General features: G+C 43.3%; 1 protein-coding gene and 1 long non-coding RNA gene across 4 annotated transcripts; one reads left to right on the top strand and one right to left on the bottom strand.

Annotated features, from left to right (window-relative positions):
- Window positions 1–25,373: 25,373 nt before the first annotated feature.
- LOC309451111 lies at window positions 25,374–38,640 on the bottom strand. Its single transcript, XR_014186183.1, has 3 exons — window positions 38,560–38,640; window positions 37,689–37,729; window positions 25,374–25,470 (listed from the first exon to the last, which is right to left on the bottom strand). It is a non-coding gene; the product is annotated as an uncharacterized lncRNA (long non-coding RNA).
- A 16,231-nt stretch (window positions 38,641–54,871) lies between these two features.
- SLC1A1 (solute carrier family 1 member 1) lies at window positions 54,872–116,201 on the top strand. Of its 3 annotated transcripts, none has more exons than XM_082075781.1 (12): window positions 54,872–55,107; window positions 71,575–71,715; window positions 94,358–94,450; window positions 96,207–96,321; window positions 99,336–99,378; window positions 100,841–100,948; window positions 102,342–102,526; window positions 104,552–104,659; window positions 109,477–109,599; window positions 110,133–110,327; window positions 110,850–110,984; window positions 114,052–116,201. In XM_082075781.1, the coding sequence occupies exons 1-12, from the start codon at window positions 55,017–55,019 to the stop codon at window positions 114,296–114,298; spliced, it is 1,584 nt and encodes a 527-aa protein (XP_081931907.1). In that variant the 5' UTR covers window positions 54,872–55,016; the 3' UTR covers window positions 114,299–116,201. The 3 variants fall into 3 exon arrangements, with proteins under 3 accessions (XP_081931907.1, XP_081931908.1, XP_081931909.1); XM_082075783.1 differs by lacking the exon at window positions 54,872–55,107 and adding an exon at window positions 71,409–71,481; XM_082075782.1 differs by lacking the exon at window positions 71,575–71,715.
- The last annotated feature ends 27,978 nt before the right edge of the window (window positions 116,202–144,179 follow it).

Consider the following 144,179-nt stretch of genomic DNA (forward strand, 5'->3'; position numbering starts at 1 on the left):
GTTGATGGAAATAAACTGAAGTGTGGCTTCAATTATGGTTTTCAATGATGTATACGTTAAGTTTTTAATTAAGTATTATGATCTTGCCACAGCAAAATACTGAACCGTAACTATTACCTTCAGCACATGAGATTTTCAACACAGAAGCCAATAAAACTATAGCCAGAGTTTTCAGGATTGAATTTCATGTATAACTTTTATACTTAACCCTTTGCTTACTATGATTCTGAAATGTCTTTTCTCCATTGTGAACTATTAAAAAAAATAATAATAACAAACCAGAAGAAAGCACCCCTGCTCCTTTTGCAAAACTACATTCATAGCACACTTCCAGATAAGAGCAAAAGCCATCTAAGTGTTTGCATATTATTTTCAAAGGTAAGATCAAAATCCCTGCTGACATTAATAAGAGAGACATGCCTTAACCACAATTAAAATGGTGATAAAAGATTTATTCTACATACTATATTCCATTGTTTCATTTTTATGTTATGGGAATAAAAATTGTAAAACACACCAATTAAAAGTAATATTATTTATTTTCATGCCTGACTGAAGCATAAATCACTCTCTGCAATTCAACCAAGGACAGGGAGAGCTGAATGTTCTTGAATTCTCGGAGTTTACTTTAAAAGCAGAATGTACCTTGCCCTAACACAGGTGACTAGATCCTTAGAAAAGGACACACAAAGGCAGCTGTTTCGCTGGCAAGGCTATACACCATGTCACTATAAATTGGCTACAAATAAAAATCATTCTTGCCTGTAATTCTTGTCTGCAATTTTAACTACATAGAAAAGTATTAATGTAATCAAGAAAATATTATACATGACAAATGCATTAGCTTTACTCAACAAAGTACCTTTAGTTTAACCAACAGAAGAATATTTCTACATAGCCTACACAGACCTACCAGCCCTATAAAATCCAGGTCAATATACAACTTGCATTGTTAGTAGGTTTGTTTCCTTTGCTATTCTTCTCTAGTAATATTATATCTCACAATGATTAACACTGTTCTACAGTATCATTGTCTCAATTTTATCACTGGCTACTGCTGGGTTTTTAACAGTTGAAGAAAGTCCTCTGGGCCTGTAATTTCTTTCCTCATGCTAGTAAGACGTATTTTGAACCGAATGACCTGAAAGTGAAAACAAAAACCCCTTTTTTTATGAAAGCAGAAACAAGTAATTTCTCTACAATTTTTTCGCCTAGTCTCCTTCCTGACTCTATGCTGAAAATGTATAACATTACATTAACATGCAAATCAGTGCTTCCTTTCTTTAAAATTTTAAAGCACCTTGGAGAGCGTAATGTTTCAGATTTTTTATTATTGTTATTTTGTGGTGTTTTCAATACGATTTGCTTGTTCATGAGTGTCTTTTCCTTAGTTAGATTTGTTAAGCACCAATTTCTATCACGATGTCAGGACCTTCTCATGTTAGAATGGCCAAACCGATTCAAACCAAAACAACAGTTTACCTAGATGAGCATTAAAGCATGCATAACTAAGTGCCAATTGCACATAAATTATATTGTACAAGTCTGACTTTTGCATCAGATCAATAAATAGCTCCCGATTATAGCTACCTGTAACAGTAAAAAGAAATGAAGTGATCTTGGAAATTGTAGGAATACAGTGCCAAATACAGCTTATTTAAAAATAAGCCTAGAAATCCTGAATGGGGTTGAAGCTTAATGCACTAAGTTAAAACACAAAAGAAGCAGAATACTATCCTGAGACTGAATAGCTATGCTGACAAATTCTGTTGTTCTACGGAAGGAACACAAGCACCTGCCACCTTTTAATGAAATATTTCTGTCCATTGGTGAGATACCGTAGTGACCTTTTTATACTCCCACAGACGTTAAAGCAAATACAATTATGTCCACTGCTTCTAAAGACTCTTTTTTCTTAAGCTGACATTACTCAAAGCTCTGTGACTCTGCATCTACCAATAACAGCATGACAACATAATTACTCAAAATCCATAACAATGATTCATAAATTCACTTTCACAAAGCCATGTAGTAAAATCTAAATTAAAGCTGAAGACCTGGAAAATCAGAACACTAATCCATCAGGAAGCAAAACAAAAGAAGAATTCAGAAATCTGTGCCTACAGCACAGTACACCGTACTTTTACAGTGCAGTTTTGAGAAGTAATAAGAGTTGACTTATTGCTTCACTCACTGATATAAAAGGTAAGATACATTTCAGCTTCAATAAAAGCTGAATCACTCCACTGCAGAGATCAGTTTAAGGAATTGTAATAAATCCAGCTCAGGAGATACTTTCACAAAAGTAGTTATCACTTCACCCACAGGGTAGCATGCACTACCCCAAGCCAAAAGAGAAGACTGAAAGACAATACACCAAACAGCCCCTCCTTTCTGTTCCTCCACTGCAGACACCTCACCAACAACTACCATACAGTGCAGAAAGCAAACATGGAACTCCCTTGGGACTGTACGCTCCGAGACTGTGAGTGTCTTCCCTCATCCCCACCACAACCAGGGACAGCCAAGCCTCTCTCCATATTCCCCTCCACAATCTCCTTGGAACAAGCCCAGGAAAACAGGACTCAGGTGGCTGAACTACCACAAGGCCATCTGAAGAGGCTTCCTCCCCTTTAAGCTCTGCTGTCCCCTGCCAGCCCTTCCCTCCCTGCATGACCATGGCATCTGGAGCATCACCCGTCAGTGGCACCATGGTGAAACACTCAGAAGTCACTGTCTCCCTGACATCACAGCCCTGACGAGTCAGTCTGGGCAGACACAAGGACTGGGATGGAGAGGGGGAAGTGACAACCACCAAAATCTACAGAGATGCCTTACCTGAGTGTCACTGGCCACTCATCGTCTACAGAAATGGGGCCCTGGAGGCGACTGAGGTTTTTGTGCCTCACAACCACTTGCGACAAGGGCATACCCTAACATAGGTGTTAGCCACCAACTTACAACTCATTTTCTAAAATGTGCGCATGCACACGTAGGAAGGGCTGGTATTACAGCTTTCTGCAGTTATCTGGCTATAGCTCACAGACCGAAGTACGGTAATAAATTACTCTTAGAAAGGAAAACCACACCGAGATTTGAGCAGGAAAAAGAAATAATAGCTGAGAACGTGGATTAGGCTTGGAACAATACGTACAGTAAAAATCACAGCTGCAATAAAGGAAGACAATGTGACTTCAAAACTGAAACTACAAAATAAGCTTTCCACACAATTTATGGAGAATCTTTTCCCCAACCTCTATGCCAGCCAGCATCTAAGAAGTCACAAACTACTGAGAATAATAAATAAGTCGCATTAGCATCCACTGGTTTGGTCATTTGTACCTATTTCTTGACAAATGTGCTTTTGGACTATCACAGGGAGCTTCATTTCGAACTGCAGTACTCTGATAGTATCACATTTTTCTTAGCCCCAGGTGGTCAGCCAAGGAAATGAGGAAAGAGTCACGTAATCAACAATTTCTAATTCTTGAACATCAGCAGAATGCCTTCTTGATACAATATCCATGAGCAAGGCAAATGAAAGCTAAAGAAGGTCCTCTACAGCACTGTGAGACAACCAGCCCCCAAACAGGACTGACTTTCTCAGAGCTAGCATAATGAAATATACTAATTACTTATTACTTGCATCACTATAATTCCTAAGAAGATTAGTCACAGAAAGGAATGCCTTTGTGCGAAGGACTGTGCAAACACAGAGCAGAGCACAATCACCGATATTGCTGCAACTGCCACAAAAAGGGCAGACAGTGGACAGGATGATGTATATCCTAGTGTAGTCAAGATTAAGTATTTTTACCATTCTGCCAGAAAAAAAACCCAAACAAACAAACAAACAAAACCCCACAAAACAAACCCAACAAACTTCTCAGGTTTTTATTATGGAAATTAAGATCTCCTAAGCTTTTTTTCTATTAGAACTGTCAGAGCTGTGCTACTGCAAGTGGTTGCTGTAACGCAACAGCAATGTGATTCTCTCTAGGGCTAGCCACAAACTTCAGACAATCTGCTTGAAAAACCCAGTATTAATCCAGTAGCAGTGAGTACCAGAGCTGCAGGCATGCTTTCTGACATGCTGTCAATAGCCACAGCATCCTCACCCAGTAACCAAATCCTGCCTCATGCACATGTAACTCACACCACTGCACCGCTAGCTTTGCCTATAATGACTTTGGACTTTCCAGGAGTGCAGTCGCAATCACCAATATTGCAGCATCAGCAATGGTGAGAGCTTCAGTGCAAGCAGGACAAGAGAAACCACCAACAGTGTCCCCATACGAGCTGGTGGCAATGCAGAGGCACAAGCCGCAGGCACCTGCCTTGCCCTGGTGCCCTCGCTGCAGCCACCACTTGTGGGGCAGTGCGGACAGCCAGCACATGCTACTGGGCAGATGGCCTGAGAGACACCTACCACCCCCTTATCACACCCATAGCTCATCCCCAGACCTCACAGCTTAAGTATTAGCAGCTTCAACAAAGTCCAAAAGCTAAACAGGGTCTCAGGAGAGGAGGACACAGCTGAAAGCCATGAATCTCAAGCCTATTAAGAGGCTGGAGTTACTAGCAACACACAGGCCCGCAGACGAGGCAGACCTGTCACCTCACCGGGCAGGACACGTCTGTTTTTTTTTTGCCCACGGGGCCACTGCCTGGACGACGGCACGGCCCGGGCAAGACACCGCTCGGCATCGCGGCCATGGGCGTCCGCGGGGCCGTGCATCCCTTCGGCCGGCACCCCCGGGCGCTCCGCCCGGGCTCCCGTCGCGTTTCCCGCACTGCTGACACCGCCCGCGGTGCCCTCCGCGCCGCACGCACTGCTCACGCTGCTCCGCGCTGCCCTCCGCACTGCTCCGCGCTGCCCTCCCGCCGCGGGGCGGCCGGCAGGCAGGCTCTCCGCTCCGCAGCCTCCTCCTGCCGGGTACCTATCTGCGCTTATTCATCAGCGGGATGACAAATCTGCCGGGCGGGCGTCTGTCCCGTCCTCCCAGACAGCGGTGCGTCCTCATCTCCGCAGCAGCTTCTCGGCGAGGTGAGTAACTGCGAAGTAACTTCACCACAAGAGGGTTTGGTTTGCTTTTTCTTCTCTTCTCCCCCCGCGCTCCCCCCCGCTCTGACACGGAGGCCGGGAGCCGCCGACTCACCCTCTCCCCGCCCGGCGGGGGGCCCGGGGGCAGCTCCCGGGAGCGGAGCAGCGGAGGGGCCGAGCCACGCCCGTCTCGCCCCCCGCACTCCCGGGTAGGGCGCGGAGCCGCCGCACACGCTCGGCGACGCTCACCTCCGGTGTTCCCCGCCGGCAGCGTGCAGCGCCGTGCCCGACCGTGCCCCGCGGCTGTCATGTGCCGCCGGCCCCGCCGTTAACCCTTGCGGCGGCCGGCCGGGCCGGGGGGCTGGTCCGCAACAGCGCCGGCTCCCCGCCGCAGCGGGGCCGCCTGTCCCTGCGGAGCGGCGATTACTCCGTCACGCAGGGGGAGCGGGGAGCCCCGTCGGGCTGCCTTGCTCCGTGCGGCTTGCGTGTGGGGGCGGCTCTACAGGGGCTGGGGGCACTGGGGTGCCGGGGGTGGAAGGGCGCTTGGCGGGGTGACTCTGTAGGGTCTGGAAGATGCCTGGGGGGGCTGCATAGGCGCTGGGGAGTGTGGCACTACAGGGGATGGGCGGCCTGGAGGTTGCCGAGAGGCTGGAGGTGGTTGCATGGGGGCGCTCAAGTGGGGGGCGGGGGGAACTGCGGGGCTGCACAAGGGTTGCAGGGGGGGTTTAGGAGCTCTCTAGGGGCTGCAGGCTAGCTGGACGGCAGCCTGGAGGCTGCATACGGGCTTTATAGGGTCTGTATGGCACGGAGGCTGTAGGGAGCTGTAAGCTGACCTGCACGGGACCTGTCTCTGCAGTGTATGGTAGGACAGAGGAGCAGGTAAACAAGGGAGATAGTACAATAGGGCTTGGGAAGAGAATAAGAGGTTGATGCCTGGTGGCACTTTCTTGTGCACATTTTAGAAATGAAGGCAGGAGCTCTTCTCCATTATCAGTTGGGGATCCAGCTTTCAAACACCGGGGACTAGAAATGGGATAAAGAAAAGTTGGAAGGGAAATATTCAGGCAGACGTGCTGCCTCAGTCCCCTCACCCAGAAGGGCCCAGGGATATTTTGCCCCCAGGCTGATGATCTGCCTCTTGCAGAAACAGTTGCAGCCCAGAGGTATGTGCTAAGAATACCCGCTGCTTGGCAGTCTCCTACATGCAGAGGCAGCACAGCCCAGTAAGTGAAACGTGTTGGTTGTCTCAGTTTGTGTTGGGTGGGTTTCATTCCCCTCTCCTGTAACTGGGGAGCTGAGAGTGTAAATGAGTATAAGTTAAAAAGCCAGACTTGGAGAGCAGCAAATTGCGTGTTAGTCTAATTGGCATGAACATGCAAACCTCTTAGCAGAGCATCTTGTCAACAGAGAAGTCTCCGAGCAGAGGAGCCCACCTGCATGCATGGGCACTGGAAGAGTGCAGCAGGCTCAGGCCCTTCATGCAAAGCAAGATCAGCCCAGCACTTAGGGAAGATGCTAATCCCAGTTCTCCAAAAATGACCCTGGCACTGTGGCTGTCCTGATTGCTTCTTCAAAGAAGGGAAGACTGTATCCTTGCTGTGCTGCGAGAGCCAGTGTGGAGGGTTGAGGAGGGTGGACGCGTCTTGGTGTACCCAGATTATTTGGTTTCAAGGCTAGCTTTGATTTCCTTAGCTGAATAAGCTTTTCCAAGCTGAAGTTCCTTTGCCATTCACTCATACTACATCAAATTAATGTGACCCTGAAGTTGATAAGACGACAACATTGTGTGTTCTTTACGTACCCATAATGGTTTCTAAGTGTATGGAGGCAGTGAATCACTTCTAAATAAAAAATACTATATATAGCATATTTAAAACAAAAGTGTTTGTAAGATATGCCTCACTTTAAAAAGGATATTACAAGAACTGACAAGTGAACAAGGGGCCTTTACTGTGCGAAAGCACAAAATTTGCTTGTAAGTCCTGCGAGTTAAAATATCAATTTTGTTTACTATCCTCTTTATTGGTAGTATATGCCAGAATTTCCTATGCAATTATATTTTAATTGGAACTCATCACTAAAAATTTCCAGGATTATCCCTGGACTCATATAGTAGCCATTGTAATGATACTGGCAGACTGACATTGCAAATGAGTAATACAGGTTTAGACAACAAAAAAGGCTCATTAAATTAAAAATAAAATTGTCAAAATACCAATTGAATTCAACTCTGCCAAAGCGATGAAATAAACAATGAATTTTCTTTAAATAAATTAGTTTAAATAAACACTGACAGTGTTGTCAGAAACCAAATCTGACACACATTTTAAAAAAGCTATTTATTGAGTCATCGTTATCTATGGGAAGCAAACTGCCTGAGTTCGTAAACTGAAAAAAGTGATGGATCCTAGCAATGTGCCACCTTGGCAAAAGTTTAAAACACAAGGTAAAAGCAGCCTTTATGCACAGGATAAGAGTTTTTACTGTCATCGTTGAAGAATGCTGAGAAGTATCTTGAGCAGGGAATAAAGAGGACAATGAAGATAGCTCATATTACCAAAGTTAACTTTAGACACTGCAACTCACATCTAAAGATCGTCCTTAATTTTTGATGCACTGAAAAAGCAAGGGAAGTTTATGCAAAACCAACCAGATAAGACTAATAAGTATATTAAAAGTGAGTATACCCCAAGTTTGCTTAGTGGGTAACACCACTGCATATTCATAACCATCAGTATGAGCCTGTACTCATTCCACACATAAAGCATCCATCTTGATGGTGAACAGGCTATGCCTTAATCCTTCAGAAAACTACTACTGTTTATCAGATTAAATTTCTCTTTCTCTATTGCAAATTTGCTCCCCTCTAGCTAAAAGCATGTACCTAATGGAGGCAGTGGATTCAGAAAAGGATACATTGAAGTTCTCTGTGTCAGAATCCACAGCAACAACTGTGAACTAGACTTGAGGGTAAAAATTGTATTCTATTACTTCAGTCCCAGTTAAATTTCCTTAGTTCCATAAAATATTGTCATTACCTCTTGAAGAAATGTATAGTTACGTACTATATGAGGGTTCAGTGAGACTTTAAATTAAGCTTTCGGTTTACAAACTGTCAAACACAGAAGCATTTTTACAAACATTTTTTTGAGGAAAAAAATATGCTTTCTTATTTTTCTGCTTCCCCGTCCCTCATAGGCTTTTGGAATAAGACAGTCTCCAACAGTTCCACTCCCATCTCTTTCTGGCCCGATTCTGGTTGCGTTATGCCATTGGGTTTGTTGTCCAAAAGAGTTTTACTACCAGGCATGCTGGAAAAGACACCTGCTCATATAAATCCTTGTCTCCTTTGTCCTAGAGAACGACCACCTTTCTGGGTGAGCCCTGAAAGGAGACGGTGAGTGGCTAAAGATGTCTGAAAAGAGCTCATTCAATGGGTAGAGAGAAGCTGCATGAAGAGAACACTATTATGGTATTTTTGGAGGGCTTTTGAGTATAGGAATGACTCTCTGTGCAGTGAAGCATAATTTATGGAAAGTCAAATTATTTCATTCAGGAGCCAGAGGAAAGCTATTGTAGCAGAGGGAACAGAGAACGTGTCACTGTTTTTAGATGAAAATTAATTGCAAGGGATTTTTAGGTTGCTACAATGTACCTGAAGAAGCTGGAAATAAGACTGGTGAGTGGAATAAAATTTCCAAGTTTCACAAACATTTAATCAGGGAGAAGACTTAATAGCAGCAATGCACTTTAGCTAACACAGTCAGATATAAATAGTTAACTGACACTTTTCACTAGAGATTTCATACACTGGGGTTCAGGTCACAAGGTGTGAACACCATGGACATCAACAAATAGGTGAAGGGAACAGAGGGACCACATTTGCTTGGGAACCTCAGTCTTCATGCCTCAACAGAGTTTGAAGTCCAGTTGAGTTTAATGTGGGACAAATTATGGTAAATCAAACATGCCTGTTTTCCTTTCAGATAGTATAAGGGATTTCAGCATCAAGAGCTGGCATGACAACCATTCCATTCCCTAGTATCTACTGATGACTGACACTGCTGGAAATAGCATTATAGGTAGGATGCTAACTGAGGGTGAAATAAGAAGCAAAGAAGGAAATTTCCCACAGTCCACCTAGAAACCTTAGAAGAAAATGCTGCGATAAAGTGGAACTACTGTTTGTCCTACTGTAAGATCTTCTGATATTAATAATGATTTATTTTGTAGGCCCCAGCAATTTTAGATTGAACAGCTGATAAGTGCAACGTTGAAACTCACTTTTCTTGTTTGGGAGAGTAAACATTTTATTAATCACTTCCGTGGTATGCACATACCACTGCAATTTTTATCCTACTCTTGTTTTTGTACCTACTCACTTCAACGCTGATTTTCAGTGTTGAATTATACTTCATAGCCTGTAACAGATACCTACATGTATGTAGTTCTCTTTCATAGTACCCCAGGATTTCCATCCAAGGAACTAATGTAGTTCAGAAAATACTGTTGGAAAGCACATTAAAAAGTAGATCCTTAATCAATCAGATGCTGAATAATTCACCCCAAACCTGCAACACCCACATGCATGGCTACTCATGGAGAGATCTGTTCTCTCTTTCCAGGTAATGGGCTTCCCGTGGCAGTGCTTCATGCATGTGCCTCCCTCATACCCTTCTCTAAATCGCATGTCATCTTTGGGAAGAGGCACGCTGACTGCTGAAGACAGCCCCACGTCTTCAGAAGTCTGCCTGCTGACAGCAGGAGAAAGTTCTTATGCTTCTTTTCATACTGAATTATGTCCAGTCCGACTGTGCCCACGTCACATGGGTTTTGTCCTAAGCCATAGAAGAGAGAATAAGAGTGGGCTGTCACTTCAGTAAACTGATTTGAGATGAACAGTCATCTTTCCTGTGTCTAAATACAATAGGAGAGGATGATGTGTGCACCATATAGGTCACTACAATTAGTGATGCTGTATCATCCAATCTGGTAGATGAAAACTTTAAAAGTTGTAAAATAGTTTAGGGGCAGGGAGAGGTTGTCGTCGCTGTAAATATTCCTTCTTGGGTTTGTCCACTCAATGCTAAAACCCAAGTAAAGATGTCTTGACTTTGTACTTTCTACCATGTCTTTAAGAAAATCACCCAGACTCCCTTATTTTGGTTCTTTAATATGTGTCCACTATGGGAAAATGTGCAATTTTAAAAGTATGTGAATAATTTAATGCTACCCTTTTTTTGTTCAATTTTACATGTAATTAGTTCTGATAGAGGTCTAACTTTTTCCTAGGATCATGTATTTCACTATCAGAATTTGTTTCTCTCATGTTTTCTGCTTCTGTGCAGTTGAATAGACTTCCTAAAGGAGTATTTCGCTAACTGGAGTCAGATAAAGACTCCTATAGTTGTTACTGAAGTTAAATCAAGGTCTGGATATAGGTCTAGTCACAGAGTATTCTCAGAAGTTTGTACTTAGACATATGTTAGAAATAAGAAAGTTGTTGACATGCTAGCCAAGCGTCAAAATACTTAGTTCTCCCAACAGTACACACTCATATTCCCAGCCCTGTTCATATAACTGTATACACATATCTTCACATTTAATTAGCTCTATAAGAATCTAAAAGTACAGGGATATAGTGGATGAGAAACTCAGATTCTGAGTCTTGACTTAATTTTGTGTAAAGCAACACTAACAACTTCTCTCTTTTTATCCATTTGTAAAATGGATATATAACCAGTCATGGTTATCAAGTGACATGGTCATCTATGACAATCTTTCCTTAATTCCATTTGAGTTTAGTATTCTAAGCTGCAACAGTGTACATTGCACAAGCAATATGTATCTGTTCCTAATTCCTTATTATACTAGTTTGTTCTTGCTAAAATGACCCTAAACAGAAAAGAGTAAAACCAAACCATATGCTTCTCTCCTGCTATGGATATGACGTGTGCATGAAGTGACTCAAAACATACAAATGCACCTAAATTTATTAGTAAGCTATGGCTTATTTAGTGTGACATCAATAGATTTGGCATATGTTTAATTTAACACCACAAAATTGCAGAAACAATTTATTTTAAAACACTGAAATATACTTATTTAGTGTAACATCAATAAATTTGGCATATATTTAATTTAACACCACAAAATTGCAGAAACAATTTATTTTAAAACACTGAAATATGACAAGTGTCCTCTTTTATAATAATTTTAAAACTACAAGAAACTTTTGGAAACTGATTATCTCAGAATTCTGTATTTTTTTCAGTCCCAAAGGCTTCAGCTTGACTGTGGTTCAGCACATTTACATTACAGCAAATATTGCAGATTAGAACGCACTATTTTAGTTTCTATTTTCAGATTTCTACACCTATATACAAGCTATAACTCTCAGAGGCCATGGTGGAAAGTACTTCCCAAGACTTCTATGTAACAGCATGAAACCAAATGTTCATACGATTAACCTGAGAATTTATCTTAGCAACTTCTTATTTTGAATGCTTCCTGCTGCATTTTCACTTATCTGTTTACTTATGCCCCAACCCTGGAAATGCTCAAGGACAGGCTGGATGGGGCTTTGAGCAAACTGGTCTAGTGGAAGGTGTCCCTGCCCATAACAGGGGGATTAGAAATAGATGATCCTTGTGGTCCCTTACAACCCAAACCATTCTATGATTCCGTGACTCTATGGTTCTATGATTTCTTATATTACATGAAATTCTATTCTATGATACGCCTATGCACTTCAATAACTTCGGTGAGCCTGACAGTATAAATCCATATGCTTAAGTGATGTAGGTACATTTCTATCAATTTTCTTCACATTGCTAAAAACATATTCTTATCCTCCTGATATGCTGCTTCTTTGTGTATTTAATTTATTCTGTAAGGACGCTTAGAGCTCGCTTTTAAAATCTCTTCATTTAAAGCATAAGTTACTAATTTTCTGTGCTCTGTAACTGGATGGGTTTGCATTTCCATGAAATCCTCTGGCATTCATAGACGTAAGATGCAACTGACCTGGAAAAATGACATTGTCAGAAAAACTCTACAACGTAAGGATTAGAGGAATAAATCCTTTAGCTTTAGAAGATAAATCTTCCAAGCTCTGCAGAGAAGTGCTGTGATACCTAATGATATCTCCTGCCTTTCCTTATCTAGGTTCCCAGTTACACCTGTAATGAAGACAGGGTCCTGACTTTCAGAAACTTACATAAATTATTTATTGTGCAGCTGAATTCAGACTGCCTGGTTTTGCTGCTTTAGATGTGAAGTGTAGTATGTGCTAAAGCAGTTTCTTTTTTTCTGACAATTCTGACAACACATAATGTTGCATAGCCTAGGGATACATGAATTCTTGTGGAAAAACTTGACTACAGAAAACACAAAAATTAAATACTAATAGTCTTTAAAAAACATTGTGTCACCTTTTCTTTCGTATTACCATCCAAGACCTTGACAGAAGCTATTTTTTTTTCAAGAAGAGGTACTATCTCTCTGGAGAGAATATATGTACAGACATACACACATACATATGCTCAAGAATCCAATCAAAAGTAATCATATAAATGTCTAATGCAAGCCTATGCCCATTAAAATAAAACTATTTTGCATGTCAGTAACAAATGGCACTACTTGTGAACATTTTTGTTGCATTGCATTGCTCATATGCTCTTTTTTTCCCCTGAAATTTTCACGTCATTGCATGTTACTATTAGAGGAAAATGTTTCCAAGACCCGAAGAAGTAATTTAATTGTTTTGAATTTCAATTAAAAAAAAAATATTTTAAATCAAGCAAGTTTTAAATGTTTAGCTGGATTGCAGCCATGATTTTCTGTGCCTCACAAAGTAGAGATGCTAGAAAAGAAGGAAAATACAAAAAAGATGCAGTCTAGCTAGAAAGTATGGGTGAACTGGAGGTCTTTACTCAAGCTGATGATTTTTCAGAGCATATGCGTTTGTGCAATAGCATAAATCAAAACCTGACCTCTTAAATAGATGCTCATTAACTTTCACTGCTGTGCCATGAATATATTTGTAGGTGCTTTTCTACTTGATGTTGTAGTGGCTGGAAGAGGGAGGACTTCTGTATGCCTCTTCAACCAGCCTCTCTCCTTTGCCAGGTATATGTATGCTGTTTTGGGTTCTTCACTCCATGGAACACATTGGTACTGTTTTGAAATCCTTGATATTACTGAGGAAAAAAAAAAAAAAAGAAGAAGTAAGAAAAGGGCACCTAGTGATGAGAATTAGGCACTGAGTCTTATTTACTGGGAGCTTGGCATCACATTTTTTCACTCAGGTCTTACTGGAGCTCTTGAAAACATATGCCTTTGAAGACCAAACCACCTCAGGGCTTATTAGAATGAAATTTAACTCTCCTTTCTCTCTGCTCTGGATGAGGTATTTTGGAAGTCAGCCAACTATTAAAGTTCAATGGTGGATCTTTTTAAAAGTACAGATTAAACTAATAAATTAATAATATAAACTGCATGGGGGGAAAAAAAAGCCAGCCACCTGTCTTCAATTGCAATATTGTAATCTCAACTTCCAAGATAATTTTTGTTACGTGGCTTAATAAGATTATTAGGTGATTTCTTAGGACACTATGATTATTCTGCTCAAGACAGAGCACCCATTATAACATAGTTCCACTCTGAGATTAATGTGCTTCTTGCTGTACACCTTTTACTGTATGGACAACAGAAGATAGTGATTACTCAAATAAAAGGCATAAAATAAGTGGATTTATTTTTGGTTGGTATTCAAGTGTGACAGGCTCTGGAGTTACTTTTTGTTATTATAAAGTAGCTCTATTCAAGTATCTTTTTTTTTAAGATTCTGCATTTCACTATACTTTCATGTCTTCTATACTCCTAAGCTAGTCAGCAACCAGGCGGGTTTATTAGTTAGAATCACAGAATCGTAGAATGGTTTTGGTTGGAAAGGACCTTTAAAGATCTAGTCCACCCCCCCCTGCAATGGGCAGAGACATCTTTCGCTAGATAGCTGTGTAACCAGACGTGGGACACTTACAATGACAGGACATCCACAACTTCTCTGGGCAACGTGTTGCCATGTCGCACCATCCTCATCATAAACAATTTCTTCCTTATGTCCAATCTAAATCTACCCTTTCTCAGTTTAAAACCATTGCCTCATGTCCTGTCTCTACAGGCCCTGGTAAAATGTTTCTTTCCGTTTTTCTTTTAAGGCTCCTTTATATATTGAAAAAGAAATCAAGAAGTTAAGTCATAACACAATGTTTGCTAATGTCTTACTCTCACAGTAACATCGAATCAGTCTATGAAGCATACATGACATTTTTATTTGTCACTGTGCAAACAGGGATGAGGTATAAACACTGCTTATAGACAAAGAGCCTTCAGCCTGCACTCAGTGTTAACATGACGGTATTGCGAAACACCGTTGCAGTTGTCTCAGAAGTGGGTTTGCAGTGACCTCTGTAGGACAGACCAGAGACAAGGTCGTTGATGGCGCCAGACTCACTTTTGGGAAGTCGTAATCACGTTGAACACAGCTGCAGCTTCTCCAGCCTAATCACAGTGCAGATCTGCCGCCTACCCATGCCAGGATAAGAAACTGCCGACCTTCAGCCCCTGGCACCCCGAGTGCCTGACAACTCTGCGTGTGACAGACCTCCCCACTGGGCTCTGGAGCCTTTTAGACATGCAAGTGACAGATGTGACTGCACTAAGGTTTCTGAAGAATTATTTCTGTGGAACCACCTGTCTTGCTAGGTTTCAAGGTTTACAGCATGCAGAGATCCCATGGTAACCAAATCTCTGACTCAGCTATCACAGGGAGATAAAACCACCAATCACATAACGTTCAATTCAGTCTGATGATTTGGATTATTTCTTTAGCAACTGTGCTGCAAGAGAGGGACAGTTTGTGCAGAATAAGGAATATTTTGATCTCTGACCTCTTGAGCATTTTTAACAGAGCAATAGTGTTTGCCAGTTCCTTTACATAAAAATCAATGGGAAGAAAGCAAAGGTGAACACATTGAGTTCTCACTCCACAGACTTCAAATCCAAGTCCCAGTTTCTAAACCAAAGAGACAAAATTGATTCCAGTGTGCACTTAGGCAAAATCTCTTGACTAGTTCAGAATTTGTGCTTCTCACGGATCCTGACAAACTGCAGTAAATGATTATGTCTCATGACTCCCCTGTGCTGCAGTACAGCCTTAGGGCTGATCATCTGGGAAACAGCATTGCAGCCAAGAAGCTCAGCCCTGTCCTTGGCTGTACTGGCAAGGGTGCAGACAGCAGATTCAGGGAAGTTATCCTGCCCTGCTACTCACTCGGCACTTGTGAGGCAACTCTGGATTGCTGGGTCAAGTTTTGGATCTCCAAAAACATAGGGATGACATGGATACACTGGAGCAAGTTCAGCAGAGGCTTCTGTTGACCTGGAAAAGGGATGGGAGATTTGGGGAGATCTTTTGCTTCCTCAGCTTCATAGAATCACACAATAGTTTGGATTGCAAAGGACCTTCAAAGGTCACCCAGTCCAACCCCCCTGCAATGAGCAGGAACGTCTTCAACTTTCTGAGAGCCCCTTCCAACCTGACCTTGAATGTTTCCAGGAATGAGGCATCTATAACCTCTCCGGGAAACCTGTTCCTGTGTTTCACCACTCTTACAATTTAAAAAAAAAAAAATTCTTCCTTATATCTAGTCTAAATCTACCCACTTTCAGTTTAAAACCATTACCCTTTGTCCTGTCGCTACAGGCCCTGCTAAAAATTCTGTCCCCATCTTTCTTAGAGGCCTCTTTTAAGTACTGAAAGGCCACAATAAGGTCTCCCTGGAGCCTTCTCTTCTACAGGCTGAACAACCCCAACTCTCTCAGCCTGTCCTCACAGCAGAGCTGTTCCAGCCCTCTGATAATTTTTGTCCCTCCTCTGGCCCCTCTCCAACAGGTCCATGTCTGTCCTGTGCTGAGGGCTCCAGAGCTGGACCCAGGACTCCAGGTGAGGTCTCACCAGAGTGGAGCAGAGGGGCAGAATCACCTCCCTCGAACTGCTGGCCGTGGTTTTTCATGCAGCCCAAGATACAATTGTCCTTCTGGGCTACAAGTGTACATTGCTGGCTCATGTCCAGTCTTTCATCCACCAGTACCCCAAGTCCTTCTCTGCAGGGCTGCTCTCAATCCCTTCATCCCTCAGCTTGTATTGATACCGGGGGCTGCCCCAGCTCGGGTGCAGGATCTTGGCCCTGTTGAACCTCATGAGAGGTAAGCGCAACCTCTGGAGAATGGAAAGGGTGGAAGCTGGTGACTTCTGGCACAAAAAGGAAGGCTTATATCTCAGGTGTAAGCTTCCAACTATAAAATACGTTCACTGCCCTCAAATTTGAAGAGTCTTACGTGCCTTCAAGGAAAGGATCTGACCCTATAGCATTGCAATACCACCAAGAAGAAACAGTGATTAATTGTAATGGGTGACTCCTTGTTGCAGGGGACAGAGGCACCTATCTGTTAACCTGACCTATCAACTACAGAGGGACCTGGATCCAGGAAATTGTGCAGGGAAAGCTGAGATTTGTCTGACTCTCTGACTGCTACCCCCTGTTGATCTTCCATGGGGGCACAAATGATACTGCTAGGGTAGACTTAGTATCAAAAGTAACCACAGAGCTCTGGAGGCAGTAATCAAGGTCCTGGGCGCCCAGGTGGTGGTCTCAGTCCTGCTGAGGAAAGGAAAAGATGTGAGGAGGAAAGCACTAACAGCACATGTAAATAATTGGCTGCAAAAGTGGTGTTGGTGAGAGGGTTTGTAGTTCTATGACCACAGGACCTTGTTTGCAGATCAGCCTCTAGGATAGATGGGATTCAAATCACTTAGTGGGGCAAAGCTATTTTTTGCCAGTAGGATGGCTGGACTCATAAAGAGAGCTTTAAAATCAAGAAAACTGAGCTTAAATGAGGTCACTTTCACAATTTTCCTATAGGCAAGGTGGCGCCTACAAGGCACAATTATGGAGATATCCCCAAAACTCTCTCCAGCACCTCAGTGTTTTTCTGGTAGTGAGGGGCCCAATACTGAACACAGGATTCAAGGTGGGGCCTCACCAGTGCCCAGTACAGGGCGATGATCACTGCCCTAGTCTTGCTGGTCACACTACTCTTGATACGAGCCAGGATTGCCATTGGCCATCTGGACACTGTCCTGGGCAAACAGCTCTGGATGGGCCTGCATGAGCAGAGGGTTGAACTAGATGATCTCCAGAGATCCAATCTGACCTCAGTCGTTCTGTGATTCTGTGTTATTCATAGGGCAAATCAGTTATATATCTTGATAACAGAAATGACAAACAACTTCAATTTCTTTGTCCAACTTAGGCCTTACATGGTGATAAATTGCCTAATGCTCCTGCTGAAAATGTCTCTGGAATGGTGAAGTGCCAGTAGCAATGCAAGTAAAGCTTTTTAACCAATTTAAAGTGCTATATGAGGGAGCAGAATTAGGCCAGTGAGCAATCCTTATGATATTATTTTGCCATTGCTTTCAACAGGTCTAGTATTTTAGATAAGCATCTCTGAGAGATTATTTTGTAATTTACTTCTGCTATCAGACCTCTATCAGATGTTCAACACATGGGCAGTTCAGATGTTTAGTATTCTGCATATGAAGTCTAAGATATGAAATCCCTGACTTTTCTAACATTTTTTTCCTTCTGGTCATGCAAAAGTAATTGTGCCAAGGTGTATCTTAACCCTTCTGGTGTTCCCAAAGAAGGGTGAGGTGCTCACTCATCATATTATTTCTGTATATTATATGTTCTCTTACTAGTTCAGCCCTAGATGCACTGATGCTTTCTTTAGTGTTAATGATGCTACTGGTAGCAGTGCAGACTGCTGTTTCCACCAACACTGATGGCTTCCATTGCTTCTGCCCTGGGTGCTTGGGCTGTGACTGGATAGGGGAATCTCCAGAGTCCTCCTCATGGAAATTTCAGCCCGTAACTGAAATCTAAGGCTCCACTGATGTTGCAGGCATTGCAGTTCATGTATTAATAAGCATAATGCATCTGTGGGACACTTAAAAATGCTTCTCAAAAACACATTGTTTGCCCTTGTATGAAGTAATTCACAGGGTCAGGTTGCCTTGGCCAGCATCCCTGGGAGCTGTACGTTACTACCCATTTCCATTCCTAGCCCCAGCACATACATAAACAAAACAGAAAATGGCAGGGAAAACTGCCTAGAACAACAACAAAAAACCTCAAACACGTTTCCTGCAAGGGTCAGATAAAGCTATCCATGTCACCATGACCGTGCTAGGAAGCCACAAAGTTACTTCACTTGACAATTTGGTCTGCTCACTCACCTTATAGTGACACTTCTTTCCCTATTAGTGAACAGGATGATGTTATTTTTGTTTCAATAATAATGCTGATAGTTCTGGTATAATGTTTGGACTCGCTATGTAACTTTGGGGAGGACAAAGTATCCAAATCATTTTATTGCAGCAGATCACACACAAGAGGATTTAGGACTGTGACATTTGCAGTCCCCTTCTTCTGGCAGTTATTATACATAAATACTTCTGCATCCATCTCATATCTTTATTAACTAGTTATCTTCAGCAAAAAGTGTTTGACTTTCCACATGTGAATGATGAACTTTCTGGTACATGCTACCTAAAAACTATTACTGGTTTGATTTCTTCTTTTCTCATTTCTTTCTGTGGCTAGAATATGAGATTTCTTTCAACACTTAACTTACACAGAACTACAACAAGCCAAAGGAAATTTAGCAGCATAACAGGCAGAGAAAATACATTTTTTCCCACTAACTGCTGTCTACCTAATGATTAACTGGCAGCCTGAAGGAAGAAAAGTTGTGTCGAGACTGAGAATGTAAAGATGCAAAACTCATTTAGACATGCCCTGCATCAAGTGCTCTGTTCCAAGTTATTTTGGTAGCATTTCCTAACAATCTGAAAAACAGCAATTCTAGAAGAAATAGCAATGTCAGGTGCCTACAAACCTACAAATGCCACAAGCTGCCAGGCTGCTGACTAACTCAGCTACCTGCCAAACCAGATGCAGTTCTTATTGACTTACACGGGAGCTGAATGAAGGTATTGCTGAGGTGATGGCACCAGTGTTCAGCTGATAGCCAAAATAAGACAATCTTTTGGTTATCTTCTAACCAAAACATAGAGATCTACACAAGTCTACCAGCCATCACGTAGCCCTTGTTAGTATGTTTATACTAAACTGCTGACAAGTTTTCTCTCCAGGAACATAACAAATATAAGACCTTACCAGTTTTCACATTCCTAGTACTTTTTTCCCATGCAGCTTTTATACTACATCTAGACAATCCAGCCTAGAGGCTGAATAAACCCCAGACTACGGGAGAGACAAATCTGAAGTTCCAGGTTTGATTACCTTCCACTAAATTCAGGCACTTCCCTGTTTTTTATTCCAGAATAATTATATATATATATACATATATATATATATTTTTTTTTTTAATAGCATGGAGAAGACCATAGGGTGCTTGCTAATACAGATGTCAGAAATTGGCTATGAGGATTCACAAACAATAGGAACAGCTGAAACTTGACATACGTAACAAAAAAAGCATACTAAGACACTTTTTCTTGGCACTTCTCTTGCCAGTAACCTAAATCGATTTTACTCTAGTTTAATTTTGTTAAAATATGTAGTATCTCACCAGTGTGAAGTTACATGCTACATTTCTATCAGTGGCAGAACTCCATCACAGAGCAATAAGGATGTCTCTGCAGAGCAAAGACAGCAAAAGCAGCAGGTGCTATATACCTTGAGTTAATTTACCACAAGATGTCACCATTGTCAAATATAAGAAAGTAAAAATTTCATAGCCTTATTTAGGAACTGCATTTGCAAAGCCGATTTACAAAATACACATCCTGTCAAAATCATCACTGTTGTAAAATTTGACCTATTAAAAGAGGAATTTTTATAATACATGCAAGTGAATTGTGGTACACCAAGGTATAATTTTTCTAAAATCTCATCTACCGATGATGCCTGTTTACTAAGTTAAAATGATTACAGAGGTGTTGTTTGTTTCTTTTGCCTCCTGCTAGGTACGTGCACATTGTGTCAATGATACTGTTTCTGTGGATAACACTAGAATAACTAGAAAAAAACAGAAATGGAAGTTCAAGAGATTTAGCCACATGAGACGTCTTTATAAGCTAAGAGGGGAAACAGACTCCCATCTGCCTGCAACTTTAAGTAGAAATTTTCTCTTAGCTGCATGTTATGTCTTTCAAAATTACCTTGATAATGCTGTGAAGTGAAAAAAAATATTCTATTTCTAGAATTAAATTTGAAAGGGCAAAGTGTATTCCTAGAGCAGTTTTTAGGAATGAAGTGTGAAACATTTTTCAGTGGTGCATTTTAGCACATCCTATTAAGGGAACCATGGACTACTCAGAGTAGTCATCCAAAACAAACTAAATGCTGTTCTCTTGAGGTGTTTCCTGGTAAATACTGCATTCAGTAACACTTGAATTTATTCAGAAAGCACAGCCTTACAAGGCAGTGTAAAATCTGTCAAGGCCTGAGGTGCTCAGCATGGTCACTATGTTTCAAGCCCTATGTCTTTATAGAGAGGCATCAGCAATGACATACTGCCTCTCAGGTTGGAGTCGTTGTCTTTTTGCAAACCAGCAAGGCCGGGCATACAAGTGTCATGAACGGGGAGAGTTGCAGAGGTGCCTCATTTCTTTGACATTTGGCTTTTCTGTCCCATGACCTGGTTTGGAGTCTTCTTCAAAATGTTTTTTCCAGATGCCCCAAATGAAGCTAGTATGCACAGAGTGCAGGCAGGTTGTTTGCTGCTTCGCAGTAACAGCTCAATTGAAGTCTAATTCTCTTGCCCTTCCCTTCTGTCCTAATTACTACAATATGATTCTTACCATAGGATCTGGCATTATATCTGTTTCCTCTCTTGTAATCTACTAAGGAGCTATTCAGACATCAGGTTTACTGACTGCAATTGTCACAAAGGGCTATAATATATCACGAATATTAACAATGCTGGAACTAATTGCATTTGGATGAATAGTGGAGTGAAAGTATGAGCAACATGAAAACCCACATGTAACTAGTAAGTATTCAGTATGCATTGTTTAACTAGGCAGTAATGAAAATATTCCTGGGTACTATAAAGTGGACGTACAACGGAGGAGTATGAGTTCTATTGTAGTAAAACTGTCTTATCCTCACTTTTCTGCCTGTTCCACCTTCTTGTTGTGCATGTGATATCACAAAGCACAAGTCACTCACCTGTGCTGCCAGTTTAATTATGAAGTAGTAATAATCCAATTTTGGAGAAACTGAAGAGACAGTGTAAGGAATGCTGTGCAGATATCAATGGAAGACAGAGGAGAATGAAAACTTGTAAAACTCTAAGATCCAACCACTAATGAAGCATAAGGTGGCACAACTGGCAGCAGGGATCAGCACTACGAAGAAGGATGGGACACACAGGGGCCTGCTCAAGTATTTGCTGTCCACACAGAGAGGCCTTGCCTTGGGTCTGCTGCCCTTCCCGTGGGGCTTGCTGCCTCCCAGCACCCGCAGCCCTTCTCATTGTGCTGCTGGGAGAGAAACACCATCAGCAGGCACGGGGATCCCCTCCTTTTCCTGGGGCACCTCCGAGCATGCGGTGCTGCCTGCAGGGCTGGCAGGCAGCCGCCCAAGTATCCTGCGGCCACCAGCTCCTCGACGCCTGGGGCTGTGCCTTTGGTGCAGGTAGAGTAGCAGAAACCCTCAGTGCTGCTTCTCTTGTGTTTTATAGAGTTGGGGGCCAGCTGTGGGGCGTCTCCCCTCAGGCCAGTGGTGTTCCTCAAGGCCATGGTCACTGGTCCCGTGCATGACAGCTGAGGTCTGACACAGGGTTTGACTCCCTAGAATACGGCAGTTGCCCTCACAAGGGGCCTGAGCTGCGCTGAGTTTGCTGCCCACCATCCCTGGTCACTGCTGGCTGAAGGAGCTTCTCCTTCGGGACCCCATTTCCCCACCACAGCTCTGACTGTCCCTCTCCCACCGGGGCAGTGCAGGGTGGGGGAGGCTGCAGAGCTGCTGGCCAAAACAAGAGGTTTCCTGAAAGCCCTGACTCCGGTGCAGGGTATCGGATGGTTCCCACTGGCTGGCTGTTGTCCTCTTTTCAGAACCAGGAGCACAGCCGGGCGCTTCTGCCCGCTTCCCAACACACGGCTCGTGTGGAGCACGAGCCCAGACCACGGGCGCAGTGCCGACTGTGCTTCTGGCTGCACAGGAGCCCAGCGGGGCCCATCACGGCCTCATGTTCATTGCTCTTGGCCTCTGCTTTCAGCCGGACACATCCCCGGGATACTGCTGGCCGTTCCACGGGTCTCGGAGTGAGGTGCTAATCCGGTTGCCCACACAAATACAACCAACAGCTGTCGTCATACAACACACCTCAAAGGCAGCCTCTCCACCGGGGACTGTCAGCAGTGCCCCCCGAGATTTCACCGTCTCTGTAAGTCTCTGCCGGGCACTGGGAGCGGGGACCGGGCACGGGGAAAAGCTGTAATGGGGACTTGGCGCTCTCTGCACATCTGCCGAGGTTGCTGTGCTCCCAAGCTCTGCTGTTCCCTGAGGGGACATTGCAAGGGACACATGGGAAGGTGACCCCGCTCCTAAGATCTGCTCAGCGTGTTTTGGCCCAGCACCTCCAGGACCCTGAGCACGAGACAAGGAGGAGACTCAGCCCCACTGCATCCTGTGCCAGACTGTGCTGGAGCCGCAGGAATGCGGTTCAGTTCACGGGCCTGGGTCTGGCACGAGCCTTTTCCCGTGGTCGGGTCGAGTGTGACCTGCTCCCCTGTGCTTTATCTCCAAGGGACTGGATGAGGAAGGCGAGGAAGAAACTGCGCTGGGGAGGTTCACCTACACTGTGAAGAAAGACCCGCCGCAGACCTTCCCTCTGCAGGTGCAGTGAGCGTGTGTGGGCAAGAGGCCAGGGCAGAAACACTGTTGGCAGCAAAGTCCCTTGCACAAGGAGTGTGGACGGTCCCTGCCGGGGCAAGGGCCTGACCCCAGGCCAGAGAAACATTGGCTGGATCAGGAGGGAGAGTGGTAACTGGCAGGGCCGCAAAAGCAGAGCAAGGGCCACAATGGCCCCACAGCCATCGGGGTCCCCGGAGCTGCCTGGCTGCACCCACCGGGCAGGTGGTGGCAGGGAGGACACCCAGCACCTCTCCCCAGCAGCAGGACTTTCCCCGGGCCAAGGCCCCAGCACCAGCGAGCCTCAGGTTTCCAGAGCTGCCCACCACGCTCCCTGCGGCCCAGAGTTTGCTCTGCAGGGCACAGGGTCCTTTGCCCCCTGGGTGGGAGAAGGGAAGGAGGGAGTTTCACCATCCTTGCACTTACTCTCGTTCCAGACCAGCCTGGGTCTACACTTTGGCGATTGTGTCCACCGGTGCCTTTCACAAACCCAAGCTAACTTATTTATTCGGGGAATTTCTCCCATCTAATTAACTTGCCTGGGAGGACCCTATTAAATAGCATTCCTCGTATTGAAGGAAAAGCCACTCAAGAAAATTCTTTAGGACAGACAGACCTGTCCCTGTGGGGACGTCTCCCCCCACAGCCTACTCCACTACAGCCATTTTCCTTTCCTCTCTTCCCCCCCGGACATGTCTGCTCCCCACCCTGAGCCCCCTCCGCCCCTTTGGAAAGGCGTTTGCTTCAGAGCCACACCACCCCTCCTAATTGGTTCTGTTCTGCACACAGTGGGCAGGGCTGGTTCTGCCTCTTGCCTAGCTGACTGGAACCGGCTGGGACTGGGTCAGAGCAGTGGCAGATGTCCTCTTGCATAGGGAGTTTTTTCCGCAGCCCAGAGCAGTGTGACCCATCAGCTCTGGGCTGGAAGGGGTCTGCCATGTGCTGCTGGTGGTGTGCCCATGGCAGGATCACTCCTCCTGGTGACAGTGTAATAAACAATTCTAAGAGTTAGAGATGTTTGTTCATTAAAGCTTCTTAAAAGGAAACACTCAGGGGTTATTGAGTTAGAGATGTTTGTTCATTAACACTTCTTAAAAGGAAACGCTCAGGGGTTATTGTGCAACATGGGAAGCCCCTGCCCTTTGTTATGCAATTGCCTTAAATGTTCGATCCTTTAAAGGTGGGAGGGGGGCAGGGGTAGGTGAGAAGATAGGAGATTAACTGCCTGACAACAGAGGACACATTCGCAGAAAGAACGAGTGACGTGGCACTCTGAGCAACGAACCCGGGACCCTTGGAGAAGCGAATCTCATGGCCGCCCAGCGCTGTTTTTGCTTATTGCGTTGAAATCCATCGGGAATAAATTTCTGTTATTCGAGTTAATTTCAAGTCAAAGTTTATTACAACAGCAGGGTCCACACAGCTCCTAGGAAACTTGTACAAGGGCTTGTTCCTCATTGGGGCGTCAGCTGGCAGGTGGGACACCTGGAGCCTAAAGGCAGGCAGTGGAGACAGTATGGAGAAGCCGGCAAGGGCTGTGGGCAGAGCTTGAGAAGCCCGCTGTGAGTAGGGAAGAGGCTCAGCTGAAAGCACCTCTACCCTCAGTGCCAAACTCCATGGTCCTGCTGTGCAGGGTCCCACCAGGAGACTCACAAGTTCCTGCTGTTCTCCAGCACAGCTGTTCTGGGCACCTGGACAACCACCGTGCAGTGTGTCTGGGCAGCCTCTGGCAGAGCTGTGGCAGAGCTCAGCCTTTGCCCTGCCAGGCCTCCCTGCCAAAGTGCTCCTGCAGCTGGGAAGTCCTGATGGGTCTCTGCTGAGGGTGTTTTGGAGATGGCTCTGGTCCTCGTGCTGCAGAAGCTCAGGAAGAGGTGCAGACTTGGAGGAGGGAGCTGTTTCCTGCTGGCCATATACCGCCAGGCTTCTGAGCAGCCTCCCCATTGGCATGCTGGTGCTGTGGGACTGGGGGGCAGTCAGGGTGAGAAGCGGTTGTGCTACCCTGCTGTTGCTGCTGCTGCTGCTGTTGTGTCATTTTCTGTTGCTTCTGCTTCTTTTGCCCTGTCTCACCACGGTAGGGACATCTCCTGGAAGGCTTCCCAAAGCCTGTCTTCTGGCCAGGGCCTTGGCTCATGTGGCACAGAGCTGATGCAGAGATTGGCCCCATCTTTTCCCTTCCATAGGCACATTCCCTCTGAGGAGCACCTAGGCACCAGCTGGGAAGGGCCACCACGCTGCAGTGGGGGAGAAAATGAGCGAGTGGCCACCGAGCCCAGCCCCACATCACTGTGAGCCACTGTCTCCCACTTGGAAGGAACTTGTGGTATCCTGGTGGGTGTTTGCTTGTCGCAGGTGTTTCCTTGGTAACAGATTCAGGGCTCTTGCTGAGTGTGCCCCCCTGGGCAGGCAGCATTCCTGCAGCAGAAAAAACAGGTCATAAGCTTGGAGCAGAGCTTCGTTTCTTCCCAAGATGAAGAGGAGAAAAGCTTCTCCAAGAGCACATGGGCCATTAACAGCCTTCTGAAGAAGGGGAGCTGGCAACAACCTGGCAAGATATGCAGCTGGGCCCACTCAGGTCCTAGAGAGCATAGCTGAGGGTTTGTCCTTCTGCTGGGGACACCAGCTAGTGGGTGAGACACACAAAGCCTAATGTGGGGCTGGGTTTTCAGGATGGGGAGGCTGTTAAGGGCTGTAGGCAAAGTAGGAGCTGTGAGGCCTGGAAACCTGCCGTGAGTGTGGAAGAGTCTTAGCTCTGCACGAGTTCTGCCTGAGCTCAGCCAGAGAAAATGAGCGTAAGTTCAGTGCTGCCTTTCACCTTATGATTGTACCAAGCCTGCCTGTCTCGGCCCGGACCTGTGGCCCTACAGAACCAGCATCACCCTGCCCCAAGGGAGATGTGGAGCCACCTGTGTGACCACAGGGAGACAGCTACCATGTCCATGTATTTGTGGGATACTGTAGTAACCGTGGGGTATCCCCGTATGGTAGAGTCTGAGAGGCCAAAGCCTCATCCACCCTCTCTCCCCAGCCATGCCATTGTGCCCTGCCTGCGAGGACATCCTGACTGGCCCTTTGTCCCCCACTCCCAGGGTGCAACCAGCATCCCCACCATACGGGGCATAACCCTGACCCTGCTCCAGGGAGGAAGGGCCAGCAGCCATCACCTTTCAGGGATCTTACATGCGCTGGACCAGTGTCCTCGAGAAGGGTCCTCGGGCTTTTTCTGGTTTCTTTGGCCAGGGTTGGTCTCAGTCTGTCAGTGGCTGTGCTCTCCTTCCAGAAATCCCTCAGCCCAAGCATCTCCACTCTGTGAGTATAGCACGTGTCCAGTGCTCACACGGAGGCGACGGGTGCTGGTGGCTCAGGGCAAGCAGGGGGAGGCTGGCAGTCTTCCCATGGGGAGACCCTGAATCCTGCAAAACTGCTGCTCCTTAGCTTGTAAGAGAAAACCGCGCATGTGCTCGGCTCTGCCCTTGAGCACTACTAACCCCATGACTCTTTTGGGAAAGAGGTGGTTGCCTTGAAAAAGAAGAGGGTCTTCAGGATCCTCACCTTGATGAGGCTAGGTGCTCTCCATGAGGACTGGCCCGCTGCCAGCAGAGGCACAGAGTGCAAGCTGGAGTAAGAGGAAGTGTAGGTGGGGGGGCCTTTTTGCCGGCCATGTCTGCAGCTCAGGGAGCTCTCAACATGCTCTCTACATGCAGAGCAAGGAGTGGAAATGGGGTGTAGCTATGAGGCATCAAGTTTTTCCTGAAACCAGGGCCGTGCAGAGGCCTGAGGCCCAGGGAGATGGTCCCTGCTTGGAGCTGCTGCCTCTCTCTGCAACCCTTCGCCATGTCCTCATCCAGCCTCTGGCCAGCATGGTGTAGGAGGAGACTCTGTGACTACAGGAATTGTTAGAAAGCCTGGATAAAACAACTCTCTTGGAGATGTGAATTGCAGCTGGTGCTTTCTGTGGCACCTTGATGCTGATGTGGAGGCTGTGGACACAGGATGTGCCGTGTGTCAGTGACTGGTGTTGTGGGACAGGGAAGGCCAGCTGAGGAGCACTGCTGGTGATGGGTGTGTGGGTAGATTGTCCCATCCTCTGGCTCCAGGCAGTGACCCACAAAATCAGCACCAGTTTCTGCCGTGCCTCCCTAGAGCCGCTGACTCTGGAAAGTCCCGGCAGCTCTGGGACTCCGATGAGGGCTTTTCCCTTTCAGATGCTGCTGGGGCTGCCTGCAGCCGAGCTGAGGTCCCTGCGGTAAGAGCCCTCTCCTCTCTCCTGACCTGCAGCAGCTTTGCTGGGTACCGGCAGATGAGCCCACGCTCTTTACGCTCACCTGCACAGCGCCCAGGGCTCGTGCCTTTCACTCCTGCCTGGGCCTTTTGCTAAACCTGGAGCGGGAAGGAAGCACTTGCAAACTGGGGAAAGAAGAGGGGGCTGGAGCACCTCTGTCTCTGCTCCTGCCCAGCCTGGAGCCTCTGGGCCAGGCAGCTCTCTGACAAGATCTGCTTTCCTGCTGACTGCAGGAACACGCTCGCTCTGTGGAGGGAACAAGCCCAAGAGGTGCAAGAGCTGAGGGATGCGACGGCACGGCTGGCTGCAGAGATCAGTGCTATGATGAAGGTGATCCTGCACTTTGGGCAGGAGGGCTGGGATGAGCAGGGCTCCATACAAGGCCTTTCCTGGGCCGGCGTGTGGTCTTTTCCTGCTCAGCCCACACACCCGTCCCTTGCCAGGGGCTGCTGGTTGAGCTGCTCCACTGTAAAGCCCCTTCTCCTGGCCAGGTCTGACGTGGTCATTTCCCTGTTCCTTTCTGTCTTTCTGTCTTTCCCAGGAATTTCAGCAAATGAAAGACGCAAAGTCTGCAAACACGGGGATGTCTGACTGGGCTCTGAAAACCCCAGGTGCGGATGGGCGCAGGCAGGCAGGGCTCTTATTGCACTGAGCTCGTCGTGCTTAGCGCTCCCAAACACAGGCTGTGCTGCAGACTCTGCTCTCTGGGGCAGACAGAGGTGGCACAAAACCACAGTGGTTTCTTTGCAGAATGGGATCCCCAGAGCCTTTCGGTTTCTGAAACTTGTCATACAGAGCAACTGGGAAAACCAGGATACACCTGCATTTATCGAGTGCAGGTGCATGGGAAGATTGTGGAAGCGAATGACACCGGCAAGACAGAGGTGGAGGCCTTGCCCCAATGAGAATTAAAAGGCAAATGGAGAAACAGAACAGACGATGTGGCTGTTAGTCTGGTGCACAGCAGTGTTGTATCACAGGCCCTCTCAAAGCTGCCACCTTCTGCCCTTTGCAGGCTGAGGCCTTCCTCTGGCTTTCCGCCTTCCCTCTGCCATGGGGACGTTTCCTAGCTGAGCAAAAGGAGACGATGCTCCTGTAGCCTTTCCTTGCCACAGTTCCCTGACAAAATCCTTTGGCACAAGGACTGTTCCCCATCTTGCCCCAAGAAGCAGTTTGAGAAGCCTGGCAACTTTTGGAGGTCATGATCCTCAAGGCACTGGGCTGTTTCATTCAGGGGACACCTTGGCTCTGGGGACTGGGCCCAGTGGGTGCCCTCATGGGGTGCAGCCATGTTTGGGACCCATGAAGAGTGTCTGAGGTGCATGAGGAGGCCTGAGGAGCCCAACAGCTGAGGAGGAAGGATCCTGGCTCAGCTCCCTGTGTCTGCTTGGCAGCCCGCTGCTGACAAAAACTGTTGCTTGGGCTCCCCAGGCCATTCTGGTGGCCAGGAGCTCCACTCGGAGCACACAACGAGCCCTGGTGCTCCACCACAGCAGAGCAGCACATGTTTCTGCAGGGGACTCACACTGAGCGCTGTCCCTCTGCAGCTCCTGGGCTGATGCTTCAGCAGCGCTGCCCATGGGGACAGGCCAGGCTCCTGGTCACTGGGACAGCAGCCTGAAGCAGGACCCATCCCAGTTCTTACCCTCCAGCCAGGGTGCTCTGGGCTCTCCTCTGGCTCTCCGCTGTCCTCCTCTGCAAGAAAACCTGCCGGTTATTGCCAGGGCACTGGGATTTTTGGCTGTTGCACTTCAAGCCCTTATTCCCCTGCTGCTCATCACGAGAGACACTGCTCCCCTGCCCTGGAACTCCAACACACAGTCAGCTCCCAGCTGAATGCTGCACACACAAACATCTGTCTGTGTCACAGGGAGATTGGCCCAGTCCAGCTCTGCATCTTCAACAGCTGGTATACAAAGGGTATGGACCTACCCATTCATTGCAGACTGATGTCAGCTCTGAAGCCCATCACCCCATTACTCTGCTAAGTGTAGCAATAGGTGGCCTGAAGACCAATGCACTGTCCCTCCCACTCCAGTAGGTGCAGCTTTGTGGCGAAAGCTGTGGCACCTCTGCTCTCCTTCCACCTCACTTTCTTCATTTCCTTTGGAGTGTAATATGGGAATAGGCAAGTTCAGGTGCAGAATTACATTGTCGTCAAGCTAATTCACAGGACGGTGGGGGAGGTTGGTGGGGTACTGCCCAAGAATTCCACTGCCTCAATGAGATCCAGAGCTTTCAGTATGGCAGTTGATGGCTCTTTAGCACCTTTTTTGCCCCACCTGTGCATGTCCTCACATCTAAGTTGCTGCCAAGGTGCCAACAGTCACATCCCACGTGCCCTGGGGCATGGTGACGCCTCAGGATCGCCTCCTCTTGGCTGGGGGAGCAGGAGGGGAGGGACTCTCTGTCAGTAGACAGAGTCCTCAACAAAGGAGGTGGAAAGGGAAGCTAAGAAGCTTCTAAACCATGCTTGTAATGACCACAGCCAGATCTGACCAGGCTATAGCATGGTGGCCCTGCCCAAGACCCCCTTGGAGTTGTCTTCTAGGAGTAGTGGGTCTGTGAGCGGAGCCCTCCCCTTAGATTGGGATGCCACCTAAGGAGGTTTCTGGGATTGAGTGCCCTCACCTCTTCTTTGATGAGTGATTTTCTGTCTCGATGTATCTTTGATTAAACCCTTGCCCACCCTGGGGAAACTATTATCTTCTGCTGGGTACCCTTGAGCGAAAGAGGCCTCCAATTCTGTTTTTTGTGCATGAACGCATGTTGTGGATCCTTATTATTCACATGTGATCATACAATAATAATAATATCATCAATTGGTATCCAAAACTGTGTTTTATAATGTTGTTTGAGTGCTAAACAATTTGGATAAACCCTGTTTGTAGGTTTTTTCTTGGCTAAACCGTTCTGGTTAGAATAAAGTCTGTTTGGAGTTTGTTGCCTGCCTAAATTGACTTTTAGGGTGCCTCCAAGACATTTTAAATGGCATAGTCAGCAGGACGTCAGAAACGGAGGAATTGTTATCGGGGTGTGGCTCTAATCCTTCCGCACTTGCCTGCACACGTCAGTTGGGAGAGAGGTGGTTCAGTCCTGGAGTGGCCAGGGCCATGTCTGCTGTTACTGTTTGTGCTGTTCTGTGCGCCTGCTTAAAGCAAGCACTGGACCACCGCAAATGCTATAACCAATTGGTGTGGCATGACTCTGAAAAACAACTGGAAACAGATTGTTTGAAAGTGGACTTAAGGCAAAAGAGCAAGTGGACATGTTCATTAGAACAAAACATTGAGCTCATGTTAACCCAAGTGCAACCTCCCCAATAGCATTGCCCAAATTAGGAAATTGATTGTGGGCACAGCCCCTGAGGACTGGGATGGGGGAATCTGGGAGGATTCTGATGGAAACAGTGTTGATGAAGTGGAAGAGGTAGAGCTTTGCAGTAACACTTAAAGGACAAAATAATAGGAGTAAGCTTTAGGCAACGTGCAAATAATCTCCACAGACCCGGAGAGTCCCAAGCATTGGAACTAAATATCAGTGTCTTATACCAAAGCTTTTCCTTCTGCATTCTATCAGCTGGGCAGGAAAGGCAGGAGTATGCTGATGGGAGACAAAAAGCTCTGCAATGCAGGCAGACCCACCAGAAATAGGCATTTCATATAACCCTTACAGTCCACAAGTGAGTTCCTAGGTCATCTCTGACCTTTCATGAAATCACAGCCTACTTATTTCAGGTTGGGTGAACACTTTTAATACTGGGATTCCCCAAGGAAATGGAATGGAAATAGGATACTAGTCTTCGAGGTTGTACATCATTAAGTGACAGTACAGCATTTTGTTATGAGACAAAGCACGGTTTTCTTATGTGTATCAAGTTTTTATGAAATTATACTCAAAGACAGACCAGTTGTATAATATAATGAACCTTTTCAAAGAAACAACTCTAAACAAGAACTGGATTTTCCTAGCCCTCATGCACCCTGTTTTGTATTGGTGTGACATCACACACAGAGCTAAAAAAAACCAAACCAAACCAAACCACACCACAACAAACCAAACCACACCAAACCAAATTAAACCAAACCAAACCAAACAATATGTCAGGCCATGAAGTCAAGCCTTCAAAAGCCAGGAAATAACTAAATTGAGGCTGGTAGCATTGGCAGCCATTTCTGGAAAACAGCGATGAAAATTTTGAGGGCAGGTGTTCAGCTGATGCCAGGCTGCTTGTACGCAGCCTCCCACAGTGACGAGTAACTTTGCATTGAGCCAAACAGGCTTCTCACGCCCTCTGATTATCTTTCCCATCATGGTCTGGCCACATGCAGAGTTAAATCATACAGATTTTTTTTAATCATACATGAGAAAATATGGCAGTATTGTAATCTGGAAGGTTATATGTTGCAACGTGAAGTATGGATATTGTGGATAAACAGTTCTGGAGTACAGAATTCATGACTTAGGGCTTTGCTGTTGCACTGATTTTGTGATAGTCAGCACAAAGAGAAGGAATTAGAATAAACTCTCATGTTCCAGACAGTTTTATACCACAATCACTGATAAAGATGGAACTACAAAGTTATTGATATGAATATCTAAAAGCAGTATTAGTGGTGGTGCTGTGTTGCTATTCTGTTCTGTTCCCTTTCTAAAGGTGTTTCCAGCATGTATTTTTGTAGTACTGATGTGACATTAGGACCAGTTCAGCCACTGAACAGAATGCCACAATGCAGAAAACAAAACCAAACCAAACCTTACATCAGAAGAGTTTTAAGATATAAATCTCAAGCACTCAGAAGTCAGGAAATGCCCTGATTATATCATAGTTACCTGTATGACCTGATTCCCTTCACTGTTGGTGTTCACACTACCAAAAAGCAAAACATCTACACTGTGACTGAAAGCACAAAAATACCGATCCTTTCTCCCATGGCTGCACCCTCCTTTAAAACCCCATACACTCCTCCAGGAATGTGGGTGTGGAAGTGGCCAAATACGTTATGCATTTTTCTGTGTGCTGTGTGCAATGATCCACAATGAACAACTTCAACAAATAAGCAAAACTTAACAGTGTCACCTCTCATTTTTCCATTAGCTTTGTAGATATTCTGAGAGCTGTCACTATAACATATGAACAGTTACTCAATGTATAAAATTACAGTATACCATTGGCTTTGTGGCTCCCTGTGAAGATGGCTTTGTTTTTTGCTGAATTTTTGGACTCACTGTTTAATTTCCTTCTTTCACACTGGACAGCACACAAAACATCCTAGTGTTAGAAAGTTGAATAGTCTCCAGACCCATGCCTACCTTTGGTGCAAAGGTTTGGAAGAAATATCAGCCCCTCTGTTGTTTCCTGTTCCCAGAACTGACAGTGATGCATGAGAACGCCCTTCCAGTTCTCTTCAGCAATCATAACTCTTCCTATTTTCATATCTGGTTTGCATAACAGTGCAGGAGGGGCTGATTAGCCAAAATGACATTGCAAATGTAGGCTTCATATGAAGCCTCTCCATTCACAGCCATCTCAAAAGAATTGCAATACTATCAAATTTGCTCTTTGCATTGCCAAACATATAATGGAAGGCTACTTTCTAATGCATCTTGTGATAGCAGGAGGTGATGACAAAGCTATATATAATGAGTGGAGTTTGCTTTCAAATAATAATAGTGCTTGATTGTTGTCTACTGCAGAAGAAACTGGGAAGAGCAAGGCAGGATTCCTCACATCTTAATGCCTTCCTAGGTAGGATTCCTCACACCTTAGTGCCTTCCATGTGCAGTCCAGCTGGTCTGGAGGTGTAACAGACCACAGGGCTGACAGGGAGCTCAGAAGGTCACACAGTTCCCCCTCCTACCCAAAGCCAGGATCTGCAATGCCTAAGCCACAGATCCCTATCTTGAAAATCTTGAGAACAGGTTCAAAAATGAGCTATGACAAAGGGCCTCAGTGGTACTAATTTACAAGCTTGGGTGTTTCCTCAAAATATGCAACTAAACCCAAGAGGCTATGGAATAAATGCTGGCTGAGAAGCTACCCTTTTACAATAGACACCTGGATGCTTAACACTGCAAGGAAGGTAACACTACACTTGGAATTAGCACACTTGGAATTCACGTCCCTGCCATGACTGAAGGTATACCTTAATCTTCTCATTCAGCATGTTACCGTAACTTAGACAGCTCAGAAGAGCCAATCACTTACTGAATTTTGCACAGAATAATACAGTCTTTCTTGTCTGCAGATCTGGCAGGGCATGATGAATCACTGGAATGGGCAGGAGCACTCACTAACTTTTGGAACAATTTCACTGATGGGGGAAGGGAGGAGGCAGACAGACAGACTGCAAGAAGTACAGAATCATAGATCATTGAATCATTTAGGTGGGAAAAGACCTTTAAGATCACCAAGCCCAAGAATGAACCTAACACTGCCAAGCCCACGTCTAAACCATGTACTTAAGAACCTCATCCATGCATCTTTTAAGCACCTCCAGGGATGGTGACTCAACCACTTCCCTGAGCAGCCCATTCCAGTGATTCACGACCGTTTCAGTGAAGAACTTCTCCTAATGTCCAACCTAACCCCTCCTGCAACTTGAGGCTGTTTCCTCTCATCCTGTCACTTGTTACTTGAGAGAAAAGACCAACAGCCACCTTGCTAGAACCTTCTTTCAGGTAGTTGTAGACAGCGATAAGGTCTCCCCTCAGCCTCCTTTTCTTAAGGCTGAACAGCCCCGGTTCCCTCAGCTGCTCCATGTAAGGCTTATTCTCTAGACCTTTCATCAGCTTCGTTGTTCTTCTTTGGGCATGATTCATCACCTCAATGTCTTTCTTCTAGTGAGGGGCCCAACACTGAACACAGGATTCAAGGTACAGCCTCACCAGTGCTGAGTACAGTGGCACAACCACTGCCGTGGTCCTGCTGGCCACACTATTCCTGATACAAGCCAGGATGCCGTTGGCCTTTTTGGCCACCTAAGTACACTGCAGGCTCATATTCAGCCAGCTGTTGACCAATACTCCCACCCAACTTGACGTCATCCACAAATTACTGAGGGTGCACTCAATCCCCTCATCCAGATCATTGATAAAGAGATTAAACAGAACCGGCCGCAATACTGATCCCTGGGGAACACCACTTGTGACCGGCTGCCAACTGGATTTGACTCCATTCACCACAACTCTTTGAGTCCAGCCATCCAGTCTGTTGTGGGGTTTGGTTGTTTGGGTTTGGTTTTTTATTGTTTTTTTTTTATCAGAAAGATAAATATTTTGCCCTTCCCTGCAGTCAAAATAGCTGTGTTGTCTTGTTGTGTTTTCCAAAGTCAGAAACTCTGCCCTTTTTAAATTTGAGTACACAGTCTTAAACTGCTTGTTGGCACAGCAGGCTGAAGGTTTACACTGGGGAAAAATGTGACGTTGTAAACCAGCTACACAGTAGAGATCAGAAAAACCATCTGCCGAGGTTCTTGCACTACATTCATCTGAGCTCCCAGGCTGCTACAACACCAGTACGTTTCAGGGCATGGAGTAACTTGCCTTTGCTAGATTGATGCAGCACTGAAGCAAACTTGGATGGTTTTGGGGCTTTGTCATGTATCCAGGAGCAGACATTTTACATGACTGTCTGTGTGTCATAGAATCATAGAATAGTTTGGGTTGGAAAGGACCTTCAAAGGTCATCTAGTCCAACGTCCTTGCAATAAGCAGGGACATCTTCAACTAGATCGTGTTGCTCATCCAGCAACATCCAGAGAGCCTTGTTCAGCCTGGCCTTGAATGTCTCCAGGGATGGGGCATCCACCACCTCTCTGGGCAACCTGGGCCAGTGTTTCACCTTGCTCATTGTAAAAAATTTCTTCCTCACGTCTAGCCACTAGGTCTTTAATGTTTACGGCAGACCTGTACAGAGATGTATTTGTGACACTCAGCCCTGCATCTCACATACTTCTGGTACTCAAGCTCATCTCAATAGACAGCGATGTCTGCTTAGACTCCAGCTTCTGTCCTGCAGCACCCAGCAGCCACTGAGCCAGAGAGGCATCTCCTCAGCCTGTGAGCGAGCAGCAGACCAGGCTGAGCTGCTGGGACACGGGCCAGCCGGAGAGTATGGCACACACAAGGGGTCACAGGTGTCAGGACCCAGGACCCTTAAGTCCAGTTCCCTTCAGGCTTCCTATCAAAACAGGGACATTCGGGTTAATGTCGGATTGACCTGAGACAAAGTATTTGCTTACTTAAAAAAAAAAAAAAAAGAATTCCTTGATCTGTATTTTTGGGGCATAAAATTAACGCTTGGAAACACTTTTACTTTGTAGAAACTGTTATGATAATAAAAGCATTCAGAAGTAAAAACACCGTGAGAGATCTCTTTCCATACCTGAGTTTCTTTTCACTTACAGAGGCATGTTAGACATTGACTTCAGATAAAATCAACAGAGTAATCTTTACAGGAAAGAAACAGGGCTGCCTCTATAATGTTGTTCTGTGGCTTGAAAAGTTAAAAAGTATTAAAAAAACCCCCACATTTTCAAATATCAGCTAGTTTTGATGGACTTGAACTATCAAAATATCACCTGCCATTGTATTTTTTTTTTGCATTTCTGAGCATGCTGGAACTAAATGGTTCTATGTTGAATGATACTGTTCAGAGAAGCAAAGCTAGAAGCTAGGATACTTCTGTTTTTCTTAAGAATGATAAACACATTACTAAAAAAAATAAATAAAAATCTTGTGACATCAGTATCACAAACTGAAATGAAAATAGACTTCAGTGGGACAGAGCTAAATCTGGATGCAAAAATCAACACCATGCTTTATAATCACCTGCAGTCAAAAGAATAATTTGCAGTTCTATCGTGTTTGTTAACTGCCAGATAATTGACAATATTTTTCTAGATCAAAAAATTTTTGATCTGGGACCTTTATATCTTTTGAGAAATTTACAGGCTGGTTACGGCACACTTTGTCAGGCCTTCATAGATTCAAAACAAAGAGCCAGCAATGTGGTCCTGGAACAAGGAGAAAAGAAACCCCTTTCCTCCCTGCTTCCTCTCCCCTGTGTTCAAGCAGCGCTAAAAAACCTTGAACACTGAATCATTTGGTCAGCTATGTTAACTGCAAAGATTTTCTCCCTTCAAACTGGGTATAACTGGAGCAGCCTAAGTCTGGCCGCACTTACAACATTGTTTAAGCACTGGATGTATTTGCTGCTGCTGAGCGTACATATATCAGGAGTTTAAGCTTATTATGCAAACACTTTTGCATGCTATTCTGCATTGGGGAAGGGTAAGCTTATTATTATCTTGACAATGTTTCATTATTTTGATCTGGAGTTTATAACTTCTGACATAACTTACATTTCAATGAAGGGTTAAATATTTGCAGAATAGTTTCTTCCTATATGGGTAACTACCTTAAAATAATTAATTAGACTTTGAAGAGTTCTTGGTGGTCTTATATTCACCATGATGGAACTTTATTTAATGGAAACATCAGAAGAATCCACATAGGATTTCTGATTGGTTTCCTTCGCAAGCCAGCTAAAATACTTTCTGTGTGATTACTGCGTGAAGCAGTAAACATGCAGACAAGTGCACCCTTGGAAGAGAGGAGACATAAGGGGAAAACTTATTTTCAAAACTTGTAGTTTCCATGCTGAAAATACTGTCTCTCAGTCTATGCATTCAATTTGTTCTCAGAACACCTGAGCCAGCAACAGGCAAGAGAATATATTTGTCACTACTGAATTGTGCACTGCCACCCTTTGCTTCTTTTTTCCTTCTGCTGAAGCACAGAGACTTTCAAATGCAGAGCCTCACTGACTAGTCCTGATTCAGCTGGTTTGGTAACAGAAGCCACAAGATGCATTGCAGGAGGTGGCAGGCAAAGAATATGTACTCAGGTCCGCTTTTCCACAGAAAAGTAAGCTGACTTGGCTGTGCACTATTTTCCCTTCCTGCTGTTCCCTCTTCAACATCTTCCTAAAAGATTGAAAACCTTTCCCACACCATAATTTACCATTCAGCTGGGTTAAGGGGATCAGGGATTCCAGCTAGGGAACTTGTACCTCCCTTGTCTCATAGACTAAATTACAGCCTCCAGAAAAAGCAGCATGTTGCAAGGTGATACCTCCTTCTAGATGCTCCAGTGCAGACTAAGACTGCCTGCCCACTCTGAGCCATTGTAGATGGCAGGTAACACCCAAACATCCTCAAGGCAGTATCCACTATTTTCCCACAAGATGAAGGACGCAGAAAGGATGTTGCAGACTCCCCTTTTCTTCCACACCACACACCTACCTGTGGTGTAGAAACAAACAGACTGAAGTTTACCAAGTACTGACCTTTTCTCCTGCTCTCCCATCCATGGAATTTTGATTGGTGCCTATAAATATGAGAAAAGTTTACCTCAAATAAATGCCTCTGCAGTTGCAAGAGCAATATTAATTTATGTCAGCCTGAGCCAAAGTCAGCCATGCACACCACTCTCTGGTACAGTGTTTTCTTACTAGATTAAGAATAATTGGTGTAAAGCACTGAGCAGAAGCCACTGCAGAGCCAGGGGGAAAAATGGATGTGCATTGTGTAACCTTCAGAAAATGTCATAGTAAAGTGAAACACATCTGCCTCCAGCTCTCTTTAAGTAGCTTTGGCCCAGTATTGGTTTCTGTCAAATCATCAGCTCTTTAAAAAAGAGCACAGCTCTCACCTGCTGTTCCTTGCATTTAAAGCACTTTACAACTAAGCTACTAAGTTCATTCTTGCCACATACTTGTTCCATAAAATATGTTTTTTAAATGCTGTAAAGACATTAAGAGAAATAATAGTGGCCAAAGCTATGTGCTGGGGACTGGTAACGCTTGCTAAGTTAGCATGCCTTTTCCCATTCAGCTCACCTGACTTTCAGCTTTTCTAGTTTTATTTAAATTTAATCACTCAAGCTGAAACTACATATAGCAGCTGTCTGTCATGGACTGATAATTTGTCTTAATTTTAATGACAAAATTTTATCAGAAGTGTTCAAGAATACATTGCTTTGCTAAAGTTAGAAAATGCTGGCAACGCATCCATGAGGAACTTTAAATTCCCCTTTAAACCAGGTAGAAGATATGTTGTGTTAGAAAGGCATCAGAAGAGAGGCCAGATCACAAAATGACTATCAGTCTGTTTCCCAGTCCTGATAGCACACAATGGTGAGGCAAGAGCTTCTCACACCTGCTGCTGAAGAGCTTAACCAAGCTGTAGAGACAGCAATCAGACTCGTACTCCAGTGAGGAAAGTAACTGTCCCCACTCCATCCAGTGTCACCAAGGTTCCTCTTCCACCCTGAGAGACAGGTATTTCTCCCTTTCACACCAGGTAGAAGACAGACAACAAAAAGAAAAAGCAATAAATAAAACTGATAAAATTAAAGCCTTTCTTAACCCTTACCAGTGCTTCCATAATACCTTTATCTGCTTTTTATGAATCATTAATGCAAATTTTAAAAAAGCTGTTGATTTGGAGCAGGACAATGCTTCTAATGCAGGTCTGAACGTTTGACTGGAAATGCTGTGCAGAGATAGCATCATGTTATTGTCTGTGCCTTTCCAAGTCTGATTATTTCTTTGAAATCAATGCTCCAATCCTGTGTAAGGAAATATCAGGTGGCATTGTCATTAAAAACTATGTAACAATACATATATATGTAGGAAAGCAAGGAATCAAAGTCCAGTGGAAACTAACCCTGGAACCTACTGGCTTTTGATTATGCAACTCTAATAAAACACTTTTTGGGTTTGATTATAATTGACAATTTTGGAAGTACAGTGTTTTCTATATTTGGAGATACATATATATAAGCTGGTCTATTGTAGCAATTGAATCTGCAGAAACTATGTTTTTTCTTGTTAGTGATAAGTGTGCATATGCACATACCCATGCTTCCTTCATTAGCCCACTTAAACACTTCAATACCAATAAAACAGATCCCTTATCCCAGGTCCATCCCTGAAATCCATATGCTTTGCGACACCATGGTCTTCCAATTAATTGTAATTCCTGTGCCTTATCTACTCAGCGCCTGAATTCATCCCTGGATAAGCTCATTGAACTATATCTTGTTTGTGAGGAATCCTCTCCAGAATAACCAGCAGTTTACTGGTGTCCTACAACAGGATTTGGATTTGTGGATTTCTGACTGCATCACAATTACATGCTAAACACTGCCTACAATTATGGCTTTTTTTCCATAGCACAAAAATGGATACAGCTCTGTGAAGTCAATTCCTTACAAGATCACAGTATTCATTAGATGGTTAGATTGTAATTTACTCACAGTTAATTGAGAGTTTATATGTTTTGGTGCCTTCTGTCGCATCTGCTTAGCAATATGTTTCGCTATTATTTAATAAACAGTTTACTGTGTCCTTCATATATCTTTATTTAAAAATCCCTCATTCTTTTCCTTTATGAAATTAGACTTTGCTATGATGATGGGTAAAAAAAAGAATAATTATTACTTGTTTCCAGCATAAGCAAAGCAATTTAGAGAAGTGCTAATATAATTGTCAAACAGTTCATTTTCTCCACAATGAGCATTTGATGTAGTCAGAAAATGACATAGATCACAATTCATTTATACTATTAGAAAGCATGAAGAAAACTCTGTCAAAAGCCTCTTTAATGATTGTTTGCTTCTCTTTCCCTTCCCACCATCTCTACCAAATAACACAGTCCAGATGCTTTAACATCTGTCAATGTGGGTCTGCATTCAATGCCCAAGAGAAAACAACACACACGGAATAAAGAGAACTCTCTTAAACATAACCTACCTTTCATTATTGCTCTTTCACACTTGTTTTCAGAGCATCTGTTGGTTTCTCTAAGCAACAAATAGCAAGTCTGTGATATTTTTGCAAAGGAATATAAACAGTTAGTGACCGTGTACTCAGGAATTTATAATACTTTTCTTCTTGTCTACTTGGATCTCAACAAAGAGACATATCAATATAAAAATGTAGATGTGGTGTGTTTCAGCTAAGCCACAGAAGGGAGCTGGTGAACAGGCTGACAACAATAAAACATCTTTTTCACTGCTTTTGCAAGAATGTGCTTACCTGTGCTGCTTGCACACGCACACACAAATCAGCCATCTTTTCAGGGAAATTGCTTAGAATTCCACGGAAATTTGAAGAGCAATGACTGCCTAACTGCTCACAACCTCCAGCTCTCTCTGAGCACGTGGATCATGCTCTCTGAGCACACCTTCAGGATCGCTCTCTCTGAACAGAGCTTCAGGGGAAAATGTAGTATAAGACAGCACAGGATAACTTGGACTTAGTTGGATAATAACTAGCGTAGACTGAACCTGATGTGTTCTCTCTGTGTGGCGGAATGTAGGAAGGAAACACTGTATGAGAGAAAGAACATAGTTTTTTTTTCCCAAGTTTGCACTGTGTATTTCTACAAAGAGATCTATTTCTGAAATGTGCCAGCATTCCCATATATGGAAAATAGGGATATAGGTTTCTTATCACAGTATCACAGTATGTTTGGGATGGTATATACAGGATTGTGCAATGAGCACATTTGAAACACATACAGAAATGACTTTGCAGTTAATGTCAGCCACATTTCAAGGTATCATAAGATTGTTGACAGTTCATATATTTGTTAACAGTAGCATGAGTGACTCATTAGTCTCAACAGTATTCTCCCTCATTCATCCTTCTCTTTCAAGTCTGGAGCACGTAGAGGATACCAGGTGTTCCACCAAAATCAGATGCCAGTTTCAAGTACTTTGTAACTGAACCCACAGATTATCCACAATCAGATTCTCTCTCTTTCCAAAACCACGTGGAACTAAAGTTAATAAAAAGAAGTAAGCATTCTGTGAAAATAAACTCATGTAATTCAATTTCTCTGTAAGGTTCCTACCTTGCCAAATGCAAGCTGCACATATCATCTTAAATAAATTTAGATATGGTTTATAATACAGAGGAATGGCAGACATCCTTCTTGAGTCTCCCTGAATAAAGAATATTGCACTATAAGCAAGGAAGGTTTTCTAGGCCTTCCAGACATAAATCTCTCAACCAGGCACATGAGATCAGAATAACACTAGCAGTAGAGCACAATCCAGCTTGCTGAAGTCAGACACTGCAAAGGGTCCGTGGCTAAATTGTAGGATTGCTTTGTCTCAAAGACATTCAGAAGAAAAAATCTCTTTCTTACTCTTTTTTTTTTTTTTAATAGAATGCCTCTGCATTTATTAATTATTGCTTGTGTAAGCTCTGTTGCGATGCAGCGAGGTGAAACAAGTGCTTGATGGTACAAGGACAGTTTCACTGAGCATAAAGAGAGAGTGAGACAGACAAATCCATCATGCTTAGCCTGCAGATCCAAGTGCACAAAGCAGAGCATGCTGAAAACCTACCTCATGTCCGCAAATAAAGGCAACAAATGAAAGCACAAGGGATATACATGACAGGATAAAATGAGGAAAATACAGCATTGAAGATCATCCTTACTGCTCTCATGAAGGAGTCAAGGTGCAATGATCAGAGTAGTATTTTCAAAGCAAGAAGTGATGTGGAGCATCCAGTTGGAGATACTGAAGCTTAGTTTCCTAAGTGATGAAGATGAGCAAGTCAAAGGCAGGCATGGCACGACAGAAAACAAGCTAATCTATCTACTGCTGAGAACACAAAACCTAAGCAATTTTGAACTATTTCCAGTTCAGTTCCTACTTTCCAACTACTTAAAATCGCAAAGAACTGAATTGTTAGACTCCCACTCAGCAATATGGAATCTATTAACGTAATCAATCAGAGTAATGTAATCAATCAGAAGCAGTCACCTTATTTTAGCATGCCAGCTCCTATAAAAAGTAAAACAAATCTTATTCTTGCATAAAAGCATTGGAATTATTTTACTAGTTATGATTATGTTTATTATACTACAATTTCAGCAAAATAAATGATACAAACAAAATAATGCTATGTAGATAATAAGAAATTAATTAGCATGGGGAAAACAACTATTTAAGGGCTTTTCATGTTATTGTTGTCTTTTGTTGTGAAGCGTTAAATTTGAACTAAAAAAAAAAAATAGTGCCTAATATACACACATAGAAGTTTCTCAAGTACAATTCCAGTAATCTCACTGACTGCAATGAGATTAGTTCTGTGATAAAATGTGAAATTAGATGAATAGGACTGGTCTGTAAGAACGCACAAATAAAATCTAAGAAAACAGAACAAAATAAGATAGAACAAAATATATATTAATATACCTATTGTAATAATACGTTATAAAAATGTCAAGTAATTGATTTCAATAAATGTGCATATATTCAGTGAGTCTGTCCTCTGTCCAAGAAAACAATAAAAGAAAAAACAATATCAGTTTGCCTCCAATGAGGGAGCCAAGGGAAAATATTTTTCTGCCTTCTAATCTTGTTCAAGCTTTGTATTTCTTTAGTTTTCTCTTCCTTGGAAAATTCCCTATCAGCTTTTACTGCCACCTCATTAGGGACCAAACTGCTTTGCTGGAGCCTGTTAGATGCATAAAGGGGTGAATGTGAAAGAGGCATTGAGATCTTGACCCATGCGGTGGCAGAATGCCAGCTGAACCCACAGACTAGAGAAACAGGAGGGCTGCCAACTTACAGGCACCATGCTGATAGCTGTACACGGACATAACTCTGAAATTGACTTGTCAGTCTGCAGCAGACCTGCAAAGCTCATAAAACATTTACTGATAACGTAGTATGCAGACTTCTCATAATGCCAGCACTGTTTTTATTACCCAGAAGGCCTCTTCAAACAAAAATTTTGTGTTTGATTACACACAACAGCTTCACAAGAAAAACAGTGACCCTGGCATATTTTTAGATTTCAAATTTGCTACACTGGGCCATCCAAAGCATTTCCTCTTTACCCTAGGGAAAATAGTAAATTTCACATAAGAGAAAAGGGGAATTTCTGCAGTGTTAAAATGAGCAGATCTGGAAAAGTTCTCTTCACAGAAGGTCTTCTAGTACTGTTATGTCTATGTCATGATGATTCCCCTTGTGATTCAGGTGTGATTTCCCCAAGAAAATCAGGACCATGTAGTCTAACTTGACTTCATTTGTAATGATGTCATCCCTAGATCATCTACCCTATTTACAGTTATAAGTTATAGCAAGAATTTGTAGGAACTTACCATTTTATTCTGGCTACAGAGTTTATCATGTCACACCAGAGAAGATCCCATTTCCTATCTTTTTGTTGACTTACTCCCACCCAGAATGTTTATCTCACTTTCTACATGTATTAAGGGAATAGCATAGCCTGTCTTATAGCAGAGTTGGGCACAAAAAGGGTTCAAGATAATTGATCAAGCTGCTATGGACTAATCTTCCTGCGTCTTGGATGACACATCCAGACTGTGTGTGCCCAAGTCCAGAATGCCCCTCTGGTTGTTTAATTCACAAGGAATGCCTTAGTTTGCATCAACTCCCTGTGTTTTATGTTCAGGCCCTTCTCTTCCAGAATTCAGAAAAACTGCAATAACAAGCTTCCAGCATCACACTCACAGCTAAAGTAACATATAATAGTAATTGGAAAAATACTTTAAACAGTGAATTGCAGACCTCCTTGCCAAATATGGCCTCTGCTGAATATTTATGTTTTATTTTTCAAACTGAGAAAAAAAATAGGCAATGGGGGTGGGGAAGGCAAGCAGTAGACATTTCATTAAAAGGTCTTTTATTGCAAATTGCCCAATTGCCTAGATAGGATAATTTCCCTAGTAATATTGGCATATGGATCACTTGAATTATTCTTTTAGTCCATTCTACTAAATTTTTCTCTCAGCACATGCACTCATAAATCCCCTGTTCTGAGATTTTCTGCCTCGTTCTGTCCAGGTTTTGCTGTTTCTTGCAATTTGTGGTCAATTGTATTGCCACTGGATCTGAAAACTAGGTGACCAACCCACCACTGAAATTCATTTTACTGAACAAACATCTCTACATACATATCAGAATGTTCTCCTTACCTTCCTGTAAAGATGACATTAACAAGCCCATAGGAAGGAATATCAGCCCCAAATTATCCACATATTGATTCACCATGAAGTAAGAAATTGTTAGATGGTTATTTTCAACATATGGCCTCTTCCAAACAAACTTATACACGTTTCATTGGCTTGTCCTTGAGGTGGTGTCACAGTAGACCTGATGATAAGCTCTGTTTCAAGATCCTGCCCTCACATTCACAGAATTTGAGACTGAGCAATCCAGTACTACAACAGACTCTACCCCCGTCATTAAATTGTCATTTGCAAGGCAGACTGTACTTTTATGTTCAAGAAAACAGGTGGTCTCAATCCAAAAATAACAGCATTTAAGGTTAATCAGGTTTACTTTAGACCAATGCAAGTGGAACACCTCACAGGCATCTTAAATAAAAAGGAGTACCCCCATATCAGCTGACCTTGTGAGGAATATACAACAACACGATTCCTGTGATACGAGTCCTGTTTTGACAAGCAAGATGTTTTACTCCTTCCTGCTGGCCTATTGCATGAGAATATGAGAGACTACTGCCATGGTCATGTCTTTATGTGGTCACAAGATCCAGAAAATCTGGAGAGCTGGAGACACCTCTGTGAAAACTCTGAAGCAAATCCACAATTGAATCTATTAGCTTGAAAGATAATATTCTGCTACACACCTGAACCGAGGTCCTCTTCCATTCTTTAGCAGGTGAAAAGAGAGCATAAGTAGGGGGACATGCTGGCATGGAGGTCTCCTCACCAGCTGGGCCATGGTGGGGAGAGGGGGACAGAGTTCAACATTCACTGTGGCGTACACACACACATATGTGTATATATGAATTTATATACACAGAAAGGAAAATCTGCAAAGAGCTTCTTGAGTACAGTGTGCTGCTGCCATGGGAAGGGGTTGCCGTCTGCAGCCTTCTGAAGTAGCCACGCTGACACTGAGCGGCACTGGGGGGTCAGTCACTTTCACGCAGTTATTTTGCTAGCACAGGATAAAATAAGCTGCTCACTTGTTAAAATACATTTGTATTTCAGTTAGTTGAAAACCTTACCATGCGAATTTGTGGTACTGCAGTTAAGTCCTGATGCATGGAGGAACCTCGTGTCCTGTTGGATGACAGAGTTTCCACTGCTACTTCTCAAAAACGTTTTGCTTCTCTAAAGGCTATTTTCAGAAAGATTTATGTGTAGTCACAGGACATTTCTGTCAGAACTGTGAAAATGTACTGCCATGGATAAACTGTAAAGCTTGCTAAAAGCCTGGGTTGAAGTCCTACTTGCTGCTGGTGACTACCAGTTTCTGGCTGACTGGACAAGTCAGCAGCTTCAAGCCCAGGAGCATTTCCATGACAACATGGTGTTAAAACCTCGTATTTTAACTCTTAAAATACATATATATGATTTCTTATGTTTTTCTTTCTATTTCCTACTTTGTAGTTTACTGATCTCTAGCTTAAGGATTTCTTAGAAGCTAATTCCCAAGTAGACTAAAGCCCTAAGGCAAAGTCTGAAGACTTCTCCTTTGGTGACTGTTAAGTAATAAACTAGAAATCCTTACCTCCTGTACAGCAGTGTTCCCTTACAGTGTTACATGGGCCTTTGGTGAGAAGCAAGCACCATCATCCTCATTTAACATGCCTCAGAACTGAAGCACTAGAAGGCATAAAGAGGACTGAAATAGTTACAGGGTAGAAAAGGAGACACTAAGAATGACAGTAAGTCCCGTGTGTCCTGTGAGCTACTATCAACAATATCGCTCACGTGATATACTGAAACAATGACCATACCACTGTACAAACTGCTTGCATAATTTGCACTAAAATATAGTCTCTTGTATACTAACAGCTGTGTGTAAGATTTACTTACCACACCAGCAGAGCATTCACCTGGCTCCTCTGCACCACACTGCATTAATTTATCCTCCTTGCTCCTAGCAGGCTTTTTCTGCAGCTAATGCACTGAGACAGATGCTCGGCTGTTAAAGGCTTTCCTACAACCATGAAAATTTGGCCTATGACTTCCAGTGCAGCTGAACCAAAGCCCAATGGACAAACTTCAAGTCTCAAAATAATATTGCCTCCAAACCATGGGAAATTTTCAAATATCAGCTATTTTCTTACAGCTATAGCTGCTGGTGTTCATTTCACTGCCATTCAGGGAGGGCTGTAATTTGTCAGCCGTCCCTTCATCTAAGTTTGTGGAGAAATGCTGACACATGGTGGTCATCGTGTTCCTCCTGGGGTGATACATCCTTTGCTGGCTTTTGTCCCCCAGATCTTGAAGAAATTTTGTCTTTCTCAGAAGTAGGATGACAGCTGTAAGGGTGAGGTTTATCTTTCATCAGCAATCTTTCACAGTTACAGGAGGGTGGATGGAAAGGACCCCCTCTTATGTTTCAGAATTCTTTAGAGGAGGGCAGACATCTTTTTTTTTTTTTTTAAGACAGAAAAGCTGATCTGCTGCTGCTTCTTGTCCACCTCCTCTCTTTGTGACATGCATGGTTCCCTGCCGCTTCCAGAGTCACAGTCATACCCTGCAGCCCATGGTATGCATGGAAAGAGTCATACTTGTGAATATCAACCATCAGATAAGGTAGGGTCACAACAATATTTTTAATGAGGAAATGTCAAAGGAAAAATCTGCTTCAGATCTCACAGAATCACAGAATCACAGAATGTTAGGGATTGGAAGGGACCTCGAAAGATCATCTAGTCCAATCCCCTATATATTTGCCCCAGTAACAAAAGGAAATGGCATCTTTGTTTTCTACTAGTCCTATTAGATAGGGACACTGTTTGTAATTCCTGTGTTACCCTAACTGCCAGGTAACATTTGAACTTTTGTGCTGTTTAGATATACTTTGTTTCTTTCTGAAAATGTAAACATGTCTGACTTTTCCCACTATTATCCTAAACTTTGTTCACTGTCACCATATATTAATGCATATGCACTTTGCATACTATGGAGATAAAACAATGTTACTTCAACATGGCAAGGCTACATCATCATCTACACTTGAACAACAATTTTATTCTACTAAAAGATGGTATTTGTTTAACTTACTTTAACCTCTCAGTTTTTCAAGACAAGAGCTGATTGCCAGTACAGTGAGGATCCAGCCTTATCACACAGTCCTGGCAGTCTGATGCCAGTGCTACTGTGAAATAACTCTTGCTCTGAGGTGGAAGTGCCTTGTAGGTATCAGTGTGTCAAAGAGCAATATTAAATAACCTTCTTCCTTTGCAACAGCAACTAACAAGTCACATCTGCAAGTAATGATGCCTGATCTGCAGCCCCAAAATCTTGGCAACCTATATCAGGTCCAGTTCAAATTCCTGTGACTCGTTTGCCTTAAGCAGTGTGCATTTCTGAGTCAGCAGGTGGCTAGCTATTGCAGAAATCAGAAGGTCAGCCTCCACTCCAGACTGCAGATGTATTGGTCTTCTCTATCTCATCCTGTCTTGCTCACATCTGGGCCTAGCCCCCAGCTGAGGACAGCACCCTTATGAATTTATATGAATGCTTAAAAATCATAGAATCATAGAATCATTTTGGTTGGAAGGGACCCTCAAGATCATCAAGTCCAAACATAACCTAAATCTAGCACCAAACCATGTTCCTAAGAACCTCATCTATGTGTCTTTTAAACACCTCCAGGGATGGTGACTCCACCACTTTCCTGGGCAGCCTGTTCCGATGCATGACAACCCTTTCCGGAAAGAAGTTTCTCCTAATATCCAATCTGAACCCTCCCTGGTGCAACCTGAAGCCATTTCCTCTCATCCTGTCACTTGCTACTGGGGAGAAGAGACCAACACCCTCCATGCTACAACCTCCTTTCTGGTAGTTGTAGACAGCGATTAGTTACTGAATACAGGTTTGCCCATGAAGAGATCATCTTTCCACACAAACCTCATCCCTGCCATTCTGATATTATCTGCCAGGCCTTTTTAAACACTTTACAGAAACTTGGAAATTTTGAATGATTATCCAAAATTAATTCATTTATTATTACTACTAGAACTCCTTCACACATGTGGCTAAAGAAGAATCTTCATCCTTGACATTGTGTGTAGTTAGGAAGTAAAACTGTTTGCAGTCATGTTGGTCTAGCTATTTTCATGGACATCTAATTGGCTGAATAAAAGAAAGGAAGAAGCATTTTTAAAACCGTTACCACAATATGCACCTGGATTTACACCGCTGCTGGCGCACGATCGCTCCACAGCTATGTCATCAGACTTTCTAGGCAAATGAGAACTGCTGGACTTCGTAAAACGTACCTTCCCTTGATGACTTTTAGAAAATGGCTTTCCTTCAACCCTCTGTAAATAGCACATAGGTACCACTTAGATCTCCATTTGTGAAACACATTTTCATGCTGTCTTCCCACTCTGCTTTACAGCCTTCTGACAACATAAGAAGTCTGCAGCCAGGAAAACCTACAAGCATTGTAAGAAATGTTTACACAACTGAAAACACGAAAGAAAAAAAAAATTCAAAGCATTTCTCACTGATAGGAATTCCTTTAACTATCACATGGGCATGGTCTCTTCCAGCTTTTATAAAAATGTGTAACAATATTCACAGTATTCTTACTGGGACCAGGAACACAACTTAGGAAAAAACAGAAGTGATTTAGAACACAGTGTTCCAGATCCAAGGTTTTAAAAGTATAGCAGGGCACAACTATCAAGGAATTCTAGTATGTTTTCATCATTACTCTTTTATGTTAATTGGACAAGAGTTCTTCTGATCTCACAGTGAAAAATTGCTGATAAAACACTAATGTTTAGTTGAGAGGGAACAAAACTGGGTTTTGGTAGAAAAAAGATAGCATTAGAAAGCTATAAACTAGCAACAAAAACCCCATCTTCAGCTGTCTTCCTCCCAGCTGTGATCCTGTTGGCTTCAACAAAGTTAAAAAAATCCCATTGATCTGGCACAGGATTTCATTTAATGAAAAAAAAAAAAAAAAGCAAAAAAGCCAACCAACCACACACAAAAACCCACCCCCCAAACATCAAACAAACAACAAAATAAAACAAAGAAAAACCCAAACCAAACACAACAACAACAAAAAACCCCACTCTTATCTCCTTGTTGATTGAAGGCCACATCCTGACCATTTTACCTACAAAGAATATATTTTGACTAATAACACAACAATTCTGAAAAATAAACTGTTGAGGAAAATACAGAGAAGAATGACTAATTTGATAAGGTCTACAGTGTCATTGGTAAGACTGAAAAAAATACTATGCAAACAGAAGATAAGGCAGCTACTGGCAATCTTACTGGAAGTTGTGAGTAGGGAGCAAGGATCCCTCTATGTATTTGGAACCAGCTACTGGAATAGAAATAGATATGTCTTTAAAATTAGAAGAGTGGGTTGGATTAGTTAAATACACCATAAGTGGTCTGGTAGTTTAAATTTAACCTATATTGGATTAAACTGCATCTTTGTGTGCAAAGACATTACTGTCATGAAACCAATAACCCCGTAAAAAATAAAACCCAGCACTCATCAGCTCTGTCCCAGGGGACAGTCAGAGCATGTCAATGAGGTCTTGTTTATTTATTTTTCAGGCTGACTCAGCACCAGATTTTTTTTTGTTTTTTGTTTTGTTTATCCAGCTGTATTACATAATGTATATGGCAGTTAAAGTTGGAGGTCAGATGTCAGGAGACACAGGTAAGGAAAAATCCTGCAGTTTTGGGGTGTTTAGTTACAGTAAAGTATTCTTATAAGCATAAGACATAGCTTTGTGCATTTCCTTGAGTTTCATTTGGCTCTTCACTGAACTGCATCCAGAATCACACTTTTCATTTCCGTCTGTAATTTTAGCCTTCGTATTTGGCTAGAAAGCTGAAGAGTGGAACCAAAGCAAGGCGACTTTGCTAACAGCCTAATTCTGGAATTCAGAGATAAAAGCATTGTGCTTGATGGCTCATGCTTGGTTAACAGCAAAAAGATTTTACTCTTCAACTTACTGTATTCCAAAGACAAAATAATTTCAGTCACTTTAATAATAAAAGAAGCCAGTGCAGCAACACGGTCTAGTGCCAAAGGATGACAACTGGAAATGTTCGCAGTACTTAGAAATACTAGACTTTTTATTGGATTATTTTCTCATTAAGATGAGATATATCAGACAGGAATTGATTGTGTTTTGAAATTTCATATGTGCTCCCTGGCTTTATGGTCTGAAAAAACAATTGCAAACTTCCTATCTGATGGGCTGGCTTCTAATAAAAAAAGCAAACTCAATTATTCTAACTGCATTCTAGGTAGATTATTAGCACCTGTTTTTTGAAATCTTTGCTAAATACTGTTGTTTTACCAAAGCATTTTTAAAAAATGTAATACAATTTCAGCAATTCCCTCTGATGCAAATTCTAACCTATGGTCACCATAAACTATGAGGAAAAGGCACTTCATTAGTTTTCTATGGATCAAATTAACAGTCACCGAATCTTAAACAAATTATAATAATAGGCTGAACTAGGTAGAAAACATTGAAGGACATTGAAGAAATAAGTGAAACTCAGTTGCTTTTTTCCCCTCTCAGCTACGGTCTCTGAAAATAATTTTATGGTAATATGAAGTGGAAAGCTTCCACCTGCTACACTGTGCACTACCCTGTACTGCACGTGTTCCTGTAGGACCTCTCCCAGCACTGAAACACTTGGATGCCTGAAAAAGTTGAAAATCTTCCCAGTCTGTGAAATTACATCCAAGTAATTAGCTTAAAATGTCATTTAGACGGTTTTACAGATTGGAAATGAATGTTGACACACAGGGCTACATACATACCAAGTTACCATGCGGTAATAACTTGTAAATGTAATAGTTATTTATGTGTTTATGTATGGTCCTAGGTCTACAACAAAGTGAACTGGGTTAGCTTAGCCTTAAAGAAAAAAATCATACATGTAAATGCATGGCACTTTTTCCCAGACAAACGCTGAGATTTTCAAGACTGCTTCCTCTGTATGTTTCATTAACACTCAAAAAAAATTTAAAAATAAAAACATATTGCCATGCATGCAGTCTTACCCATGAGCTACTCTGAGAACTTCGTAAGCAATATAGCTAAAGAATGTATTCCTATCATCTGTACATATGAAGTGTATTGACATTTTTTCACACCTGCATCTTATTCATTTCATAGTTATCCCAGGATGTCTTGAAATGATACAAAGCTAAAAACAGTTTAAATAGAATTTAGGTTTTTGTTTGCTCAGCAGCTGTGCTTGGTATCTGCGCAGGCAGTTAGTCTCCCAAAGTAGTAGTTCTTCTGGTCTTTTACCATAGCTAAGTTAATCTTTAAAATAACTTCAACATTTCAAAAATTATCCATGGGCTTGGGCTACCTTTACTTCTTTTCCATTTCATTGGGACACTTCTATTACGTTGTTGTTTTGTTTTGTTTTGTTTTTTTAATATATATAGCTCCCCATACAGAAACTGCCAGCTTGATTCTACATCTAGGATCAAAGCCAATGTCTGTCATTCTATAAGAAGATCAAATTAAAAACAGCTTGCTCATCAGGATGTATAAAACATCTCTATTTCACTTGCCTAAGTATTTTTAAAATGCTTCTTCCAGTTTCTGTGGATGCCATGAGTTATCAACTTATTTTTTCAAGGTCATGTCCATGGAATTACAATTAATTAAGTGGGAAAAAAAAAAAAGAAGACATAATGTTACGAAAAAAAGACCATCATTTTGGCATGCTTTTTTTCTTAAATATTTTAGGGTGTGAAACACTAGCAGAATAGAAACTTTGTACTTTGACAGAAAACAAGAAGCATGTAAAGGTCTTCAATACAATTCAATACATATTGTTCTACTGTTGCAGAACATGGAAATAAGATAGGTCTCTGGCCTTCATCAGTTATATAGCGTAATTGTATTATGTTTTTTCTAAGGTTACACAACTCCTTCCAGATATTGCAAGCTCCAGGAGGACATATATCATCTACAACCACATTGCTTTATACAGGTAGGAGGGCATTTTTTGTGCTAGGAGTAATGCAGACAATTGTAGCTCTCCCCAAAAGGTACTATGAAATACTTAATGTGAAAAAGGATAGTTAAAGCATTAGGAGAAACACACAAACTCCTGTGGATGAAGAAGTAAACTCTATTTTAGCTGTTTTTCAGTAATGGTTGTATTTCAGTTATTTCCTCTAGCTCACCAAAACAGCTTGAAAGAAAAGCAGAGTATGTTGTAAGAAGGGATACATGAGAAAGTGAATAGACAGAAGGTTAAAGGAAGGCTTAAACTCTGAATTTGTCTTGCAACTAGTTTTGTTGCTGCTGTCCAGAGGGGCACCACGTCCTTGCCTCCTGGGACAAATCAGACCTTCTACTTACTGAAAGCAACATCTGAGGTTCCCAATATATGTGTGAGGAAATAAAAAAACTAAAATTACTCTCTGTGGCAGTGAGAACCAAGGCCAGAGAACCAACGCTTCTCCACAAGATAAGCCTGATCCTGCCCACCTTGAAGACTCATGTCCCTTTTTCTTCCTATACCTCTTCAATGCCACTCATATTTTGCCACCTTTCTGTACCAAAGCCTGTAATGATCATGGTGTTTCTTACTGTTTCTTTGCATTAGTTATTTTTGGTTTGCTTTTTCTGTGGCTTTGTAACATGGTAGTATGCCAGCTTTCTTTTTAAGTGGCCTAGAACCTTTCCTGATTTAATTAAATTAATGTGATACTTACTCATCTCCTTCCTTTCTACCACTAGGCTTCCTTTTATTTTTTAATTAAATTTTCCTGATGATGACAGATGCAGACAAATTACTGCAGTTGCTCAACACATTTGAAAAATAAGGCCACTTTTTTAGGAGTCTCTACCTAAATTTATGCAGCTGGCTCCAGGTTTTAGCATTTGGAATAGATGACGGCTCCTGCATCTCATCCAGGTGGGTTTCAGTGCTCTTCGCTGCCTCAGCAAGGTATTTGTCACTGTCACCTAGAACAGTCACATCCATGTGAAGAGGAAATGGCACAAGCTATCAATTGCAGTTTTTGTTGATCTACCCCAGGCCTTCATTACCTGGTCATCACAACAGAAATAATGCAAACTTCACTAGGGTATGTTTTGGAATAGATAAATGGATAAATTAAACTTTCATTCTGCACTCACCTTCATGTCATTCAGCAAGACAACAGCACTTTTTATTCTGCTTACATTTACTAATTGATCTCCAAGTTTGAAAATCATAATCAACAGGTTGATAAACAGCTATTGAAAATCCTACCATAATTCCACACAGAATTAGGCCCCAACATTACACAGACTTTAATTATGCATATGGACAGGCAATGGGAAGGAGACCATGGTCAAGCAGTTGCACGGAAAAATAAATGCTTCTTCACAATTTTGGTATTTGAACATACCATGATAGAAACCCATTGGGAAATCCTATAAGACATTGCTGCACTCCATACCCCAAATTTTCCAACTAGGAGCACAGGGCAGAATATTTCTCCTTAATATTTAACCTGACATCACTCCCAGCGCAACCACTGGTGGCTTTCCAGGGGTCACACACACCCAGGGCCACCTCGCCTGCCTGGAGCCCTGGGTCTCCCACACCGCCCTGCAGAGCATGGAGGTGGCTGGCAGGCAGTTTGGTGGCACAGGCCTCGCTGTGAGACAAACTCCCCTCGGCCACAGAATCACACAATGTCAGGGATTGGAAGGGACCTCAAAAGGTCATCCAGTCCAATCCCCCTGCCGGAGCAGGAACACCCAAATGAGGTTACACAGGAATGTGTCCGGGCGTGTTTTGAATGTCTCCAGAGAAGGAGACTCCACAACCTCCAGTGTCTGTCACCCTCACTAAGAAGCTTCTTATATTTAAGTGGAACCTACTGTGTTCCAGCTTGTACCTATTGTCCCTTGTCCTATCATTGGTTGTCACTGAGAAGAGCCTGGCTCCATCCTCGTGACACTCACCCTTCACATATTTATAAACATTAATGAGGCCACGGGGGCTGCCAGGCATGGTGGGGGCTGGCTCACATGTCTCTGGCACAAAACCCATCAGCTCAAACCAGACCGGGGCATAAAGCATGAGGGAGCAGGGATGCAGGCCAGGGCAGTGCGTTTGGGGCATGGCACCTCCCGCACTGCTGCAGGCTGCCAGCCTTTGGCAGGGCCCACCGGGCACCTTTGCTCCTTCTCGCCCTCGCCTTGTCCCGCGGCCCAGGGCTGCTGGCGGCTGAGAGGTGAAGCGCTCCGGGCAGCGGTCCTGGGGGAAGGCGGGTCCGGGAGGGGTGCTGCCCTCTCCCCTGCCCGTGCCGCGCCCCGGGCGGACGCGGTGGGAGCCCGACAAGCAGCGAGCTGACCGGCAGCCGGGGCTCACCCCGCGGGCCGGCTGCGGGGGGCAGCGGGGCAGGGACGATGATAACGTTCCGCGGTGTGGGCAGCGGGGCGGGCAGGCCGAGGGGCGGGCGGAGGGCGGGGCTCTCCCGTTGCCAGGTGAGGTGCAACGTCTCCGCTCCTCCGCTGTAAGCGCGCAGCAGCGCGGAGCGCACGCACGGAGGCAGGCGGCTCGGCTCGGCTCGGCTCTGCACGGCGTGGAGCGCCCCAGGCCCATCGCCCCCCGCTATGGCGAAGGCGGGCAGGAAGGGATGCAGCTGCCCGGGCTTCCTGAGGAAGAACTGCCTCCTGCTCTGCACGGTGGCCGCCGTGCTGCTGGGTGAGTGAGGGGGCGAAGGCCGCTGCAGGGAGGGAATGCCGCGCCGCCGCCCCTCGCCCGGCACGGTACGGCCCTGCCCGTCGCAAGGCCGGCGCGGCGCCAGACCGGGCCCGCGGCGGAGCGGCGGGCAGCGCCAGCGAGGGGCGCTCCGCGGCTGCGGGACCGGGCCGGGCGCTGCGGGGCGATCTGCCGGCACCCCCGGCCCGATCCCCGCGGTGGCACGCAGAGCTAACGGCGGTGGCGGTGCCGCGGGGCCGGCTGCGGTCCCCGGCGGCGCGCAGGCAGGCTCAGGAGCTCCGCGGCGTCGCGTCGCCGTTGCCGCGGGGAACAGGTCCGCAGTGACACGGGGGTGCCGCGGCGGCCGATCCAAAACGGGGGGTTCGCGCACGTAACCGCAGTTCCCCTCACGCCAGCGAGCCGGCCGGCGGCAGGGTGCCGAACCGCGGCGTGCCCGGAGCCTGTGGGCCGGGCCTCCCCGGCGCGCATTCCTTAAGCCCCCGTGACAAAGGTCGGGTAATTAGTCGAGTAAAACCGTGTTTTGCAAAACCCGCAAGTGCCCCGGGCGGATGGGTGTCAGTGAGCCCGCCGTGCACGGGCCCTGCGGGTGTCCTGGCCGCCCCAGGGGCGGCTGTGCATTCGCACAGCTCGGGGCAGCGCAGCTCCGTCTGTCGGGACTGAGCGGCGAGGGGGACGCGGGGTGCCCGGGCTCAGTCTGCAGGCTGGAGCCCCCCTGAGGTGGAGGCTGGAGAGCGCTAGCAGTGGCAATGGCGTGCTTCTGATGGCCTAAGCAAGCAGCACAACTGGAAAAGTTTGGCAATGCCACCCTGCTTTCAGCACTGTTTTCAGGGGTGTCCTTGTGAAGATAGGAGGATTTCTCCTCTCTTTGAAGTTTCTGAAGGAGGAGAGAGTTGGATGCCATCTTCTTAAGAACAGGTGGAAAAGAAGGCCAAGAGAAGCTGTCAGATGACTTGGCCAAAGAGACTTTTCCATGGAGTTTTTGTCCAAGTCACGCACCTTTTTTATTTTCTCTTGGTGATTATTGTGATGCTATGCAAGGGGAGATTCTTTCACATTATTGCTCCTATAGAGGAGTGGTGCTTTAGGTATTTCATTAACAGCCCCTGCTGTTTGATGAGTCTCTTTCAGATGACTTTTCTGGTGGTTTGAATTTTGGCTGGAACATACCTATTTCTGTGCATGTTTGTTCAGGAGAGAGTTATTCTTTTAGAATTCCACCTAGCTATATAGAAGCTATGATCAGAGATGTTCTTACCTACACGTGTGTCGTCTTCCACACATTCAGTATTTGAAAGTTATTGGTTCTTTTTCACCACTTTAGAAAGTGGAAAGTTTTTCGTAAGTTCTGTATACTGAGTGCTAAGGGCTTTCTCTGAAAATCTGGCTGTACAACTGGAGGAGTGTGTGTATGTGCCTGTGTTTGTTTGTGTACAATTGCTTTTTTGGGTATTCTTGTCAAATATACTGTGGGTTGACGTACTTACTTCCAGTTACAGAAGTGGTTAAGAAATATTCCTCTCTCATTATCTTCAGTGAATGTAGGTAGAACTGAAGTGTGTGATGTGATTCTGCAAGCTGATCATCCTGAAAGGAGATTTCCCTGAGAGCCACAGAGCCTGGCATTGTAGGAGCTGTGGGGACAAACTGACCCTAATATCCATAATACCTAATGGGAACTCATAGTAAGAGAGTGACAGGCGCCCAGATACCTCCTCTGTTTTTGAACTTCTCTACCTGTGAGAGTCTTCATAAAAATCCCTTGAGCTTTGGACCAAATTACATTTTGCGAGTAGCTGTGTGTCTGCTGCATTTTCAGTATTTCTTGGAGGTGCAATAAGATACATAAGAAGAACAGAGGAATCCTGATAAGGATAACTCAGCTGAATTGTGTGTTATCTTTTTATTACAGCTTGAGGAATGTTTGTAATATACCTGGAGTCCACAAGCCCTTCATCATTAAATTTACGTATTTATTCTTTTTTTTAATATACACTGGGAAATTGCTCTGAGGTTTATTAATCTGCTTGGTTTGGAGGACCAATTTAGCATTCACGAACAGAAGAGTATAACTTATTTTGAAAGCAGAAAATATGGTCAGACTTTTCAGAAAAGTATGCATGAGTGAGGAGTGGAAATATCAAATGCAGCAAGCTGTGGAAATGTACTGTGAAAGCTGTCCAGCTGTGCTGCAAAGTGTCTGATAGTCCAGCATTATAATATGGAATAATGATTTTTTGCTCATCATTATCAGAGCTATGTTCAGCATCTTAGTGAGATAGGCATATCTTTTCCTAAATTGAAAAGTGTTCCTGATTATTACGTGCATCCCTGACAAGAGGAGACAGACAGAAACCCCTCAGAATTCCAAACACTTCTTCCTTCAAAGGTAATTATTTTGTGTGATGTATTTGAAGAATTCAATCATTTGCCTGTTATTTACATTAAAAAAAAAAAAAAGTTTCTTTTATAGCACTTGAGGGGGAGTTATTTAATATCTGTGCACAAAATATCTTAAGAATGTCATATCTATTTGGTCAAAACACCTGTATATATTATTCAAAGAAAACAAAACTTGGCATTCAAGAGATTATTTTTCTTTCCTTAGTAGAGATTCTGCATCAGACCATCAAACTGCTGGGGAGAGATCTATGAGCTCAGATTCAGTCAATTTCAGACTCAGGGCTAATTGATAGGCTTCTGGTTTGCACAATTTCAAGTGATGGATTTGCCTGAACTCAAGGCCTGAGAATGAAGTTCATTGAACAATGAAGTTCATTGTTCTTAGCGCATACTTGGAGTGTGCAGTGGGTCATCTGTGCTGGCCAGTGACTCAGGTGAGTTTTGGGCTCATCTGTGCCTCTCCTGTCTCCCTGCCCTTCTCTAGGAGACAGAGGGGCAGGAGAGCAGGAGCCTCACACAGGTAGCTGCAAAAGGGAGGACTCTCTTGCATCTCTTTGCTCCGCTGACCTTACTGAGCCCAAAGCAGCTGAGCTAACAAAAGCATTTTAAAAGTCTACTTGCTTCAAATGCTTCTTCAGCTGTTAATAAAGTAAGTTATATTGCCTTCAGTTTGTACAATCAAGTCAAAATAAAACAGAAATATCACTGACATTTACTCACCCTGAAACAGGTTTCTAAAGGACAATTGCGAAGGTGAGAGTTTAAGTCACACTTCATAGGATTCTCATAGAGCATCTATTTTTTGTCATCACTTTGTCTGCAGGAGGTCACCACTGCATACAACCAAACCAGTCATGAAGGTGAAAAGACTGATGACGTATAAATACTTATTCATTAGTCTGCAGGTCATAGCCTAATAGCTTGTAGTCCTTTGTAGTTCTTCAGCAGAACAGCTTTTTTTTTTTCTTAGAGCAGAAGTCAAAGTGTAAGTCATTTGAGTACAAGTGATCTCAGGCATGAGTCGCAGTGGCACATTATAATAAAGCAGAGATTTTTTACATACTCAGGGGTCTACGCAAGTAGGTTGCAATTTTTTTTGAATACTTACATTTTTCAAATCTATGAGACCAATATATTTTTTGTAATAGTTCTGTGGATGGAGAACATGATTATGAGGGATTCAGTTTGCATGAATTTGCAGGTTACACATACTCCTTTTTGTTGCTTAATGGGACATCTGTTTGTCACTTCCTAAACAAATTCAGAACTTCAGACACCTGTAAGCCCGCATGTGATTTGAAGGATTTTTTTAAACAGTGTATGTGTAGGACACTGGAATTGTTTAGATATTCATCAGGAAGATAAGAGAAATTCAATATTTAGGTTGATGCAGCCACCAATCACAAGAGATTGTGAATGGCAGGTATCCCTCCTTCAGACAGCCATGTATCATGTTTGTCAAAGGTGCAGAGATGCAGTGAAGGACCCTTCTGTGCCCTGACATTAACTTCCTCCGTCATCCTTCTCTTCACATACGTACGTGACTCTCTGCGCTCATACTGGACATCTCAGATCTTAAGAGAATCGGGGCTCTGTGTCCCCTCTCAGCGCGGGGCAGGGGGAGCAGGAGCTGTCCGAGGTGACAGTGGGAACAGCCTGGGGACAGCTGGGAGATAGGAGGCTGGAGAGCAGGCGAATGCGGAGCTGCGGTGCTGGGCAGGGGTGGTGGAGCGGCTGACAGCAGAGACAAGCAGGCGAACATCTCCAGCATGGCGGGACACCCGATGCTTGTACCTCCGAGGTGGCGTTCATTCGGTCTCTGCAGGATCAGACACCTTGCTTGTGCAGTTCCCTTGCTGGAAGCTTGAGGCTGGCATCAGCCTTCCTTTTCTCTCTGCGTTGGGAAGAGAGATTAAAATAGACACTGTTCATATCTGAAACACCAGCATTGCAGAAACTTTCAGTGGTGCGACTATAGCTGTTTTCTAGGATTTGATGAGTGCAGCAGGCACTGGAGCTTCTGTTTAGTGTACTTTATGGTATCACCCAAGCAGTCCATATGCCAAAAATTTATTATTTTCAACTTTAATGAAAATTATTGTTTTATGTTACAATGTTAAGTAGTAATATCTCCCTATAACAATATTTCTTGTTCACAGATCTGTGTTTAAAAAAAAAGTCAGGTGCATTCACACCTGCTGACTGCAGCTAGAAGAGCTAGGCTTCCTGTGCAATCAGCTCATTTTAAAAGCACTAGCTCCTATTGAAATTCATCCATGTCAGAGCAGTGTCAGCACATGCTAGCATTACTGGAAGCCCACCAGTGCATTCTTAGAAGAATGAATGTCTGGCAGGGTGTTGACAATAACAGAACAATTAGTAGCATACCACTCTGTTGACGGCCCCTCGCCATGCAGAAGGCCACCCTGAATCCGGGGAGCTCGCCCTGCTCCCCGAGGGTGGGGAGTTTCTTTCGCAAATGTAGCTTGCAGCCTCTAAACCCCATAAAGCTGTAAATTCTTTCAGTGTCTACCAGTAAGTTCTTTCAGTCTCTGACAGGTGCAATATAAAAATAAAGAGCCCATTCTGGATATGGAGTAAACAGCTTCAATGTTTTTAATAACCACTTCCTCATAACTTTACTAAAAAGTGACCTATTAGCTTAGTTTAGGCTTTCTTCTGTACCATTTCTCTTTGCTTGCACAATGCATTGTGAAGGTTACAAACAATGAGGCAGATTAATTACCTCTTCAAATACACTAGCAAAAACAGAGCTCTTTCCTTGACAGCAGGAAAGAAAATATGGGGAGTGTACTAAAGCAAGGCAATTCTTACCCTGTCAGTTCCTGACAAGTATAGTTGTAATGCAAACATCTGATTCCTTAAATTAATTCTGAAGCATAACATTTAATTAATTTGGAATTTATAACAAGTGAAGACCAGACCTCTTGAATCAACTGTAGTAGCATGGCAACTTAGCAGAAGTCTCTGGTGTGATGTAGAGCAGCACAGATGATACTTGTGACTTTTTATGCCTCTTTAGACGGTTGTGATGGCTGTCTGTTCTTCTCTGTCACACTGCATACAATTCAATACAGGATGGGATGTGTTCAGTAATGTTTGAATCCCAGCGATTCTGAATGGATGTCTGAATCTAATTTTAAAGACACAAGGTAAAACGCAGAATGGCCAACAGTTTTGTCTGAGAGTTTCATATACTACTGAGAATCAAAAATGCTCTGATCCAGAAACACAGCCAACAAAAGAACCCAAATATAATTAAATTAAGCCTTGTTCCACTTTTGCTCTTGAGATGTTTTGACGCAAAGAAAACCTAACTTTTTTTTGTTTTTCTTGCAAGCAAAGTGTTTTCCTGTTGTCCATGTATTTCGTCCCTTGCTTTAACATAAAGTGAAGTGAAACTATTGCTAGAGCTCAACTTGTAAATAAAGGGAGCTTTGGAAGGAGTGAGCCTAACATCATCTTACACTCTACAAAGTCCCAAAGCTACAAAAGGCTATGAAATATTTATTTCCATTTGAAACAATAATACTAATACCAGCAAATATTTACTGTTTCTTATTTCCTAATATTGTTTAAGGAAAAATAGCACAACGTAATTATGATTTGTTTTTCTATTTGCATATTAACAAAGCTAAAGACAGTTCTTATAAATTCCAACAAATAGATAAAGTTGAGGTTGAGACTGCTCACAAACAATACTTGCACTGTTTGCAAATCTACATTTTTTTTCTGTATTACTAAAGCCTTACAGAATTTGTGGAAGGCATTCTTACTTATGGCAAGTCCAATTCTAAACCATGTCCCTAACTGCCACATCTGTGTGTCTTTTGAACAACTCCAAGGGTGGTGACTCAACCACTTCCATGGACAGCCTGTTCCAACGCCTGACAACCATTTCTGTGAAGAAATATTTCCTAATATTCAATCTGAACCTTCCTTGGTGCAACTTGAGGCCATTTCCTCTCATCCTATCACTTGTTACTTGGCAGAAGAGACCAACCCCCTCCATGCTACCAGCTCCTTTCTGATAGTTTTAGAGAGCAATAAGGTCTCCCCTCAGCCTCCTTTTCTTAAGGCTGAACAGCCCCAGTTCCCTCAGCCGCTCCTCATCAGACTTGTGCTCCAGACCCCTCACCAGCTTCGTTGCCCTTCTCTGAACTCTCTCCAGCACCTCAGTGTGTTACTTGTGGTGAGGGGCCCAAAACTGAACACGGTATTCAAGATGCAGCCTCACCAGTGCTGAGTACAGTGGCACAATCACTGCCCTGGTCCTGCTGGCCACACTATTCCTGATACAAGCCAGGAGGCTGTTGGCCTTTTTGGCCACCTGGGCACACTGCTGGCTCATGTTCATCTGGCTGTTGACCAACACCCACCAGGCAGCTTTCCAGACACTCTTCCCCAGCCTGTAGCACTGTCTGGGGTTGTTGTGGCCCAAGTGCAGGACCCGGCACTTGGCCTTGTTGAATCAATTGAGGCTCCTGGCCTCGGCCTATCAATCTAGCCTGCCCAGATCCCTTTGTAGAGTGTTCCTTCCGTCCAGCAGATCAGCACTTCCACCCAATTTGGTGTCATCTGTAAACTTATTGAAAGTTCTCCTGAGCCCTCCTTTTGTTGCTGATGTATTTATAGAAGTACTTTTGTTCCCTTTTACTGTAGTAGCTATGCTCAGGTCTAGTTGGCCTTCAGCCCTTTCTAATTTTCTTCCTGCATAACTTCACAGCATCCTGGTAATCTTGAGTAGCCTGTCCCTTCTTCCAAAGTCATATATTCTCCTTTTATTCCCAAGTTCCAGCCAAAGCTCTCTCTTCAGCCAGGCTGGGCTTCTTACCCACCGGCTCATCTTTCGGCACACAGGGACAGCCTGCTCCTGAGCCTCTAAGATTTCCTTCTTGAAGAGCGACCAGCCTTCCTGGACTCCTTTGTCCTTTGGGACTGCCTCCCAAGGGACTCTGCCAACCAGCCTCACAAACAGGTCAGTCTGCCCTTTGGAAGTCCAAGGTAGCAGTTCTGCTGACAATCCTCCTTACTTTTCCAAGGACAGAAAACTGGGTAACTTCATAATCGCTGTGCTCAAGGCCACCTCCATCCAACACATTACCCACAAGTCCTTCTCTGTTCACGAACAACAGGTCCAGTGGGGCACCTTCCCTAGCTGTCTCACCAACCAGCTGTGTCAGGAAGTTGTCTTCCATGCACTCCAGGAGCCTCCTAGACTGCTGTGTTGTATTTTCAGCAGACATCTGGTAGGCTGAAGTCCCCCATGAGAACAAGGGCTAGCGACTGGGAGAACTCCCTCAGCTACTTGCAGAATATTTTGTCTGCCTCTTCATCGTGGTAGGGTGGTCTGTAACAGATGCACACCAGGATTATCTGCCTTGTTGGCCTTCCCCCTGATTCTTACCCACAAACACTCGTAAAGCTATCATTTCCCTTGTCGAGCTCCAGACAATCAAAACACTCCCTAATATACAGGGCTACCCCACCTCCTCTCCTTCCTCGCCTATCTCTTCTGAAGAGTTTATAGCCATCCAATGCAGCACTCTAGTTGTGGGAGTCATACCACCATGTTTCCAGCATATCATCTATATAATAGCTTTTCTGCTGCACAGGGGCTTCCATATGTTGCATTTGTATAGCTGCACATCAGCTGAGGTATTGATCCTGACACCTTTTTGCAGTGAGAAGATCTAATTCCTTTGTGACCGTGGTTTCTATCTTGTGTCTTTGCTACCATACAGCTTTCCAACCCCTACCATTGCTGAGGTGCCAGACTGAAGGATGTTGCTGGTATCGTGACCCCAAACACTGTCATGCTGCCCCGGGCTTATCTCTAATTATGCTGAAGATCAGAGTTATATTGGACTTTATGTTCCAGATTAATTTTTCTATCTACCATTGTTGCAGGTATTACACATTCCATGAGAATCTGGTAGCATGCCAGAAGATTAAATGTCTCGTGATAACCATTTCTGTGGATTATATATATTCTAAGTGTTTTCCCATGTTGCAAAACAGCTATTTCTTGGTCCTCTCATGCTTTTGGAACCACAAGCAACCTGGCCTTGCTTAATATGAACTGATTTTCTAGGTCATATCTGATTTCTCAACCCTTTGATGTCTTCATTAGTTTGAGAATAATGATGTTTCTGCATGTCACTATCTGTCTCTCTTTAGTTTCCACTAAATTGCCTTTCTAACTGCTTATCTCAATTTATTACAATCAGAATCATTCCACTGCCTCTCCAGCAAGGGGATAGCTAGAACAGTATGTCCTGTTTACTGTCCTTCCTTTCATCACAGTTTAAAACAGAAGCTGTAGCAACGTTCAGAATCTGCCAAATATTCCCAATTACTAGCCTTTCACCTTTCTTATACCATTGCCAACCATTTAGTTTCTTATGTGTTTCAAGGGTCTTAAATGAAGCTGTATTTTTCCTGATGTGCTCCATTGAGCTAATATCTCTTGGGCTGCACAGGATGTACAAAAGTGTTTATACGGCTTTGCAATAGCAATCAAATCTTGTGAGAAGAACAGAAGATCAGTAAGCTCTTGCAAGAAAGGGTGAAATGCTCTAATTTTTGGTGGCATTGTAATGCTGCCATTTGTGTCATAATATGTTAGGGCCAGGTAGGCAAAATATTAGACACTAGGAACGACAGAACTGGGGACATGACAGTATCTAAAATGAGTGACGAAAAGGGTCCAAATGAAAGCACTGTCATATAAAATTGCATGGATTTAGAGACATGGAGGAAACTGCAACACCTATACATGTCTGGATGACTGCAGAGGAGGTAGGTCATATTTAAAGAAGCCTCCAGCTGCAGATGGGTGGGGTAAAGGAGAATGGTAGTGGGTTTAGAAGTGACAGCTAGCAGGGGTCATGGGGAAGGTCTGCAAAAGAAGAAGGGCAAGTTACCATCATCACATATTTCAGTTTTACTGTAAAACACAAGAACATGAGATAGAAAGATACCTCCTGGGTTATCACATCCAGTCCACTGGTGCTTCAGGTTACACCATTTTATATAAACTTCTGTAACATATCATGCTCCATCTTAAAGCTAGGTAGCCTCCTTGCTGCTGCACATCCTCCTAGGAAGCTATATTAATCAGTCTGATTGTTGAAAGCCTTACAATTTCCAGTCCAAATGTATTCAGGTTCAATATGCATCCATTTGTTAAAACATTGCTCTTTCTCTGCACTTCAACCATTTTCTGAATTTCTAGCTCACTCATCCATGTTGGACAAATGAAGGTCTTAAAACTCCTTTCAGAAGGTAGGGTACTCATTCTTTTCATCACACTATAGTCCCTCTTTCCCTGTGTTTTAGTTTGAGATAATTTTTCCTGAAGCCTTGATGAGTTTCACACACTATTCCCCAACAGAAGAGGTGCTTTCAGCAGGACACATCCCAGTTAATGAGGAAATGTGTGTTCTATAGCTGATGGGAAGGAACTGTCAGTTTCCCCAGATTACTTAATTTATGACACAATCTTTATAATGTGGTGATTATTATGTTAATGTTTTAAGTACACAAATCGGATGAGTCACCAAGTTTGTTGAAAGGCTGTGAAAGAGGCAAATTTTATCTGTGATACAAATTAATTTATCTTCATAGAGTTAAGGACTAACCAAGGATTGAATTCTTCACAACACTTATGTATTTTTTCTATTTGTTAATGGACTGTTCCTATACGTAAGTTCTGTACAGCAGTTCTCACCAGTGTACTGAAATACACAGAGATGCAGCACAATTGTAAAGGTTTTTTTCTTTACTTCAGCTGTATTCTTTTACCTTTACTTTCTTAGGTAGAAGTTACATCTGCATACTGAAAATACTTGGAAGATACGTACACATGAAATTCATCTACAGCATATTTAGATAACTGAGAGGAAATGAAGAGTCCAATAGGAGAGACTGTTAAATTATCAAACTGCTTAGCCATCTGCACATTGCCAGTCTGGGAGAACATTGGTCCACTGTTCAGATTCACAGGAAAATTGCCATTATTTCCTTTCCTTGGCTGGACAAAATAATTGCCCTTGGTTTGACTAAGGGTGGGGTGGGTCTTGTGCAGGGCTGCATTGCAGAGATGTTGCTCTGTGTTATCAGTGACTGCTACAGGCTGCTCTGTATTATCAGCCCTGCTACAGGCTTCTGCAGCACAGAAAGCGCCAGGAGTTACACAGCTTTGTCGGTTGCTGCGGCCTTCAGACCTGTGTAAGAGGAGTACCCCACACTGGAGGGGCTGTTTCTTCCCCCTCTGGCCAGCGCTCCACTTTGCCTTCATTCCTGAAGGTCCATCACAGGGAACCACTGTCCACCCGAATTTGCCTTGTGCTGCAATCAAATAATGTGACAACCAGTGACAGGACAAGAGGCGGTGGGTTCAAACTGGAACACAGGAGGTTCCACTTAAATTTGAGAAGAAACTTCTTCTCAGTGAGGGTGACAGACACTGGAACAGGCTGCCCAGGGGGTTGTGGAGTTTCCTTCTGTGGAGACATTCAAACCCGCCTGGACACATTCCTGTGTAACCTCATCTGGGTGTTCCTGCTCTGGCAGGGCGATTGGACTGGATAATCTTTCGAGGTCCCTTCCAATCTCTAACAATCTGTGATTCTATGATTCTGTGACTGTCATTTGTGCAAAGGAATTTACAGCCTCTGCACCCTCAACAGGTTAATCAGAGAGAGGACACGGGGTCTCACCATGGTGGAGGAATGAACACACCTTCCTCCAGTACATTCCTACTAAATATTTTTCAGTAGACCAAGATATGACTTGGGAGCTTTCTTCTTCTGGAAGATTTCTGAAAGGACTTTTCTTCAGGTATCATTGTAAGCAAGCTGGTAGTCTGGGCAACACCAGCATCCAGAGAGTTAAGATCAGTTGCCATGCAATTACACCCCAGAGACTCTAAATCCTACCTCTGCAGTTTTCTAAAAATTTTATTATTTTCATTCAACATCAGTATGTTTATTGGAAGGAATATTAATTGTCAAGTGGAGCGGAAAACAGTAAAATGTGTAACATTAGAAAATATTAAAATTAATGCAAAGAGAGCTGAATTAGTAAGGTGAAATAATGTTAAATAACTTCCTCTACACGCTCTATTTTAGTGTTCTATATTTGGCACTGTGTATTTCTTTGTAGTTAAGAGAGAGACAGTAATATTAAATAAACTCTAGAGAAAGCAAAAGCAAAATGGATTTTGTAAAGTATTACTAAAGGACTCAGACTGCAAAAGTCTTGCCTACCTGTGCTGTAATTTGACATGCTTATATTGAATGTTTAGTATTGTGTTTCAAATCAAGTCACGGAACTTTTTTTGCCAACCTTTTCAATCTCATGAATCATCTGCCGTAAAGATAATCCATTTAAGACTTACCAATATGACAGAAGTATTTTAGTCTGTCTTCTGAACAGCATATAATGTGAAATTATGAAGAGCTTAATCACTTCATTAATAGAGCAATTCATGTTGCTACAGTACAATTAAACAATCTCAGGTTTGAACCATGAGATGAGCCCATATTTTTCCTTCTTTCAATGCCATAACAAAGCAGAATTCCTATAACTCCCTCAGTGTCTATCAGTATTAGCCAGAATCACTAACTCTGTTCCAGGAAATGGAGTTTCTGCATGCTGGACTTATATAAAACCAGGAAAAATAAATCCCACATTTTTTCAAAGAGGAACATGGTATAATTTAGAACAGATCATTTTACAAAATAGATGTTTGTTCTCCAGAAATATATACTGGGTTTATTTTCTTATTGTCTTTATTCCTAAGGATTATTCCCATAATAAAGTCAGTGGGAGCTGAAGGTGGTGCGCAGTTTCTGCAGTGTAATGCACAGTGGTGGAGTGAGAACTCCTCACCAGTTAACACTCTGCATCCCATGTTGTCATCCATGAGTAAAACAACATATTAGGGAATTCTGCCTGTTAGATAACAATTTTACCTGGTTTGTATTCTCTTTCAGTGAGAAATAGAACTAGGCATATCTATGTGTGGACTTCAGTTATTTGTTTCTAAATCGTGAGTTGTTTTACCTGTAAGTGAGCATGAAGAATGTAAGAGTGCATTGTGTCTTGCTATGTTGTTATCAAAAATGTAATCAACTTCTGAAGAGCATCTAACCCACAACAGTGACAACATAAAGCAAGTAGCTGCAGTCGCTTCATACTGCCTGTCCTAAACAGATTCAGCTACTCAGGGGTTCTGAGTTTTCAAATTCAAGATCTGAATTGTGTTGACCCCACATAATTCTGCATAAAAGCCTTCAGGATTCAGCCATCACTCCTGAAAAACTGTAAACAGTCTCCACGTTTGGTTGCTCAGGTGGCTGCTGAGAGGACACCACATTTTTATGAGTTTACAATAGCTGTAGGACGATCTGGGACACTCCCCATTGTGCTTGTATGGATGACTCCAGAGATTATGGAATTTGTTTGAACAAGGTGTGTGTTTTTTTTTTTCTTACTCATCTCCAAATCTGTCATGAACTGCAGTACAGTACCTGAAGAAGAATGTACTAGTCCTATAGTTGTTCCCAGGCAAATAATTTGCCTTTTCTCATAGACTACACTACCGAAACAACATCAATACGCAAAAAAGACATACTTTAGATGTAGTGCAGATTGTGATAAATGAGTGTTCACCAGATACCCAAATGTCACTGAGTTAACTTTGCAGATATGCAGAACCTACAGCATAATGATCTCCCAAGACACATTTTACCTAATTTCTGTGGTTCACTCAGTGCTCACACGTACACAGACCAGACCAGACCAGGCTGGTTCTGCCTCCTTGTTACACACAGCCATCTTCTGGGCCATGGAGAGCCTCAGGCTTTGCAAATGTGATGGATCGAGTGCTGCACGCAGTGCAGTCAGTTGCAGGTTCTGTCCCCTGCAGCACCTCCTGCTCCCCTTTCCCTGGGTAACACAACAAAAAAATGGGTCATCTCTTACAGATGAAGCATGTGTTCCCTCTGGCTTTATATGCTGGGCCTCCTGGGGCTGCCTGAAAGATGGGTGCAAACAGATCTCTCATTTTCAATTAGTTTCTTTCACTCTGTTTTTCTTCTCTTCTTCTTACCCTCACTCCTCACTTCTCTTAGTCTTCACTTATGGCCTTTCTTTGGAGGATTTTCTGTTGGTTATCAAGCTTGTAAAAGGACTGTTTGCTACCTGGGGGAGTAGTGCCAATGAGTCAAGACATGAGCTGTTTCACATGGGCTCAGGCAAGAGAAGTGTCCTGTAGCCTCTTCATGCATTTCGGTCCCAGGGACCCAGACTACACCTTCTGCATCGGTGTCAATGGCTGATGGGAGGGAAAATGTAGACACCATGCTGTACAGCATGTGCTGTACTGTGCACAGTTGCAAGGAGATATTTCCCTTAGAAAATTAAAGACATAGGACTGTACTGTTTTTTCCACCTTCATTCTTCCCTTTTGCTCAGTATTGCAGAAATCTGAGCTTCAGGCAGCACATGCCATTGGGCTGTAAGCAGAGGATTGCTCTTGTGGTGAAAATTGTAACCTAACTCAGCCACGTGGGCGAGAAGGAAAAGCAAAGAAAAACAATTTAGCAGGGACAAGAAGGTGAAGTGGTGGAAACTGAGGAAAGACAACAAGCAGAAAAAGAGATGTATTTCTCTTTTGAAAAAGCAGAAATAATTTATTCCATAAATGAAAAAAGAGAAAGGAAAAGAAAGGAAAAATTCTAATACCATAGAATAGATAGAAAGTCATAGAATAGTTTGGGTTGGAATGCACTTTCAAAGCTCATCTAGTCCAACCCCCATGATATGAGCAGGTACACCTTCTGCTAGACCAGGTTGCTCAGAGTCCCATCCAGCCTGGCCTTGAATGTTTCCAGGGATGAGGCATCAACCATTTCTCTGGGCAACCTGTTCCAGTGCCTCGCCACTCTGATAGTGGCACCTTATATCTAATCTAAATCTACCCACTTTCAGTTTATAACCATTACCCCTTGTCTTGCTGCAGTTTAAGCATGTGCCTACTCTTAAATCGTGTGAATAGTCTGAAGACATGGAGATTACTTGTATGCTTAGATTCAGCTATTTACACTGACGTTTTCAGGATCAAAGCCATAGCAAGTTACTTCAATACATGCAGCCATTTTACAAACAGAGTTTTACCTTTCTTGGTCTTATCTTAAAGTGCAGACTAATAATTTTCGACACATTTAGTTCAGTCACTAGATTAGAAATAGACGTCATTGTGTCTTATCATTCAGTGGTCAAGGGCATTTACATAATATTGCAAGTGTCTTCAAAGCTATTAAGATTCAAGATTGTTGCAAGGAATTTAAAATGTGTTCACTGCCACAGGTGACACCTAAATCAGAAATCTTAATGGTTGCTTAGAGCAACCTATTTGCCTTCATTTTTCTTCTCCTTATTAACAGTAAAGACTGATTTAATTATCTGCTTCTGTTTTCTTTTAGCTTGTTTTACCATGTGCAGATAGAGCACAGAAAAGATAGTTTGTTATCTTTTTGTGCTCCCAGAGGCAAATTCTGTGAAGATAACTCATAGTTTACATTTCTGCATCAAGCAACATCCAGATAGCAGAGCTATCAGAAACCACAACCATGGTGAATCTTTAGGGAGGATTTTTGCAAAAATCCTTACTTTCTGGAAGAGAATGTTAATGAGTTTCTTCTTTAGTAGATCATCGGATATGGGATCCCTGTCTGTTTCCTTCAATATCAACAATATGGATCGATTGTCTGTTGATTGCCTAAATCTGGTTTTGAACCTGCTGGTATTGTCTGCCTCCACAACTTTATTAAAATAAGGAATGTACCCTATAAGCCTGTGTCCTCAAACTTTACACCAGCTTCTTGAGCAGTATAAAACCCTGCAAGTTTACATGAGCCACTGAGGCTGGTCAAGGTCGACTGGAACAAATTCTTGTGCTGTTGTAACAAATCTGAAAAATACACACCACTGGTGTCACTAAAATACCAAGGGGTGTAAATAATTCCATTAATTTCAGTGAAGCTATTCATGTGGATTAGACCTTTCAGCACTCAGTAATGAAGGGTTCTGAGTTGCCGTGTCTCTCACAGAATCCAGTTAGAAATTGGATCTCTTGATGCTCAGTTTAGCCAGGACTGAAGCATTACAAAGTTTGTACATGAAAAAACAGTTGTAACGGCTTCTAAACACTGACAAACACGTTTCATTTGATAGCCATGTTAAAATGAAAAATAAAGGTATTGCCAGTCAAGCTGAAGTAATTAGTCTTTTGGTCTATGATTTATTTTCTTTTGGTCAAAGTCTTACCTGTGATTTTTCTCAGAAGCTAGAACTATCCAATAATTTATATAATCCAAAGATAAGAGGAAGTAAAAAGGTACCTTGTGCAATGGCTCAAACATGGATTATATTTACAATCTGGTATTTTGTATGTTGGTCATGTAGTGGAATGAGTGTGAAATATGATGAGTGTATTTTTGTTGAAAAATTCCCTGGTAGTCACAGTCTTTCTAATTATGTAGTGCAGCAATGAGTGAAAGTATTGCTACTGGGCAGACATATTTTTGCCAGTACAAATTATCTAAAATATTTATATCAATCATATAACTTTCTCTAAACTTCAGTAGTGTTTATATATTACATTAGTTTCTTTAATGCCAGTTATGGGTCTTCCAGAGCTAGTTAAAACAGGTGAAAAGTCACTGCTGAGCTGGACTGATAATGAGAGGGCATAATCAAGATTATTCCAAAGACATATCTAAAGACATCCTCCAAGTTCAGAACTGTATGTGTTATTACTGCTCCCATCATCAGTATATAGAACAGAAGAGGAAACTTCTTTTTCTGATTTGCTTTAGAAGTTCCACCATGGCCGTAAAAATGTGCCTCTTGCTTGCTCTTTTGGTATTACTGTTTTTCTCCTATTTTTCCTTCTTTTCCCCCATGTCTCTACTATAAATTACTGCTAATTTCTGTCACCTTTTTATGTGCCTTTAGGTATTGGAGTCGGCGTGCTGGTACGGGAATATGGCAAACTGTCTAACCTGGATAAATTCTACTTTTCCTTTCCTGGTGAACTGCTGATGAGAATGCTCAAACTCATCATTCTGCCATTAATCATTTCAAGTATGATCACAGGTATGACTGGAAATGTACTATTAGCTGATGGGATTATCATTGTGGTTTAGTTTCCTTTCTAAAAGAAATAACCTTTAAAAACAATTTGATGTAACTCTATAATGAAAAGTAGAGATTGCATATGTTTAGATTAAGCTTTTCTATATATAATGAGAATAGGTTTGGAGGGATTAGCACCATTATCTGGTAATTAAGTTATAAAGAGCTGTCGGATAATAACTTAGATGTTTGTAAATTCTTCTATCTCTTTCTCACTGTTTTCAGGAGTGGCTCAATCCGTTGCAAATTGCAAGCCTAAAGCTGTAACTGCATATTTTCATGTACTGATTTAACCGTTGTAGGTAGTCTCATGCTGCCATTTCACAAGAAAAGGATAGCTGATCTCATAGTTTACTGTAATAAAAAGAGGAGATTCCTCACCTACACTTCCCTGGTCCCAACAGACTCCCATGAGGCACCTTGCATGAGCTCTGCCATTTGCTGAATCCTTCTGTGAGTCCATTCAATTCACTGACATGACAGAAAACTATGAATTAGGGAAAACTAAACAAATAGGTCAGTTTGGTATGCTTGGTTCAAAGGAGTTTTGGGGAAGTGCAAGAGAGTGTGGAGGCAGTGTGGCCATGAGGGGTTTGTGGAGAGAAGAGCAAAGCTTCCCTCTTTCGGAAGAAACAAGAAAGCTGTTGGCTGGAACCCTGCCATGGCATACCAGATTTGCTAACAGCTCACCCAGTAGGAAAGATGTGAAAGATTTGCCAGAGAGAGCCCAAAGCAAAGAGACAGAACTGGATGTCAAATGGCTTCTCTGGAAAAAAGCCAAAAAAAACCCCAAAAAATCCCCAAACCAAACAAACTTGTCTTTATTCTTTAAGCCTTTACTGGGCAAACAGGGGTTGTGACTATCCTATTTTTGCTTCCTACTATGAATCAGGACACGTTTGTCACTATGCTGTCCCCTTTTGTCTTCATAAACCTCTATTTTGGGAATGTATTAATGTCCAGGTGTTTATTATTTGGTTGGATGGTCATGGGAATACATCAGACATTTGACTGCAGCAAAGGAGAGCATGTTGTGATCAGAAAACGAAAGGGGAATTTTGATCGTGCTACAGAAGTGCTTTCAAGGATAGGGTAGTGAATACAAACTCCCAAGCTCCACAAAGTTAACAGCCAAAAATATTACTAATTTCAGCAGTGCACCCCAAAGTGGGTCTATGACAGGAAGAGCCTAGGGAACCTGCCAAGGCCTTTGGGGCATATCCGTAATGCAGGGTGAAAGGAACCCACTGTTAGAGTTGAAGTGGGGAATGTCAAGAGCTGCAAGACGGAGACATCCAGAAAGGAAAGCTACAAAGAGGCAGATTGAGAAATGGCACCAGAAAATAATTGAGGGCTCTGTCCAAAGGAATGGAGATGAAACCATTCTTAATACATAAAGGAGAGAAGAACAAGGAGAGGAATAAAAAAAGGGCTTGGTGTTTTAATAAATAGACAAAACACCAGCATTTTTATATAGACTATGTCACTCACAGGTTCCTTTGCAAAACAAGTTTGAGGCTCTGCAAGTGGAACCAAACAACAATATTGAAGAAGGCGGTTCAGCTAAGTTGGAGATGTTGCAGAGTTTAAGTTGATCTGCACCGTTAATCAAAATTGCTGCTATAGAGAAAAAAAGGTGGGTTGTTGTCATAGGAGACTCCATTCTAAAGGTAACAGAAGGCTCTTTGTGCAGACTGGACCCACTTCTTAGGGCAGTCTGCTGCCTCCCTAGGGCCAGAGTTAAAGGTGTGAAGAGAAAACTTCTTGCCCTAAAGACCTCAGATTATTATCTTCTACTAATGTTTCAGGTAGGCAGCAATGAGACTGCAGTAGGAAACCCAAAGGCAATCAAAAGGGACTTCAGGGCCTTGGGATGACTGGCTAAGGGATCAGGAGCACAAGCAGTGTCAGGATGACCATGAGCCAGCACTGTGCCCTTGTGGCCAAGAAGGCCAATGGCATCCTGGGGTGTATTACAAGGCGGGTGGTTAGTAGGTCAAGAGAGATTCTCCTTCCCCTCTACTCTGCCCTGGTGAGACCCCATCTGGAATATTGTGTCCAGTTCTGGGCTCCTCAGTTCCAGAAGGACAGGGAACTTCTGGAGAGAGTCCAGTGCAGGGCAAGGAAGATGATTAAGGGAGTGGAGCATCTCCCTTATGAGGAAAGGCTGAGGGAGCTGGGTCTCTTTAGCTTGGAGAAGAGGAAACTGAGGGGTGACCTTATTAATGTTTATAAATATGTCAAGGGTGAGTGTCATGAGGATGGAGCCAGGCTCTTCTGGGTGACAACCAATGGTAGGACAAGGGCTAATGGGTTCGAAATGGAACACAAGAGGAACACATTCCTGTATGATGTAGTTGCCATCAGTAGATGACTCCCACAACTGGAGTGCTGCATTGGATGGCCGTAAACTCCTCAGAAGGGATAGGTGAGGAAGGAGAGCAGGCGAGGCAGGCCTGTATGTTAGGTAGTGTTTTGATTGTCTGGAGCTTGACAAAGGAAATGGTAGCTTGATGAGTGTTTGTGGATATGAATCTGATGGAAGGCCAACACATCAGATAATCCTGGTGGGCGTTTGTTACAGACCACCCTACCAGGATGAAGAGGCAGACAAAATATTCTGCAGGCAGTTGATGAATTATTTTGCAGGCAGCTAGGAGAAGTGTCATGATGGTTAGCTCTTGTTCTCAATGGCGACTTCAACTTAGCACATGTCTGCTGAAAATATAATACAGCAGAGAGGAAGCAGTCTAGGAGACTCCTGAAGTGCATGGAAGACAACTTCCTGACACAGCTGGTCGGTGAGACAGCTAGGGAAGGTGCCCCATTGGACCTGTTGTTTGTGAACAGAGAAGGACTCACAGGTAATGGGTTGGATGGAGGTGGCCTTGGGCATAGCAATTATGAAGTTACTCAGTTTTCTGTCCTTGGAAAAGTAAGGAGGATTGTCAGCAGAACTGCTACCTTGGGCTTCCGAAAGGGCAGACTCTGGCCTGTTTGTGAGGCTGGTTGGCAGAGTCCCTAACTAATAGCTGATTGGATTATACAATTCTGCACAAGCTCTAATATTAAACAAAATGTATCTATATTATAGCAGACTTGCTGACTCTTTTCTTCACTAGACAGTCTTTCTTTTGTTTTTCCCAAGGTTGTACAGAGTCACGTAAGACACATAGGCTGCTCGACTCTTGCTCTCTTGCTAGATATATAGACCTCAGAGGCCTGTTCAGTTCAATTCCATACAATGTCCATTAACTTCAAGAAAATCACTCAAATCTCCCACAGCCTTGGGCATAGCGATTATGAAGTTACTCAGTTTTCTGTTCTTGGAGAAGTAAGGAGGATTGTCAGCAGAACTGCTACCTTGAACTTCCGAAAGGCAGACTCTGACCTGTTTGTGAGGCTGGTTGGCAGAGTCCCTTGGGAGGCAGTCCCAAAGGACAAAGGAGTCCAGGAAGGCTGGTCGCTCTTCAAGAAGGAAATCTTAGAGGCTCAGGAGCAGGCTGTCCCTGTGTGCCGAAAGATAAGCCGGTGGGTAAGAAGCCCAGCCTGGCTGAAGAGAGAGCTTTGGCTGGAACTTGGAAATAAAAGGAGAATATATGACTTTGGAAGAAGGGACAGGCTACTCAAGAAGATTACAAGGATGGCGTGAAGTTATGCAGGAAGAAAATTAGAAGGGCCAAAGGCCAACTAGACCTGAGCATAGCTACAACAGTAAAAGGGAACAAAAGTACTTCTATAAATACATCAGCAACAAAAGGAGGGTTCAGGAGAATCTTTGCCCGCTGGTGGATGCAGGAGGTGACAGAAGATGAGGGAAAGGCTGAGGTACTAAATGCTTTAGTTGCCTCAGTCTGTAATAGTCAGAAGAGTTGTGCTCCAGGTACCCAGCTCCCTGAGCTGGAAGACAGGGATAGGGAGCAGAATGAAGCCCAAATAATCCAAGGGGAAATGGTTAGTGACCTGCTGCACCACTTAGATACACACGAGTCCATGGGGCCAGATGGGATCCACCCAGGGGTGCTGAGAGAGCTGGTGGAGGTGCTCACCAAGCCACTTCTCATCATTTCTCAGCAGCCCTGGCTAACTGGGGAGATCCCAGTTGACTGGAGGTTCACAAATGTGACGCCCATCTACAAGAAGGGCTGGAAGGAGGATCCAGGGAATTACAGGCCTGTCAGTCTGACCTCAGTGCCGACAAAAGTCATGGAGCAGATCATGCTGAGTGCCACCACACGGCATATACAAGACAACCAAGCAATCAGGTCAAGTCAGTACAGGTTTATGAAAGGCAGGTCCTGCTTGACCAACCTGATCTCCTTCTATGACAGGGTGACCCACTTAGTGAATGAGGGAACGTGGATGTTCTGTGGATGTACTTAGTACTTAGACCTTAGTAAAGCCTTTGACTCTGTTTCCCACAGCATTCTCCTGGAGAAACTGACTGCTCATGGCTTGGATGAGTGTGGTCTTCACTGGGTAAAGAACTGGCCAGATGGCCCAAAGAGTTGTGGTGAATGGAGCCAGATCCAGTTGGCAGCTGCTCGTGAATGATGTTCCCCAGGAATCAGTATTGGGGCCAGTTCTACTTAATGTCTTTATCAGTGATCTGGATGAGGGGATTGACTGCACCCTCAGTAAGTCTGCAGATGACAACAAATTGGGTGGAAGTGTTGATCTGCTGGAGGGAAGGAAGGCTATAAAAAGGGATCTGGACCAGCTCACTCATTGGGCTGAGGCCAGGTGCGTCAGTTGCTTCAACAAGGCCAAGTGCCAGGTCCTGCACTTGGCTCACAACAACCCCAGGCAGTGCTACAGGCTTGGGGAAGAGTGTCTGGAAAGCTGCCTGGTGGAGAAGGGTCTGGGGGTGTTGGTCAACAGCTGGCTGAACATGAGCCAGCAGTGTGCCTAGATGGCCAAGAAGGTCAACAGCATCCTGGCTTGTATCAGGAATAGTGTGGCCAGTAGGACCAGGGCAGTGATTGTGCCACTGTACTCAGCACTGGTGAGGCTGCACCTTGAATCCTGTGTTCAGTTTTGGGCCCCTCACCACAAGAGAGACATTGAGGTGCTGGAGAGAGTTCAGAGAAGGGCAGCAAAACTGGTGAGGGCTCTAGAGCAGAAGTCTGATGAGGAGCGGTTGAGAGAACTGGGGCTGTTCAGCCTTAAGAAAAGGAGGCTGAGGGGAGACCTTATCGCCTAAAACTGTCAGAAAGAAGGCTGTAGCATGGAGGGTGTTGGTCTCTTCTCAGAAGTAGCAAGTGATAGGATGAGAAGAAATGACCTCAGGTTATGCCAGAGAAGGTTCAGATTGTATATCAGAAGCAATTTCTTCACCGAAAGTGTTGTCAGGCATTGGAACAGGCTGCCCAGGAAACTGGTGGAATCACTATCCCTGGAGGTGTTTGTAAGACTTGTAGATGAGGTTCTTAGAGACATGGTTTAGTGTCAGAGTTTGTTTATGGTTGGATTCAATGATCTTGAGGGTCTCTTCCAACCTAAATGATTCTTTCATTCTATGAATGAGACAGAAGCAAAGGAAAACTGAACTCTACTTTTATCATGTTGAACTTGATTCTGTGACAGGAGATTCAGGAAAAGCTGCCAAGATCAGACTAATACATTTTCTTGCTTTCAAACAAGCTTTTATTTGTGAGTGAAGCTGGGCCTGTGTCTCAGAAATAAATGATATAATTAGCATAACCATGAAATGAATTATTTATTAAATGTATTCCTGTCTAGCGTTTGTGAGGGCAAGCAAGAATCCTGCTGTTAAAAATATGATGCTGCTATTTAATGTTTAACATTCCAGTATGAGTAAACTGCACTTTGTAACTACTAACATGAGCTTGGATTTTAAAGGTTGCAGATTGCAGGAGTGAAATCCGTATCCAGAGATGAGAACAAGATGCTCTGATTCTGACTTTGGCATATCCAATTTACATAGAAAAGAAGGACTTGGTTTTTCTACACTTCTATGTTAGGTTTTAGGCAGGAAAAACAAATGATAAAAAGCCATAGAATATGTAGAGTTCTGCTGCTCTTGAAGACAAAAGCACTAGCTGTCTGTGTGCAAATAATGCTGAAATGTGTGGAAAGCAAATGGACCAGGCATGTCTGTGCATGCTGATTTTCACTGTTCACCTGCATTCTTCTTTAGGATGTTGGTAAGATAATTTGTGTCTTGTAAAAGAAATATGATAACCTTCTAAACATCAGAAAGACACATCCCAATTAAATAAGTAAGCCTGTGTATAATCCTAAAGCACACTAGTAATTTTTCCTCTTTCACACAGTCATATAGAATGGTTGAGGTTGGAAGGGGCCTCTTGAGACCTTCTAGTAGAAACCCTCCTGCTCAAGCCGAGTCAGCTAGAGCAGGTTGTGCTGGACCATGTCCAGTCAGGTTTTGAGTATCTTCAAGCATGGAGACTCCACAGCCTTTTACTGCAATGTGTTTGACCAACCTCACAGTAAAACAGTGTTTTCCTGTTCAGGAAAAAATTTAATATTTTTTAAATTTTGCCTGTTGCCTCTTGTGTCCAGGCACCACTGAGAGGAACCTGGCTCTTTCTTCTTCTTTCCCCCATTATGTATTTATACACATGAATAAGATCCCCCCAAGCCTTCTCTTCTCAAGGCAGAACAGTCCCAGCTCTCTCAGACTCTTGTCACATGAGAGATGCTCCAATCCCTTAATCATCTCTAGGGCTCTTCACTGGGCTTGCTTCAGTAAGTCTGTCTCTTTCTTTTACTGGGAACCCAGATCTGGGCACAGTACTCCAGGTGTGGCCTCACTGGTGTTGTGTTTAGGGAAAAGATCACCTCCCTCTACACGCTGGCAGTGCTTCTCATAATGCAGCCCAGGAAGCTTTTGGCTGCCTTTGCTATAAGTTGTTACTGTCTTATGATCAGTTTGTTGTTCAGCAGGACCCTCAGGTTCTTCTCTGCAGAGCTGGTTTCCAGCCAGTCACCCTCCAGCACATGCTGGTGCCTTGTATTATTCCTCCTCAGCTGTAGAGCTTTGCATTTATCTTTGTTGATCTTCATGATACAGCCACTCCTCTCAGTTTTGTACCATCTTCAAACATGCTGAAGTAGTGCTCTGCTCCATCATCTGGGTCATTGATGAAGATGTTAAACAGTATTGACCCCAGTAGTGATCTCTGGGCTATATCAGTAGTGACTTGCCTCCAACCATACTTGTGCTGGTGATCACAAACTTCTGGGCCTGGCAATTCAGCCAGTTTTCAGTTCATCTCACTGTACAGTTATCTAACCTGTTCTTCTGTCAGTTTTTCTGTGAGGATGTTATGGGAGTCAGTGTCAAAAGCCTTACTAAACTCAAGGTAGACGACATGACCTCTTTGCAATTCTGAATTTTAGCAGTGAAGCAAAAGTCACACTTTCAAAAAATACTCTTAGGAATAGAACAAGGAGGGGAATTAAAAATTTTTGGGGGATCCAGGATGTGTCTTCAACTATGTGTGTAAAGAAGGAGACACCTCACTATTAGTGGCAAGGGCACATCTCTCTGCATTTGGCTGTGAACCTTCCCTGGAATGAGACACAGAAGTATTTTCCTCAAAAGTAACCTCAACCTCAGCACCACAACCTGCTTGCTGGCTATTTTTGGTGAGTTCAGATGTGTTCTGAGTATGCCTGTCTCCTCAGGATTTGCATATTGTGCAGACCCATATAGGGCTTTTATCCAGTGGTCACAGCTGTCAGACCTGTGTACATGTTCACATGCTCAGCAGCAGACATTTAGGGCCGTGATACATATGAAATTACTGCAGTGAAACTAATGACACCACCTCAGCTGGGCCTGAATGACTGTCGTCTTAGTTCACAAGCTAAGGGGATGCTCCTTAGCTCACCATGAGAGACAGTTAAACATTAAGTCATGTTATTGTGCTTTTGCTGCAGGCTAGGAGTGTGCATAGAGACAATTGCAGTGCCTCATTTGGTATAATTGTAACCAGACCATAGTGCTGGGTCCAAAGGCGTCTAGGAAGTTTTGATGCCTACAGGAGGCTATGTTGTGAATGTATGTCATGTCAAAACACTGGATTTTGGTGACTGGTAACATTTTTGCACAAGAATCACCAAGACCTCAGTCTCGCCTCTATGCCCAGCAAGATCATGGAGCAGATACTCCTGGAAATTGTGCTGAGGCATATGGAAAATAAGGTGGTGATTTGTGACAGCGAACGTGACTTCATTAAGGGCAAATTGTGCTTGACAAATTCAGTAGCCTTCTACAACAGAATTATAGTGTTGGTGGATAAGGGAAGAACAACTGACTTCATCTGCCTGGACTTGTGCAAAGCATTTGACACTGTCCCACACAACATCCTTCTCTCTAGATTGGATAGACAGGGATTTGGCAGATGGACCACTTGGTAGGTAAGGAATTGGCTGGATGGTCACACTCAAAGAGTTGCAGTCAACGGCCCAGTGTGGAGACCCTGACGAGTGGCATTCCTCAGGGGTCGGTAGTGGGACCAGAGGTCTTTAACTCTTCTAGGATTAGAATGCCTTAAAAGATAATGTTGCATCCTGAAAACCATCAATTTATACATATGCTTTGGAGACAGTGAGCTATGCACAAATATATGTCCCACGACCCAAATCCCTGTCCACTTGGACATAATGTTATAAATCCAGCCCACACCATCACTCCATGGGATTCCAGGAGTTTCTGCAAAATTTAAACTATTATTAATTTCAACTTGTTGGAGGAAATCCTGTCATCGTGGAAAAACTCTCATTGACTTTTTCATTTACAACAGGAACACACTTAGTCTGACTATTTCAAATTGAAAAGGCAAAATTCTCCCTCCTTGGTTAAATGCAGGGTTTTGTAGAATGTGGTTTTCCTTTTCAAACCTAGTTCCCCAGAGTGGAAGGCATTTTTTACATACTTATTTTCTATAGCATATGAGTTGCACTTTCTGGAATTTTTCCACTGACCTGCCTGAAGGCTGAACTGTAACCTAGTATGAAAAACTAATGTCAGCACTAAGCATTAATTTGTTTGGAAAAATTTTAAAAGGATGGTTAATAGGTCCTTGCTTAGGGAACAGAAGAGTCTGAGTAGTGCCATGCTCTTTTAAATTATTCTTAGTCTACCTAAGACCTGAATTTTAATTGTTCTCATCTCATAATAATATTAATGGGTGGCAGATATAAGTTTAATTTACTCTGACCCATAAGCCCACCACTGATAATTCAGTTCTTTTGTATCTCCATGAGATTTCTATCCCTCAAAATAGCTAATAGTACACTAATGCATCATTCATGTGAAGGAATTATTAGTATTTTCTGTTTCCTGCTATAGTGGTATGGGAAAACTGAAAATGAAAATCAAAAACCTAGAGTTTTAGTCAAGACAATTGCTATGACATCCGGAACTACAGCTATACTGAGTGTAATACTTCACGCTCCAAATCCACTTCTGTGAAATAATGCTCTAAAAGAAGAAATTATTAGGCAAAGACCAAAAATATATTATTTTTAGGTGCCCTGTAGAGAGAAAGAATTGAGTGGAATCTCTTGTATAATTTCTGGGAGTTTTGAGGCTTAAATATCATCATTCTGGGCATACCTAAAAGCCTATAAAATGTCTTTGAAATCTTCAAAATTCACCATTGTAATTTCATTCAGAGAATTGTGCAGTATATTTCATTGCATGCCTGCATACTGAGCAGACCAGTCCCCACGATTAGCCTTCTTTTTAATGGACTGAGATTCACAGGGTATGTAATGGCAGTAAATGTTTGCAAATCTGTTTTCTGTCTGGGTCACAACAGGACATAGGCTGGAGATGACTGTTTTCCTGGACAGTTGTTCTCCTGTGCTTGGGTACGAGCTGCATGCCCAGCCTGCAGGTCACTAATGAACACCAAGTATCTGGCCTTCTCTCCTGCACCTGGGTCCCACGTTAGTCGCTAGTGTCAGGAGGTCTGGATCTCACCCAACACTCCCTGCCCTCTAGACACCACCAAGCACCATGGTTCTGCTTCTCATCTTGCTTCAGTTAGTCCTTGTAAACTGGGCTTATTTCAGACTGCCTGTATCATTGATTTTTCAAACCACAGGCCATGGACCATGATATGGTCTTTCTTTGAGGCTAGAATGTTTTCTGTAAAAAAAATCCCCTAGAAGGTGGCATCTTGTATCTGATGAATGACCTTTCTTTGATCATGTTGTGAGGGTTACCCATAAATGCCAGAAATCTTAGCTGTGTAGCAGCAGTCATGTCTGTTGTGTTTTCTGCATCATGCTTCTGGTTAAAAGATGTGACACATAACACAGCAGGTCCATGTCTCAGCTCTCAAAATTGATGACATGATTTTATCAGCTCTTCAACATCTGTTTTAAGTTCTACAATAACCTCTCCCTCATTTATCTTTTCTCCCTGGTGAAACATTAATAAAGCTTTTCCATATTTTTCTGACCTTCCCTGTACTTCCAGTCTTCACAGGCATCTCCGAAGAGGCTAGAACAGATGCATGGGAGCTTCCTGGCTCTTGCATTTGTGCAGGGTCATCTACGAGGAACACCAAAATTCCTTAAAGCAATTGATGAGGTATTTATAGGTTGCACACTGCATACCTCAGGAACAGTGAAATAAAGACAATATCAGTTGCTTCTCTAATAGCAGCTGTCTGTGAGCTGTAAGTACAATATCTGCCTTGCTGTGAGTCTGCTGATGCTCCAGCTGCTACATTTCCCTGTCTGTAGAAATAAACTCTTCCTTAACTCCTTTGATTACTGCTTCGGCACTGTCCGAAGCATACTGCCGGTTCCACCTTTCCCAATACCAACAGCACAGTCTTTTATTTGCACTTCTTGTTCATAGTACAAGGATAATGATTCTACAACAAATCTAGTTTATTCCAGCTGACAATGGCCTGTTACAACTGTGTGAGGCAGAAAAACATCCCACTAAAGTACTTTGGCCATGTGACTTTTCCAATTTGCAGAGACCATTAGGTTCTCTGTGGAAAAAGTGTGTTGAATCACGGCTGATGGATAGGTATGTTGAATAGGCTATTTGTTTTTTTCCATTGTTCAAAATTAAAGTGTCAGTTTCCTACCTTGGATCTATGTTTGGGAAGTTACTAGTTTGCTTTATCACAATGCTTTATCACAGAGTTTGGTGAATGGAGACTAGAAGTACAAAATGGAATACAAAAGGCTGGAATGAAGTGAGAAAAAAATCTAAGTAGAGTATTAATCCAATTGTTCTGATTTCTCATGTTTATCTTTGAAATTCAGAACAGTTCAAACTTAAACAACCCTTTTTTTTTTTTTTTGTCCACTCTTAGTAATTTAAGTTAAAGCACACTGAGGCTGTGCCTTTGCTCAGGAATGGACCTGCCGGTTCCATTAGAGGTAAAACATCCAGAGATTTGAAGTACTGTAAAAGAGCACAGATAAGGAAATGGCAAGAGAACAAATCTATTTTATTTCCTAAAATGCAGGGATTCCAACTCAGTTTTCCTTTGGTATCACCATTCCTGGGTGGTAACTCACCTTGTCTCTTAGTGTTGCGTATGTTATGCAAAGAACAGAAAATGTTAAATTACTGTTAATGAGTTTTGCTGTCATTTGTACAGAGGAATGGTGGAGGTCCTGTCCCTGCTGTCCATGTGCAGTCATTGGGGCAGGGAGGACTGCAGAGTAATGGGCTATTAATGGACAAGGCTTTGTGCCCATCCTCTTCAGATTACTTCTGTCACAGTCACCTACTCCTTTCCCATCAATATCAGTTGACCTTATGCAACTGAGACAGCCTCTACATTATTTAAGGTTTTAAATTATAGTAATAAAATTTTGAAGTGCACTTCTAGTTCATGGAGCATGATTACCACCAGCTCTCAAGGGCAAAGAGCCCCAACACAACAGCCGCTCTGCAGCATCGGCAGTCACTGCCTCCAGTCCCAGCCGTGTCACCGGGGGCTGCTGGTGGCACCACTGTGGATGGGGCTGAAGCAAGCTAGTGTCTTCCACTCTTCTGTTCTGGAGCTCAGGACGTAAACAACAATTGCACTATATAAACCAGATGGCATTCACTTCTTAATCCATTTCTCTGTGTGTGGACATCATGATCGATTAAAAAATGTAGTGACAGGTTAAAGTTTTCTTTTTAAGAGTCCAGAAGCTAAACCTTGTCCACCTGTATGTTTTACCACCAGTAATTTTCTGGTAATTCAAGTACTTTCAGTATTCCAGGTTTTCTGTATTCATACGTATTTCACCTGCAGCAGTGCAGAGGCTGTATTTGTGCTACATCATGAACTGAATCTCATTTCTGTTATGAATCTTGTTGGCCTGTCCATCTTGGCAGATTGATGTGTCTTCTTCCCTCCTCATAAACTCTTATTATATTCCACCCAAGGAACATCATATTGGCTGAAAAGGCATTAACTTGAGATTGTATAACCTCTAAGAGCTTTCTAGAGGAAAATTAAAATTTTCCTACAGGTAAAACTGTTTGCAAATAAGAGGAGCGGAAGGCAGTACTAATGCTTGCTTTCTGTGCATGTAGACCAATGAGCTGTCTAGGGAAAGATAATACTATGCTGCAATGCTGATTATGCCAACTGCCTGCAGGGCAGCACAGCAGTCCTGTAGCAAACTCATATCCAGGGTCAGAAATTTTTCTTTACATCTTACCTGAATTTCCTTCCATTTTGTAAGTATTTTGTCCCTTTCATTGCCGTGAACTATTCACTTCCCATTTATTCCTCCTTTTCTATCTGGTATTTAGAAAGGTGCATAACAACTGCTTTTTCAACACTATCCTTTCAACAGGACATCTCTTTTCAGTATTTGGAATATTCTTTATAATAGAGTGCATTCCATGCTTTAGTCTTTTTTAAAAAAAAATGTTTTTTCAATGCCGCTTCAAAGTTAGAAGACCCATATTTATCATGCTAACCCAGTGGTAGTCTCACTAGGTCATGTAAGTACCAACTGAACATATTCTGATTTAATTTTTTTGTAGTATTTAAATAGCACCAATAGATACTTATTCAATATCTGCATACCTCACACTCTCTCCCCCCTCACCCCTGTTTGCTAGGTTTTTTCAGTTCATTTGTACGACATTCTTCTGCTGCATTTATACAACAGTACTAGTGGAATAGCAATCATTTGCTCCAAATAAGAGAGATTAATAAAATTTCTATCATGTCTCTTGAAAAGTTATTTGCTACAAGCTGTCATTGATATCCCTTTCCTTTCAGTAAGTAACAATGAAATTTGAATAAACAGGAAGGCTGCTAGTATAGAGGGACTGACAGAACAGGAGTGGAAGACTTCTCATAACAAACACCAAAGACAGAGGTAGTGGGTCACCAAAAATCTCATTTGAGAGACTGCATATCACAGTGTCTTTGGGACTTCCATTTGCCATAGCTGCTTCATTACCTGATCTTCTCAGCCAACATCTGACTCAGAACTGTCCTCTTAATGACAGTTAGCTATATATGTCTTTCAGTTACCTAGTGGAAGACTAGATAGAAAAGATAATTTAGAACCCCATGACACAGGAAACGAGGAAAAAATAAAATTATTTGAGGTGCATCTCAAGTGAAAAATGATTGAGAATGATCTACAAGTAATAACAGCAGCGTCTGAGTCCCGTGTCTCTGATGAATAGTGAAGTCATGCACAGAATTGTGTTAATCTGAAGTCCTGAATGTGGGTGGTATTTCAGTAGATAGTTATGAATTAGTTGTTTGGTCCTGACAGTCTTGTTCATATGCAAGGAATGCAGTATTGCATTTCCTAGAGAATTCCACAGAGCAAAGGGAAAAGGAGCAAAAGATTGACTGTTCAGCCCTTGGAAGGAAACTACAGTAATTCCTGTTGAACATAATTCGTACACTTAGATTTCAGGGAGAGTATGAAGAAAGTGAGCTTTCAGGAGATTAATCGCAGTCAGGGTAAACTTGTACTACAAGTTCATTGAAACTAAAAGGGCAGAATAGGACAGAAAAGAGTGAACCTGAAATGGGAACCGTGAAATCACAGATGAGTCAAAGATGGCTTCCATAAAGTATAGGCTCTGAATTCACCAGTGTTATGGTGACTCCCCCTGTAGCAGTTATGGTCTGAAGTGTATACAGCATGGTTTTCCCTTCAAAAAGTGAGGAAAAAAGGAAATACTGTACCAAGGACAAAAAAACAGAGAACAACTGGTTTTGGTACTCTTCCTTATTTTTCAGAAGCCCTGAGAGGAGCTTTCTTCACACAGGACATAAAGAAGTAGAGGTAGGATTGCCTTGCAAAAGCAGACATCCAAAGTGGAGATAGCCAGATCACCAAGAGACTGGATGGGTGAGAAATTAGTTGGTGAGAGATTAGTTGGTGAATTTAACATTTAATCTATTCATACCCTGAGTCTTAGGGAGTATGACTCCAACATGAGTCCGTGTTTAGAAAGAATCGCTGTGGACTGATGAGTCACAAGGGAGATTGCATAGTTGATGCCAGAAACTTGAGCACAAAGATCTCTCCAAAGCTGACATCATGTTTATGAACAATCATGAATTCATGGGACAGCAGAGAGGACCTTCCTCTGCCGTGAAAAGGAAACTTTCCCAATTGTATCTATCCCCCAACCATCAAACAATGACAAAATTTACATGGAAATAGGATTAAATATAATCTTACATGTTGAGATTCTTTCCTTTCCTGGCAGTAGCTGATGAGAGCTGGCAGTAGCCCATGAAACAAGAATGCAAATTTAGATTCTCTTAGACACAAAGGAATAAGAAAATAATCTATAAGCTTGCAACACAATTCAGCAGAAACTAGAATTTGGTGTTCAGTTACTCAAGCAAAAATCATGTGCCACTTCTGAAGACATAGGCCAAATACTGTCTTAGTAGTGTTTCCCATTGCGAGTAGAATGGAAGTATGGTAACTAATTCAAAATTGTCACTTGACACTAAGAATGGTTGCTGTTAGGGCTTGGCTACCAGCTCTGTGATGGTCAGAGGATTAAATGAGAATGGTCAATATGAGGTGACATTCCATAAAACAAATTAGAATGCAGAAGTCATACCACACAGTCAGATGCAGTTGACATTTTGATACTGCTCATGTCTTAAATTAGAAACACTCCTGGCTCTATCTTTTAAAGCCAAGGAACTTCATGCATTTTGGGCAGGTATTCATTTATCAAGGGCAACGTATCTGCCCTGCTTCATTGTTTTTTTTCCCCTAGTATTTTTAGAAGAGTAAATCGTGTATTTTTGCAACTACGCATAACGTGTGCACCCCGGCAATAAAACACCACTACTATTTTTATGTAAAACATTGTGGTCCCCTGAGAAGAACTGCTTACTGAAATTCTCCATATGCATTTTAAGATTCTCCTGTGTTTTCCTATTTTCACATGTCTGTTGCAACATTCTGTAAAAATATTTTAAATTGACCTGAGTATCCTAGATGTCCATTGTATCATTTCTGTGACCTAGTGACTGCACATTGCAGCTGGAAGAGCCAAAATGGAAAGGAAGAATTAATATATGTGAACCTGGGAGAAGTTGAGTGTTTCCTCTAGCATCTGCAGAAATTCCTCAATTAAAGCAATAAGGCTGATGACAGTTTGGAGCAGTTTTAGAACTGCATTTTGTCCTTGAACCGACACCTTAGTCATATATAAGAAGGTGTAAAAGCCATAACGTTCTACTCTTCATAAACTTTTGTTACTAGATTTTTGTCATAGTAGTGAATTAGATATCAGAATCTTGAGAGAACTGTGTATAGTTGATGTGCGGCATACTTCAGTTATTGCTCCTCAGAAATGATGAGCTCCTAAACCCAGTCGAGGAAGCTACAGTGTGGCTTGCAGTTGGGTGGACATGGAAGGCCCTGGAGTCAGACTCTTCCCTCTGGCTCTGAGTCACAGAGAAGAACTTGCCACTGGTGCTAGGAGCTGGATAAGTGGCATTGATTTTTGTATATAGGAAACTCACATCTTGATCATCAAGTGTAGCAGTGTTGGCAAAGGGAGGTAAACAGCCCAGCCTTTTGCTGATTGTACTTAATGATCAATTTGCCATGTAGATGAAGGGAGATGGTGGAAGAAGCAAATCCTGTCAGCTTCCACTGATCTTCAGAAGCTCTGAGAACAGCTAAAAAGTACTGCAGAAGATGCATCGGTGATGACACTGAAATTTGTAGAGCCACAAAAAACAGAGTCAATCACAGCACCAAATTGTAGATGTTGACTCTCACAATGTATTGAAAAAGAATACCTGGAGGCATAAATCCTCGTGCTTGGTTGGGACACCTCTGTAGATCAATATGACAAACTCTGAGGTTGTAGGTGTTTTCCCTTAGGGAACCAGAAAGATGATAATCACTGGAAGTCAGAAGAGCCCTGCAATTGTTTCCAGTCCTTAATGCAACCCTTTTCACTCTCAGATCTTACATGACCACAGGACTAATGAAGCACAGTGAACAACTCTAGAATTACAGTGTTTTACCTCATACCAATGCCATTACATGTGCATTTACACAGGCTTCTGAAGTGAACACTGATACAAACCACACAACAACACAGTGCCATATCATCTTGTACAGAGAGCATTTTTTTACTTGACTTTTAATCCTGTTGGGTACTGATTTGCATGTTTCGGTTTATTTTTCCCAGCTGTACACATCTCAGATTAAAAAAAAAAATCTGTAATTCATGGATCACACAGTTTCAGTTTTTGATGACAGGGTTGCTGCCTGTGAAGCAGAGCAAGTGTTCTACCCTGGACAGTACATCTCTGAAGTGTTTGTAATTTTTCTGTGACGACAGCAGCTGCAGTCAGTCAATTGGTTATCCACTCCATGCTACATAAAAATATAGTTCTATAACAGATTTTATTATGATGAGGTTCCTAAATGTTGATACCAGCATAACATTTCTATTTTATATGGGAAATGTAGGTCATTCCAATAGGCAGGAACAAAAATAGGAGGAGGAGCTAATGGGGTAATAACCTTTCAACATGTTTGAAGGTTTTATGAATGCATTGTAAGTGGTTTCTTCTCCTGCACTCCATTAAATAAAATGAAATTAGTAATAGTAATGAGTACTTGATTTTTTTACCTGACTTTATAGGTTGCTCCTGAGGAACTGCCGTCAGTTCTTAGATGTGTTAATGGCCAGCTTCAGAGAAAGATAGAAGAAGATTTATAATATTTAGATACAGAATAATTTCACATCAAAGACATTTCAGTCTAATCTAGTAGTTTGATATTGCTATAAACTGTTTTTTTATCTTTCATGTTTTGTTGACTGCTGTGATTTGGGGTATTTCTACAACCTTCCTGCAGGTTCAATACCTCTGTCTCAGCAATACTCAAGATAACAGTCTGCAATCTAGTTAGACATGTGATGGAAGATATTTCCTTACAACTAGTCTGAAATTGCTACGTGGCAATGTAGCTAGTTGGTGGCACTTTCCAAGTGGTCCTGTGTCAGCAGAGGAAGAGAATGAGAACTCCCTGTTTTCTGAATAAATGTCTCAGACATAGTTAATGTGAAGCACATTGCTCTAGGATTTATTAGAGTGTCCACAGTACTTTACCCAATGCAGAGATAATGACACTGCTCCAGAGCAGCTTCACTGGCACACCAGTGCAGGGTTTGAAAGATCTTAGCTGGATTTTTATTCAACAAAAACCTGTGGGTATTTCAAAGTTCGGGAGCCATTTGGGCGCGGTGGTGACAGTGGTTTGTGACGATGAATGTGTCTGAATTATTTATCTGTCTCTAATACCTGCAGAGTTTGGTGGTTTTTTTTTTTTTAGTAGCTACTTGGTTGATTTTACCTGGCACATTATGCATTATTTGTATTCCCAAAGATCTGAGTAACTGTTTCTGAAAACGAAAAGCCAAGTGCAGAAATAATTGAGAACCCTATTACATCTCCTTGGAAACAATAAGAAAGCTGTAGACCAACCTGGAGGCAGGGAAAAGAGTGTGACTCAGTTGGCAATTGAGCAAAGACACTCCTGTATTTAATGGCAGTAGAGCTGTCATTAGCAGCAGAAGAGAGAACAAAGAAAGAAAATCCAAGGACTGGTTTGTGTTCAGAGTGTTCCAAAACAACCTTTCTAAGCAACAAGGCACAGAAAGAAAGACAAGTCTTTATCACAAGAAGTTTAGAAAATCAGTTTCCTGGGTTTGCATGAAACTTCAGCAGCATTGGTACCATTGAAACACGTATTTCAATGATTTGTCAGGACTTCATTGTAACTTTTCCAGTACTTTCAGAATTACAGCTTTGTTTAGGAACACTATCTTTCCCCCTGTGACACCAAAACAAACAAACAAACAAAAAAAGTGAACACTTTTTCAGAGAGAAAATAGATAAGTTAATACTGGTCTTTCAGGAAGTTGCAACCTTGTGTTATACTAAAGTGTATTTTTTTTAAGTCTGTGAGAAACTGAAAGAATGGTTCATGCTTCCATCAGTGGCTACTAAAAAATTCTGTAACACAGTGTTTCATCTTTTGGCTGTTTTGTTTAAATCATGCTATTTGGTTAGGTAAAGTAGCTTTCAACAGTAGCATTTCAGGGAAGCAGCTCTAAAAGTGTACAACAAAACAAGATTACAAATGAAATGTCAGAGGGACTTCAAAAGTTGCAGATGACTGGTGCTGCTGTCATCCAGTCTTAACAGGACTCTTTCTTTGATGCCTTTAACAGGCAGTTATGTGTTCTAAAGTAAGAGTCAGAGAAGCTTTGTTCCGCATGCAAAAGTCAGTAGGTGAACACAACACAGGATTAAACTGGTCAGTTGTTATCATTCCATTTTTCCACTTCCGATTTTCTGCAAGTTTCACAATACTGTCCTCCTTCGTGGTTATTTTTTAAAGAGGAAAGTTGTGTGAATACTCTAGCAATAGAGCAAAAACAACAGCTATAAAAAGAAAAGAAAATAGAGTTGGTGGGTTTCCTGGCAATATCACAAAAAAATCAAGTAAAAAAAAAAAAAAGACCATATATAGAATAAAAATGTTATTGCAATGTGAAGAACAGATGAATTAGGTTTTTCCATTTTTTTTCTCCAGCACTTAAAATGGGATATCTGTATATCTTACCCAAAAGCATGTGCCTCTTCTGTTCTGCTGAGGGTCCTGTACCATCCTCATCCCTGTTGTACTTTATGCCTCCTAATACTCTGACAAACAAAATTACTAACATCTATCTTGTTATTTATCCTCCCATCCTTTATTCACAGAAGGTGCATATACGGTGCACATTTCATATGTTGCAAATGAGAGAAAACTGGGCAAAAAGAGAAAAACAGTACAAAGAGCTTTGACTTGGCAACTGTAGCATAGAAAACATGGGAGCTGGATTGCAGAAGACAAGGCAATTGATTCCCAAATATGGCTCCAGTTATTAAAGCCTAAACTCTGTTCTGCTAAAATAATATGGGCAGAGGGGTAGATAGATTAACAGATTGGTGTCTTTCATTATCATCTCCCTCAAGTCTTGTGTGTCACAGCCGCAGAATTGCATTCCATGCTTTGGAGGCTGTAGCTGAATTAGAGCATCTTCTGCAGGAAAATTTAAGTAGCTAATCTGAAAAAAAATACAGTTTTAAAATTCCCAGGGATGGAGGAATACAGTAGGCTACATTTGCAGCTTATCTGCTCAAAGGCTGAGGGAGGGGAAGAGCAGATAAAATAGCTGTAAAAGTTTAGTGATAACCCACAGTAAATACCCAAGTTTAATTACCCTGTTTTTGTGATCTTATCTTATAACACTGCAGGCTTTCCATTTTGAGTAGCATGTGTGCCATCCTGGTTTGAGAAATAAGTTTTCCTATGAACTGAAATCACTGTTAGATGTATGCTTTGTTTAATGTATCTTCCGTTAACTATTTCAACTATGTCCAAAGAAATTACGAAGGCATGAGATTAGTTCAAGGGAAAGCTGCCTGGACACATTCCTGTGTAACCTCATCTGGGTGTTCCTGCTCCAGCGGGGAATTGGACTGGATGAGCTTTTGAGGTCCCTTCCAACCCCTGACATTCTGTGATTCTGTGAAATTTAATTTTCAGTTGGCTTGAAAAAAAGGCCATACTTATCAACTGTAATGTAGTATCAATTGCTCACTAATGACAGTAGGATATATTTGGAGAGAAATCTGGTTTTACGTATTATGTTTTCCTATGTGCAACAAACTACCTTGAAGAAAAGGAGCTCAGCAGTTTAAAGCAGCCAGTGCAAACCTGTGTCTGTGGCACCTGTAGCGAACGCTACTGGGTTCTCTAAATAGAAGCATAGTCCTGAATGTAGGGTTTTTTTCAGAGTACTGCAGTTTTCAATAAACAGAAGCCATACCCGTCATCCTCAGAGCATACTCGTACTTATTCAGTCATGGCTGCCTGGCTGATTCGCGTGTTTTTCAGCTACTAGCAAAGCAGCACCGACATGACGCTGGAAGCACAAGCTGTATTCCATCACAGCTCACTCACTAACAGCATCATTATCCAGTTTAAGAAGGCAGGGGCAAAGTTTTCTCTTAATTATAGCTCTGTAATTCCGGTGGGCATAACAGCGTGCAAAGGGATTTCATTTGGAGACAGAAGAATGGCTGTAACAGGAACTAATTGTGGAATCTTTATAACTGAGTACTCCAGAGAAATAACCTTGCTTGATTGTTAGGCTCTTGGCTGAGTCAGCAAGACTGCCAGGCAAAAGCAATATTAAGGCAAGATTTGTGAAGCCCTCCATCCCATTATAAGATTATCATCTTATTTCCACTGTCTGTCTTATTGCTGTTTACAGTTGATACAAGCTTTAGAATAAAATTCCATGATTTCTAGGTTTTATTAGCTTTTCATTAAAAGATATGGAACTGTAGTAATACCAGTTTGCTCTCTTTTAAAAACATGATGTAAGGTCTTCTAAGTTAATGTACCAGGTGCAAAAGTTTCAACATTGACAGCCTTTGAAACCAGCTTCTCTATTGTCCATAGAACCCATTATTTATTACTATCCATTCTCAAGAGTTCTCACAGACGAATTTTCACAGCTGATCCCACAGCAATGCAAAAGTCCTCCTTTCTACCTGTTTTTTCCCAGTCCCCAGTGTGAGAGATTAAAATGGTGGCACAGATTGTGTGTCAGATCCCGTGTTTGTGTCTCAAACAATATCCTTGGTGCTGACAGCCTCCTGTAATAGCTGTAGCATTGCTTTTTTTCTGTGTGTTGGTCTGTGTCCTCTTGCTACACAAATAGTTCTTCTGTTATCCTTCTTTCCTGTGCAAGTGAGATGGTCTTTACATAGTTATTTCTGCATGTATATGTAGTTCTTCTGTAGTCAGTCTGATGATATACTGTCTCATGGAGGACACAAAAAAAATCAAATAGATGATGAAATAAAATAACCTTCATTCTCCCCTCCCAGTACTGTTTGCGTTTTGAATAACAATTAACAGAACAAGTAAGGCATTATATGAATGCATTAGGCACAAGTTGTTACTGCTGTTGATAAACCTTCTGAAAAAGACTACACATGGTTAAAGTATGCTTGCTAAGATACTTTTTGAGCTCAAAGATCAATAAGTTACATTCCCATCCGAAAGATGTTTTGTTTTTTCTTCCTCAGTTTTTGAAACCTTTTCCCTACAAAATCATGCTTCTCTAAACATCTTCATGGTATTTTTTTCCTTCCTATACACTTGAATCTGGCCACTGTTTTATAATCTGACTTTATAAACTATATAAACTTTATACACTTTATAAAATATAAATGTATCACAAATGTGTAATGATAGCAGTGAATTATTAACTAGTGCAGTTACAGACAGTCAAGTTTTACAGTCACAATGCTCATTTTACCCTGGTCACTGAATTGTATGTGAACAGGTATAACTGTAAATCTCTTAAACAATTATAAAATACTTAGTGAGCAGTTTATTATAATATTGTTGCCAGAAGTTAACTTGACCTCACAGTAACACCCGCCTCAGCATTTTCCCCACCTTCTTTAACAAAAACTGCCCTCCATTCCTGACAATGACAGGTGGAAGCAGAGGAGCCGGAATAGCTCAGACTTCAGAAAAGCTTTTGTGAAAAAAAACAAAAACAAAAACCAAAACTTGTCTGTGTGTGCCTTTGGGCAACCTGAGGTGACCGCCCTGAGCAGCTCCCTTCTTGTGGTTTTACAGCCTTCTTGTGGTTTGACAGCCAAAATGTTACAGATGTGAAGAAAGTGAGGCTATTCTTTAAGTGAATATGGAGATCAATTGTAACTTGCTGTCGTAAACCTAAGAAGTCTAATTCATCACAAACATCAGGGAATCAGAAAATCTCAATTATGTTTTCTTCTAGAAAAATCCAGGGAAACCAGACTTTTGCAAAGAAGCAGAAGCAAATATGTTGGTCTACTACAGACATTTTTCAGAAGTGCAACTGCCAATTAGGTATCTAGAAATATCTTGAATAAGGAAAAATCTCCCACACAGAAATAAGAGACAATAAATAGTTGCATTAACAAAAACAACACGTTTATTTTAAGACTGTTTTTTTAGTGTTTTGTTTTTGTGTTTCTTTTTACAGGTGTTGCTGCTTTGGATTCCAGTGTTTCTGGGAAGATTGGTTTGCGAGCAGTGGTATATTATTTCTGCACCACAGTCATTGCTGTGATACTAGGTACTCTGCGATACTGTAACTTAAAGTCCTCGGCATCACATAATTAAAAGTATACAGTACTGTGACACAGGATGGGGAGAAGACAGGAGTCATACTGAGCATCTTCACATACTTGTGGCCAGATACAGGGAGAAGGTGGTCCAGCTGTTCATGTTGGGCTGTGTTCATGTCCAATATGAACCCACAGGAATTTTCACCACACATTTCGGTTCAGGGAAGATTAGGAGCTCTGCATGTAGCTGAACAGTCACCAGCAGCGGGAAAGCTGAATGAACATCAAAGCCCAGCCTTAACTACAAAGTGGATTTTCTCAGTAGCAAAATTATAGATTGTTGCTTATTCTCAGATGTGAGAACATGTCATGTGTCTCACTTGAAAGAATGACAGAATGTACTGCTTTCCTTCATCTCATTTCCTTCCTAAAAGGTTTGTCCCCTCTGTCACTGCCAGGCTCCACTCCTGCCTCTCTGAAGTCCACATCTCCGCTTGCAGGAAGTTCATTCCCTACAAACAACCTTGAAATCTTCCATATTTGCTTAAACAAACATCTTCAGCTGACTTCTTAAATAAGAAGTGAAATTAAACCTTCCTCTGTCAGCTAGCATGTAGTTTGCAGCTTATCTTTGTATTTTGTTGAGCCTGAGTGAATACTGTGCCAAGATACCACCCACTGAAAAGAAAACTTGTATTTATTGGAAGGACAAAATGTATATCGCATGTGGCCTACTTGTAAAACAAAGCAGTATTTAACAACAGAAGAAGAATCACATAGAGACATAGAAGGCCAGAATAATTTCTAGAGGTTGTAATACTGAGAATAATATATCACTGTGGTTATACCGTTGAGGCTGTCTCATCTGTGTGGGAATTTTCTGTGAATACGTAGTGAGGAAACTTAATAAAGGCCAACACTGATATGTATATAACATTGAAATTGTCCCTGCGCTGAGAGTGGGGTTAAACCAGACAATCTCCAGAGGTCCCTGCTGTTCTAAGTTATTCTATGATACTGTGATATTACTTGTTTCATTATGGTGGGTTATACAAATTCAGTTCTGCTTTTATTCACAGATGTCATTTAAAAGCCTCGTTCCTGGCTGGTTGAAGGGTCATCCAAATGCCTCTTTCTCCCTACACTGAGATTTGGTAGCTTAATTTGCTTTAGGTTTGTTTGGATTTGGGGGAGGGAAAAAAAAAGGTATATTTGGAAAGGCCTAGTATTTCATATAATAGTAAAAATGCCTAAAAGGAAGCCATTAATTAAGAATTTCTTGCCCATAATTTTTTATTCCAGTCTGTTTCTCAAGCTCTTCTCTTATGTAACTTTATTCCTAACGAATTTCACCAGAACATCCTGTTGTACTTTGAGGTCACAGGGCAGTGAACTTGTGTCGATATCTGAAAGCTAGTAACAGAAAGAGCTGCATAAGGCAACAAGTACATAGCAATTCCAAATATCACCATGCAAAAGTTGCAGAAGTAATTTACTTTCTTGGTAAGCAGTACTGATTTAGTACCCTACGTGGGAAAGCAAAGCTAGAGTGCCCAAGTCCAGTGGCAAGGCCACAAGTAGCTCATGTGTCCAGGGAACCGCACATTTAAGGAAACGACCCTGAACAGCCCCAAATGAGCATCCAGGGGAAGCATTTGTTGAGTTTAGCTCACGAAGAATTTAGCTACACGGGGTGCACTGAGGCAGGACGCACCAGTGCCTCTGCTTGTACTGAGAGCTCTTCTTCTGGTTCTTCTTCTGCAGGGATTATCTTAGTTGTGACCATTAAACCCGGAGTGACTCAAACAGCCAATGACATTGATAGAGTGGGCAGCACCCCAGATGTCAGTACTGTTGATGCCTTGCTGGATCTGGTCAGGTGAGGTTTTCTATTTTAGTTTCCATACACTTGTTGCAGAAGTCCAAGCAAATATAAATACATTTGTGATGTATAATACAATAAAAATGCTTTCTAATATTGTTTGGATAAGGAGAGAATAACTTGTATTCCAACAGATTAAACATCTTAGAGTGAATTCAAAGCAGTTTGTTAAAAAAATTCTCCTTATACCTTAGGCTTTGGTTAATAAAACAAAGACAACAAGAATTCCATCCTTTGCAGAAATTGCTTTGAAAGGTTTACCTGTTATGAAGAAAATACCCAAGAAGGCTTGAATGGTTGGCAGGTTACTGTCTGGCAGCTTCTGTGTCATCCAGCATAAACAGCCACCTGAAATCGCAGTATTACGTTTCCGATCCACACGGGGAACAGACCCAGTATGCAAACGTTTCTTAGGTTTGCACAGTCAACGAGTTTGTCACATCACCAGCATCTAAGGCAACCTTATAATGAGTCTTTCCTCATCAGCATCCTAGAAAATGATGGATATTTTAAGTGGTTAGAAGAAGGAAACCCCTAGAAAAGTCTTCAGAAGACCTGAGCAAACATGTTTAAAGCATTGGAAAAAATTCATGAAAAATGATTGCACTTCCAGTAGTGGCTAAGCAGTTCCTTCAAAACAATTTATGTTGATTATTCTTTTCCTCCAACTGCAGTAAGTCTCTGTTTTGTATCACTGTTCCTGCTCACTATTTTCTTTTTGTAGAATTTTTACTTAATCTGTCAGGTCGGGTGTGGAACAGTCTACCCGTTGTACTCTATGATCTTGAGGGTCTTTCCCAACCAAAATGATTCTATGATCCTGTGTAAGAATCAACTCACACGTATCTAAAATCGGCTTTCTCAGCATTTTTATTTCAGGAAATGTGACTGGCACTTGCGGATGCAACTCCAGATATACAGTTCTTTGACATCTCTAAAATATATACAGAGACACACATATATATGTATATATCTTGTAAAAAATTACTGACCTATTTAATGGCAGGTGTCTGCTGTCATCTGGGGCATCTCTGCCCCAGCACAGATGGAGTTAGACCTCTTGGAGAATAACTCAATTTCTCTGACATTTGTGTGTGATGTAGTTAACAGTCCTCAACCCCTCAGCCCCGTATTCAATTCTTTACAGCTCTTCCCAGCCTCTGTCCTCTCCTGCATGTGCATAACTGCAGTGACAGCTCCTTGGATGGCTCATCTCATTTCTCATGGTCACTTGCCCAGCAATCAATGAGAGGAGCTGTGCAGTCAGCCACATTATAAAATCTACCAGTAGCTTCCATGTGAACATTTCCACACATATTCACAAGGCTGATGTAGTTCCATGCACAAAAAGTCTTCCTATTATAAAAAGAGGTGTTGTCACAGATGGAGTGGTGCACTTCACTCACAAAAGAGGAGCAATAATATATTTGATTGATATGAAAGAGCTAACAGAATTAAATTGTAAATGCGACAGTGGTTTAAAAATATTCGATGTCAAGGTAAACTTGATTATTTACATCACAGAGCACAGGCTAAGTCAGACACGTTGAGGAGACCCTCCCGTTGGTCAGATAGTTCAGAGAGGATCCCCTTGCTTTCTGAATTCCTACTCAGCGGAGTTAAGGTGTGGCTGGATCCAGTCCTAGTCCCAGACTTGGTCAACAGGTTGTATCTGGAGGATTATATGTACATAACCAAAAGATAAAATCTCAGCAAAGCTTACAAAGTTTAACAAGTTATTAGCTACTTACCAGGGATGTGTTGTGGCAAGGGGTCTCTCCGTTGTCGAGGAGTGAAGGATCTGTGCAGCGGGTGTAACTGAGCAGTGTCCCTGCTGAGGGGAGATCCTGTCGTGCAGCCTGCTGCCGTGCAGGAGAGCTCAGCAAGCTCTGGGCTGTCCACTGTTTGTGGAGTAAGGCGATTGGTATTTGCACACCAGCAAGATGTCTGGGTCACTGCACCCGACAGCCCTTGGCTACTGCGTCTCCATCCCTCTCCCCAAAGTCCAACTTCAGCCAATGCAGCCGTCACAGCTGCCACTGCCCTTTAAGCAGGGTTTTGGGGTAGTACACTGCCACAGGTCTGAATTGCAGTTCAGAGTGTTCTGGGGTTTTACTACAGTTTATAGATCACTTCTTGTAGACAAATTTAAGACTGAAAATTAGGAGTTTAACATCTGAAATCCTCTTTTAAAAGAATTACAGTTACTTTTCCTACTTATTTATATTCATCAGATTTAAGATCCAAATCCAGACAGTCTTGAAAAGATTAAAGAAAATCCCAGGCTTGTACAAACTACTCTTGCCTCTGAAGAAATTTTGCTTTAAAAACTTGAAAAATATAGGCAGGAGTTTGTGAAAGATCTAGAAAGGAGATAAAGAGTTTAGCTTCAATATATAAACTGACTTTCTGCACTGGACTGGTTATTCAATAAATACTTAATGCTTTTTTCTGTAATCATTTGCATCTGAAGTTGTCAGTTGGAAAGGTGGCACGCAACTGGGTTGCACTACTTCTGATCTAATTTTCTAATTTCTCAGTGTGAGAAAATGGTTCTTGACCCTGAAATAACACATGGGAATCTTCCATCAGTCAAAATTAGTTTCTAATATCAATACTAAAGCAGGGTATGCCCAATATCTGATTCTTCCAGCACAAGGTTCTGACTATGTTTGACAAGTCCCATAAAAATAGTATGTCCTGTATTCCTCATGCAAATGATGGAATGATGCAGCAGGGAAACAAACAAACGAACCCCACCACCACAGTGGGTTTAGCGCCTTACCAACAGAAATGTCATGTACTGGAAAATAAGCCAGAAAATTCAACAGCAGGTAAACAGTCAACTGATTGTTTTGAGTCCTGAACCTTTCATTTCTTTGGATTTTATACACTGCTTTTTGGAACACAACTTGATCTGAATTTACAAGCAGGAGATTTTGTCATTTTGTTTATATAAACAGCTTGTTCTTGGTATGCTGTAATGTTGAAATTGCTTTACTTTTTGACAGGAATATGTTCCCAGAAAACCTTGTCCAGGCCTGTTTTCAACAGGTAAGTTAGAACATTCCTCTTTGCTACTGTAGTTTTTATTGCTAACTACAATTTGTTGTTCTTTTATGTCCCCAAAAACTACGTCAGGTAAGAATTACTTCTGAGAGGTTCAGGAGTATCTCAGTCTCCCATAAAAAGACTTTTGGTTTTGTTTCCATTGTGATAAACACAATGTTGCCACCTATTAAGCCCTTGATGATCCCATGTAAAAAGGGATCCTTGTTTAGTAGCTGGGTGCAGAAACCAAGCAGTGTATAAGACAAGGTTTTTCCTTTTGGGACAGAGTTAGAAGAACCATGTCATCACGATCGTTTTCCTTGTTCTTAAAACCCCTCAACGTCTGATGAAATCTACGTACCTTAGCCTCACCCTGATGGATCCGACATAATGTACATTGCCAGACCTGATAATCCATTTTGAGGAAAACGCAGCAAATTGCTAGAATCTATTTGAGACATCTTTCAGAAAAAGTGCGATTTGCAAGATGAAGGAGGGAACTGCTGTCTATGTAGCAGATTTACTTCAGATTCAGTCATCTTTATCTGTATATATGTCAACTGATTTTTGTGATGCTCTCTGCTTCTCTTCTTTGTCTTCACCCAGCAGCTGCTAACCAGTTTATCTGAGGTCTGTATGTGAGGTAGTTAACCTTTCCCAGGAAATTATGTTAACTGTCCGTCTGTGCACACACTGAATATATTTCCAGTTTATAAAGTTCTTTTTGTAGTTTTTCTCATATGTTAGTTACTGTCACCCGGCACTAAGGGGACACACAGAGATTCCTTTAGGGATCCTTGGTAGTATGACAACAGCACTAAGTCGTAGTTACAGATAAAGCTTTATTTTCTGAACAGGATATTATGATAAGTATAGCACAGAATTTGTAATCAGAATAGCACAGGATTTCTATAAGCAGAATCAGTGTAGTACAATTTTATAATAGCACCACTTAGCTTATGGTCTCTAGTCACCTGGACCCTCTGCTGGTTGGTCAAATCTTAATACGTGGTTTGCTGTATCAACATAACAATCAGAATCTATACTCAAAAATCATATAAAAGAAGACGAGTGACTCCCTCAGTCCTTGGAGGGAGCAGATGATGGTGGGAGCATCCCTGGCCATTAAGGGTTCCCACTCTCACTGTCCAGCAGCTGTTCTGGTCCCAGTTCTCCCGTAGGACTTGTGACTGCTGGTTTTACAGACAGTGCTCTGGGCAAAAAGTCCCCTTTCCATTGTCAGGAGCTGTATCTCATCCCCCAAAAGACTGCACCAGGTCCTCAGGGCACCCGAGGGCCTGAGGAATGGAATTCACAGCCTATTATCTGTGAATCACTTGCTTGGTCTACAGCATCTGAAGTACAGAACTGTGATGGCTCCTATGAATTGGGAAATAATGTATTTGTCTGTTTTTCCTTTATGTTTCTAAATAAGTTCTTCTATTTTTTAAAATAACTTTTACAGTATAAAACTAAACGTGAAAAAGTTGAAGCTGCGACGAGCGTGGATAAAAATACCTCCACATTCGCTGAAGAACCTGTTACAACTGCTGCGACATTTAAGGCTTCAGAGGTGTGACCTTTATAGTTGCATTCCTTCATAATGTATGAAGTGAGGAGAAAGAACATGGAATAAATTTGGTTTAGTTGAGGTGGTTAGTGATTGAGAAAAGGAAGGAAATCATACATAGATTTTAGCAAGGGCACAGAACTTCAGTAAATGCTAGAGGTGATTATGAGGATCTTCAGGTAGGTTTAAGAACTCCAGAGGACTCCACTGGTTATAAAGCAGTCTGAAGATAATAGATGATGTGAGAAAATAATCTATGAATATCCTTCTTTAAATGTGTATACTAATGAGTTGTTAATTTGCAGAGAAATTAAAGCAAACAGTCTGAAGCAAAAGGCTAGATTTATGTCAGCACTAGGTGTTTGAGCAGCAATGCGGTAACCGTAAGCACTGCAGAAAGAAAGGAATGGAAAATTATAAGTTTTTTAATGGAAAGCAAAACAATGGAAGGCAGTTATTAATTAATGACTCATAACTATGAAAAAAAAACGTAAAGGGACAAAAGTGAAGATGAGATTTAACAAGCATCTGATTAGAGGTTTGGAAGGGACATTGGTGTTGGTGTTTTCTAAAGCTTAGAATTACTCTGGAGAAGGAGAAAGGAATTCAATAGCATATGAACACAGAACTATGAATTGTACCAAATCAGTATGCATTTTCTTTGCTGCTTGCAATTTTCATTTCATGGTAATGAGAGCATGGGAATGGGAGCTATATGAAAAGACATGAATTAAATTCTGAAGCAGGATGTAGTGAAGAATTGCGCCCTTTCCTTCATATGTTCGTACTGCACACAGAGAAATGTGTGAATACCTACATATTTTGTAGGATTTTTATGTTATGTGTATCCCATTCCACTATAAATTATGCAATTTCACTGATTTCAGCTGAACGGTAGATTTTAAACTTTGAGCAACATTGAACACCATTGACTCAGTTCTTATGCAACAGATTTTTTATCTGAAATCCAGACACAAACTCTTGAGTTGCTCAGAAATAACCACAAGGATGCTGCATCAGCTGTGTTTTGTTCTCCACAGTAGGGAGTTAGTATTGAACATACTGAAGGCATGACTGTGGATACCTAGACCTTGCCATACTGTGTGTCAGGAGTCTGTAGAAAAGGCAACATAAATTAAGGGGTGCTTCGTTCCCTGCTAGGGTTTTGTAAGATCCTTGCATAGCTTTAAAATACAAAGCATTCGAAAACAATTTAGTTTTACCTTAATTCCAGAAGTTGACCACTTTGCACAGCCAGAAAGGGAATAATGTGACTGGGGAATAGCTCCATGTCTGTTCAAGGAAATATCTAAATATGTTTTCATTTTATAACTCTTTTAAAGTAAATCTAGTGTTTTCAGTTAGTAACTTTTTTTGTCTTGAATCTTATCTGTAGAACAAAACCCAAGAATACAAAGTTGTGGGCTCGTATTCCAACGGCATCAATGTGCTGGGGTTGATCGTCTTTTGTCTTGTTTTTGGAATGGTTATTGGGAAAATGGGAGAGAAAGGACAAGTGCTGGTGGATTTTTTCAATGCACTGAATGAAGCTACAATGAGAATAGTTCACATAATAATGTGGTAAGTCCAAGGACATGCTGGCATTTTCTAACACCTTCTTTAAGTGGGTTTTGTCATTGGAGTGGTAGGAGGAGACTCACACCTCATGTTTGCTTTTGTGTAGTACTTTACAGCAAACAACTTTAAAACAAAGGCTGGGAAAAAGTTTTCTTTCTACAGAATTTGATCCTTTTGAGGAAACTGTAGGCAGGGGTTCCACTTACTGTGTACTAAAGAAGTAGTTCTATTGGTACACAAGAAACCAGAGTTTTTCAGACATTCTTGGTGGAGGTTTATATCAAACCAGTACAACTGCCCTGGTGATTTGGAAACTGTGGAAGCACTACCACGCACATGCCCTTCCGTCTTGAACACTATTCCCTGGTAGCCATTATGTTCACAGCATAGCTGTCCTTGGAGTTAAGTTCTTTTAGAAATATAAATTAATATACAAGCCACAGCACAGAGCAAATCCAAAATGCTATGCAAAATACAACTTAGCATCATTTACCTTCTGCTAATAAGTTTGTGAGACAACATTCTTACAATTTTCTTACTAATATCCTCAGGCAGGAAATGCAATTTAAAATTGTAGCAACTCATCTGATATTGTTTGATTGGACTTCACAGTTATTCACAGAGCTTTTGGCCATGCACATCACAATTACAGAATCAGGACTATAAGCACACACAATCCGTACCAGAATTTGATCCTACGTGTGAAATGCCTTGTACCATTTACTACAGTACTCTGCTCATATCCATGTTTCACACAAACAGCTTATCAGATCTGGTCCTTCCACGGGTTGTTCTTTCATCCCAGCACACTTGCTTGTAAAACAGCCAACATCTCCAGGGTTTAGTTGACACTTCTTGCTGCCTTTAAATAAAGGTCAATCAGTTTCTGCAACTTGTCTTGTGCTAGGCAGCTGGTTCAGGCCCCCGCTGAGTTACAGCCCCATGAAATAGGCTGCCTCACTCTGGAGCAAATTACCACTAACGAGACACAGGAGTTAGCACATGCCACAGATACAGGATTTTATGCATAATCTGACTGTCTGTAGAAACGCAGGCTTCTTGTGTTTCTACTGATGTGAGAGCTGTTGTCTTGAATAAGGTAAAGCTTGATGTTGTTAGTGTGAGGAACTAGCTCTGCTTTCACCAAGTTCAGGCGTCAGAAGGAATTAGGAGACCCTGCTTTGCACAGAGACAAGGTACTATCTTATTTATGAGATTGCACACAGACATCTAATAAATTTAAAATTCATATTTTAAAGTGGACTACATTTTATATATTCACAAATATATAACTTAGTTTATACTACTCAAAGCTCTGAAGTGGCACGTTGTCTCCGTGACAGCCTGCCTTCTGGTACCAAAAGGACCAGTGGAGCTGGTGCTAACATAATTCCTGATTTTTTGCCTTGAATTTTCTGTAGGCACTGGGCCCTGCGGCTATTCATTTCTGTAAAGCATGGCCTTGCTTAAGTTTACTGGGGGAGGAGGGCCCCTTCATCAAGCAACACACTGATGACTGTACTACCCCAACATACTAAAATGATGCTTATTCTGTGCAGGTGACGCACACATAGCCCCCAGCGCTGCAGGCAGCTGCTGTAAGCACAGGAGACCTTTCCCATCTGTGTGAAATTGCAGAATGCACAGATATTGGTCTCAGCCCTGCAGACTTCTGCCTCCAAGTAAGCTTATGGTTATGCACAAACATTTGCTGCAATAGGGCAAGGCCCTCTCTTCTTCACTACTTCTGTATATTCTGTGACACCAGGTCACAGAGCACTTGTTAGACTATACATAGCGGTCCATTTACTCTGATTTCCTAATTTTTCATTATCTCCATTGTAGTCTTGCTGCAGGTGAATAAAGTCAGTTGTATAACAGAACATAAAAAAAGCTTCAGTTGTGTAACACAATATTAAAAAGATTTTTCATGTGTTGTAAGAAGTTATACAGTACAAGAAATTATTCCATGGTGAGCATGCAATATTTCTGAGAAGGCATTTTTAATTGCTTTGTTTTTCTTTCTAGGTATATGCCAATTGGTATTGTGTTTTTAATTGCTGGAAAAATAATAGAAGTGGAGGACTGGGAAATATTTCGTAAACTGGGTCTTTATATGGCTACAGTAATAAGTGGGTATGTAATTTCTTAAACATGAAATTAAATATATGCAGGATGTAGAACTCAGTTGATAACAACTCATTTATCCACAACACCCAGCCTTTTCTAGGTCAGAGACAAAAATTCTTGTCAGTTGAAATTCTGTGAGAATGTGTGAGGACGTTTTGAATGCACAGTTTGCTGAATGTATGTTTTGTTTTAAAAAGTTCTAAAAAAATTAAAGCAAAAGCTATTCTTGTATTCATTGTTTCATCTTGTCAGCTTTGTGCTGCAACAGATATCATTACATTTTTGAGACTGGTAGTGCTTCTGTTAGATACTAGAAGCTGGAAAAGGGTGAGGTTGTGAATTATGGGGGTTGGCAGCCTGCTGAAAATACACGAATATCTGGATTAAGTTGGGAACGTCCCTGAGACGTGTGTGTCCAGGTGTACCCAGGTGTGTCCAGCTCCGTTGCCAAAGAGGAAACTGATCCCTTCCCACTTCTGTGCAGAGCAGGCGTTGAGAGAAGCCCTGGGGATTGCACTGTTTGTTAATTACTCCTTCAATCCAAAGGTACCCGGTGAAGCTGTAAGAGCAGCAGTTGCTATCTGAATAACATAGCTAAGCATCAAAACATTTTTTCTACTCTTTGTCTAGACCCCTGGCTGTGTAGAACATTCTAGAGTAGAGGAGGTTACATCTGCACGTACAAAACCTTGCAGTTATGGAGCCTTAGAAGGGGCAACTTAACTGCTTCAAGTGATACAGATTATAATGCTAGACCATCATGTATCTCTGAAGACTGTCCAACAAAGAACCCTTTTGATAGATAAATGGATATTACAGTCCCGATAAGTTAAATGCATTTAAATTTCTATTTCCAATTCAGTGAAGCATAACTTCTAGGCTATCTTGGTTCATTGCCTTAGCATCCACTTGTATAATTCATTCAGTATACTAAGGATTTATTCATGTTTTGTCTAGAGGCTAGATCCAAAGTTGTTCAAGAGCTTCTTTCCCCTTGCTTTCTACATATGCATGCAATACTTCAAACATCATTCACACGCTTTCTGACAGCCAAGCAGAGAGAAGGGTAATATACCACTCTTAAATGCAAATTTCTCTATAAATAGTCAAGAAGCATCTCTTTTTTTGTGCATTAATCTTTGCTAGATAATCATATTTATTTCAAAGTTGGTGTTTTGTTTTATGCATAAGCCAGCGTGTTTGGACTAGCTGTTCAAAAATCATTTGAGATATAATGACTTTCTAAGTAAATATTACAGCTCCAGAAATAGCACTGAATCATGACTTTTTCCAAATGTTACAGTGATGAGTGCAAGTTATGTTTGTCTATGCATAATGCATTTTTGTGAGTTCTATTTAAACTGGGAAAAGAAATCAAATTTATAAAGGATGCAAAAGTTGATGTTTACCAAGAGACTATAAATCAAGAGACTAATATTTTCTATGTAACTTATAAATGAGACCGTGACCACGAGTTAGGTGGGAATCATTTACAGAATGACACTGCATCACTTCTGCAGCTTTTCTTGTGTTATTAGCTCAGAGGAGGAATATGTTGGATAGATTATTACTGCCCTTTGACTTCAGTTTTAGATCAGGTAGCAAGTTTTACAGTTTTAGAACTGATAGCACTTTTTATGACTGTTTACCTATTAGTAGTTGCTATTTGTACTACAACAGGGCGTATCTTCCTTAAGATGTGTGTGAAGACACATTGTCTTCTCCAGACTACTTCAATTGCAAAGTAAACTACCACCACGTATAGTCTTCTGTTTAGCTGGTAATCGTGGGCTTGATGGGCACAACAATTTTAAGTAGGTTCCCATGTGCTGTCAAAAAGATTGTAAATAGTAAGGCTTCCCACCTTTATGTCCTTGGAGAGAAAGAGTCTCTGTTCTGCTGAACTGGAACACAAAAGGTTCCACTTAAATTTGAGAAGACACTTCTTCACAGTGAGGGTGACAGACACTGGACCAGGCTGCCCAGGGAGGTTGTGGAGTCTCCTTCTCTGGAGACATTCAAAACCCACCTGGACACATTCCTGTAACCTCATCTGGGTGTTCCTGCTCCAGCAGGGGGATTGGACTGGATGAGCTTTTGAGGTCCCTTCCAATCCCTGACTTTCTGTGATTCTGTGAACTCCTTTGCACATGCTGTGATTTTCCTGGATGGGGGCCAGGGTGGGTCTCTGCAGCGTTTCTCTTGCGGGATGGCCTACAGCGGGTGGTGCTTGAGGTGCTATGGAGAGGGGACAACAGCAGCACGTTGGCTGCAAAGCTGACCTCAGGGTGGGCATATTGTAATCAGATCACAAGAGCAAAAATGACATTGTACACAAAAGGCTATAGGCTGCAGGGAAAAGGTGCTGGTTGTTCTTTTTCTTTCTTTGTGTTTCTTAAGCACTGCTCTTCCCACCATCTTTTTTGTTTTCATCCTTATTTGCTTGACCTTGTCTGTTTGCAGTATGTACTGTTCATCAGCATCTTTTGTAGCGGTTTATCATCCTCCCTTTGAGCCCCATCCTGAGAGTTACAGGTTACCTTAAACATATTTCTTGTATTCCCTATCAAGAAAAATGTGCAAGAGCGTGAGGGCTGGTGTGTCTTATCCTCCTCTTTCTTTCCTTTAACTTCCCTCTCCAGCTGATCTTCTATCTCACCTTCCCAGCTTTATTATTCGTGACCTTCCACATCCTCAGCCCTTGCAGCTCTCACCCACCATTGTCTGCAGCACATCTCAGTCATGACGGGACAGACTTCCCCCAGTGTCTCTGCTCCATTGGCCACTAGATATCTTCAGCCTCTCCCTTTTAATGGTTGCAGTGTCAGGATGAGGACATGTTAGCAGTCACAGAGAAGGAAAATCAAAGTAAGAGGCATAATCAAGGGCCAGAGGACTCACAGCCTGAGGTGGGGAAAAACAAAGAAAAAGCTGCAGCAAGCAGACTCTGTCTTTCTTGTGCCTTTGTCTCTTCTGAAAGCAGCAAGGCAGCTGCATCTCTGGACGCTACAAGGAATGCCAGTGTGGGATTCTAAGGGACAAGAATCTTCCTATGTTATAATTGAACACTATTAGAAATTTTGTTTTCAGTTCCTGCTGATGATTTTTGTTTTGAAATTTTCTGCTACTTGCTGTGAGTTGCATTTCCTTCTTGAAAATAAATATTGCTTCTAATTTGTTTCATGAAAATCAGTAGCAGCCAAGCAGATATGCACAGGTACTTTGTTTTATACAATGCCATGTCCGTGCTGCCACTAAAAAAGTGCAGATGGAATTCTTTAAAAATAGCCATTTGGAAGTCAGTATGCCTCTAATGTAGATCTCCTTGAAATGTTTGCTCTCATTGACAGTATGTTAAGACGCTCAGTGACACCCATACCACTTGATATGTTTTCCTATATGTTCTGCAGAATTCAATTTGTTCTCAGGCAACATTGTGTAAAATGTTAGGTTTCTTTCTAGAGGTCTTTACAAAATGTTATCAGTACTTTTTGTATTTACATTTGACTAAATAAATCATTCTTCACATTGAGAGTGAAAACTTAAACGTCTGTTGCTTTTAAAAAGATAGTTTTTCCAAGGAAACAAATAGTTAGGTTTTGTGGGTGATTTTTAGTGCTGTTGTGGATTTCTGTATTGTGGCTACTGCTCTCTTAATTGCCTGGCAGAACAAATGGTGCCATGGTTTATCACTATCTTTATCAGCTGCTCTGAAATCATAAAGCACTATTACAACATAGTATCATTCTGAAGAACATCTTGTGAGGACAAGATAAAAATCCCAAGGTCATACATGACAGCAATTCTGGGTTTTATGTTTGCAGGCTGTGGCAATTTCTTGTGACAAGACGCTGACGTTGCTATAATTGTTTACGACCTTGGAACATAGGAAATATTTCACAGACCCTTCACATATATTTCATTTCAGATATACTCACAGCAGGCTGTTTACCTCTAATGTTAATGCCCACAAAGCTCTGAATTCGTATGCATTCAGGATTAATGCACGATGTTCAAAATTAACACACAAGTTGAAGGATGAATTTGTCCCTGAGACTTACCCAAATATCCAGGCAAATACAGCTGATCAGCTGAAGTCAGGAGGACAATTTGATGTTCTGCATGTCAACACAATTGTAAAAAGTAATATTTTCAAAATACAGTATTTCAGCATCTTGCAACATTAAATATGGTGAGACTACGTATATCTCATTTGAACAGTCTGAAATGCCTCTGTACATTTTAATTGTACTCCTAAGCTTACATAGTTTTCCACAAAGTAAGCGTGGACTTTTTATTGGATCATGTTTGAATTTTCTGCAGAAAGATGTGAATTACATCTGTCCCTGACTGGGAACCATATTTACCTTTAATTCCAAAACATGTTCTATAATAAAGGCAGATATACTTGCTTTCGTTTTCTGATTTGTCTCTAGTCTGCAGTGTCAGCAGTTGGCAGTACAGTGCAGTGTTGTAGCATTATTTTAAATCACTCTCTCTGTATAATTTTAAATATTATTTATTACTTGAGTTTTCTCATTTTCCATCAGTTTAAAATTATTTCCAATATATTAAGTAATTCTTGTTCTAGTTTGGAAAGAGAGACAACAATCTCTCTCCTTTCCAAAAGAAAGTGTAGAACAGTCTGCATTTTTTTTTAAGATGGTACACTCTCTGTATTTTGAACGTAGGTGTCACTGAAGTCACCTTTAGTGTTTCAGAAGTGTGCTTGAGGACAGAACTAGATACCTATTATGATCATCCTATTAGAACACAGCAATGAGATGGATCCATTTGTTTAACTAGTTCATTTTATTTTGCAGACTTGCAATCCATTCCATTATAATTCTGCCACTGATCTACTTAACAATAGTAAGGAAGAATCCTTTTCGGTTTGCCATGGGGATGGCTCAGGCACTTCTGACAGCCCTCATGATTTCTTCCAGGTAAACAAAAGAAACATTTATTTTCTGTAATGTTCTTAGTAGTAATTGCATTGTTTGTGCTCTGATTTTACTACTACTTTGTTAAATACACTGATTTCACCTGGACAATTCTCAGTCCCCTGGAGATTGAAATATTACATTCATCATTATTTCTGTGGTACCCAAAAGGTCACTATGGATGGTGCTGGCCTCGCACCAAACACGAGTCTGCCTCTCCTGGGAGGACACAGTTCTTCGCTGTGCAGTTCATTAGCCACAGACTTGCTGGAGCTCAAGCTGTTGCACTGTTTCTGTGACTACACACGTCATGATAATTTTACCATGTATTTTTTAGGATAACTAAGACTTTGTCATTTCTTCCCACAATTAGAAGAGATAACAAAAGTTACTTTGCTTTTTCATGGTGCAGCCTTCCTGCCTGCCTTAGATCTCAGTTTGAGTCTTAGAGCAGATCAGGCTCTGGGGAGAAGGAAGGGTAAGGGCAATGTTAGGCTGTTGCCTGTGCTTACTTTGTGTGTTTATCTGTGTTCCAGTTCAGCAACTCTGCCTGTCACCTTCCGTTGTGCAGAAGAAAAAAACTTGATCGACAAACGAATTACAAGATTCGTCCTCCCAGTTGGAGCTACCATCAACATGGACGGCACAGCTCTTTACGAAGCTGTAGCAGCTGTATTTATTGCACAGCTGAATGACTTACAACTGGATATTGGGAAAATAGTTACTATAAGGTAAGACTAAAGCCATCATATACATTTTGTTGAAGGTTTTTTTTTTCAATGAATGATACATTAACTTTGGATACCTCACAGGAAAGTTGGAACTGTCATTCACAGCATGCAAGTAACAGAGACTTCTCATTTTGTGGTCCAAGGCCTTGCTGGTGCGAGCTGATGAGGAGATGGGATGGGCCAGCACATGCAGCTGATACACAGCATTGTTCTGGAATTTGCCTTTATTCTCCCACTGCAAATATTTGCAAACCAAACTTGGCCGCTACCTCTGATCTGTCCAGTTTGCTTCTTAAGAAGTCATGCGTTGTCTGTTATTCCGTAGTGTAACCATAATAGTATCTATACATGACTTGTCCCATAAACTTGTTAGCAGACTTTGAGTAGACACTATTCAAGAGGAAAACTGGAATGTTTGGGCTTCTTTCTTGCAATGATACAAGACTGTTCATGTCAGAAAGCAGAGTTTCTGTGAGAAACATTTATTCTGAATGCCTTTTCTGGGTTTTGTTTGGGATTTAGTGTCACAGCTACAGCAGCCAGCATTGGGGCTGCAGGTGTCCCCCAAGCCGGACTTGTCACCATGGTGATTGTTCTCACTGCCGTCGGCCTGCCCGCCGAAGATGTCACTCTGATCATTGCAGTTGACTGGCTTCTGTAAGTTTAAAGCACTTGATATTTAATTATTTTTCCTTTTTCTTAATGTTTACCTAAGTTGTGTGGGAACATGTGAGTTGGAGAAAGAAAGCAACAAAATAATTTAGGATTTTTGCAGGAATTGGACAAAGATTCTTCTCATAGCCAGGCTTGTTCAATAGAGTTGAATGCAGTAGTAGCTTTATTCTGAGAGAAGTCCTACTGCATGGGATGGCATTGAATAACCTCACATCCAAAGGTTCTATCAACTTTCAAATAGTGGCCACTACATTAATAAATCATTATCGTAATACTTGGGAAAGATAAATTTGAGAGCAGCGAGGCGTGCCTTGAGTGTCAGCTGCCACCATGTTATGCTAAATTCATACACCATTCGTAAAAATCAGATGCAGCCACAAGCAGAACATCTCAGCTGATTTCCACAAAGCACATAAAATCCATACACTGGTGAAGAGGGAGTGAAGCACAACATGAGCTAAGCAAAACTGGTCCTGGACTCCACATGCACACCCTGACAGGCTGTATGTGTGTCCGTGGTGCCAGCATTACTGCACTAGGGCTGCTCTTCACTGAGAGCTTTTAGAGACCCTACCCCTGATCAACAAGTACACACAGGCAAACTCAGAAAGTATTCCTTACGCCTGATCCCAGCCTCACCTCAGAGCACATCAAAACCCCCCAGTCCCATTAAGCAGCTCTTTCTGGAGAGAAGCATTTTCACCAGCAATTTTTTTTGTTCAGCTTACACCAAATTGTTCCTCTGCTACTTTTGCAAAAGCCCCAAGAATCACAGAGCGTATTCAGGAGTTCAGAAGGACATCAGCATTCAGTTTTGACCCATGATTCACTGGGAAAGAGTAAAAGGATTCACAAGTTAAAGAATATCACTTCAGTTTGTAATACAGTTTTTTTGCCTCCTAAACTGTTCAAGCTTTAGCGCTCAGGTCAAGCTCTTGTTCACCTGCAGTAACTCAGCATGGATGACAGTTCATTGGTATGAGTGCAGAGATCTTACTAATTTCTTAGTCTCTGCATGTCCTCTTCTTAGGCTCATATTCACACTCAAGGTAAATGCATTCCTGTTCCTACCCTGCCCTTTCCAGTCATTGTCTTGAAGGGTTTCTGGCCGTAACTCATGCATTTCACAGGTATAAATCATTTATTTGATTATATAAGTCAGTTTTGCAAGCTGTAGAGAGAAATGCCAGTCTCCAGAAAACCAGGGCTGTTTAGCGGATCCAAGAATCAGCTTAATTTCTGTATAAGCATAATTGCATCAAATGAAACAGCTCCAGCCATGAGTACATTCTCATCATCAGCTGTCTGCAAAAGGATACAATAGGTTTGTGTGCTCCGCAATCTTTTCATTTTCTCAAGCTCTCTTCTTCTTCCGATGGGCATTTAGTTTTGTTAAGGATGGTGAAGATCAGTACGAACCGCTGGCTCAGAGCAGGTATCTAAAAAAGAGTGTAAGGACAGAACAAACGTATATTGTTTCTTTTCCCAGTATTCTCCTGGCCTCCTGCAAACTGCAGCTCACAGAGTTACTGAGCTAGAGGTGGTTTTTGTTTTAACAGTTCTCAATAGATATCTTCATGATTTCCATGAATGCCTCATTGTTTTGGAGGCCCACATGAACTTCTAGATTTTCACAAGCCTTGTGGAGGGGAATTCCACGGCTTAATAGTATGTTACGCAGGGACGTATTTAATTTTGTTTCTTTTAATCTACATCCTGATTCTTAGGCACAATACAAATACATGGCAGCGACCTGTTCCACCATGAAACAGACAAAGAATTAAAGCTGTTTCTGATTCTAATTGACGCATTTTTCAGATTACGGTGTCTTGCTGAGCAAAGCAAATTAAAAATTAATTTAATGTACCAGGGATCATTGCCAGTGTGTTTTGTACCTCAGCAGATGGAATGCACATCGTGATGCCATGTAGATTATTAACACTTCCACATTTTGTACTTATTGCCTAAAATGTATTCTTTGGCAACCTGCTAGTAGTGGCTCATTAACAATCCTCTAGTTAACTTTATTATGTACATTTGAGTAGTACTTCCATGTTTTTAATGAAGAAGAGAAAAATTTTGAGAAGTATTATCAAGTATGAGTTGCCAATGCTGTTGATTTCCTCACTTGTCATGCTGGTCCTACCAGAATTTTACTTTACCCCTCCCTCTTCCTTTCCCTACCATATATTTCCTTTCCAAATGAAGAACACATATGCACTGTTTAGCACTGGAGTTCACCAGTTGTAGCACAAGAATGTGTATATGAGACACACGGATTCGCTTCACTGTTGTTTTTGTGAATATATCCACCTCAACCCCTCTGCACGGACAGAGCAATTTGTTCTGCCACAAAGCCCTTGTAGTGCTGTGTAGCTGAAAAGAAACACAGGGAATCATGGCCTTCCACTGTCCCTACCTTACTTGCGTGCCAATTTTCACGCTTCGCTATATTGCATGGTTTTGTTGCTCCTCTGCCAAGTAGTGGCAGATTTTTAAGGCCTGCAAGTCACATTTCTGTTGGGAGAAAAATCAATACTACAGAAGTATCCTATACCTTAAATGACTTGTTTAATACAACTCTCCTCCAACAGAAGCAGTTCTGTCACAAGGAGAACAAGCTGTGTAGCAGCTTGAGGGCCTGAGAAGTGATACTTACAATATTTTGTAAGGCTGTGCAAAGCAGCCTGATTATTGTAATAACAGACTGGTGACATGGCTTGCATTTTTGCACACTCTGTACAAAGGAATTTGTCATGAAAGTGACTCCAGGTTTCTTCAAATACAATAACGGAAAAATCTGTTTCTAGTTCTACAAGAATTTTTTTCTTTTAATAGCAAAATTACTCCAAATCTACACTGGAGGGAAAAAAAACAAACCAACCAAACAAAAACCAAACAAACAACCAAAACAAACAAAACCAAACACACACAAAAAAACACACACAAAAGAGACAGTTCTGCATTTGCTAGAGTAGCTTGTTTTTACAAAAAGTATTTTCTAAGCAACCTACAGAGTTCTTTGTCTGACAACATTTTTATTCCATAGGGATCGATTCAGAACAATGGTGAATGTCTTGGGAGATGCCTTTGGTACAGGGATAGTGGAGAAGCTCTCTAAAAAGGAGCTGGAGCAGATGGATGTCAACTCTGAAGTCAATATAGTCAATCCTTTTGCCTTGGAAACAACAGTACTCGAGAATGATGAAGCCGAGACCAAGAAATCATACGTCAATGGAGGTTTTGCTGTAGATAAGTCTGACACCATATCCTTCACTCAGACATCTCAGTTCTAATGCCAGTAGCTTTCGTGTAAAACGGCAGCACTAAAGGACATGGCCATATGCAATATCTCAGAAAGCTTAAAGGTTAATTGAGAATAAATTGCATCTCACATGCATTTGTTTTACTACACAGACTCAGATTCTCCTTACCAGTTCTTTCTTATCACCTCTCCCAACAGTTTTAACTCACCACTTTTAGTCCTTGCTGATAGGTTGAAGAAGAAGACCTCTGTAAAATACCTTCTTTTTTTTCTTTTTTTGGCAAGAATATACACTATTGCTGGGGCTATGAAATGCCTCTTTGGAATCAGCATGCTTATAAATGGGGATCTTAGCTGCGACAGCTAAACATGTTTTACTCAGGAGTAGCACAGAATTCCACATCTTACCCACATTACAAAGCACCTGTATGAAGTCCCTTCTAACATCCTTGCCTTCTAATCAGATTGCACTGTACTTGATAACTACTGTAATTCTATCATGTGCCAAAATACTAATTTCTGCAGCTGAGAGGATACCACTTGGGTGATTCAGGAAGGAACAGACCAGAAAGGCCTTGTTATAAGTATTTTATTGTGAACAGGGTTTCGTTTTTCTTTAATCATGAAATAATTTGGCATGGAAGAATTTCCACTGTTTATGTGGCTGAGTTTCCCCATGCCTTTCATGTGAATGCCAGCTGCCGAGATTGGCCTTCAGACGTGAAATAAATTGCTGTGGGTTTGCTCTTCTGGCATTTGAAGACTTTTTGTAAAGTGATACTTCACCAATTTAGGTCCACTTTGATAGCCTCCTAGTACATTTTCTTCAGAAGCAGAAATAACTGTTCGTTGTTGTTCACCTGTGACTCAAATCAAATATTTATTAGCCCAAAAGTAGGCAGAGGTCACGAAGATGAAACCGGACTGCATAGCAATGCATAGCGCAAATTCTAAATCTTCTCTCCTTGCAATAAAAACGGCTGTAATATCAAGAATATAGGAGGCATCCCTTTTTCTAGAAAGAAGCCACTGTCACTAAACTTTTTACACAGATTGGTTAGTTCCTTGCTCCTTGGTTTAGTTTGCCAGTTGAACATGTGAGTTTGTAGCTGCAACATTACTACAGTGCCAGCATGTCAGCTAAACTGTATCTTGTGAAGCATTTCTGGACCCAGAAATCAATGTGTTCAGGTGGCTTGCTATAGAGTAAGAAGCACCAAGAACTTCCTCATAAGAAATCTCCATTTTCTAAAACATTTTATACAAGATTTCCATGGTGCAAATATCACTCTCGTAAGGGAGAAGTTGCTGTAACAATTTTTTTTGCCTTGCACATTGAAGTTGTTAGCCATTTTATATGTAAAGGAAACTGAAATTCATATACAGTTCTTTGTTTGGAAATAAGCTTGTGGTAAACCTAAAATTGCACTCACATGCTAACAACAAAAAAGCTTCAAGTTCCTGCAGTGCTATGTACTCAATTCAACCCTACACTTTGTATTTAAATAAAACAGAAGCGTGCCAAAGAGAACTGATTAAGAAAATATTTACTGTAGGTTTTGATAAATTGCACCTTAAATCAACAAGTCAATGAGACATAATACTATATTTAAATTAAACATTGTAAACTATATGGAAGTGTTAATCTAAGCATCTGTATGTTTTTACAAAATAAAGAAAATGTACAGATTGAGTAAATCCATCTTTTATCTGTGCAGAAATAGTATGAGACAGTCTTTATTTGTACAGCTTTGCTTATGGGAAGAGAAAACCCACGAGTTTCCACAACTAGACTATTGTCTACGCTTTGTCTTTGCCTTTTTAAGTCTCCCTTTTATGATCACCCCATTATGTAGTCACCTTGTTATGATGTACTGTGAACGGTGTTCCTAACTAACGTGTTCTAAATAAATAACGTCTCTCTTTACTCTGGTCTTAAGCCTACCATCCTCTTCTTATTGTATTGAGTTCCTTTAAGCTATTGCAAGATAAACAAAACGAGTTGAATTTAGGATTTATCTTTACTAGTGACTCAGCTGTGGCTTTGGCAAGAATTACTTCCTTCTTCAAATAAAATAAATACTTGAGAGCACAGTGCTGAGATTGCAAGGAAGCCCTCTCTATATGTGACCTAGGTTGGGAGTATACTATTAAATAAATGCAAAGCAGGGGATTCTTTATTTGTTATTTATTTATGTGGATCAGATTCAACTAAGCAGGGGTTGATGATGCTGGTTTGCCATCTATTCACCATCAAAAGGCCAAACCATATACTGAAGATACTGTTAAGTCCAAGGATGTTTTTCCTGACACAATATTGTTAGTATGTACCTCCTATATATGTGGCAACATCCCGTGTGGGCGATGTGTCCTCTTCGCTGTAGCCTCCTGGTCTAGAAGCTTTGGAGGGTGGTGAGGAGTCTCTCTTCAGAAAATCACCTGTGAGTTTTGGCCATTTACACTATGTTGTTATGTTCCCATAAGGTCTCTGAGGCTTCAGAATGTATCACAGGAGTGGACCCTGCGTTTTGTGTAGCCTGTGAGTCTTTAAATCATAGGAGGTGGTGTAACCCACTCGCACATTCCCCCTGAAATACTCAAAGACTTGTACTGGACTCTTCACGCTGAAACAAGAAAGCACCTGGACATAAACACACATGGGTCTGTCAACATGCACAGCTAGATCAGCTCCACAAGAGTCTGAACTGCGTAAAAACAGTCTTGACACGTACAGTTCACTTGTTGCTTTCCCTGATAAGAACAGAAACTGCCCAGTTTGAGATCTTGAGAGACACAACCAACCACTCCCACAAGCCCTTGGTCAGGTTCCTTCCGTAAGTTTCAGTTTTCAGGCACTTGACTGTGTACAATGTACTTTGGAGCATCTCCTGTCACTCAGTGAGATGTCGAACAGAGGAACATGCACAGCTGCTGCAGACAGGCAATTTTCCTGTTTTTCTGTGTTTTCTCCTTGCAGCTTTTCCTTGCTCAAGCACTTGGCAGCACTGGTGAACTGCAGAGCACGAGGAAGGTGGTGGGGTTGCCAGGCAAGGAGCAGCAACCAAGTCCCAGCACCTTGACCATGACACCAGTATTGAATGTTGAAATTGTGGAAAGTGTAATGGGGAGAGGCTGTGATCTGTTCATAAATACTCTTTCTGGAATCCATTGACTCCAATCTCCATTGACTATTGGCAAACGCAAAAAAGTCTTGAGTAGACAAGATTTTTTTTTCTGACCTACTACTTCTCATAGGGTTTATCAAATGTTGCACTGATCTTCACAGTCTCAACTGGCCCCAAAAAACCTACATCATCACCACCATTCAGAAAAATGTGTGAGGAGAAAGGGGCAGCACAGAGAAGCTGTTACAGACTGACCCTAATCCCCATTCCCCATCCCCGTGCTCTGCTCAGGGTGGGATGGAGGAAGAGGAGTCAGCAATGAAGTTGAACCTGGGAAGAAGGGGTTTGGGTGGGAATGTGATTTAGATTTTGTTTGTCACCATCTAACTCTATTTTTAGTTAGCAATAAATCAGTTTTCTCCAAGTTGTGTCTGTTTTCCCTGTGACAGAAAGTGGTCTGTGATCTTCCTGTCCTTACCTCAACCAGTGTTCTTTCCTGTCTTATTTTTCCCCACTGCCCTGTTGAGGAGGCGTGAGAGAGTGGCAGCTGGTGGTTGGCCAAGGCTAACCCATCACAATGATATATACAATATATACACATATAGAATTATGAATTAGTGTATAAATGTTTGTAAATGTATATTTTATTTATTTATACAAAGATACATTATACACTGTGCTACATGATACAGGTACTACTACCCTACACAATATAATAGATAATACACATGCATTTATCAAGATACAGAAAGATACGTAGCCCTAACAGCAAAGGTATAGAATGGGTGGAACATTCTTTAGTAAGAGCTGATGGAATGAATAGGCCAGGTCAGGTCCTGCACTTTACCAGGCTGCAGAACAGGGACTATGTATCCAATGGGAGAACTAGGAAAGGACAGAGGGGCACCAAAAGGGTGGTGGGCACAGACATGTTCCCGAGGGCTATGGACCCTCCCAGGAGGCCATCAAGAAGCCCCTGGTGCAAATCCTGTCATGTGCAGAGACTGATCCTGTGAGCTGGACCAAAAAGGAAAAGACTTAAAGGGAATCCCCCAAACAACCATGTGAACCAGAAGAATCAGCCAATGGGCTTGTGAACCACAAACTGGATTTGGAGGTAAGTGAATGGGGGTGAATGGCTGGGGGAGTTCCCTTTGCCCGTGGTTGTGAGGGATCTTCTAACTGCCTGTAAGACCACTATGGGGGCACCTTACCAAAGTGAAGCAAAGTGTGAGATGAGCAAGAGACTCTCTTAAATGCCATGTGAAACGAGGTAGTTCTAATTTGCTGCTGATAATAATAGAGCAGAGCTGTTGATATTACCACCTATCTCAAACAAATCTTTGTCAAACTCTAGGCAGGCTTGTGCTGTTTTTTCTGTTCAGATGAACTGTTCACAAAAGAAAACACTGTTTGGGATGGACAGGTGGCAATACCTGGCTAGAGGGAGCAGAATGTGAACACACAGGTGGGAGTTCCAGACAGTGATTTCCTCCTTGTGAAGCAGCAAAACGGACCTGAATTACATCAGTCTTTCAGTAATTTCAGGAGACGGGGATTCCGATGTCTTTCTTCTTCATTGGCTCAGGTTGGATGTCTTACTCCAATAGTTTGTTTTTTCAGTGAGGACCTCTGAAGGTTCTCATCCAGAGTCCATTCCCATGGATAGAAATCCTTTGGAGCTGGGGGCGGGGGGAAGCCAAATCCGTATGTCAGTATGACGTGATACCAATTTTTGTGTGCCATCTGTTCTGCCCCTTTTCCTATGCAAACTATTCATAATCCAATCAGCATATTGTGAAATGACAAGTCACGCAGTCCAGGAAGACCTGTGCACTTCTCTTTCGAGAAATGGCTCGTTAAAAATCAGTCCTTCATGTTCATGCATATTTCCCTGGAGTTCCTAGAAATGAAAGAGGCATTATCTAATGGAGGCAATGTCACTGGCATAGTTTCTCCAGATGGAAGGACCGTAACATGGGTACATAACATAACTGAGCTTACAAAGAGCGATTCCTGTAAGCAACGTTTTATGTGGTATCTTTTTGACTGTAGTGCTAACGTATTGAAAGTGAAAGTACCAACGTAAGATTAATTGCCAATAATAGTCACTGAAATACCTCTTTTTATTTTTTTTTCCCCCAGCTTCATCTGTGAAGCATCAAGTACCTGAGTTAAGTTATTAATTAATGAAAAGGGTGTCTCTTCTGTTATAATGCATTCTAATGGAACAGTTCCACAAGAAGGGCTGATGGTTCAGAAGACAGGGATGGTTAATTCTGTTTCTCTGCCATGGATAAAATGCGAGGGACATGATGGTTTGGCATAGGGAAGATGAAAGATGAAGATGAAAAAAAATTATGATAGACTGCCCAACTTTACAAATGTATACAACTTTAGAGGCTACATTTTAATAAAAAGTGTGGAAAAGTCTAGCTTCCAAGCAGCCTACAGCTAGGCCATAGTGGAAGAGACCAAACAGCTCTTTGCTGATGCCCGCCTTTCATTTGGAGGTGTAGTAAATAGAAACACCAGCCCTAGCCTGACTGCTTGATTGTTAGCAGCAGCAAAACCAACGTAACACAATCTTGAATGGGAATTTCTTGTGCAATCGCACCCTTTGGTCTGGGAGGCCTTGTACAGTTGCTGGACAAACTCACTGCTTGCACATTCAAAGACCTGAACTGACTTGAGACCAGGTCATCAGTTTGTCAAATGCTTTCTTCGTACAGATATATAGAAAATCAATGGTTCACCTTGCCAGTCTCCTTCAGTGGCCTGGACCAGACACTGCAGAAGGAGGTGTGAGAACCCATGTAGAGTACAACTGTGTGAAAAAATACCCTGGGGAAAGTTTTTGTCACCCCTATCAATTGAATGTTGTCTTTGTGCTCTGAAAGGTGGGATTTATGCTCCATGCAAATTTTGTATGTGTCTTTATCGTACGCTTTCTTTATCATGAAATAATTTTCTGCAGTTCCCAGGAGAGTTCTGCTGCCGAATGGTGCCTTGGGTAGAGAAACACAGTGGATGTATTCCATTTCACTGGTTTCACATTTATTGCTTCTGAATGTCACAGTATGTTCTCATGATACTTATCTGGAGAGGAACTGAGATTCAGTTGCCCTCCTCTCTAGCCTGTGTCCTTCTGTTGGAACTACGTGACCCTCCCCTGCAGATTGTTTAGGAAGAACCTCATGTGCTCCGCTCCTGAACGCTCATCTAGATCAGGAATGTTTTGTGGGACGAGCACATAGGGTGACGATTGGTTTCTGGGGAGCAGGAGCAACCATTCTGGATGTTTAGAGGGCCATTCCCTAGTTTTGGGATGTACAGCCTGCAGCATCTATCCTGTGCTCTCAAACCAGACAGAGTCACTCTGAGCACTGAAATCCCAGACACAATTGGCCTTCAGCTGTGGGGAGGAAAAGTGGGTAGATTCCCGCTTCTACACAGAATTGCTTCCTTCTGATTCAAGTAGGGCAACTCTGTTTTGCTTTTTCCTTGCAGAACCTTTGGAGATCGATGTGCAGCCGTGTGCTGTGAACTGCAAGTTCACACCAGTTTCTCTGAGCAAAGTTCAGGTCAGGTGTCCATCCTGCACCCACGTTGCTGAGTGAGAGAGTTTTTCACTGTGGCAGGTCTTGCTGGGTAGGCAGACAGGTAGAATGACGTTGCTGACTTTCTGCAACCATATTCTGCCCCTTCCTGTTCAGCACTTGCCATCTACCCTCAGCACGACTCTGAGGACGTGGATCTGATCTAAAATTGCTTTCTCCGCAAGACAAGGAAACAATGACTGTGCAGACGGTTCAATTCCTAGCAGGCCACATAGAGAAGCCCCAAATGCAGTCTGACCCAAGAGGATACAGATTGAGAAGTGCTGTGGCAGCTGCACCTGCACAAGTTTTTCCTTGTCTTTAAGGTACTATTTTGTTTCTCTTTGTGCAGAAAGAACACTGGGGATGTATATTTCCTTCCACACCTATCATCCATCTGTGTGGAAACACTTATACAGGCATACCAGGAGACAGTATCTTTCTACCAAGCAAAGCTTTTTTTTATCAGTAATCCCTGAGACATCAGTCCAGCACTGAAACACAGGTAATCTCAATTTCACTATGGTGCAATAACAAGACGACTCATGGGAGTAGTCACAGAAGTGCTTTTCTGGAGGAGTCCCTTGCTCAGGAATGATTTCTTGCTGATCAGTCTGTACCTGGCTGGGTCCCAATTTCCACATCCTATGTAGAGTCCGGGGAACATGAGAACTGATCAGGAATTTAGGAAAATAATGGCTAGACTAGATTTGGCTGGGCTGCCTTTGGCAACTTAGGGCAATTCTCTCTCAGATGGAGGAGGTCCAAGAATACAGTGTTACTGTTCAGCCTTGTGAATGGCCTCTTCAGGCCAATTTTACAGACATTGAGAACAGATCTCTATTAAGCCATAACTTGCAAGAACAAATGCAGAGGAGTACTAAGAATTGTGTTCTGTTTTGTTTTGCTTGGCTTGGTTTTCTTTTATTTAAGTGAAGGGGCCTTCTTTTGTAAATGTGATGCCTTTTATTCAAAAATATGAGCACTCCTGCCACGTGTCAGTATTTTACCTGTGTGAATTTTATCCGGGAACCTGTTCTCTCATACCTTTGAGCAAATGAGCTACTCAGCCTTTTCACAAGTGGACTTTGAATGGCAGAATCACAGAATGGCTGAGGTTGGGGGGAGGCTCTGCAGGTCACCTGGTACAGCACCAGTTGTTTGTATTTTTTCTGTGAGGTGTTTAAGAGCGGCATGATGTTAAACTTAAAAAGAAATTGCTGAACCAGAGGCAGATGCTTTAGGAGGAAACCCATCGAGGGCTTCAGGTGCTAAGCACAGGAGCTTGATGGCGTTTGGGATGCCCTGGGTTATCCTGCGTGGGCTGGTGCTGCTGCCTGAGAAGAACATGAGCCCCTCTCAGTCTTCCCTCAGGTCTCACTGCTTTGCATGGGATTTTGGGTGCTCTTTTATGTCAAAAATGCTGGAAAACCTGCCTGTGTTTGGGCTCTGGAATCTTAACCTCCCCGCAGGTACTGCAGCCCAGTCTTACCCTGTGTCTTCATTTCTTTCCTGTTTTTAAAATGGTATTGGTTTCCATGGTGTTGAAAGCCTTACACAGCTTATGTGCTGGGTCTGCATGGAGATTATGGCAGTAGCATTAACTTTGCTTTTAGGTGCCTAGCAGACATACCTGTCTTGTGTCTTTCCCAGGGTCTAGACCCTGCAGTTTGTGCGGGAGGATGGTGGGGTGCCCGCACCGCCTTTGTCTCCGGAACCTTTGCCTTGGGCAGGGGCGGCTATCAGGAGAAAAGAGGAAGGGAGGAGAAAAGAGTGTCAAAGGAGAAAGAAGAAACAAAGGCAGAGCCTTGGGGAAAGAGACTTCACGGGATGCAGGGAGAAGCAGAGAGGGCTGTAGGAAAGCATGAGGTAGGGAAGCATGGGTGTACAGGGAAGACAGCGTTGAATGCAGTGGAAAACAGAACAAGTCTGGAAGGCAGTAATGCAACAGGAGCTGGGGATAAAGGAGAGGGTGCAAGAGCTGCCCTGGGACTGTAAAACCTAAAGGCAATGGCAGGAAGAAATAAGTAGCCTGAAGGCAAAGAGGGAGAAAAGAGGAATTCCTGGTGTGTGTCCCTGTTTGGAGATTTGATGTGGGGGGATGAAGGGATCATCATGATTTTATACGATGGTGTTTGTAGGATGTGAGGAATAAGGCCTGAGAAATAACGCACCCAAGGGGATCAAACGATGTCACTGGAGAGTGGAACGGAGATGTGACTGCTGCATCTCTTTCAACAGGTGAAATGCCAGTGTGGATCTCAGCTGGGAGAAAACGGACGAGAGGGTGTGAAATCCCCTCACCTCAGCATGGGCCAAGCAGCGCTTTGCTTCTGGGAGTAACATCACAGGTCGAGGGCCACTGCTGCTGACCTGACGGCGTGTCCTGGTTACCTGCCTTGCGGGCATGTCAGGATTCTTGACCATTTCACTGCCATCCTACCCTCGATCCATACATACGCTCGTGTAGCTGTTGGTTGCCACTTACCCCCCTGACCAGACTGGCCAAGTGCAGGGATGCTCTGTTGCTATGGAGTGCAGCAGAACAGAGGCAAGAAGGGATGCTTTGGATTTTCATTTGTGAATGAGGACAGCAGTGATATCTGTAGCATCAGAAGAAAACATATAGATGTAAATAACACAGCGTACCTCAGAAACAAAGGACTACACAGCTGCGTCCATATGCACCCGCTGTCATTGGCAAGAGAACTGGTGAATCTCTCTATTTGTTTTCTTTTTCTGGTTACAGTAATAACAGTTATTTCAACAGGACATCACTTTTCCCTGCAGTCCACCCGTCTCTTTCCCTCCTGTCGTCCAGAAAGGCTACTGCAACCTTCTGCTGTTCAGCATTGGCTTACAAAAGGCTGTTTCAATCTGTCACTGGTTCTTATCACAATGACAAATCCAAGCCTGAGTTATTTATTTCACAGTCAAGGGAGGGGCTATAAATCAAAGTAATGGATGCTTCCTTCCACGCTCTTCTGGACAGGCTGTGAGTGGGAATTGCCCACCTCAGAAGGCAGAAGTGACAGAATTCCTGCTCTTACTCTAAGGTTTTGGATTGTAGCACAGCCCAAACAAGAAGATTGTGATGATTAATAACCTCGTAGGAGTTCAGTGGTAAGAGATCTTGCATGACTCAGGCTTTCAGGATGAGACCTTCCATTTCACTGCAGCAATTTCCCTTTTGTTTTGCTAACTGGTCGCATCTGTATGTAGTTTGGAGTTACAAGAACATTACAAGTCTCTGTGAGTCTTTCATTTGCCTGAGGGAACCACTATAAGGAAAGAAGGGGCTTGTATGAACAAGGACGAATGAATCAGTATTGCTTTGTGCAAGAGGCAGAAATAAAATTAACATTTCCTTTTACTTTCTGTTTCTAGCGACTATGTTATTTCATAAATTTGGCAGTTGCTGTAAGGAGGCATGTGGCTCACAGCTCCCTAATTAGTTTCAAGTTTAAAAGTGTTTTCAGGGATAGGGGAAAGGGACCTGGGGGTCCTTCTGGGCAGCAGGATGACCATGAGCCAGCACTGTGCCCTTGTTGCCAGGAACGCCAATGGCATCCTGGGGTGTATTAGAAGGGGGGTGGTTAGTAGGTCAGAGAGGTTCTCCTTCCCCTCTACTCTGCCCTGGTGAGACCACATCTGGAATATTGTGTTCAGTTCTGGGTCCCTCAGTTCCAGAAGGACAGGGAACTGCTGGAGAGAGTCCAGCGCAGGGCAATGAAGATGATTAAGGGAGCGGAGCATCCCTCTTATGAGGAAAGGCTGAGGGGGCTGGAGCTCTTTAACTTGGAGAAGAGGAGTCTGAGAGGTGACCTCATTTATGTTTATAAATATGTCAAGGGTGAGTGTCATGAGGATGGAGCCAGGCTCTTCTGGGTGACAACCAATGGTAGGACAAGGGGCAATGGATACAAACTGGAACACAGGAGGTTCCGCTTAAATATTAGAAGAAACTTCTTCTCAGTGAGGGTGACAGACACTGGAACAGGCTGCCCAGGGGGGTTGTGGAGTCTCCTCTGCAGACATTCAAAATCCGCCTGGACGCCTTCCTGTGTAACCTCATCTGGGTGTTCCTGCTCCGGCAGGGGGATTGGACTGGATGAGCTTTCAAGGTCCCTTCCAATCCCTGACATTCTGCGGTTCTGTGATAGGGTGAGATGCTTCAGCTGGAGAAATTAATATCACTAAACCCTAAGCCTTTGGATGATATTTCCCACTAATTTATCTGTATTTAGCTGAAATTTCCACTCAATTTGCCTGTAGTATGAATGTCCACTTTATATCTCAGCATCTGGAATGGCATTTGCTAATCTGTTTATACTTACAATATCGGAGTGGGAAAATTCAATATCCAGTCATAAACTTGTTTAGCAGGAATTTGGGGCTGAGAAGAAGTGGAAAACTGCAAAATAGATACTTTGGGCACAGCATCATGAAGGCATTTTCTGCAATAGACAGTGATTACTGCGAGAGATACTTAATTGCCACCCTCAACTGACCTCAAACACTAAAGAACAAAATTCTTTATAAAATTAATCAGTGGGATTTGTTAGTTGTTTTTGTTTGGTTGTTGTTGTTTTGTTTTTTTTGTTTGGTTTGGTTTGGGTTCTGTTTACTTTTTCTCACCAACACTGATGTTTTCTAACAAGGAAGCCCATTTTTTGCGGTCAACCTAAGTAGACGAATACTCTGTGTAGTTAATGGATTTGTTGGTGGAGTTTTTGCAGGAGTGGATTTGCGATTGAAAATTGATCCTGCAGTATATGAGAAACACACTGGATTGGGTTCATTGGTTATCATCTGCTCTCTTCTGACTCTCAGCATCCCTTTGGAATGTTGACCGCAACTTACCTAAGTACAGAAGACACTTTTCTGATTATAAAATATTTGTAATCCCAAAGAATCTGGTTATATTCACTGAAGACGTTCCACCAGTCAGAGACTGTTTTCGCCACAACCATTACAGGGCAACAGGGGTCCAGTGCATTTCTTTGGACATTTCTTTGGCCCCGTCTTGTTAGAATAAGGTTCCATAATGGGGCATCCAGCTCTGGAGAAGGCTCCAAGGGACAGAGAACAGTGTCTGTTGCCCTGAACTAGTGCAAATCTTTTGGAAACAAGTGAGGGGTTTCCTTTGGACCAGATACTTTTATCAGTTCTCTTGAAGATGAGCAACGAATGGACTTGAGGTGTTTTTGCCGGAGAGCTTCTAAGAATGGAAATTGTGACGTGCTTGAATGAAGGTCTGTCTATCTGAGCTGTTCCCTGTAGGACAGCTCACAGGAGTAAAGTAGTTGTTAACAGAAAGGTAAAGCAGTCTGAGCCTCAGCCTGTTGATAGTCTGAATTGATTCCAGATCCAGAAAGTTTATAAATGAACTACAGTATCAGCAAGAGGAACTGCAGTGACAATAGTGTAAGCAGCCCTGTTTCCTCATTCTGGAACTGCAGGTGATTGTGGCTGCCACCTCTTTTGTGGCTTTAGCCATCCAGTCGCTTAAGCTCAGTCTCCAAGCTCAGGGTTCTAAAAAGGACGTATGAAATTCACCAGTTTCTCTCTCTATCAGTGTTGTGTTTGTGCACGAAAACAATTTTAAAAGCTTGCGAATAACTTGTTTTCCATAAAAAACAGAGGGTGGATGTCTCCCTCATTTGTGTATCTTTGCCAGCAGGAAAGATAACTTCTGCATTGCAATTATGTGCAGCATTTCTTATTAGATTTTCAAAGAGGGCAGGTGTTATCTATTAAACCTCAGTACATCATGATGGAATTGGAGCATCTTGCTCTCTGGGACTTTCTCAGAAGTTGTGCTCCTTCTCAGCTCTTCTTCAGCTCTGTTCTACCAATGGAGTTAGTAAAACTGGCAGAATACAGTAAAAACAACAGGTGTCCATGTTGGCAGCAGTACAACTGATGAGCCCATGATTAACACCTGATGAAGACTAAGATGCCATATGTGCAGTGTCCCCTTTCTCTCCAGGGCCACATTTCCAAACCTTTTGCTTTGCTTGCGTCCCAGTCCTGAGGCATTTCAGTTGCATGCAGCCATCAAATCAAAGGGCAGATGCTCACATCCTGCAATTTAATGGAACTCTCATGGAGCAGTCTCCGTAAATTAGGCGCAGTTAACAATGGCAGAATTGGTGGGCATATTCTAACTTTGCACCAGCACACTCCATTAAGATCTTAAAGGCCAAGCACAGTGACTAAAGACATGTTTCCCAAATGCCATCAGATTCATACTAAGGGCTTTTTTTCTTAATCATGGTTGATTTTGAACTTCTTGTTGATTTTCAACTTTTGTGAGTAACAAATGACCAAATGCAACCCCTGTGCAGTGATTTTCCCTATAGGTGAGCTGTCTGCAGGCAACTGAAAGTGGTCTGGAGCATTTCCTTACACAATCACTTACACGGTGTCCTGAACAGCGTGATGATTTGTGTAGCATGCCTGTTGTGTGGCCCATTCCTCACATGGCTTCCCTGGGAACGAAAGAGTTTGGATCGTCCCCTCAGCCCTGGGACCCTTTCTGCCTGGCCGGGTTGCGATGGCTGACACGGAGTCAGTCTGAAGGACCAGGGGCCATGTCCTGGAGTCCTCACTCATGCAAGACTTACATAAAGTTCAGTGACTTCTGTTTCACTGCAGACACAGGATCGGTTCCTTTATCTTGGTGAGGCCCACTCTGATAACTCTGAAAAAGCACATCATAATGGCCCGTGCTTGAGTCCGAAACATTCTATGGAAAATCTGTTTCTCAAAGCTTTTTCTTAAGCTGAGTTTTCTCAGCGATGGTTGTTTAGAAGTATTTGCATGAAGCATTCTTGCAGATACTCCCTGGTTCTTGTGCAGTAAAGCCATTTATGTTTTTGCAGGTGTGTCACGTCCCCCCATAGGTATGGGTTGCGGAGAGGTGACTCATGTTCGTGGGTCCCTTTGGGTAGGATATAATATACACAATACTTGTGGTCACAGAATCACAGAACCACAGAATGTTAGGGATTGGAAGGGATCTTGAAAGAGCATCATGTCAATCCCCCTGCCGGAGCAGGAACACCCAGAGGAGGTTACACAGGAATGTGTCCAGGTGGGTTTTGAATGTCTCCAGAGGAGACTCCACAACCTCCCTGGGCAGCCTGTTCCAGTGTCTGTCACCCTCGCTGTGAAGAAGTGTCTTCTCAAATTTAGGTGGAACCTTTTGTGTTCCTGCTTGAACCCATTGCCCCTTGTTCCACCATTGGTTGTCACTGAGAAGAGCCTGGCTCCATCCTCCTGACACTCACCCTTTGCATATTTATAAACATTAATAAGGTCACCCCTCAGTCTCCTCTTCTTCTAGCTAAAGAGACCCAGCTCACCCTCACCCTTTCCTCTTACTGGAGACGCTCCACTCCCTTCATCATCTTCATTGCCCTGCGCTGGACTCTCTCCAGCAGATCCCTGTCCTCCTTGAACTAAGGGACCCAGAAATGGACACAATATTCCAGGTGGGGTCTCACCAGGGCAGAGCAGATGGGGAGGAGAACCTCTCTCAACCTACTAACCAACCCCCTTCTATTACACCCCAGGATGCCATTGGTGTTCCTGGCCACAAGGGCACAGTGCTGGCTCATGGTCATCCTGCTGTCCAAGGGACCCCCAGGTCCCTTTCCCATACACTGCTCTCCAACAGGTCATTCCCCAGCTTTTACTGGAACCTGGGGTTGTTCCTGCCCAGATGCAAGACTCTACACTTGCCCTTGTTGTATTTCATTATATTTTTCCCTGCCCAACTCTCCAGCCTGTCCAGGTCTCTGGATGGCAGCACAGCCTTCTGGTGAGTCAGACACTCCTCACAGGTCCATAGACAAAAGGCTTTTATTTTTGCAGCTCAACACAACTGGCAAATGACTTGGTGGCGGAAGGAATTACAACATTTAGGCTCAATTGGTGAACATATAGAGTTTGAGCACATGTGGGTCTGTCAATCTTACGTTACTATATAACTTAAGAAAAGGAAAGCAAACAAATAGAAGTATAGGGAAGAAAGAAAGGAAGAAACGAGAGAGATTTCAGAATCCCTGTTGCTCCTCTATGTGTGTGATGGGGCTTGTAGGCACTTCACACCTGCTCTGCCCTCGCTGTGGGTGTGCAGCTGCATCAGGGTTTCCTGGGGAGGTGACACCACCGACATGGCCCTGGGGCTGTGGGGACCCATGGCTGTGCCCCCCAGCAGGCAGGTGCCAGCCACGGTTGGTGCAGGAACAGGGAAAGACCCCAGGAGAAGGAGGAGAATGCAGCACCCAGACACTGTGTCAAGGAAGCAGAAGTTTATTTGCTTTTGCTTCCACTAATGGAAGCTGGAACCCCGCTAGTGCCTCTGGCGCGGCGGCCTCTTGCGGGGCTGGGGAGAGTCCTGGGGGCCGGGGTTCCTCCTCTTTGGGGGGCGCCGGGGCCCCCCGGGCGAGCGGTCCGTGCCCCGGCCGGCAGCGGAGGGGCTGCGGCTGCAGCCCTGGGCAGAGGGACCTGCCAGCGCCACCTGCCCCGGCTCCTGCTGGGGCTGCTCCTGCTGCGCAGGCCCGGGCGCAGATGGAAGGCAGCTGGGAGCCCTGCGCAGGGCGGCCTCCGACGTGCTGGCTTCATCCTCCACGTCGGAGCCCGCAGGGCTGGTGGGGGCCAGCCTGGGGTCGGGAGTCCCCACGCGGGAGCTGCTGGGGCTGGGGCTGGTTGCGCGGCCATAGTCCTCATCCTCAGTCCCATAGGAGCACAGCAGCCTCCAGGCGTCCTCGCTGCAGCGCTCCACGATGACCTGGATGAGGCCCCGCACCAGCGGTGCTGCATTTTCCTGGAGCTGGGGCTCCATGCACTGGACCAGGGCCTCCTCGTCCAGCCCGTGGCAGCACAGGGCGTACAGGATCATCCTCTGTGTTGCCACCGCCAGCCACCACTGCTCCTCATAGATGGCGTCCAGCTGCAGGCTGAGCCAGGGCAGCACGGGCTCCAGGAGGTGCTGGTGTTGTCGGAAAAGCCCTGCCCAGACGTGGGGCAGGAGCCCGTCCATGGCCGCCGTGTCCTCCATCTCCACAGCCCCCTGCTCTTCCGGGAATGGCGTCCCCATCACAAAGAACAGAGGGGACCCCGCAGGGCCAGAGCGGCTGCTGCTGACCGGGCGGCTGGGAGCTGCGCTTGGCTGGGTGCTGGCCAGGGCTGGCTGTGCAGGGGACATGCTGACACACAGGCAGTCATCTCCCTGCACAGAGATCTTGATGTCCTCCATCTGGCCTCTGCAGAGTGGGCAAGTTGATGTCCTCTTAGCCCAGCGCAGGATGCAGCCCATGCAGAACTGGTGCCGGCAGGGCTGCACGAAGGCGACGGCCTTGCGAGCTTCCCGGCAGACGGGGCAGCTCCACGCTGTCTCGCTGGCCATGGTTGTGCTGTGCAGCGGGTTGGGGAGAGCTGAGCAGGAACAGCTGCTTCCCCTGGCTGGTCCCGGTGCTGCCAAAGGGCTTGAGCACTGCAAAAGGAGAGAGGCCACAGTCCTTGGCTGTCCCGTGGAGGGGAGGAAAAGGGAGCAAGGAATGCCCGGGCAACTCGAGTAGGACACCCTGCCGGCTCTGCCAGCCCGGGCACGTTTCCCGCACAGCTCACCTCCGCTGCTGCAAGTGTGTGCCGCGGTGCCCGGCTGCCTGAAGCAGGCAGGGCTGGGGAAACACGGGGGATGGCTCTGGGATGGGAGCGAGAGCTGCCACCAGCAGCCCCCAAAGCACCACCCAGCACCAGGAGAAGCCTCGCTCTGACGTCCACGCCTCGCAGGCTGCTCGGCAGGAGTCCAGGCACGAGCCAGGCTGAGCCAGGCTCTGCCGGCGCCCGGAGATAAGCAGCGAGGATGCGAGGTCACAGTCCGCGGCTCGGCGATGTCACAGTCCGTGGCTCGCTGACGTCACCCTCCACCGCTTGGTGATGTCCCAGCCGGGCTGCAACCCTGCATGTGCACGACAGCAGGAGAAAATAGAGCATCTTGTTTATTGGTTTTGCTTCTACATTTCCCTGCTGCCCAAGCTTGGTCACCTGCAACATTTGCCTTTGACTTGCTCCTTTAGTTTCTAAACACGGTATTATTCTTCTCTACAGCCTCACCAGATTGGTGGTGATAGGCACAACAGCACTGTGATTCTAGTTGTAGGGCTGCACAATTGTTCTGCATTCTCACGAAGAAGCGGAATGGGTTGCCTTGGTGCTCTCTGGCTGGAGGGGAACACTAAACCCGGAACGTGTTCTCTCTGCAGGCTTTTTTTGGCAACCGTGGTTCCATCTGCATGTGTACAAGGACAGGCCCCCATCCAGAGAACGTCTCTAAAATAACAAAGCAGCATCTAGGTCATCTGAAGAAAGTCCAATTGCAAATTTACAATTGGTCCCCACAGGGCTGGGTTTGAAGCTCTGCTTGTCTTCTCCCTCTGCCTTACACTGTTCAGTTGAAAAGCTGTCCTAACTGTGTGAAGACTTCAGAACTGGAAGAGTACTGTGCTAAGCAAGCTTCAACCACTGACACCTTCATCTCTGACAACATGCAGGTCCTTTCCTGAAAGGAAAACCACAGAATGGTTGAATTAATAAAAACGCATATGAACGCTCCAAATCCTGCATTTGTGTGGACTATTTGAAAAGCCAAAGAAATCCTATTTGAAGCCCTTTAAATTTCCTTGTCCACTCTGTTGGGGGTTAAGATTGCGGGGTGACAATAAAACCCTGGCAGATGTATTGTTAACCTCCTCTCCCTCCCCACTTCCCCCTTTTTGCCCCTCCCTCTCCCCCCTTCCCACTCAGGACAGGCGATCGGGAGGGAAAGAAGGACACAGAGAGAAGAGTTGGAAAAATTAACAATGTTTTACTAAAGCTACTAATAAGAATTGAGAAAATAATACCAAATATACAAAACCAATCTTGAAAGTCTCAGCAACTGCAGAGCCGGCACCTGAAGTCCTGGATTAGACTCTGCAGCCAACCGGAGCTGGATTCAGTCTCTCACTAGGCCTCAGTTCGCAGGGACGACTAGCAAGGTCCTCTCCTAATGTTGGCCATAAGCAGAAGGGAAAAAGCAAAGGCAAAAGGCAAAAGGGACGAGATCCTCGTGATCTCCCACTTTTATATCAAGTATTCACGTGAATGGAATGTTATACACAGTTGGTCAGTCTCTTGGTCACCGGTTTCTCGTTGCCCCTCTCACGAGATGTCCATCCATGCTTATCAATAAGTTTGCATTCCATTGCTAGGTTTACCAAAACATGGGTCTGGTTCTCCAGGAAAATGCAGTTCACTGAATACTTAAACCTTATCATTACAATCTATCAATACAATCTAATTAATCACTACTACTATATATATATACATATCTACATATATACACAGAAGTAATTAATCTTAATCAGTGGACCATCCTTTGAAAAGTTCATTAAGTTCATTTTGTCACAACAGTCTCCCAGGGCAGGAAAAATGGTACAAGTGCATCTCATGACCACTATTTGTGGGTTAAGACATCAACTTTGAAGAAGTTGTCAGGTGCCACTCGAAGAAGCTAGCTTTGGTTTCATCGTCACTGTCTTGACCTGAAAGACACTCATTAAACACTGTTAGTATGGTAATTCACATCCTGCAGTTCAGTGTTGAATATTTTCACCTAAACTCAAATCCCCTTGAGGTACACACCGAACTTCTCCATCCTTAAGCATCACCCACCAGGTGCTGCCAGGTCCCTGCGCAACAACAATCCCACGAATGGGCTTGCCTTTGCCTGAGACAGGAGTAACCCAGACTGCCTTTCCTAACATGTTTTTCATGTGTACTACAGGGACTTTATCTCCTTCTACAGTCTGTAGAATTTCTGATTGGGCAGGCCCAGCTCGATTGGTTGATCCCCTGGTGTTGACCAACCAAGTGGCTTTTGCTAAATGTGAATCCCAGTTTTCAAAGGTTCCACCACCAAATGCCTTTAGTGTAGTTTTTAGCAAACCATTGTACCTTTCAATTTTCCCAGAGGCTGGTGCATGATATGGAATATGATATACCCACTCAATACCATGTTCTTTGGCCCAGTTGTCTATAATAATGTTTTTGAAATGAGTACCATTGTCTGATTCAATTCTTTCTGGCGTACCGTGTCACCAAAGGACTTGCTTTTCAAGGCCCAACATAGTATTTCGGGCTGTAGCATGAGGTACAGCATATGTTTCCAACCATCCAGTGGTTGCTTCCACCATTGTAAGTACATAACCTTACCTTGACGTGTTTGTGGAAGTGTAATATAATCAATCTGCCAAGCTTCTCCATACTTATACTTTAACCATCGCCCCCCATACCATACAGGCTTTAACCGTTTCGTGTGTTTGATTTCAGCGCAAGTTTCACATTCATGAATAACCTGTGAAATAGTGTCCATAGTTAAATCCACCCCTCGATCGCGAGCCCATTTATATGTTGCATCTCTACCTTGATACCCTGTAGCATCATGGGCCCACCGAGCTAGGAAAAGTTCACCTTTATGTTGCCAGTCCAAGTCCACCTCAGCTACTTTAATCTTAGCAGCTTGATCCGCTTGTTGGTTGTTTAGATGTTCCTCGGTGGCTTGACTTTTAGGCACATGAGCATCTACATGACAAACTTTCACAGGCAGGCCCTATAGCCGAGCAGCAATGTCTTGCCACAGTGTGGCAGCCCAAATGGGTTTACCTCTGCACTGCCAGTTGCTTTTCTTCCATTGCTGTAGCCACCCCCACAAGGCATTTGCTACCATCCATGAGTCAGTATAGAGATAAAGTATTGGCCACTTCTCTCGTTCAGCAATGTCCAAAGCCAGCTGGATGGCTTTCACTTCTGCAAATTGACTCGATTCACCTTGTCCTTCAGTGACTTCTGTAACTTGTCGTGTGGGACTCCACACACCAGCTTTCCACCTTTGATGTTTTCCTACAAGACGACAGGATCCATCTGTGGACAGTGCATACTGCTTATCAGTCTCTGAAAGGGTATTATACGGTGGTGCTTCTTCAGCACGTTTTACTTCCTCCTCATCTGGAGTCATCCCAAAGTCTTTGCTTTCTGGCCAGTCTGTAATCACTTCTAAGATCCCTGGGTGATTGGGATTTCCAATTCGAGCTCGTTGCGTGATCAATGCAATCCATTTACTCCACGTAACTTCGGTTGCATGATGTGGAGAGGGAACCGTCCCTTTGAACATCCAGCTCAGCACCGGCAGTCGAGGTGCTAGGAGGAGCTGTGCTTCAGTACCGATCACTTCTGAAGCAGCTCGAACTCCTTCGTATGCTGCTAGTATCTCTTTTTCAGTTGGAGTATAGTTGGCCTCACATCCTTTGTATCCTCGACTCCAAAAACCTAAGGGTCGACCTCGGGTTTCTCCTGGTGCTTTCTGCCAGAGACTCCAGGTAAGTCCATTATCTCCGGCTGCAGTGTAGAGCACATTTTTAACATCTAGTCCAATCCGAACTGGTCCAAGGGCCACCGCATGAGCTATCTCACGCTTAATTTGTTCAAAGGCTTGTCGTTCCGGGCCCAATTCAAATTGGTTCTTTTTACGAGTCACTCGATAGAGAGGGCTCACAATCTGGCTGTAGTCAGGAATATGCATTCTCCAAAAACCTACAACGCCCAAGAAAGTCTGTGTCTCCTTTTTATTAGTAGGTGGAGACATTGCAGCAATTTTGTTGATCACATCCATTGGGATCTGACGACGGCCATCTTGCCATTTTATTCCTAAAAACTGGATCTCTCGTGCAGGTCCCTTGACCTTGCTTCGTTTTATGGCAAAACCAGCATCCAAAAGAATCTGAATTATTCTCTCACTTTTCTCGAAGACTTCTTTTGCTGTGTCGCCCCATACGATGATGTCATCAATATATTGCAAGTGTTCTGGAGCTTTACCTTGCTCCAGCATGGTCTGGATCAGTCCATGGCAGATGGTAGGACTGTGTTTCCACCCGTGGGGCAAGCGATTCCACGTGTACTGGATGCCTCTCCAGGTGAAAGCAAACTGTGGCCTGCACTCTGCTGCTACAGGAATAGGGAAAAATGCATTAGCAATGTCAATTGTAGCATACCACTTAGCTGCCTTTGACTCCAGTTCAAATTACAGTTCTAGCATGTCAGGCACAGCAGCACTCAGTGGTGGCGTAACTTCATTCAGGCCACGATAGTCCACAGTTAATCTCCACTCGTCACTAGACTTACGCACTGGCCAGATTGGGCTGTTAAAAGGTGAGTGAGTCTTACTGATCACACCCTGGCTTTCCAATTGACGGATTAACTTCTGAATAGGAATCAAAGAGTCTTGACTGGTGCGATATTGCTGGCGATGCACCGTCGTGGTAGCAATTGGCACCTGCTGATCGTCAACCATCAGCCGTCCTACAAGAGAAGGGTCATCTGAAAGACCAGGCAAATCAGACAGCTGTTCAATTTTCTCAGTGTCCACAGCTGCTATACCAAATGCCCACCTATACCCTTTTGGGTCCCTAAAATACCCTCTCTTGAGGTAGTCTATGCCAAGGATGCACGGAGCATCTGGACCAGTCACAATGAGGATGCTTTTGCCAGTTTTTTCCAGTTAGGCTCATTTCAGCCTCTACAACAGTCAGTTCCTGGGATCCCCCAGTCACTCCAACAATATTGATAGATTGCGTTCCTCTATAATTAGAAAGAATTATTGTGCACTGTGCACCAGTGTCCACTAAAGCTTTGTACTCCTGGGGGTGTGTTGTATCAGGCCATCGTATTTGTACAGTCCAATAAACTCTGTTATCCCTTTCCTCCACCTGGTTGGAGGCAGGGCACCTCTAATTTCTGTTTTGCACAGTCTCTGGGTGTGAATTAGAGGTTCCTTCAAGAGCATCAGAATCTCTTCTGTTCCTTTTGTAAACTGGAGCAGCCACCTTCCTAGGAGTTTTTCCTTTGATCTCACGTACTCGTTCTTGAAGTTCTGAGGTAGGTCTTCCATGCCACTTATTCATGTTTTCTCCCTGCTCATGTAGGAAGAACCACAGTGAACCTATTTTTGTGGGCTGCCTCTGTCCTCCCTCTCGAGATTGGAAACACCTTTTCCTAATAGCTGAAACATAGGTTTGTGCAGGTTGTGAATGGTATGTGTCTTCTCTGAGTTCTTTGATTTCGTGCACTAGGTTTTCAAACCGGTCATCAGATTTTTCACAGTTTCTCCATAGCAGAGACACAAGCCCATAGAGAACCAACAAGGCTGTCCTCAAAGTTCCGGAGCTGCTCAATCACTTCATTAATATCTTGTACACCTCTAGCTGACCAGACCATTCCTGCCAATGACTTAGCATATGCAGGTGGTGCACTTTGTACAAATCTGCGCCACAGAGGTCATGTACAATTGATTCTATCTGGATCTGTCCCCTCTTGGCTGTTTGGTCCAAAACAGATGATCTCTCACACAGCTAATTCTCTCAGGAACTGAATACCTCTCTCCATAGTATTCCATTTCCCTAACTTGGATATACAATCTTCCTTGTAGGGAAATCTTACTTTCATAGCTGCCAAGAGTTGGGTCCAGAGAGTAGTGGCATTAGACTCTCTTGAAATTGCCCTATCAACGGTAGAATCTTTTGACAGAGATCCCAGCTGCCTGGCTTCACCACCTTCCAATTCAATTGTTTCTGCCCCATTGTCCCAGCATCGGAGCAGCCAGGTTAAAATATTCTCACCTTCACGGCGACTAAAGTCTTTTCGCAGATCTCTCAGCTCACCTGGAGAAAAGGACCGAGTGGTGGTCACTTCATCTCCTCCCTGTCCAGATGATGCCCCTTGGGTTGATGTTGGCCCTGTGCCATCATCTGCTGCACAGGTAGTCTTTCTAGTGACTTTCTTACAACCAGCAACTGATGTTGATATGGGTCCCCATAATTTGATTCATTTCCAGAGTCTGAATGACTGTCACAGTGATTGCTGTGGTTACAGCAGTAACAGTGACCAGTGTATGAGGAAGTGGGGGCTGCCTTTTTAGCCTTTGAGGCTGGAGAAGTAGTGTTATCTGCAGTGAGCTTGGCAGAGGAACTCTGCGGAGGAGCTGCAGCTTCAGCCTGTGAAGCCGCCGTTGGGGAAGCAGTGGCCGCAGTGGCAGCTTTCGCTGTTTCGCTCTTTCTCGAGCGGCTAGGAGTGCTTTTTGCTAAAGATTCCGAAGACGCACCGCAAATCTCAGGACTAAAAAGAGACGCAAACCTTCTGTTGAACGCCATTTCTCTTAACAGAAGCACAAACTGACACACATTCAGCAAACCAGATAACACCATCACAGTTCTATCAAAGATCCAAGGATATTCAAAGCTCTCTAAAACATTTTCAAACTGTCCTACCGAAAAAACAAAAGTATTGTTAGTCAGTCTTTCTAAAGATTGGCTTGGCCAATTAGCAAACACAGAGCCATACTGCTCTTTAATCTCTCCTGGAGGCTTTTCAAGGTAAAGCATAAGCAAGTAGAAATTCATTAGCAGCTGCAGTATGATGAAATAAACCAGTGACGAACCACACAACATCATCAGAACCATTGTCCAGTTTCTTGTTGTTATATAATGAATACTTCGATTTAAAAAGAAACTGCAACACAGATATGGAATCAGTGAGCACAATGTAGAAAATAACTGATACAACTTATGCCATAACATCTTTAAATCAATGTAATTCACTTTGCCTTAATACCACTAAATAATGTCCGAGGCAAACAGACGCACGAGACTCACAACTCTATGAGTTGGCACCGTGCCAAGAAAATTGAAAGGTACGTCAGAACAGTAGAAAAGCCAAAAATCTCCAAATTTACCCCTTTCTCTTGCCCCACGTTGGGCGCCATTTACCTGTCGAGGGTTAAGATTGCGGGGTGACAATAAAACCCTGGCAGATGTATTGTTAACCCCCTCTCCCCCCCACACTTCCCCCTTTTTGCCCTTCCCTCTCCCCCCTTCCCACTAAGGACAGGCGATCGGGAGGGAAAGAAGGACAGAGAGAGAAGAGCTGGAAAAATTAACAATGTTTTACTAAAGATACTAATAAGAATAGAGAAAATAATACCAAATATACAAAACCAATCTTGAAAGTCTCAGCAACTGCAGAGCCGGCACCTGAAGTCCTGGATTAGACTCTGCAGCCAACCGGAGCTGGATTCAGTCTCTCACTAGGCCTCAGTTCGCAGGGACGACTAGCAAGGTCCTCTCCTAATGTCGGCCATAAGGCAAAAGGGACGAGATCCTTGTGATCTCCCACTTTTATATCAAGTATTCACGTGAATGGAATGCTATACACAGTTGGTCAGTTTCTTAGTCATCGGTTTCTCGTCGCCCCTCTCGCAGGATTTCCATCAATGCTTATCAATAAGTTTGCATTCCATTGCTAGGTTTACCAAAACATGGTAAACAGAATTTCAACTGGAATTTTAGAAATTTTGATTTGAAATTGTAAATTCTCCAGGAAAATGCAGCTAATATGAAGGCTTTAGCTGACAGGCAAAATTCACTGAAAGAGAAACTTGTTTTTAACAAAACCAGGACACACTCTTAGCTGTATCTTCAGAAACACCAACTTCTTAATGACATAATCCTTAATTCAGTAACTTTATTAGAGTCTTCTGTTGCTCTCATCCCCTTCCAAGACAATTTTGAGGATGGACAGATAACAGAAAGAGATGCACAAAAGCAGAATTTCAGGCCAAGGACCCCTGGAAGGTTTTTAGTTCAGGAGAAGCATGGTTCTCTGGCCTGTTGAACAATGGACCCGGGAGAACCTCTGCCTAAAAAGTGCGGTTGTGTTGGGAACACATCATCTCCAGCAACAGAAAACTAAAACGTGATGGGCTCACCCAGGGGACACTTGCAGAAGAAAGTGTAAGAGAGATTTAAGTCTCTGTTCTTGGTAGAAGATCTGGGAAGGCCAAGCGTGTTTCCTGGGATGCGTTGCAGAGAAATGAGACATGTGAGGAGAAGGAAAAAAGAGAGAGAAGGAGGCTGATAGATAGAGAGGACTAAACCACAGAAGCCATGTTCTCTATCAGGGCAGGGCTTGTAGGATTTGAGGAGTGGTTTATCTGGCTTGGCAAATTCAGAAAGGTACTGCAGATCAAAGGCTCCGTGTGAGCAGGGATCCCCAGCCAGCTGCACCCATACCAAACCAAACCTCTCATCCTCTTCAGCTCAGCAGCTCCTTGCTTTTATGGAGAAGGTTTCCCAGAGGTGTCATTAAAGACATCAAGTAAAAGGCTCAAGTGGGTCATCTGGGGAGAGTTGGGCTTGCCTCAAGATGCATGCAGAATCCTTAAAATTAGGCGCTGCCACTGCTAGATGATGCAGTTGCCATTCATCATAACGGAGGATGGGTCCAGGGCATTTGTGATCTCTTTGCCGGTGTGGGTACAAATCGAGGTGAGATCCATTGAAGCCAGGGATGTTTCAGTGCCATGAGATAAATGACAAGCTCACCAGGCAAAATGAAGGAGTTATCCTTACAATAGAAATAAAGTTATCCTTACAACACAAAGTCGAAGAGGGCTTCCACTTGCAATTTCAAGTGCTTGCTCGCTCTCTCTCGTCCTCTATGGTTTTTGTTGTTGTTGTTCCTCACTTTCTAGTTTGGTGCCATTTTTCACAGTGTTTTTTGACACTTTTCTAGAGAAAACCAGCTGGGAAGAAAAAAGTTCCTTGTGGACAGCAGATTCGCTGTCTTTTCTCACGTATCTGTTGTAAAAAGAATTCTGCCTTGGAGAAAGATTCCTTACTTTCAGAGGACTGTGGTGATATGTATGCAAGTGATCACCAATTTCAGGAGTGTTAATCCAGCGCTGAGGAAGAAACCAAGTGGGATTGCGAGTCAAGGGGAGTTGTGTGACATCACCAGCATTTCTTTCTGTGATCTGAACCAGGACCGAAGATCCTGTCACCGCTGAGCAGAGCAAAAGGATTTCTCTTTTCCCAAAGGCACCTTGGATAGCTTTTGGCCACAGGGTTTCTGTGTACCAGCCATGCTGCTGGCAGGCGGGCCATGCACATGCTGCCTTCATCTTCTCCAGCATTTCCTAACACAATTTCCTCAGGCATTCATGCTTTCAGACTTTCATTTAACATATTGATAGGCTGCTGTTTTATGGAAACACTTTTTGGAGAAATGTTTAAGAGCTGGTGGGCAACCCCCAGGGAAGCACAGCTACGACACAAAGCGATGGCTCCCAGAGCTCTACAGCTTCCGTGGCACGCGGGAGGTGTACTGCATATGCTGTTTTCCATTTCTGTCCTTCATTTCCCTATCACGAGCCTACAAGGTGTACCAGGGATATTGACTCCTCTGTGTCAGAAGACAGCACCCAGAGAATCCCAAGTTGGTCAAAAGAGGTGGCGGGTGTGAGTTTTCCATCAAAGGGTATCAGAACAGCCAGTGCCAGGTGGCAGGAAATTTGTCTGGAGCAGGTACCTGCCATGGGTCTGTTTCAGCCCTGGAGGAGCCTCTCAAAAAAACTCAGAGCTGACCACTGAAAACAGAGAGATTCAAAGCCTGGGGCAGAGATTTGCATCCAGACTTTTGCTGTAGTTCCAGCGTGGCAAATCAGCTTTTGACAGGGAAAGAATTGCTGATGTTTTCTCTTTCTGTCTTTTATCCAGAGGCAAACTATGGCAGCCCCAGGAAACGGCTTTATCGTTTTCTTTCTACTGGGCTCCATACTACGAACAAGGAGAAACGTATGCTGCTTCTGTGACATCACTTTGCAGCAGGCGAATTTTTAAACTGGTCTTTCGCATTTATGGTATGGCTTCCCTGTGTCAGATCGTCCCTCATCATTGCACCTCCCTGATCATCATTCGTGATGTTTCGGTGGTTTAAAATCAGGCTGTCGTATCATAAAATTCCCAAAGGAGCATCAGATGGAGGTTTTGGAGTCAAGGAATCCCCAAACCGGAGCTGAACTTTTTGGTGCAGAGTCAAGCCCTGCGCAGAGTTATGGGTGGGGGCAGAGGTGACTCAGGTTCTTCGGTCCCCTTGGTTGAAAAAGAGTACACATAATATATAGGATCCATTAAAAAAAACCAATTATTTCGCAGATTGCTTAATTGGCAAATGAAAAGAAAGAGAGAGAGAAAGAGAGAGAGAAAGAGAGAGAGAGAGAGAAGGAAGGAAGGAAGGAAGGAAGGAAGGAAGGAAGGAAGGAAGGAAGGAAGGAAGGAAGGAAGGAAGGAAGGAAGGAAGGAAGGAAGGAAGGAAGGAAGGAAGGAAGGAAGGAAGGAAGGAAGGAAGGAGAGGGAAAGAAATTAAAGAAAGAAAGAAAGGAAGAAAGAAAGGAAGAAAGGAAGAAATGAAAGAGAAGAAGAAAGGAAGAAGGAAGGAAAGAAATGAAAGTGAGGAAGAAAGGAAGAAAAAATGAAGTAAGGAAGGAGGAAAGGAAGTAAAGAAAGAAGGAAAGAAAGAAAGAGACAAGAGAGAGATAGAGAGATTTCAGCATCCCTGTGGCTCCTCTATGTGTGTGATGGGGTTTGTAGGCACTTCACACCTGCTCTGCCCTCGCTGCGGGTGTGCGGCTGCATCAGGGTTTCCTGGGGAGGTCACACCACCCACGTGGCCCTGGGGCTGTGGGGACCCATGGCCGTGCCCCCCAGCAGGCAGGTGCCAGCCACGGTTGGCGCGGGGACAGGGAAAGGCCCCAGGAGAAGGGGGAGAAAGCAGCACCCAGAGACTGTGTCAAGGAAACAGAAGTTTATTTGCTTTTGCTTCCACTAATGGAAGCTGGAACCCCGCTAGTGCCTCCGGCGCGGCGGCCTCTTGCGGGGCTGGGGAGAGTCCTGGGGGCCGGGGTTCCTCCTCTTTGGGGGGCGCCGGGGCCCCCCGGGCGAGCGGTCCGTGCCCCGGCCGGCAGCGGAGGGGCTGCGGCTGCAGCCCTGGGCAGAGGGACCTGCCAGCGCCACCTGCCCCGGCTCCTGCTGGGGCTGCTCCTGCTGCGCAGGCCCGGGCGCAGATGGAAGGCAGCTGGGAGCCCTGCGCAGGGCGGCCTCTGACGTGCTGGCTTCATCCTCCACGTCGGAGCCCGCAGGGCTGGTGGGGGCCAGCCTGGGGTCGGGAGTCCCCACGCGGGAGCTGCTGGGGCTGGGGCTGGCTGCGCGGCCGTAGTCCTCATCCTCAGTCCCACAGGAGCACAGCAGCCTCCAGGCGTCCTCGCTGCAGCGCTCCACGATGACCTGGATGAGGCCCCGCACCAGCGGTGCTGCATTTTCCTGGAGCTGGGGCTCCATGCACTGGACCAGGGCCTCCTCGTCCAGCCCGTGGCAGCACAGGGCGTACAGGATCATCCTCTGTGTTGCCACCACCAGCCACCACTGCTCCTCATAGATGGCGTCCAGCTGCAGGCTGAGCCAGGGCAGCACGGGCTCCAGGAGGTGCTGGTGTTGTCGGAAAAGCCCTGCCCAGACGTGGGGCAGGAGCCCGTCCACAGCTGCCATGTCCTCCGTCTCCACAGCCCCCTGCTCTTCTGGGAATGGCGTCCCCATCACAAAGAACAGAGGGGACCCCGCGGGGCCAGAGCGGCTGCTGCTGGCCGGGCGGCTGGGAGCTGCGCTTGGCTGGGTGCTGGCCAGGGCTGGCTGTGCAGGGGACATGCTGACACACAGGCAGTCATCTCCCTGCACAGAGATCTTGATGTCCTCCATCTGGCCTCTGCAGAGTGGGCAAGTTGATGTCCTCTTAGCCCAGCGCAGGATGCAGCCCATGCAGAACTGGTGCCGGCAGGGCTGCACGAAGGCGACGGCCTTGCGAGCTTCCCGGCAGACGGGGCAGCTCCACGCTGTCTCGCTGGCCATGGTTGTGCTGTGCAGCGGGTTGGGGAGAGCTGAGCAGGAACAGCTGCTTCCCCTGGCTGGTCCCGGTGCTGCCAAAGGGCTTGAGCACTGCAAAAGGAGAGAGGCCACGGTCCTTGGCTGTCCCATGGAGGGGAGGAAAAGGGAGCAAGGAATGCCTGGGCAACTCGAGCAGGACACCCTGCCGGCTCCGCAAGCCCCATCGGCCACCCCACAGCCAGCCCGGGCACGTTTCCCGCACAGCTCACCTCCGCTGCTGCAAGTGTGTGCCGCGGTGCCCGGCTGCCTGAAGCAGGCAGGGCTGGGGAAACACGGGGGATGGCTCTGGGATGGGAGCGAGAGCTGCCACCAGCAGCCCCCAAAGCACCACCCAGCACCAGGAGAAGCCTCGCTCTGATGTCCACGCCTCGCAGGCTGCTCGGCAGGAGTCCAGGCACGAGCCAGGCTGAGCCAGGCTCTGCCGGCGCCCGGAGATAAGCAGCGAGGGCGCGAGGTCACAGTCCGTGGCTCGGCGATGTCACAGTCCGTGGCTCACTGACGTCACCCTCCACCGCTTGGTGATGTCCCAGCCGGGCTGCAACCCTGCATGTGCACGACAGCAGGAGAAAAAAGAGCATCTTGTTTATTAGTTTTGCTTCTACATTTCCCTGCTGCCCAAGCTTGGTCACCTGCAACATGTGCCTTTGACTTGCTCCTTTAGTTTCTAAACACGGTATTATTCTTCTCTACAGCCTCACCGGATTGGTGGTGATAGGCACAACAGCACTGTGGTTCTAGTTGTAGGGCTGCACAATTGTTCTGCATTCTCACGAAGAAGCGGAATGGGTTGCCTTGGTGCTCTCTGGCTGGAGGGGAACACTAAACCAGGAACGTGTTCTCTCTGCAGGCTTTTTTTGGCAACCGTGGTTCCATCTGCATGTGTACAAGGACAGGCCTCCATCCAGAGAACGTCTCTAAAATAACAAGGCAGTGTGCAGCACACCATCATCTAGGTCATCTGAAGAAAGTTCAAAAGGAAATTTACAATTGGTCCCCACAGGGCTGGGTTTGAAGCTGTGCGTGTCTTCTCCTTCTGTTTTACACTGATCAGTTGAAAAGCTGTCCTAACTGCGTGAGGACTTCAGAATTGGAAGAGCACTGTGCTCACAAGCTTCAACCATTTACGCCTTCATCTCTGACAACATGCAAGTACCTTCCTGATCCTTCCAGTGACAGAAGGGTTTGAATTAATAAAAATGTGTATGAACTCTGTGTATGACTTCTGTTTCACTGCTGACACAGGATCGGTTCCTTTATCTTGGTGACACCCACTCTGGTAACTCTAAAAAAGCACATCATAATGGCCCGTG

The sequence above is a fragment of the Streptopelia decaocto genome (assembly GCF_964273445.1).
Source record: "Streptopelia decaocto genome assembly, chromosome: Z".
Lineage (NCBI taxonomy): Eukaryota > Metazoa > Chordata > Aves > Columbiformes > Columbidae > Streptopelia > Streptopelia decaocto.

Coding starts and splice junctions, on each gene's coding strand:
- SLC1A1 (XM_082075781.1), top strand. CDS start 55,017: ATGGCGAAGGCGGGCAGGAAGGGATGCAGCTGCCCGGGCTTCCTGAGG. Junction 102,527..104,551: donor ATAGTTCACATAATAATGTG/GTAAGTCCAAGG, acceptor TTTTCTTTCTAG/GTATATGCCAATTGGTATTG. Junction 109,600..110,132: donor GCCCTCATGATTTCTTCCAG/GTAAACAAAAGA, acceptor TCTGTGTTCCAG/TTCAGCAACTCTGCCTGTCA.